Genomic DNA, 144,179 nt, shown 5'->3' with positions numbered 1-144,179 from the left:
ATGCGTTCACTTGTAATGTCTTGCAAACATCTTAGTTAATCTCACTGTAATTGTGTCATATACTTCATTGCCTGTCCTGAGCATATGCAGTGTTACATACAAGTGTTGAAGATTTAACTGCTTCAACCTTGACGCAAATGCCAGCTTACATTAAACCTTAGTGTACTGACCCAACTGTGTCTGTCACTGATGATTTGTCAGAATAAGTATGACATCAGCAATAAACAATAAAGAAGCTTTGACAATATATTAGGTACAATGTTAATACATTTGTACTATATTTTAAGATTTACATCCATATTAATTCTTTGTAATACACAGTATATGAACCTCCCACATACATCATTACCTCTGTAAGCTCTTTTTCATAAATAAGTTAAACAATGATTATTTATTACTTTAGTACTGCTATTAATAGTGTTTCAAAGACAAATGGCTAAACTTTCAAAACACCAGCTGATAAATGTCTCATATTTATCATAATTGAACAATGTTTTGCCATTCATAGCACTGGGAATGGGTTAGCGAAAGGAAGAAATAACTTATACAAATTATTTATGGCCTTTGATGGATTATTACAATGTATCATTATTAGGAAGTTTAAATACTTGGGGCATTACTCCTTATGAGTTATTATTATTAAGACGTATCATTAGCAGCAGGAATATCTTAGCACTAAAATAAACATTTCTGATCACAATAAAATAAAAATACCCCACAATATTCCATGAGCATAGAATCAACAGTATGTTTTCCTCTAAAATAAATTGTAATATAGATTACATAGGCCTAATGGTTCTTAACTACCATGAAATTCAATGTTACTTGTCATGAGACTTTATTATATAGTGCTCTATAAGGCTTCAATCTGATTCACAAATTCACACTCTAAACATGCAGATTTATTCAGAATGCCATATTTCAACCTTTTTTGCTAAATAAAGAAACCCCTCTGCAGAGACATCTTTAAGGTGGCTGAAGCCTTAAGTGTTTCAGTTTTGTAGCCGTAAAAAGGAAACTATGGGACTGAACTATGCTCCAGGTATGACCAGTGTCATGCTGCAAATTATATGCAGAAATTGCTACAAACTATCAGTGTTCAATCAAATTCACTTTTACACATTCCTGTAGCTAACAGTAACCAATAGACTTGTGCATTCGGTTTTGTACTTTAATTTAACCAAATTTTGCCCAATTTGTGATTTTGTATGAATCTCTAAAAATGAGGAGGAACCCCAATCAAAACTAAAGAAAATGAATGGAAAAGCAGTTAATTAACAATTATTACATTTCAAAGGTAACAGCATATAATATGCTATTTGGCAAAGTTCCCAGAAAATCTGGGCTAGGTTTCAAGTGGTTCTACCTGATAAGCTTATATGACTAAAAACGAACAGCTGTGTTGGCAGCCCTCCCAGAAAATAATCAAAGCCAGGTGTCCAGATGTGCCACACAGGGCACAAAAACAGCTGTAGTTAACAACTGCAATACCATATTGCAATACAAAAGTAAAAAAACTAAAATAAAACTAAGAATGTCTGTGGATGTCTAGCTACCAGTTTGAAAATGTAGTCTGTGTTAGTGGTGTGAGGGCTGCACAAATAACAAAAATAACAAACAATGGCTTGAATAGAAAACAAATGTTTCCACACTCAGCTGCTCTAAAATAAAATATAATCCTCTCTTGTCCGCAAATGTAACTATTTCTGTGTCTGTAAGGAAAACTGTGCATCATTTAACTATATAGACAAGCAAGGATCATATAATTGAGGACAGCTTCTGTTTGAGGAACTGTGTACACTACATTTAACTCCCCTCTCTCCTGTCACTATGTTCTCTATAGATTCATACTTTCACACATTGACTCCCTAACCCTCCCCTCTCTTATCATACCCCTCTTCCCTCTTATGAGTGTGTTCTGTGCAGCTTCACAGAGAGATCAGAGGAGACCAGACATTTGCTGGAGAAGATGGAGCAGGGGCAGTTACAAGGCAAGGGGAGAGGGCAAGGTGCACAAAGAGAGAAAGACTTGTTTCTGATCAACAAATTCTATTTCTGAATTAAAAAAAAGTCCTCCGAACTTTGTCTGAACTGAAAAGGTAGGAAAAAAAATAATTGCCAGAAAACAAACGGGCTAAAAACTAAATGGAAAAATGTGTCTGAAATAATTTCGAGCCTCATATACAAGTATAGAAACCAATCAGGTATTTAAGAAAGGTAAACATGATTTTGACAAGATTACTAAAACTTTTTTCCATTATCAGTTCCTTCCATTCACGCTTACTAAATGTCTTTCAAATCTCACTTAAACCAGCTATTTAAACTCATATAAAAAAGTGGTAAAATATTATCATAAAGCTTATTTTAATCATTAACCATGGATGTACTGTATAGTACAGTATAGGTGGCAATGATCTACAAAAAATATTGATTTAATATTACAAGTATATGTTCCATGTTCATATTAATTCCATACAGTAGCTCTTAAGATGTGAAGTAGTATGTGTAGTTGTCATCCTCCATCTATGCGGCTTTTGGCTCCCTTATTGCATGTTTAACTCTCTTTTTAATGTTATTGAAAAATTGGAGTCTTGAAGAACTTACCACAGTTCCTTTATGGATTTAGACAGCCTCAGTTGCCTCTCTCTCCATGTAATCCCAGACAGACTCAATGATGTTGTGATCACGGCTCTGTGGGGCTATTCCATTACTTCCAGAAGTCCTTGTTCTTCGTTACACTGAAGATAGTTCTTAGTGAATTTGGCTTTATGTTTGGGGTCATTGTAATGCTGCGGAATACATTTGAGACCAATCAGATGCCTCTCTGATGATATTGCCTTGGTTCAGAAAGGGATAAGACACCTAGATTGTAAGTTCCTACGGGAACAGGGGCCTCTATACCTCTTGCTTCTGTATGTCAATTCCTGTATTGTACTCGTCGTTATCTGTAAAGATTTCATCTTGTACAGCGCTGCGGAATCTGTCGGCGCTTTATAAATAATAATAATAAGCCCAGAAACGATAGACAGGTGGCGGTCAAAAGGTTTACTGACTTTATTGGTGACTGTGAACTACTTACCAGGATGACTGGTCTTTCTTAATTGTTAGGTATCCTCTGCTGCTTACCCTGAAATTGTGGCTTATATTATTGTTAGTGAATCTGAACTGCATGCTCCAATCTTTGTTCTGTCTTATTCTCCTCTTGTTTGGCTGATATTCCCATGTTTGATAGGTGAGGCAAACCCTTGGGGGACTCACATCCTTGGTAGTATTGTCAGGGCTAATTGTATGGTATCCTTGCATCCTGCACAGACGGTTCATCCTTAAAATGAATCACTACAATAAAGTATTTTGAAATAGTTCTACTCTTTTAGTCGAGTTGAAGAGATGTTAACAAGTTAGATTTGTAAATAAAATAATAAAAAATAAATCTACCATTCATTTACAATAAATAAACTTAAATTAAACGTAAGTTAAATGGGAGACACTAAAAATTTAGAAAACTTGTGTGCTTACTACTGAGTATCTTTTCAGATTATAAATGAAGCTTTAAAAACAGATTGCATTTAATAATGTAGAAAAAAAGAAATTTGACATCCTTTTACTGGAGAAAAATGAGTCAATTGTTCTTGGTTGTGACTCACAAAATTGATGTCATTTACATATATATTTGGAATGGAATAATTGAAGACAAAGTATTTGTCTTTTGGCAAATGCTTATATTAGTGTGAATCATCTACAAACTGGCAATTACTTTTAGAAATGTTATTTATATTTTAGAATCACTAGAGGTACTGCATGGAAGAAGACATGTCTTGTTTACAAAAACAGAGCAAGTGAATTGTAAACAACGTGCATGCTGTGGATATTAATTTGTGATTGCAAAGTAAATGAATCCAAGTCAATGTCTCTGGTTTTCACACTCCAGATGTCTATATAACAAATGAAATGTGTATTTGTATTGCAAACACAAAGCTACCCTGATTTACAAATTTTCCTTTGAGTATAAAAAATGCTCGTAAAGAATTTTTCTGTTAAATTTCTCTTTGTATAATGTAATGTAGAAAAATAGATCAACACTGTCTGATCTTAAGCAAATATACACAATTTACTCTTGTGAATTGTATGTAAAATAATTTGGTAAGATAAATATGTTATTATGAGTATACTTTGATATACGTTGGCATTGTTTAGTATTGATAAGTACTGCACAAAGGTATAATTAATACTTGGTTAATAAATTGATTAATTTGTATACTCACCCTCATTATTCTCTTGTCCTCAATTTCCCTACATGTTTTCCTCCATTGTCTATTTCCTATTGCCCTGTCCCAATGATAGTTTTCCTCTTGCCCTCATTTTAATTCTTTCTTCATTTACTCCTTCTCTCCTGCCTCAACACCATATTTCTGCTATGATAAAGAGTCCTATCACACAGTTCCTTCTCCAGTACCTGGACAGCTGGCTAAATGTATCAATAGCCTATAATCATTTACCAATTGCATCTACCAACCCTAGTTATTATTATCCATCTTTGACCATAAACCATTCACACAATTCCCCTTTAAACCGCTGATTTTAAATTGCTTGACCCTTTGGTTGTATTTGAATTTAATACTGTACTGCTTGCCCTGTATCAAGGGGTATCTAACTGATTTTGCCACTTGGTAGCTTTTGTTGAATAAACTCTCTTGTGTGGATACTTCCTGAGTGACCTATACTTACCATAAAAGTGAGGACTAAAAGACCATGGTTACTTAGGACTGAGCTTACAAATTCATCTCAGTGTTACACAGGGCCCAAGGTCAAGCCAGAAAGACGCACTGCGTCTAATGGTTAGAAAGCAAACTAAAATCAGTGTCACAATTGAGCTGCATTCTTGGTCTTTTTATTGGACTGTATTTTTGCTTCTTTTTTGTTTTTCCAATCCTGTGGATTTTCTTTTTACTTTCGTTATGGGGGCTGATTCCTACAATTTTTAATTTAACCCCTTAACGTTCATTGACCAGTCAGGCACGTCACGAAAATGGTCACTTAACGACCTATGACGTGTCTGGCACGTCATTTCATTAAACAATCACTTTCTTCACTTAAACGGTGTTGCTGTAATGCCTCGATGTCGAGGCATTCAGCGACACCGAGATCGGCATCAGGGACCATGTCTGGCTTCTCCCCGTGGGCATCAACATCCGCCATCCGCTGTATGGCGGCAGGATGCCTGTTTTCAAAGTTTAGGAGGCGATCAACGATCTGACAGTGACAGATTGCTGAAACTGAGTGCAAAATGCTGCCAGCCAATCTGCAACAGTGTTTTGCTTTGAGCCAATTGGCATCCTGTACCTTGAGCCAATCAGCATCCAGTCTCTGAAACTCTCATTACAATGAAAGCATGACAATGTAATGTGCATTGTTTGTATTTGTGAGTTGCATGAGAGTCAATGAAGAAAGAAAAAAAAAAGTCCCTCTTTCACATTTTGAAATGTTGGGAGGTATGGTATATGCATATGATGACCATTTAAATTACAGTATTGGCTCGGATATAGGCCGCCCCCGTATATAGGCCGCACCCTAAAAGTTTGGTGCCTTTTTAAAGAAAAAGTTTTTTTTCTTTAAAAAAGCACCAAAAAAATGCTGCCACTCTGTCCCCCCCCGAGATATGCTGCCACTGTCCTCCCCCCCGAGATATGCTACCACTGTCCTCCCTCCCCGAGATATGCTACCACTGCCCCCCCCCCCGAGATATGCTGCCATCTACGCAATAAAACTTGTAAAGTTGTATACGCGTATTGCGTAGATGTCCCCCGCCGGCCCCGCAAGACACCCGGGAGTCTGCTCCGGTAAGTCGGGGGGGGGGGCCGAGGAGGACAGTGGCAGCATATCTCGGGGGGGGGACAGTGGTAGCATATCTCGGGGAGGGTCTGCTCCGGTAAGTCCGGGGGGGGGCCAGAGGTAAAACGCATCGTGCAGACGGTCCGCACGATGCGCTTAGACAACCTCCCGTGCCGGCACCCCCCCCCGTGGGAAGTGCTGGCAGGGGAGGCTGTATGAGCGTATCGGGGAGTAGGATGCAGGGGAATCTGTATCCTAACCCCGCTGCCTGCCCGGCGCCTGGGACTGCATGTCCCGGGCGTCGGGCGCTAGACCCCGAATATAGGCCGCACCCCCACTTTAAAGACTTAAAGTGGAGGAAAAAAGTGCGGCCTATATTCGAGCCAATACGGTATATAACGACATCTTGAAAAAATTTGCAACAGAGCAAGTCCCAAGGACTGGCTTTGAAAACCAATGCATTATGTACAACTGCACAATGTTAGCATCAGATATATTGCACGTGACCCCCTTTCCTTATAACTATTATGCATTTTGAGAGCAATTTAATGCTTCATCAGGTTATAATTAATTATTTTGGTTTCAAGAATACATAGATGAATACAAGGTACTTGTACTTCTAACATTTACTTTTTGTTAGATCTAGACTAAATGTGAAAACTTTGTAATCAAAAGACGTTATATCACTCCCCCAGAGATATAGGTTTGGTGGCATATCATTCCTATTCAAAAACATTTTTAATAATGAAAAAAGATGAAACATGCTTTTCAAGAGTAGATAAAAGTATTGAGCCATACTTCAAAAGAAATACATTTTGTTAGCAAACTATTGTTTATTTCTTTGGTTCTAAGATTATGTATAAAAATAAATCCCACAGGTATGATATAGATTATTAGCAGGGAAGTTTTGCTTCTAGAGAATAGATATTTATGAGGTTACACTAATTGTATCACATATGCTGATATTTTATGCATGAGCAAAGGAATGAATTTCATGAAAAATTCAAAAAGATAATGTCAAACAAAGACTAATGCCGGCATGTGTGCACAGTGCTGCGTGAAAGCTCATGCAGATTAAGATATGGAAATCAAATATAGGTTTTAGAGAACACATTGTATCCCTCTAGGATATATCATCTACGCTCCATGCTGAAAAATAGTTTCTTGGAATATATTTTAAAAAGACATGTTTTATTATTTGCAACATGAAACAAAAGGCCGGATACATCGTTTTCAGCAATATCACATAATTATCTACTTCTTTTCACAGACCTTTTTAATGACAGTTTAATAAAACAGTTCCTTGGATACCACAGCACAGATGGAACCATAGAAATGCCCAATGACTTGGTCTAAAACGTGATTTAGGTGGTCAATCACTTTGCATTTGTAATGCAAATTAATATGTATGTGATAAAATTAAAACAAAATAACCAATTAAAATATCCGACTCATTTAATTAGTAAAGAATGTAATAAGTAAAATACTTTATAGATAATATAAATTAAAAAAATATCCATTAATATGATTTTTAGCGAAGTGTTTCATTTAACAATATATACATTGTATAACAACAATAAAGCATTTTTTTTTATACCTTTTGATGAATTGCCCACTTGACATAAAATATTCTCAAAACGTATGAAAGATTCAGCAGGGTATTCACAGATAAGAGAGCAAGGAGAAAGAAAGTAGCATAGCGTGGCCCCAGAGGTGGGAAACTTTAAATTAGACACAAGTTATCTATGTGGAGGAATAAGAATAAGTGGGGACGTTAACAAAACTTCCTGACACATTTTACATACTGTCTTCGTAATGCTGCTCCAGAACAAGTGTGTTCTTTTATAGTGTACTTATTACATTACAATGATGTATTATGGTCTTCTGCTTGTTTGCACGACTGGCTAAATACTTTCTGAAGTCTAATGACAAGAGACACATTATGAGGGTACTTTTATGCCAAGGGAACACTAATACACAAATAAGGATAAATACCTTAACAGTTGTAACGTACCTGGCTGCCGGTTCCTCCGGGTCCGCGGATCTTCAGCCGCCGCGGAGAAGAGGGAGACCGCCGTCTTCATCGCAGCGGCATCAGCCGCCACGGAAGAGGGGGAGACCCCCCACCTTGCCGCAGCAGCCTCTACCGCCGCGGAGGAGAGTAAGACCTCCCTCTTCCGCAAGACAGTTTCTGCCGGCGCGAGGACGGGGAAAACCCCGCAACTCCACACGGCAGCCGCCGCCTACTGGAGCCTGGTCCGGACCTGCCGCGTGTACACGCTCTTCTGCACGCCACCTAGTGGCCCCAGCCGGTACTACCGGTCCTTTTAGAAATTTGAGATCTCGCCAACCCCAAGATGGCCGCGGACCGGAAGTGACGTAACGGCATTTTGAATTTGTGGCGGGAAAATGCTAATTGAAGTCTGCACTTCCTCTTCCTATTTAAGAGCCTCAGAAACCTTCCAGCCTTGCCTTCTGATGGTTGTACCTATCTTGTATAGTGTCTGCTCACTACGCGTTCCTGTTGATTTCCCGTTACCGACCCGGCTTGTTCCTGTTACCGATTCCTGGCGTTTGACTCTGGCTACCCTCACGACTACTCTGACTTCTGGCTTCCTGACCTCGGCTTACCCTGCAACGATCCTGACTTCTGGCTTCCTGACCTCGGCTTGCTCATTGGCTATTCTGTGCTGGACTTTTGTGATCTGTCTATTGGACTTGCACACGCTGTTCTACCTGATTACTGGTCCTATTATACGCTGTGCGTGACAACAGCTTGATATTGTTTACTATGAGTTTTATTTGGTGAACTGCTTACTTTTTTTTGTATTTAACAGGTGGATATAAAGAGTACGTTTGCTGCCTGATCCTTGATCAATAGGTAAAGAGTTATTCAAAACCTATATTACCCATGTAAAAAAGTAATTCCACTTCCCTAAACATAATAACTTATTGTGCCTCCATTGGCTACAACAAATTTAGTCAAATGTATTTGATAAAAAGAAATGGGTCTTTTACTTGTTTTACTTTGGAGCATTTTAAGGTCATGCCACAGCATCACAATCACATTCAAGTCTTTAACTAGGCCACTCCAAAACCTTTGTTTTGTTTGTTTTGAGCCATTCAGAGTTGGACTTGCTTGTGTGCTTCTGATCATTCCCCTGCTGCAGTACCTAATTGGGCTTGAGCTTTAGGTCACAAAATGATGGCCGGACATTCCCATTTCTGATCGAGAGCAGAATTCATGATTCCATCAATTATGGCAAGTTCTGAAGGTCCTGAAATAGCAAAGCAACCACAAGATTCAACAGGGCTTACAGTAATCACACCTGGATGTGTCTAGTGAAATTGGACCCAATTTTTAAATTCGATTTGGTTAATTGATTGATTTAGTAACTAATGGGGCATTATTTTTTCACATGGGGAGGGTAGGTTTGGATAGCCTTTTCCTTCTATAGAAGAAAGAATTTTAAAAACTGCCTTTTGTATTTACTCAGGTAACCTTTGTCTAATATTTAAATTAGTTTGATGACACTACAACAGAAAAACTAAAAACATAACTATATACAGAAACCACTTATCTTGAGAACTCCAAATGAAAAAGATAAACACAATTTTCTTATATATATATAGTGTAGTATGTTAAAACATAAAAATGTAAAAATCCTCTGAGCTTCTGTAAAATTTAAACTCACTCTTTTTAAGAGCAGTATACTGCTCTTTTTGGTTATCTTACCAATTTCAAGCAATCTGTATTTGATGTATTTGCTAGTATTTGATGTATTTGCTAGTTGGAGACGCTAGAGGATTGTTGCAGCTTTTTTATTCATTTACCTGGCGCAGTGTACATCCCTTTTCAAGTATTATTAAGTGCTTACTGGAATATACAATATAATGTAAGGAAATATATTTTTATTAGAAATAAACCCAAATTAAGTCAATCATTTATTTCCCATCCTGACATTCTCCTCGGATAAAATTATACTAAATGTTTTATTGTTTTAAATGATGAATAACATTATTAAAATTGCTATACAGTAAGCAACATCTCTGATAAATTATATTTCTATTATAAATCTTTAATTTGTAATAACTAAAACGTATTTGTAATCCCCCTAGTGGTCTTCCCATACAGCAATTACTGTTACATGAAGATTTGATTCAAGGGGGAAGAAAATGATTTTGTTTTGCATTACAAAGAAAGCTGCTCGTCTAACAAATAATCAAGAGTTTCTTTAGTTAATATATGTGTTATATGATTTTGAAGATATGAAAACAGTTTGGTGTTATATGCACATTTGTAATAATTCAAATATGTGATTTTAAACATGATAAAACATTTACAAAGTTCAGGAATAGGTCTGTTTTGGCAAATACTGCAAATATGGTGTTTACAAAAACTAGCATTTCACTACTATAGTTAATGGAAGCTGTAGTTCAATAACAAGCAGTCAGTTCTATGTTATACAGACTAGTCTTTGTGTTCTTCTTTGTGTTCATTTTGGGCTCAGAGAACAGCTCTGAGTAACTTGGCCTGAGAGGAATGGGGGTTTGAGTCCACCTGGCAAATGGCATGGCAAGGTATACCTCTGAGCAACTTGGCCTGAGGAGTGCCAGCATTGAAATTCCCGTTAACCTCTGATATGCTACGAAGACTTAGGCTAGAGGCAGTACCTTGTACGGGGGGAAGAGACGAGGGGGATTAGCTAGGAGATATTTACGAAGACGAACACGAAGAAACAAAGATTCTTCATCTTGTGCTTCTTCTTTTGCACATTACAAATCAACATGAGGGTTGTCCCTCTATTAGCAGGCCAGAATGCCAGAATGAGAGAGTCAAATCTTAAGATTCTCTTCACTAAGAAAAGGCCAACTAAGTCTTCTTAGCTGGAGGCTAAGGTATGTGCTCCAAAAAACATAAAGTTAAGCTAGAGTGCACAGCCAGGTCCCTTTTTTTCTGTTTGGCCTAGCCAGAGACATGCAAATAAGCACACAACATATGTTTATTTTGATTCACTGTTTCATGGACTCCTTTTTGCATGTACTTATTACTTGATACATAGCTTAGAAATATAGATTAAACTCAGGACGTCATTGCATCTAACCTGTACCACTCAGTGTCTGGATCAGTTTATAACAATAGAAGTCATGTCTCTCTCTGGCTCACTGTATAATGATGAGAGTTGTGCTCTACCAGGGGATCGCAACCAGGGCACCTCTTCTGCGGCTAAGCCAATAGCACTGACTGGGGAGATCAAAAGATCTCCCCTCACTAGCCCTCCCTCTGTGGGAGCAAGCAGGCAGCCACTCACCCTCCCCACACATACGCAGAAGTCAAAGTGTTGGGAGTGAAATTACCTGCTAAAACTAAGGCTAGGACTTCAAAGAGCACAGAGAGCGTGGCTTTGCAAGAGCCAGACTGAGAAGAGCCCTGACTGAGAGGAGACCTAAGACTCTGAGAAGAGACCACCGTGGGTGTAATCAGGGTGCTAGGTTAATCCCATGGATGCAATCTGGGCAAATGCTGCATCTGTGTGCAATCTGGGGGCTTGGGTAAATCCTGTGAGACAATCTGGATGCTGAGGTGTTGTGGTTTTGGACAAATTATAACTTATTTGTGTAAGAATTTGCACAAAAGGTTTCACAATAACTGCTGCATTTTAAGGGCACATGTTTACAGCTAAACCAATTTATATATATAAAAAGTGTTACTTAAATCCTAAATATGTGAGTGCAAAAAGAGAGTAAGAGAACTGTAAACCTATCAAACTGTGCTCACTGATCATTCAAGACAGCTGCTGAGTGTGACCTGACAAATGTATTACTGAATGAATGGGCAAAAATTCCCAAAGAAACACTCCACAATCTTGTGGAAAGCCTTTTGTCCACATAGTGTATGTTAATAAAGTGAAGGCATTTAAGCAAGCATGGGATAGGCATGAGGCTAAGCTACATATAAGATAAGGCCAGGGACTAAGGAAAGTATTCAGAAGTTGGGCAGACTGGATGGTCTGAATGGTTCTTATCTGCCATCACTTTCTATATAATCTATGTATAATTTTTCATTTTAAAATGACAATGCCTGGTTTTATAAAGTGTCACACATTTGATGTAATTGTCATTCTTCAAATGACAAAGACTTGTCAGAAGAGCTGTAATGAAGAATAAGGAAGGCAGATAACACATTACATATCAAAGACCTGCAAGGATCAATATACAATCTCAGTAATAAAGTGTAAGGTAACAAAAGCTAGCTCTGGTGTGCAAGGTAATCTGGGATGATTTTTTTTGTGGGTTTAATGTACATGATCACAATAGATACAGTCATTTAAGGTAATTATATGCATTAATTTACTCCACCATTAATCCAATGTAAAATATGATAATATTTGAATTCTTTATAGATGCACAAAAAATTCAAATAGTGTTTATTTCATTAAACCACACACACATATATATATGAATATATATATCCAACCTTGGTTGTTTTATCTCTTTTTAAGAGAGTTTTTTTATCTGACTGTCATTAATAAACAAGGGCAAGGAAAGATGAAAAATGGATTTCTAGAACAATCAACAATATGTCCATACTTGGCGTGTAGAAATGTCTGTGGTATGTTACCAGAAACCTATAACCCTTTATAGAGATTCTAAGAAATAGTTCTAAAAGTGTATCATGTTAATAGCATGCAATGTTATTTGTCAAGAGTTTGAAGAAACACTGAATTAACAATTAGGGCATTAATGACTGACATATCTTTATGTCCTTCAACCTCCATTAAATGTCCTACATCAGCTTCGGGTTTATTCTTGTTACATGCTGATAATGGTTAGATAATTATCCATTATTCATAATTTTTCAAATTTTGTACGTTGCAGCACTTTGACAATCAATTATTGGAGCATTGAAAAGTGTTCTTTTCCAACTGACAAGCCAAATAGAATGGAATACATGACAAGTTACAATGCCTTTTTTGTGTGTGGATTCCTACAACATATTAACAAAACAACCATGCATCACAGGTATGTAAATTCCAAATATATAACTGAGTAGACACCTCAGCCTAAAATTATAAGTCTAGAACCTTTAGTCACTTTTTCTTAAAACAAGACAAGTATTCTATTATTAGAAAAGACAATATGACTAGAGAATGCCACACCAGCCCAAACTTTTACAGTAACTAGAATAGTGCAAATGGACCAAAAATGTTTTGGACACATAGTTTTTGGTCCATTCCTTTTCAGGTAACAAATTTTGTTTCCTGTCCTCACTCTGGCGGAGCTTCCCATGACGTCCTCTACCCTTGATTGGAGGATCAGGGGAGAGGACATCAACAGAAGCTCCAATATTTTGAGATAACCTTGTGTGAACTTGAAAATGGTGATGTCCTCATCTCATTGGAGTATCAGAGGTGATGTCACCACCAGAAGTTTCACCAGTAATCATGTCTTCTCGTTTAAAAATAATATTTTCACTTATTGAAGAAAAAACAGTCGTCAATTTGTAGTATTTAAAAAAGTTAATTTGAATGATTAATTCATATTAAGAATCACTAATGATCAGAGTAATGAATTAATTCTTGTCTCTTAGACTGCTACTAGTGGCCAACCCAGTGTCTCATAACTGCGATGGACTTAGTAGTTAAAACTATGTGATGAATGGTGCCAAGTCCAAACGTTTCTAGGTTTGGTTAGTTACTTTTGAGCACTGATGTACTATTGCTGTATGTTATTTCATTTGTTCCTTTTTACTTTATCGCTGTGCTCATCCTTGTGTTTCTTCTTTGTGCCTTCATATACATACGTATTTCCATCCTAGTTCCTGTAGTCCTGTGCCCCTGTTCATATGTACCTTCCTATATGTGTCTTGGTGCCGAGATGCTTTTTTATTATATATATTTTTTTATATGTATTTAAAACATATTGTTTAATAAAGATTTACTTTGTACATACCTTTTTTCCTTACGTGCTCTCCTTGCATTAGGTTTTGGCAGGGCCGGCCGAAGACTTAACGCCGCCCCCCCGCCGACGCCGGGGGCGGCGGCATTTTAAACTTCGCCGCCGCCATAATCTACGAACCCCCCCCGGTACTTACCTTTAAACAGTCCTGCGGCGAGTCTCCCTGCTCTGCCACGGTGCCGGCTTGTAATGCTGAGCGCCGGAAATTGACGTCACTTCCGGCGCTCTGCATTACAAGCCGGCACCGGGACCGAACAGGGAGACTCGCCGCAGAGGAGAGAGAGATAGAGGGGCGCCGAGCGGGTAAGCGAAAACCACTCGGTGCCCCTCTCTCTCCTCCGCTTCAAAAAAACAAAACAAAAAAAAAGCGCTTGGGGCGGCAAAGTGCCGCCTGGGGCAATTGCCCCAGTCTGCCCCATTATAGGACCGGCCCTGGGTTTTGGTGTTTATATATGTACAGTGCACGTATTTCTACCATTTTTGAAGTTTGTTCGTTTTTGGTGATTATTATTCCTTCTGTATTAGTATTTTTAACTATCACCCTCTACACAAAGGATTCATGTTATCTTTGATCTGAAATTATAAATGATTCACATTGTGTCCAATCTCCTTGATGTGTTTAGCTGCTGGGAACTTACTAAGATTACACCCTAGGAGCGCAGTTCTGATTGATGTGTTATGTTCAGATCTGCATATTTTTTTTACTGGTCTGGTAGACTCCCCTATGTATATTAAACCACATGGCCATTTGAGAAAATATATCACAAAAGAAGATGTGCAGGTATAGTAGCCTCTGATTTTAAATTTGGTCCTAAATGACGAAGGCACAAAGTGCCACCTTTAATGATTATAATTCAAACAGGGGAATGTGCCATATGCTGATTGAGATAGAAATATAGATGCAGGTTTGTTACTGCCTACATCAGCTTTCGCTATATTATCTCTCAAATTATAAGTAAGTGTTTAGGAAAACAAGGATAACCCTGAAAAGTTGGAAATACATTTTTAGCTGTTTGTAACATATGTCAATGTTTCAATATCATTCTTTCTATTTTTGAACTAAAAGGAGTATATGGAGAGATAAAATGTATACAAGCAGTTTTTGCATCACTAAATCAAACATTTAGATGTGATCATCATATCCCAACTGTCTAAATTCATGAGTCTTCTCACCCAATCTTAGATCTAGTTTGGTAGGAGAACTCACTATGCATTTTTGGATGCATTTTTGGATGCATTATGCATGTTCTGGATGAAAACTACTATATGGTAAAAGATTGTTTCTGACAGTGGGTTTTATGTAAATGTCTGTTTCTAGTCCATCCAATTGAACTATAACCATCGTGTCTAGGAACAAAATGTGGTGTTGGTCCAACTGGCTGATGAATTGAATATTTGTATTTGGTGTCACGGGGACCAGCCAACAAACAAAAACATCATGGCTATACTTCTTCCAAATAATAATAATCAATAATTCCAAATAAACAATAATCAAATAATTTTGTAGTATATACATGCCACTTGTTTAAAAACTGTATATAAATTGGCATTAGTAGGGTCCACATTGGACTCCATTGCGGTGCATATGCACTGCAAATATAGTTGACTTTCAAACAAAAAATAATAATTTTCAGTTATTACGAAATAAAGTAGTTTTAAGATATACCTGTATTCTTTTTGGGCTATCCCATTGGCGAGTTGTCTGTGTCAAGATACAGCCTATTGTCAGGAACCACTTTTTTGCTGCCTGAACCATGGCTTTTTCATACCTGTGCCATTCTCATTTGCCGACCACTAGTGGCCGCCCTTGCATTTCAGAACCACTCAAACCAATTATCAGGTCCAGCTGCAGTTGCTTACCTGATTATCACAGCCTTTATAAGCCTGCCCAGCCCTGCAGTCCGGGCCTTGACATTGAAGTCAAAGGACTACCTGTTTGATTCCTGCCTTGCTCCAGAACCTGCCTTGCTCCAGAACCTGCCTTGCTCCAGAACCTGCCTTGCTCCAGAACCTGCCTTGCTCCAGAACCTGCCTTGCTCCAAAACCTGCCTTGCTCCAGAACCTGCCTTGCTCCAGAACCTGCCTTGCTCCAGAACCTGCCTTGCTCCAGAACCTGCCTTGCTCCAGTACCTGCCTTGCTCCAGTAACCTGCCGTGTTCCTGAGTTGCGGCCAGCGCCCCACTAAGTGGACTCCAAAGCTGAGTACCCTGCAAGAGGGCTTATCTGCCGTGTGCCCCGCAAGGGAACTTATCTGCCGTGTGCCCCGCAAGGGAGCTTATCTGCCGTGTGCCCCGCAAGAGGGCTTATCTGCCGTGTGCCCCGCAAGAGGGCTTATCTGCCGTGTGCCCCGCAAGGGAGCTTATCTGCCGTGTGCCCCGCAAGGGAGCTTATCTGCCGTGTGCCCCGCAAGGGAGCTTATCTGCCGTGTGCCCCGCAAGGGAGCTTATCTGCCGTGTGCCCCGCAAGGGAGCTTATCTGCCGTGTGCCCCGCAAGGGAGCTTATCTGCCGTGTGCCCCGCAAGGGAGCTTATCTGCCGTGTGCCCCGCAAGGGAGCTTATCTGCCGTGTGCCCCGCAAGAGGGCTTATCTGCCGTGTGCCCCGCAAGGGAGCTTATCTGCCGTGTGCCCCGCAAGGGAGCTTATCTGCCGTGTGCCCCGCAAGAGGGCTTATCTGCCGTGTGCCCCGCAAGTGGGCTTCCTGCCAAGTGACATTCCTTGTTCAATTATTGTTGTACCATTACATGCAATACAGCTCTTAAACCTGATCTTCTGTCTGTGGTTCATTCCTGTGCCTGTCTGTAACAACCCCAGGCCGTCATGCATCGTGGGGTACAGACAGAGCCCCTCGTATCCCCTGCACCTGGGCTCCTACTAGACCTGCTTCCCCGGTTCATGACAGAATGTCAAGGCCAATACAAGGAGTCCGCAGGGATACCTGCAGTACTGGAATTGTTGGCAGAATGTGTACTCCACTTATGCAAGTCAGTAAGGACTGTGGTAGAAGCTGAGTGTGTGGACACAAAAACCAAGACCCAGACACCAAGAAAGAAGGCTGCTAAGAGCTTTAAGCGAGAGCCGCTCACCAAAAAAGAAATACAAAGGAGACAAGAGGACGACTTATGCTTTTATTGCGGAGGGACTGGCCACAGGATTACATATTGTCCGCACAGACCAGTCAAGCCATCCGCAACCCACAGCGAGAAACCCCATGCCCAGGAACCTGCATATGACGCCAGCAACGTCACAAAGCAGGAGCATTCCCTGTTGCGACCACAGACGGGTAATGCAGGGGTTAACCAGTCCTCGGCACCTGTGACTCCTACACCCTCCATCACAATGTCAGAAGACCTCCAGACCTTGTCTAACACCCCCGAGTGGTCCTACATGGACAGTGTGTCATCTGATGCAGAGGTCATGGACACATCCATGGAGTATATACCAACCCCTGTGATTCCTATTGATTTCTGTTCAGCCGTGATTGCGACTCCTATCACTGCTACCTCAGCAAAGTGTGATACACCAGAGACTATCATAGCCCCTAATATCTCCTCTGGACTGGTAACAAAGATGCATGACCCTATTCCATCTCTGGGTAAGAAGGGGCCTTCCATCAATGCTTCCCATACTGAACGGCCCTCAGTGGTGCCCTGGGTACAGGGCAGCTACGTGACCCCTGGTACATGGGCAGAGAAAGCACTGAATCATACCTTCTCCTCAACTTCTTCAGCATCCAGTCCTACTTTGACCTACAATTGCACCACAGATAACCTCTGCTTTGATTGTGTTATTACCCCTAATGGCAATATAATCAGAAAGGAAGACCTGGAGATCTGTGAACAAGCTTTACCGAAGAAGAAGAAGAAATCACATTAAGTACACCCTTCTGCTCAGTTTATTAAAGTTGTACAGATTTTGTTCAGACTGTTCGCGTTCAGTGACCGCTCCTTGGGGAGGGGGTACTGTCAGGAACCACTTTTTTGCTGCCTGAACCATGGCTTTTTCATACCTGTGCCATTCTCATTTGCCGACCACTAGTGGCCGCCCTTGCATTTCAGAACCACTCAAACCAATTATCAGGTCCAGCTGCAGTTGCTTACCTGATTATCACAGCCTTTATAAGCCTGCCCAGCCCTGCAGTCCGGGCCTTGACATTGAAGTCAAAGGACTACCTGTTTGATTCCTGCCTTGCTCCAGTACCTGCCTTGCTCCAGTACCTGCCTTGCTCCAGTACCTGCCTTGCTCCAGTACCTGCCTTGCTCCAGTACCTGCCTTGCTCCAGAAACCTGCCGTGTTCCTGAGTTGCGGCCAGCGCCCCACTAAGTGGACTCCAAAGCTGAGTACCCTGCAAGAGGGCTTATCTGCCGTGTGCCCCGCAAGGGAGCTTATCTGCCGTGTGCCCCGCAAGAGGGCTTATCTGCCGTGTGCCCCGCAAGAGGGCTTATCTGCCGTGTGCCCCGCAAGAGGGCTTATCTGCCGTGTGCCCCGCAAGAGGGCTTATCTGCCGTGTGCCCCGCAAGAGGGCTTATCTGCCGTGTGCCCCGCAAGGGAGCTTATCTGCCGTGTGCCCCGCAAGGGAGCTTATCTGCCGTGTGCCCCGCAAGGGAGCTTATCTGCCGTGTGCCCCGCAAGGGGGCTTATCTGCCGTGTGCCCCGCAAGGGGGCTTATCTGCCGTGTGCCCCGCAAGAGGGCTTATCTGCCGTGTGCCCCGCAAGAGGGCTTATCTGCCGTGTGCCCCGCAAGAGGGCTTATCTGCCGTGTGCCCCGCAAGAGGGCTTATCTGCCGTGTGCCCCGCAAGAGGGCTTATCTGCCGTGTGCCCCGCAAGGGAGCTTATCTGCCGTGTGCCCCGCAAGGGAGCTTATCTGCCGTGTGCCCCGCAAGGGAGCTTATCTGCCGTGTGCCCCGCAAGGGAGCTTATCTGCCGTGTGCCCCGCAAGAGGGCTTATCTGCCGTGTGCCCCGCAAGAGGGCTTATCTGCCGTGTGCCCCGCAAGTGGGCTTCCTGCCAAGTGACATTCCTTGTTCAATTATTGTTGTACCATTACATGCAATACAGCTCTTAAACCTGATCTTCTGTCTGTGGTTCATTCCTGTGCCTGTCTGTAACAACCCCAGGCCGTCATGCATCGTGGGGTACAGACAGAGCCCCTCGTATCCCCTGCACCTGGGCTCCTACTAGACCTGCTTCCCCGGTTCATGACACCTATATAACACTATTGTGTGGAATGGAAGTACAAAGGTTTTGAACATCTAACATAGCAGGAAATGTTATTTATCAAGTAAAAAAAAAATTTGTGTCTTGCTGTGAAGCTTGCTGTGAGACATAGGACACCAGGACCTTGTCTAAAAATATTGCTATAGGCTGAAATAGGGAATTGGTGCCTGCTACTATAGGTCTCCTTGGTGGTTTCAAAGGATTCTTATGAAACCTAGAGAGCCAGGGCGGGCCCTACCATGGAGCAGAGTGGGGCAATTGCTCCAGACGGCACTTTTGAAGGGGCCGCCCCAAGCCCTTTTTTTTTTTTTTTTTAAAGTGGAAGGGAGAGAGGGCCCGGTCGGCACCCCTCTCTCTCCTCTGCGAGCCCTCTAGCTCAGTCTCGGTGCCTACTGGTAATGCTGAGCGCCAGAAGATGACGTCATTTCCGGAGTTGGACAGGGCCTGGTACAGGGCGACAGCACTCTCCCGGTGGCCATCTAGGGTTGTGCAGCAACATCCCAGAGCCCTGACATAGCAGCGGATGATGACAGAACAGAGCAGAAGGGGATAATAGAAAAGAAGAGAGATGGAAGGAAAGTAATGAGAAGGAGGAGAGATAGAGACAAAGGGGAAAAGAGAAAGCAGAGAGATAGAGATGAAGGAGAGATAGAGAAAGAATATAAAGAGAAAAGGGAGAGATGATATGATGAGAGATTATGATAAGGGGGAGAGTTAATGGGAAAAGGGAGAGAAATCATGAGAGAGAGAAAATGAGAAGGGGTATCAAAGAGAGAGGTTGAAATAAAGAGGAAGAGATGAGAGGGAGAAATGGGAGAGATAAAGATGATGATCCAAGAGAACGGGATAGGTTAAGGGAGAGTGGAGGGATAAAGGGGGTAACGAGATAGGGAAAAGATTATGAGGGGAGAGAGTGTGTGTTTATATTTTGAAAATGTTAGGACAAGTATGGTTAAGGGCAAGCAAGTGTGTGTGGATGCAAGGGCAAGTAAATGTCCAAGTATATGTGTGTGTATGGGCAGACGTGTGTATGGGCAGGTTTTGGGCCTACAAGGTATATAATAAACAAAGGGTACACCTGAGCAAGATTTAAATGAGTCCTGACAGAGAGGAGCATTAATTGAGAGGAGGCCACAGCGAGTGCAATCTGGTTGATCTGTGGATGCAATCTTAGCAAGTACTGTGTCTGTGTGGACAATCTGACTGGTGCCTTATGTCTGCAATCTGGGTTTTGGGGCAAGTCCTGTGGATGCAATCTGTGTGCTGGGCAAGTCATGTGGATGCAATCTGGATTCTGGGGTCAGTCCTATGTGTGCCATCAGGGTGCTGGGCAAGTCCTATGTATGTAATATGGGTGTTAAGAAAGTCTTATGTGTGCAATCTAGGTGCAGGGCAAGTCCTATGAGTGCAATATGGGTGTCAGGCCTAGTCTTTAAGGTGTGAGAACTGTGATCTATGCCTGCAATGTAGGTGCTGTTAATGCAGGGGTGCAAGTCATATGATGACCTCACATGACCTCACCGCAAACAGCAGTAAACAAGGGGATTAGTTAGATTTTGCCTAAAGGTGTCAAAATTCGTTGCACCAGCCCTGAATGATATTTTAAAAGTGTATAAAGACCCATGATTAGGGGACATGGATACCTCTACTCTCCACCCCTACCTACACGTTGATCCTCTGCTCTCCCTTCCATTGCTTCAAAAAGAAGAGCCTACAGCACTCAAGTTCCAATCATCCTATTACTATCTTCTGTCATTGATGGGAGCTGTATGTCTGTATGCTTTGTATAATAAATTAACCTATTTAAAAAGACATAGAAACTGTGGTTACAACTGATCTTTGTTTACGAAAACGTTAAGATATTTAATAAAAACAAATATCTAACAACCTGTTTGACTACAGGTAATCACGTTACTTTTGCCTGCCTTGACATATTGCTAATGACTCCACACAAATTCGATTTTCAGTTATTTATTTATAGTGCAAAATTGAATTTCAGTGTTTAAGTTGCAAACTGTTCATATGCATTTGTGTTAAGTTTGCTTGATTGTCCTCAGGCATTATCAAGTTATAAATTAGCCCCTTAAATTTACATTTGTGCCTGGTGTGCAGATAATACATTAGATGAAACATTAATACTTGGTTCAATGGGTTGTCAGAATATGCAAAGTATGCTATTCTTTTATATGCCACTGACAATGTACAGATTCACTGTGTGTACAGGAAAATTAAAATTGCTTTTTCAAAAAGTATGACACCTAAAGCCATTCCTAAGTGAGCAGTGTTTAACGTGCATTCATATTGTCGAGCAATTATTATTATGAAAATATTATTAGCTTGTCTATTATCTTCTTTTTGTGAAGATACATTTTTAATGTCACCAAATTTATAAGCAAAATATCAAACATAACCGCAAAATAAAAAATGTATATCAATGTTTTTATATTGAACCCTATGTGCACACAAAGGGGTTTGCAAGCCATGCCATAGCACTACGCTTACATGCAATAGGTCAATATACTGTAATAATCTACATAGGTTTGATTGACACCATTGTGATTTACAATAAAAAAATAGCTTTTTTTTATATTACTATCAAAATCACTATATATGTACACATCACATTATGCTTAGACAAAACCATAAAGCAGGAAAACAAAGTTTAAATATTTTATTTTAAAAAAAACATGTTTTGCAACACTAAGTAGAACAGGAATGAAAGATAATGCAGTTGTGATGACTATATTTCATATTGCATGGAGTGAGATGGAAAATACATAAAAAGAAAAGCATTTCCTCGAGGGACTGTAATATGACATAAAAGGAGCAGAAAATATATACATGCATAAAAACAAACCATATCCATAAACATGTCAAACCTTAATTAGCGAAGGCAGAAAGACTTACAGTGGTTATGCTTTTAATCCCGACCTGTACCCTTATATAAAATATCTATGGTATAATTATCTAAATACATTCATAGAGTACTGGGGAGGTTAGGTCAATTTACATTCTTCAGCATAACCATTTACTTGGCATTCATGAAAGGAACTTGTGTGCAGAGTGACAACCTATTATTGAAGATACTTGGCAGATACACCATTGTCAAGGTTTTAGGATTTCAGAAACAGAATATATGTCTCTACTGTTTTGAGGACTGGAATCCAACAGCAGGAATAGAAACAAGGCAGAATGATGGCTTGCAATACAAGATATATATATTTTCCAAGTTCATCTATACATCTCCATTCAGTCTTTTAGGGTGGCTATACAAACCAAACCAGGACACAGGTACAAGACAAACAAATATACAGTAGACTTGTGCAAATGGACAAAAAATTACCTGGTCCTGGTCCATTTGTTTTCAGACAACAAATGTTTTTTTCTGCCCTTTCGGTTCTATTCATGCTCTTTCACATACTCTCATGTTCTATAACACTCTTTCATGCTTTTCATACTTTCATTCACTCTCTCTCACGTTCTTTCTTAAGTGCTCCCTACCTTCTCCTGCTGACCACTTCCTTATCCCTGTCTCATTTTTTACATCTCCACTTCTTTTTTTGCTTCTTCTTCTTCTTGTTCTTGTTCTTCTGTCTTCTTTAGAAGCTGTCCCTGTGGTGCACACCGTGGCTCCACCCTTTTGTTAAAGTAGTCCAAGAAGCAAGAATATTGAAGATGGATTCGAGGAGAAAGAGATACCTTTTTGAACCTCTCTTTCAGCACCTCCACACTATGTCTGTATTGCTCCCCCATTATGTCCCTCTCCCCCTTCTCTCATTCTTTTTTTTGTGTAAAGTATTTTTTATTTGCATTTAAACATGAATAAAAAAAAAAAAGCAATAGATGTCAAGACCAAAGTGTTAACAGTAGTACTGAGCAGGAATCAGAGACGCATAAACACTGCACCATTACCATGTTACCATGTTACAAAACCGCAGGCAAATGCAGATTAAAGCCACATAAATGCATCAATGGATACAGATACCGACTCCCAGACCCCCGGTACGGGTGTAAGCAGTGAGCCAACACATGGTAAGGCAAGGCGAGCATCCTACTGTCAAACACTTCTCATGATAGGGGGAAGGGAAAAGGGGCGGGAAGGATGAAGAGAAAAAGAAGAAAGAGACAAAAGAGACAGAACAGAGAGAGAGGAGAGAGGCAGAACCGACTAGGCCGGATTACCACCGAAGTATTGCATGAACCGGGCGAGAGCCCGGAAACGTAGAGAGCCAAGGCTGCCAAATAGACTCGAACTTGGTAATATTATCATAGAGCTTGGCGGTGATCTTCTCCATACAGATAAGATGCCAAATATTAGCCTGGATTTCGCCGAAGGTCGGAGGGACTCCCTTCCACCTCCTAGCAATAGCTTGTTTGATCACAGCGCAGATCCTATGAATAAGTTGCTGGTTTGGAGCGGACAAGACGCCCCCCGGAACATCCATCAAGAGAAGCGCCACCTCAGGGGTTAAGCGGACATCGGTGGCTAACACTCTCGACAACTGGAGTGAAAAGGAAGACCATATAGGTTGGACTACTCCACACGCCCACCACGCATGAAAATAGGTGCCTCGTTCGCCGCAGCCTCTGAAGCAGCAATCACTGGAACCTCTAACCATACGGGACAGTTGCACGGGAGAAGTGTACCACCTCGCAACGACTTTATAAGCCCTTTCCTTAACCAGCGTGTTGACCGTGAGTTTGTGCAAAGTCGTCGCCGCCGAGTCCCAGACGTCGTCAGGGTAAGTAGAGAGTAGGTCAGCATGCCACTGGGAACGATATAAAGGAGGAGAGGCGGAGGTAACAGAGATCAAGCTGGAGTAGAGCGCTGAAATCGATCCTTTAAGTCGTTTCCGAGCCATAAAGCGCCGTTCAAACACTGTGGGAGCTGACATCCTGCCCTTAGCCAGCAGGGAACGAATAAAATGACGAATTTGTAGATAGCGAAACGTTTCCGCAATAGGGATATGCTTGGATTCCCGGAGCGTGGCAAAAGAAAGCATCCGACCGCCTCGCACAAGGTCTCCAAGAGTAGATAAGCCCGCTTCCGACCACCAGTGGAACGACAACCGGTGCATTCCCTCCGGGAAGAGGGGGTTGGACAACAGCGGCGTGAGTGGGGACAGAGGCCCCGCTAGGCGAAGACGGAATCTCCAGGTCCGCCAGAGACGAAGCGCTGTCGACACAACTGCAGGTGTGGGAGAGCCGAGTGCCAGCGGGTTATCCTGCCACAATACCCGATCGAGGGGCTGATGTGGTAAGTACGACCGTTCTATATCTACCCACGGGAGGGTGCTTGCAGGTAATGACCAAGCCTCCAATTGCGATACTCGAGACGCTACATAGTAGAGGAAGAAGTCCGGAACAGCTAGACCTCCAAGGTGTTTAGGTTTGAACATAGTAGACCTGTTGACACGTGCCCTCCTATTGGCCCAAACAAATTGGAAAACAGCAGATTGAAAGGCCCCAATCTCATCCTTCAGAACTGGAATGGGAAGCGCCCGAAAAAGATATAAAAGCCGGGGTAATAAGTTCATCTTGATGGCGTAGATACGCCCTAGCCACGATATGTTGTACCGGGACCACACACGTAACTCCGATCGCAGCGTTCTCAAGAGAGGCGGGTAGTTGGCATGATACAACGTGTCAAAATCCTTGGTCAAACGTATGCCCAGGTACGTGATGGAGGACGGCTGCCAGGCAAATTTAAGATTAGCAGCAATGAGCTGTTGAACAGAAGGCTCTAAATTGACATCCAGCGCCTCACATTTAGCGTCATTTATCTTGTACCCGGAGATGCGGGAAAAGTCCGTCAGGACTGCCGCGAGAGGTTCCAGGCACAGGGCAAACAGGAGCGGAGACAAGGGGCAACCCTGACGCGTGCCATTTTTGATATTCAGCACTGAAGACTCACAACCCATCAGGGCCACCGTCGCCATAGGAGAACTGTAGAGTGCCCGGACTCCAGCCAGAAAGCTGCCTTGAAAGCCAAATCGATGCATCACCTCCCACATATATGTCCAGTCAATTCTGTCGAAGGCTTTCTCGGCGTCCAACGCCAACAGCATAGATCTTTGAGTGGAGGCCTTGGCAGCCCCAAGAAAATCAATTGTGCGCCGAATGTTGTCAGGGGCCTCTCTGCCTGGAATGAAACCGACTTGGTCTGGGTGGATTAGGGAGGAGATAACCGAGCTTAGACGGGACGAAAGTAATTTAGCATAGAGTTTGATGTCCGAATTAATGAGGGAGATGGGGCGATAACTCCCACATGCAGAGGGGTCTTTACCGTCCTTATGTATAACCACAATTTTAGCTCGCAACATTTCAGTTGATGGGGGTTCACCTCTGAGGAAACGCTGAAAGAGAGCCAGCAGACGAGGAGTAAGCAGGGACCGGAACTTTTTATAGTATGAACCTGGGAGCCCATCGGGGCCAGGAGCCTTGGAGGACTTGAGAGTGGCGATCAGTGCTTGGACTTCCCTCTCCGAGATAGGAGCGTTAAGTGCCTCAAGTTGAGCAGGCGAGAGACGTGGTAGCGCCACCGAGTCCAAAAAGCAGCGCAGAGGACAGTGATCCCGGAGATTTTGAGGAGCCTTATTGCCATCATATAAGTCCTGATAATAGGTGGCAAATTGGTCAGCGATGTCTTTCGGGTGCACCCAACATTTCTTATGGGAATCAATAATCCTGGAAATGTTCTGAAGTTTCCGCTGAGCTCTCAGGCGTCTAGCCAACATGGCGTCAGGTTTGTTCGCTTTGTCGAAAAATTTTTGTTTGGTAAGGTTCAGGGAAAATAGAACATCTTGGCTCAACAAAAGGTTCAGCTCCCCCCTCGTCCGTACTATATCATGCAGTATCGAGTTATCAAGCAGCTGTTTGTGACGGGATTCCAGGGCTTCCAGCTGAGACGTGAGGGACTCAATCTCAGCTTGTCGCAGTTTCCGGCGCCGTGCTTTAAGTTTGAGGAAGGAGCCTCTGATGTAAGCTTTATGTGTCTGCCAGACTAGAAGAGGATCAACACCCGGGGTCTCATTAAAATCGAAAAACTCCGACAAGTCCTTCGTAATCTCAGAGACTAACGACGGATCCGTCAGCAAAAACTCGTCAAGCCGCCACTGCCTTGCGCCTCCGTGACAATCCGTGAGCTGCAGCACACACTCAACCGCACCATGGTCAGACCAGATGATAGGATGGATCCGCGCCTCATGAAGGGAACGAGCCATGTGTTGACCAACAAAAAAGTAATCTATCCTCGAATATGTCCGATGGGGGTGGGAAAAAAAGAATAATCAAGGGCTTTAGGATGGAGCAGTCGCCAAACGTCAACCAGCGCCACCGTCTTGGCAAAGTCCTTAAGGCGACCAGAGTTTGGCAGAGCATGGGAGAGAGGAGAGTCGCTCTTCCTGTCCAGATAGCCATCCCAGAGCGTGTTAAAGTCCCCACCAACGATGAGATTGTGTTTGCGGTATGGCAATAGGAGATCCGTGATGTGCAAATAGAAGTCAGCAGCCGCCGTAGAAGGAGCATAGACATTCAGAATTGCTGTAGGATTATTTTGAAGGAGCCCCAGGATCAGGATGTATCTGCCCCACTTGTCTCTGTGTATAGACTGCAGTTGAAATCCCAGAGAAGAGCGAAAAAACACACTGACTCCATTCTTCTTTTGACTTGGATGCACGACCCATAGGACCTGTCCCAGTAGGCAGGTAAGTGAGTACTACGCAGGTGAGTTTCCTGAAGGAGCAAGATGTCCCCGTGAAGTTTACGGTAGTAACGCATCGCAGCTCTACGCTTCTGGGGCGAGTTCAGACCGTTGACGTTGTGAGATATAACCTTAAGAGTACTAGCCATGACAGCTGACATCGTGGCACCGCATGATGAGGCTGCAGAGGAGTGGAGAGATCACAGCCAGTCGCGTCCTAGAAGAAAAGAAGAAAAGAGAAAGAGAGAGAAAGCAGAGCGAAGAGAGGGTAGGAGGGGGAAGGGAAAAACAAGACAGAAATACATATACAGTGCACAACCAACATAACAATAGAACACAGAGACACTGGTCTCCTGAAAAGGTACCATATGAAGCACATATAACCAGTGGAGCGCTGCTCTGACTAAGCATATGGTGTAGTGTGGAAAACATAGGTGTATGTCAGGCAGAGCGTGGACCAACTCAGGTCAAGGGGGGTGTAAGGAAAGGAACCTCAAAATGGTACCTCCAGCCCGTCGGGGAGTAGAATCACCTGACATGAGTAAATAGCCAGGGCCCAAATCTATATGGCCTGCAGCCAGAGCGCAACAGGGGAAATAAGCCAGACGCTCCATAACTGTTGCCCAGTTTAATAGCCAACCAGGCGGTATCATGTGTAAAAACGAAATCATAAATCAAAATAACAGAACGTGTGTGATGGTGTACCGATAGAGCGAAAACACAAGATAAACGACGCAGAAAAGAAAAATACGCGATACGGAGCGAACGAAGAGCCGAACGAATCTATGTCGAGACCCACTGAACCCCTGCGGTGGGATCAGCATGGCATACAGGCAAAGCCGGGACCGACGACCCGTCCATCCGGATGCATCGATGCTTTGAAACCCCAACATGGTGGTGCCGCCGCCGTGAAGAGGTAAGCTCCTTGCTTCCCAGGTCGCCGACAGTCGCGGGGCACCGCAGAAACAGATGGAGTCCCGGCAAACGAGTCCCAAGCATCAAAGCAAAATGTCCGAAACGCAAAAAATTAGAAAAGTAATAAAAAGAAAACCATATCTAGTCGTCTGGTGACCTGTCCATGGGAACGGTGACTTGTTCGCGCCTCCTCGGTGTCGATGGAACCTCGAACCATTCCCCTGCTGGAAGGGATCCCGGGTCCTGGCGGCTTCTCTTCCGGCTCACAGGTAAGGGCTGCAGATCCAGATAATGCAGGAGCTCAGCAGCCTCCGACATTTCTTTAATAGTGTAGCTTTTGTCACCTGCGGCCACTTGAAGGGCGAAGGGGAACCGCCAACGGTAAGTGACACTCTGGGCCCGCAGGTGATCCGTGTGGGGTTTGAGGGCCTTACGCCGCATCAATGTCCGCGGAGACAGATCCGCAAAGATTTGAATCTCCAGGTTGTCAAGCGATAGCTTGGTGCCTCTGGCCGCTCTCATGGCCTCTTCCTTGACCGCCTAATCCCGGAGCTTCACGATGATGTCACGAGGCTTGTCGGAGGGCCTAGGCCTAGGCCTCAAAGCTCGATGGGCCCGATCCACGATTACCTCATCGGTAGACTTATTCGGCAGGAGTTGCTGAAGAATAATGCCCAACACCACCTCGGCATCTTGATAGGCTTCAGGAACGCCACGAATCCTGAAGTTTGCTCTGCGCGACCTATTCTCCAAGTCCTCATGAGCCTCCTGCAGGTCTTGGACCTCATGGCGCAGCGCGGCTATGTCGGCCTCCATTGCCCTCTCATCACGTTGCATGGCAGACTGGGCCCTCTCCAGGTGGTCCGTACACGTGCTGATATCAGTGATGTCCTTCTTCAGGTCTCGGATCTCGTCCCTGATGTGAGCCATCAGATCCCGCTTAACGGACAGGACCAGGTCTTTAAGCTCATCTATGTCACGCTTCGAGCAGGCCACAGCATCGCCATCCATATCTTGACTGTGGGACGCCATTGGAGAAAGAGCGGGGGCTTCAAGGTAAGTCGCCTTTTTCTGGAAAATGTCCAGAATATGGTACTGTTAAGTTGATGAAGACAAATATGTCAGAGACAAGCTGTTTTGGCACACAGATGGCACTGGTTAAGCTGGTTGGGCAGAAAGATGGTACTGTTAAGCTGTTTGGGGACAAGGTTCGCACTGTTAAGCTGTTAGGAAACTAGAGTTTCTGTTTGATTACAACTATGAAAGGGATGCTCCTCAGAGATAGGATAGACCCATAATACAGCATTAGCAATATTAAGTTTAGAATGGGGGGTGATATTAGAATGGTAATGCGGTAATTTCTCTAATCTGAGATTGTTTTCACCCTAAGGCTCAGATATTCTCCCATCATTGGTTATGTTTTAACATAACTATTAAATAATTGATTTTAGAGTTTTTTCTTTAGGTTTGCTACTGTTAGATATTTAGTTTCTATTTACAATACCCTGTCACCAATTTCCTGATGAATAGGTTTGGGGCAGCTGTGCTTTCATTTACCTCTATAGACAAGCAAGGAATATATAATAATTTAGAGCATCTTCTAATGAAGGTACTGGGTGTGTGTACTACATGCCCCTCCCCTTCGCTTGTGGTTTTTTCTATGCAGCAGGACACTGTCTCATATACTGACTCAACCCCTTCCACCCCATTCCCATCAGCATGGTCTCTGGATCTGCCAAGAAAATGGCTAAAGAAAATAAGTGAGCAGGTGGGGGAAGATACAAGGCAGCAGAAGAGTTCAGGGGCACAGACAAGACTGAGTACAGAGAGAGAAGTGTTTTTGGCCCCCGAATTTTGTCTGAAACAAAATGGTAGTAATATAAACTTGTTGCTCGAAAATGAATTAGTAACAAATTAAGCAAAAAAAATTGTCCAAAATGATTTTCGACCTTGTGCACAAGTATAGTATTTATATCTGATTAGAATTCTCTATTTATGTCTAACATCTATTTATTTATTACTGGATATAGTCAATTACTATCATGGATTTATTCACAGGAAAGAACAAATAGGGCAAAGATTATAATTAACAGAATAAAAACAAGAGACATTAAATGAAGACAATATCATCCGAGAACTTTTCATTCTTAGAACTCCTTTGAACTATATAAAAAGGTTATGAGATAATAAAAAGTTTACAATCCGAATTACATATTTAAAAAAATTCAAAATGAGGACTTAAAAACAAATCTGCTCAAACTTGAAAAAAAGCTAACAGAATTTTAAGATCATTCCAGAAGGAAAAATCTTATTACAGGTTTCAAGAAATATCTTAAAGATTTTATGTTAATTTATCTGGATGAAAATCAACTTGGCTTACATCCATTTGAAAGAGTCCAAAGTTTATTCGAATCAAATAATCCTAAATATGTGGATGCTCCACGAGATTGTAATAATTTAACAATGAATATGTCAGGACCGGGGTCCGTTACCTACCTCGCGGCGGGAGCGCGGTACGCGGGGCAGGCCGTATCCCCGGCCTCGATTCAGCCGCGTACCGCGCTTAGCAAAAGCGCGCGCTTTCCTCGTAGCGGTGGGGCGTGGTTACACCCCGGAGGCAAGAGATGGACAGAGGGAAGATGCTAATCAGGAAGGGAGGGGGAGGAGCTTGCCTCCCGCTCCCATACCAATTACCATGCCCATGAGAGATGACCAGGTGTGCTCAGAAGGGGATCAGGTGTGCAGGGGAGGAGACCAGGTATACTCTGAAGGGGATCAGGTGTGCAGGGGAGGAGACCAGGTATACTCTGAAGGGGATCAGGTGTGCAGGGGAGGAGACCAGGTATGCTCTGAAGGGGATCAGGTGTGCAGGGGAGGAGACCAGGTCTACTCTGAAGGGGATCAGGTGTGCAGGGGAGGAGACCAGGTTTGCTCTGAAGGGGATCAGGTGCGCAGGGGAGGGATCTCCAATCAGAAACACTATAAAGGCCCTGCAAATCCTACACTAGTTGCTTGCTAGTTGAGCCGTGTTCCTTGTGGATACCCTACGACCTTCTGCTTGAAGATTTTGATGTTCCCTGCTTGACTTTCTGGTGATTGAACTTTGGCTACCCTTTCTTGGATTCCTCTACCTGCCTTTGCCCCTTTAATTGGAACTGTGCCTTCGTTTTTGAGAACTGTGCGGCCTGCCTGTTGAACCTGGAATTGTTTGCTAGACTACGGTACTGTGCTTTATGTCTGTTGAACTGTGTGTTTGAAACTACCTTATTCATTAAAGCCTTTTGGTTACCTGATCCTGCGCTACGCTCCGTCTCTGGTTCTGACAAAACTAGCAAGCCATATGGAGCCTGCAGGAATGATGGACGCTATCCAAGCTCTGACCCAGCAAATAGCTGTTATTGCCCAAACCTTGCAAGGGGTACAAGACCATCAATTGAACTTACAAAACCAAGTACAAGCCTTACAGGGGGGGCCGCTTCCTATTCCAGCGGGTCCACCCCCTGTTCCACCCATGGAGCAACCAGGAGGAGGTGCTGCAGCAGCCCCTGAACCGCAGGTACTGTTACCCGAATGATTCAATGGAGACCGCAGCAAATACCGAGCCTTCATTACATCATGTGAAATGTTGTTTGTACTCAAATCCCGAACCTATGCTACAGACTTTGTTAGAGTGAGAACCGCTATTTCCCGGAGGCCCCCTAACCTGGGCCCAACATCTCCTACAGACTCAACACCCTGCGCTGGACACTTGGGTCCAATTCCGCCAAGCCATGGACATTTTATACGAGGACCCCCATACCAGAGCTACCGCCGAGGCGGCGATCCACAACCTACGTCAAGGTCGCCGACCCGTTGAGGATTATATCACCGAATTTCGCCGCTTATCCGTCGAAATAAATTGGAATGAACCTGCCCTACTTTATCAGTTTCGACTAGGCCTAGCCGAGGCCCTCAAAGATGAACTAGCCCGAGTAGAGGCCCCTGATACCTTGGAAGCCATGATACATACAGTAACACAAATGGACAGGAGACTCCATGAAAAGAGAATGGAACGTACACCTGTACAAGGATGGACTACTCGTACTCCCACTCGTCCCCAGACAACCCCAGCGGGGTACCCTTCACCAACCGCCTCTGGGGACGAACCCATGCAGATCGGGCTGACGAGAGGACCCTTATCTGAGTCCGAAAAGGCTCAAAGAAGGAGAAACAATCTCTGCATGTACTGTGGAGAACCAGGACACATCGTTCGTGACTGTACCAAGTTGGCCGCCCGAGGTAAGATTACTCCCCTGATTACTCCTGTCTTACTGAGTGGTACCTCCCGGCATTTATCCATTTCGGTCTCGTTACAGTGGGAAAATAAAGAAACCTCAACCACCGCCATCATTGACTCAGGAGCCAGCGAGAGCTTTATGGATATCACGCTGGCCCAGACCTTCAAGATCCCTACCCGTCCAAGATCCAGTCAACTAACCGTCCAGCTGGTAGATGGAAGAGCCATTACATCAGGTCCTGTTACCCTAGAGACTGTTCCTATCAAATTATACAGTGGTCCCGGACATATCGAAGTAATCAGCTTTAACCTCGTCCAGTCTCCTCTGTTTCCCCTGATCTTGGGTCTCCCGTGGCTTCGGCAACATGACCCCATCATTCGTTGGTCATCTGGAGAAGTCACCTTTTCGTCAAGGTTTTGTCAACAACATTGTCTCTCGTCTTCCCTTATTGCAACAGTTCAAGGAGAAGAAGGGATAGAAGCACCTAGGATACCCAGTTCATACAAGAGTTCAGTCAAGTGTTTGATCCCAAAGAGGCAGAACGACTTCCACCCCACAGACCTTATGACTGCCCAATCGACCTTCTTCCAGGAGCAGCCATACCGTTTGGAAAGATATTCCCACTCTCAGAACCTGAACTAAAGACTCTCAAAGAATACATAGACAAAAACCTGAAGAAGGGCTTCATTTGACCTTCCACCTCCCCAGCAGGTGCGGGGATATTTTTTATTGAAAAGAAGGATGGAGGCTTACGTCCCTGTGTGGATTATCGAGAACTCAACCACATAACTATTAAAAACAAATACCCACTGCCCTTAATCCTGGAGATGATGGATCGGCTCAGAGACGCTAAGATTTACACCAAGATCGACCTTCTAGGTGCATACAATTTGGTCCGTATCCGCAAGGGGGACGAGTGGAAGACGGCGTTCCGCACCCGATATGGCCATTATGAGTATCGAGTCATGCCATTCGGCTTATGCAATTCTCCTGCCACCTTTCAGCATTTTTTGAACGATGTTTTCCGGGACATGTTGGATACCTTCGTCATAGTATATTTAGACGACATTTTGATTTATTCTCCTACTCTCACAGAGCACAGAGAACACGTCCGGGCGGTGTTACAACGTCTCCAGCAACACCACCTATATGCTAAACTGTCTAAGTGCATTTTTGAGGCTGATAGATTGGAATTCTTGGGGTATGTACTCACTCCCGGAAAGATCGAGATGGATCCTAAGAAGATCACTACCATCCTTCAATGGCCAGTACCTACCTCCGTGAAAGCAGTACAAAGGTTCATAGGCTTTGCTAACTTCTACCGCAGATTCATCAACAGTTTCTCCCGTATAGTTCAACCCATCACCACTTTAACCAAGAAAAAGACTTCGTTTTCATGGAACCCCCAAGCCCAAAAAGCCTTTGAAATCTTAAAACAACGCTTTACAACGGCTCTCATCCTGATGATCCCTGACCCTCAGAAAGCTTACTACTTGGAAGTAGATGCGTCAGAGGGTGCGGTGAGTGCCATCCTGTCACAGCGTGATGGGGAGAAAGACTCTTTACATCCTATCTCATTTTTCTCTAAACGACTGACCCCTGCAGAGACCAATTATAGTGTTGGGGACCGAGAACTCCTAGCTATTAAGATGGCTCTGGAAGAGTGGCGACATCTCCTAGAAGGGGCCATCCATCCAATCACGCTGTTCACGGATCATCGCAACCTCGAATACCTCAGGAAAGCCAAGAGACTATGCCCTCGACAGGCCCGATGGGCCCTTTTCTTCACGAGATTTCAATTGCATATCACTTATCGTCCAGGTACGAAGAACACTAAAGCTGATGCCCGATCCCGGTTGTACGAATCAGACGCCAAACTCCCCACCACGGACACCATACTACCCCCATCTCACTTTCTGGTGCTTCACTCTTCGATGGTAGAAGAACTTAGGGAACACAGTCGAGTTCTAGGCGACACCTCGGAAACTTCCTCCTTACAAGCCGAAAATGGACTGTTTTACCGAGGGCGTCAAATCTACGTTCCCCCTTTAACACGTAACACCGTTCTTCAGTACATCCATGATCATCCCTTAGCCGGACATGGAGGCCAAAGACAAACTTTAGAACTAGCTACCCGATCCTTTTGGTGGCCTACCATGAGAAGAGACATACAACAATACGTCCGCTCCTGTTAAACCTGTGCCTGTTCCAAGGGAAGTAACTCTCCACCCGCCGGTCTCTTACAGCCTCTCCACGTTCCAGAGCGACCCTGGCAGGACATAACCGTAGATTTTATAGTGGACTTACCTCCATCCCAAAGACACAACACCATCATGGTCGTGGTGGATAGATTGACCAAGATGGCCCACTTCGTACCCACCATCAAATTACCTACCTCAGCGGAAACGGCCGATCTGTTTATTAACTTCATTTTTCGCCTGCATGGTATCCCTCATTCGATCTTATCTGATAGAGGGGTCCAATTTACCTCCAAATGCTGGTCCGCCTTCTGTAAAGGATTACAAATCAAGAGACGCCTGTCCTCTGCTTACCATCCCAACACCAATGGCCAAACAGAAAGAATCAACCAGATACTGGAACAATATCTTCGATGTTATGTGACACATCAGCAAGATGACTGGTTACAGCTGTTGCCCATGGCGGAGTTCGTTTATAACAACCACACTCAGAAATCTATCGGCATGTCTCCTTTTTGGGCCAATTATGGGTACCATCCGTCTTTTCTCATCGACTTACCCCCAGCCCGTAATACCCCACCAGTGGGTGACCGTCTTCAGTTGTTGCAACAGATCCTTCCCATATTAAAGACTTCGCTTCGCAAAGCACAACAGGACCATAAGAAGTTTTACGACAAACACAGGAGTAAACCCCCTTCAGATCAAGTGGGAGATAAGGTGTGGCTCTCCTCAGCACACATGAAGACTACAGGTCCTTCAAAGAAATTGAGTCCACGGTTTCATGGACCCTTTCCCATCACGGCCCTGGTGGGTCCTGCTGCAGTTCGTCTACAACTTCCGCCATCATGGCGCATCCATCCCACTTTTCACGTTTCATTGATTAAACCCTGGGTCCCGGAATCCACTCCAAGAAAAGGCCAACCACCCCCTAAGGTTAGTGTGGAGGGATCTGAGGAGTTCGAGGTTGAAAGGATTCTGGATTCCCGCATTTGTAGGGGGCGTTTGGAATACCTTGTCTTTTGGAAAGGTTATGGCTGAGATGAATGTACTTGGGAACCTCACTGCAACATTCACGCCCCTGCGAAACTCAAGAAATTCCACCAATCACATCCAGGACGTCCTGGTCCTAGAGACGCCCGGAGGTCGTCTGTAAGGAGGGGGGTGTGTCAGGACCGGGGTCCGTTACTTACCTTGCGGCGGGAGTCGTCGTCACGGGGAGCGGATCCCGGGCGTCAGATGCCTCGCGGCGCGATCGCCCGTCCGCGGGGCAGGCCGTATCCCCGGCCTCGATTCAGCCGCGTACCGCGCTTAGCAAAAGCACGCGCTTTCCTCGTGGCGGGGGGGCGTGGTTACACCCCGGAGGCAAGAGATGGACAGAGGGAAGATGCTAATCAGGAAGGGAGGGGGAGGAGCTTGCCTCCCGCTCCCATACCAATTACCATGCCCATGAGAGATGACCAGGTGTGCTCAGAAGGGGATCAGGTGTGCAGGGGAGGAGACCAGGTATACTCTGAAGGGGATCAGGTGTGCAGGGGAGGAGACCAGGTATACTCTGAAGGGGATCAGGTGTGCAGGAGAGGAGACCAGGTATGCTCTGAAGGGGATCAGGTGTGCAGGGGAGGAGACCAGGTCTACTCTGAAGGGGATCAGGTGTGCAGGGGAGGAGACCAGGTTTGCTCTGAAGGGGATCAGGTGCGCAAGGGAGGGATCTCCAATCAGAAACACTATAAAGACCCTGCAAATCCTACACTAGTTGCTTGCTAGTTGAGCCGTGTTCCTTGTGGATACCCTACGACCTTCTGCTTGAAGATTTTGATGTTCCCTGCTTGACTTTCTGGTGATTGAACTTTGGCTACCCTTTCTTGGATTCCTCTACCTGCCTTTGCCCCTTTAATTGGAACTGTGCCTTCGTTTTTGAGAACTGTGCGGCCTGCCTGTTGAACCTGGAATTGTTTGCTAGACTACGGTACTGTGCTTTATGTCTGTTGAACTGTGTGTTTGAAACTACCTTATTCATTAAAGCCTTTTGGTTACCTTATCCTGCGCTACGCTCCGTCTCTGGTTCTGACAGAATATTTTAAAGAGTTATTCCTAACTCAAGTTAGAAAAAAATCCAATAAAGGATGAGAAATATAAGAACTTGAAAATTATATATAAGTGGGGCTAAGTTGATGCTTTCATTACAGCAATCTGTATTGCTTTAACACTTACTTGCACTCCTCTTCGAAAAAAAAGAAGATAGCATTAGACACAGTGTTGTGAACATTTAAAATTATATAATAGTATTCTAGAGAAATAAGCGCATATTTATTTGACAAGAAGTTGTAGAAGATCCTAATTACATGATCAAGGTACTAGATACATTTGCGGGTCATGTTAAGAATGTAAGATTATAAAATAACGAGAGACACCAATTGGATTTTGAAAGGCCACAGTTTTATTCATGGTAAGTACTGTGTCACACGTAAAACTTTATTCAAACTTTAAAACATACATTTCTTGAAACTTGTGTAACCTCCAATCTTAATGTATAAACCGCCAGATTTAACCCTTTTAAAACCAAGGAGGTTACAACCACCCACCGTGCGACAACTATATGACATAACATCAATACCTCATCACCGGGAACTCACACGTTGTTGCCGCGTACACCAACCACGAGCCTTAAAACTGCACTAGCCCGTGGTATAATCACGAAGGCCCCCCTTTTCCCATGGGACCCTGCCCGTGGAAAAAAGGCCCATCAGAACTCCCAATAACCATGGATTCCATACCTCGGTTGAAAACCGCGACAATATTACCACGTACCATGAATAAACCAACCATAAACAACCTGACGGGAACCTAGTTCCCCGCCACACCAAATACCAGCAGAAAAAAAGTTTCTTTCTGCTTCTCCTTCCTGCTTTTATAAAAAAGTTAGAGGACCAGAAAAACGCCCCTATTTAAGGACCTCTTAACCCCACGGCCACCATAACCCTAACCTATAGAAAACTAGCCATAAGGTGATCATGCCCCCTAGCATGATCCAGGCCTGATCATGCGGCCCCTTCTTTTATTGCTGTGTATCCGGGGCCCACTATATCCAGATGCAGGGATATGTTTGTTTTTTTCATGTACCTAACTTTGCAAAGAAGAAGATATACTATTATAAATATTTAAATTTATGGGAAGCCAATTATTGTATCCAGAGACAGAGCTATGTTTGTTTTATACATAATGGCACAACTAATATATGTATATTTTTCTGATTGGACCAAATCAACGTTATCAAGTGTCACATATGGATTGTGTGCGAGTGCTGAATGATTGCAAAACAAAACAATATAACTTTGATCAAGTTATACATTATTAGTTAATATTTATGTTTCAGGAGGAGATATAAATTCCATTTTAGATCCTTGTAAAGACAAACGTCTGATGAGGGGCACCAAACAATACTGAGTTAAAATCTCTTTTCCACACTCTATCAAATTATATTTATAAAAATAATTTATTTGATGTACAGAGAATTCAAAACCATGGAGTTAAATATTTTACATTCTATTCAAGTGTTTACCATCCATACTCTATAATTGATGTTGTTTGTAGCCCTTAAAGCTTTACATTTATGCAAATCATCATCCACGGGGAATATATCTAATCATGCAACATTTATTGATTTAGAAAATAATAGGGATTATAGAAATAGAACTAACTGAAGACTTGATTCTATTTTACACTCAGATTATTATTTTGATCTATTCAAAAAGGTTCTATTAAAGCTAGCTCATTATTTTATTTATCTGATAATGATGACAATGAGGTTTTGCATTCAAGCTCTTTTAAGTGCACCGGGCAAGGTCATCTAATAAAAATGGGCTATATATACTGATATATACAGTATCTCACAAAATAGATACTGTGAAACATGTTGAACTTCCAGTGACCAGTATGAGAGAGTGTAAGAGCAATAACACCAAATTTAACACAACTGCTCCCCATTCACACCTGAGACCTTGTAACACTAATGAGTCACATGACACCGGGGAGGGGAAATGGCTAAATGGGCCCAATTTGTACATTTCCACTTAGGGGTGTATTCTCTTTTGCTGCCAAGGTTTAGACATTAATGGCTGTGTGTTGAGTTATTTTGAGGGGACAGCACATTTACACTGTTATACAGGCTGTACACTCACTACTTTACATTGTAGCAGAGTATCATTTCTTCAGTGTTGTCACATGAAAAGATATAATAAAATATTTACAAAAATGTAGTGTACTCACTTTGGTGAGATACTGTATATATCAGAAAGATCAGACAATGGTGACTCTTTTAAAACAGAACTGTTGCTACAGTAATAATAGAGTCGCTTGTCAATTAACTAGCGAATGAAAACATAAGAAGAGTATTCATAGAATGAAAAAATTGGTCATGAACAGTAAATTATACCTTTCACCAACTGATATCAGAGAAGCCTTAAGAGCCTATTATAATTCTTCATATAATCTATCAGAAATAAAGAAGAGTAATATTCAAACAAGAACGTTTTTGCATAAGATTAATTTACCTAAACTCTCAGGTAACAAGTTAAAATGCTTGAACAAACCTATAAAAGTAAAAGAAATAAAAGATGTAATATACGATCTTAAAAAAGCCAAAGCTTGTGGTCCCGATGGATTCTCCTCTATTTTTTTTTTACCAAATCTTGGAATTGATTATCTCTCCTTCGTTATTAAGAATTTATAGAGAGGCTGAAGAAAAGAAAATGTTTTCATCTGAAATGTTACAAACAACTATTTCACCAATTCTTTAATCCGAGAAAGATCCAAGATGAGTAACTAACTACAGACCTATTTCCCTAATTAAATTTGATATAAAAATATTTTCTAAAAACTTAGCCAACAGATTATTAGAAGTTATGGCAGAACTCCTCTAGGAAGATACTAAAACCTATTTATGAGATCCAACAAAATAATCATCCTACAATACTTAATGCCTTAGATGCAGAGAAGACCTTTGGCAGGGTCAATTGGACTTATGTTTTCAGAACTATGGACAGTTATGGGATTAAAGGTAATGTCAAATACAACACAATGGCCTTATATAAATTTCATCAAGCTAAAATATCAGGTTCCAAACTAAATTCAACCTTATTGATATTAAAGATGGGACTAGACAGGGTGGGCCGTTGGCTCCTTTACTCTATGTGTTATCTGTTGAACCACTAGCTCCTTTAATACATCAATCTGCCACTATAACAGGACTTACTATAGTACTTCAGGAATACAAAATCAGTCTATATGCCAACAACATATTATTAACATTAACCTCACCAAAGCAATTAATTCCAGCAGTTTGGGAAAAATAGAGGAATATAGTCAATATTCAAATTACAAAATTAATTTGAACTCAATTACTCACTTTTGTATTTAATGTGTCTCAGTTAGAAGATCTGCAACACTATGGAAAAGTTATGATATTTCTTGGTTTGGTCACATAAACATTGTTAAAGCTTACATCTTATCTAAAATTACATATTTATTTAGGATAATTCCCCTTCATGTTCCCATTTCACACTTATGTGAAAGTTTCCGCTGGGTTATGTCTGCGGAGATGCCAACAAAAATAGAAGATTTAAAATAGTAGATTGAAGATGGAAGAGATAAGAGAAGATAGAAGCTAGACGAAGAAGAAGATGCAGAAGTAGTCGACAGAAGCGGACGTGGTCAGCAGAGAAGGTAGGTAAGTATTTAAAGAGAGAGCGAACTAGAGTGAATAAGAGTGGTTGAAATGTTGTATTTATTTCTTATTCATTGGTCATGTGATTATGCCCACAGTAATAATTTCATTCTAAGCATCATTATTTCCTTGAATCATTACAATTCATTTTAAGTAAATTTAACATGCATTCCTGCATTACTGTTATATTAATGTTATTTATAATACAAACATCAGCTTCTACCATTCCCATGGGTATCATAGGTTTAGCATGAAATTCCCTTAGCATATGGATATATTTGTCATGCCAGCTAGTAATATTATACTGTTTACACTTTGATACATCTGTTGAATGCTCAGTGATCATAATTAATTGGTCATTTGTTCTTCTGGCTGCATATAAATGTAGCAGGTTCTTCCTTGTTGATTATCACATCATTTAGTCAATAAAAATGTCTTTTTTTAATCTTACCACCATTTTATAACACACTAGCTATTTGTAATTCCATATATTATTACATTAACGATAACTTATGACATAGAATTATTTGAACATATATACGTATCCATTCATGCATGCAATTACTCTAGGATGATTTTCTTGATTTTTATATTAAAACATTGCTCATTGCCATTGACGTAGGTTTATTAAACAATAAATACAATTTCAAAATTGTTCAAATTATGGATATGAAATAATAGAAAATGAATGCTTGTTTAATCACATGTGGATTCTCAGTGGTCTTAGTTTGCCTTAATGATATACAGTAGGTGGACAATATTACAAAAATGCATAGAATTGATTACACAGTTGAGTTTTTGGTATAAGACTGATGTATCTTTTATGCCTTTTATACACTTGACTAATTTGAAACTAATAGATGTGATGACACTGCTCGGCAGTCTAAAGACTCAATAGGTTATTATTGGTTATTTCATATATCAAGGAGCTTATAACTCCAACCAAGATGATCATGTTATGTTGAATAGTGGTTTGTCATATTTAATCTTTATATGAAAAGCCATTTTAGTGTATGTCCAATCTGGGTGGCATGAAGCCCATTTATAGAAGGTAGTTTTATAGCCATCTGTGAATTAAATAATTAGGTTTAATGGCTACTTGCATTGCATTTCATTGCATCAATATCTGGAAATAACTGGAAATTATAAACATTGCTTCTTAGTGAGCTACTACCAATTCTGAAACACAGAACAATTTAAGAAAAAACATATTATAGTTCAAAATAATTCAAATCGAGGAATATATATTGTGGAATATATGTGGAATGAACTATTATTACATGATATTACTCCATGTGGCTTAAGACAGCACACGCATTTGTAGATTATAAATGTCATCTTTTGAACTCAACTAAAATTTACATGGAAACATTAGCCATATTTCACATTAGTCCAATGTGACATTGTTTATATTATAGTTATTTCAGGAACATAAAAATATATCAAATATATTAACCAATTTTATTTGTTTGTATTGAAATCAATCTATATTACATTAGATACTAGCAGAAGGCATTGAAATAATGTCTGTAGACTATTGGTGCACAAGAAATACAATTTCAGTTGTGAATGGCCCCTGAGATCATGTTTTGTTAAAGATATTATCCAATAAACACCTATATTGTTTTGAAGAGTACCTGAGATTGGTGAATGATTTTCACAAGTAACTATATACTATACAAAAATATATTCTTCAATATTTAAAAAATAGCATTTAATATAGTTTCTATTCATTGTTTCTTTCGCATTGCATTAACTTAGTCAAACTAAAGTGGCTACCCTTTAAGATTATGAATTTTATCAAATCCAAGACATTAAATCAAACTATACTTGACCTCCTGAGTAATGGTGCCATCACTTCTCAACAGATGGTAATTGATGAAGGATATCATCAAGAGTATCCTCTTCTATTTAATGAGTGGAAAAGACGTACTATTCAAGAAACAAAGTAGCTTTTCATGAAGAGACTATGTCCCTTAAGAACTTTAGTACAATGTTTTGTTTTGTGATGAATATAAAAAAAAATCCTGCCTCAAGCAAATTTTTTTCCCTTCAAATCTGTCATTTCTCAGACGGCTGCTTATCTAGCAAATTGAACGAAAAGCTACATTCATATGGCAGTTTTACTGCACAGAGGAAGCTTAGGTGCTTCCTGTGTGTAGTGAGAGACTCATTAACTGCTAAATGGCCATAACCAACACTTTGCAGTTACATTTCTGTAAGACTGCACAGTTTGAAACTCCAAACACAATACCAGATGAAGGATTTCCACTTTTGTTTCCCAGTAGGACTGTCAAGCTTCAGGCAAGGGGAAAAAGGACCTTTCTTTTGTTTATGAAGTGAATAACTAATCAGTACCTTGTCAAATACACCAGTTATAATAACATTAATGACGGTCTCTCTGCTGTGGCTGACTACTGAATGTGCGATATGTGACAGCATAATGAAAAGTGATTTGAATTGCTTGCAAATAAACGAGTGATGGCAGCTTATGACACTTTTTTAGATTAAGGAAGATCACACCTTGTCTACTATTCAGTTTCAAGAAAGCATTTTCTATTAACTTAGTCAACTTAGGCTTTCATTTATCAAAACGTGTAACCTGTTTTTGCAAATCTGCTGTGCAACAGGCAAAGGCCGACATACAGTACATTTGCCTAGAGAAATGATTAAATACATTTCATAGTCTTTCAAGTTAACTTGATTTTTTCATTTTTAGTTGCATCATTACTCAAATTTTATCTGCATAGTAAATTAAAACTATTTCTACAGGCAAACATCTAGGCTATAGCATTATCAAGAAATAACCTATCTGAAATCGAGAAATAACAAATAAATTAGGAACTTGTAATAAATGCAAATTTGCATTTTACAAGAACAACCAATTTAATTAAATTGTTAGCCTCTGAATGGTCTAGGATATGCAAACACAATAGATAACAAGAGGCTGCATTTATGATTAGGGGAAGTGTGGTCCCTTCTTAAACATATAAGTATACCATTAAGTAAGAGCTTTAAAATCTCTGGAGTGGTAACAGTAGATATTGTGGAGCCTTTAAACTGGATTGCTGTTTCTGGCAGTAAATGGTATTCATGGGTGGACATCTTAGTTCAAAAGTTTATTTTAATTGGCCAAGGAGTAATATAATTTCCCTCCTTTGGAGCAAAATTGTATTTTATGTAAGTTTTTATGACTTCATTGGATCTATATATAGTAATTATGGATAACTTGGATGATTGGAATTGTATGAGTTAATTATTAATAACTTACTATCACACAAGTAGGTTGAAATTATTTAAGAATAAGTACATACATGTGTAATATTTCTTATATCTTAAATGTCTGTGTCTATATATTAATTCTGCTGAGTATGATGGTAAGATTTACATTAGGCTTGAGAATTCATTTTTGTACTAATCCGTTTTTGTGCCGAATGCTGCCATTCCATCTATTCATTCGTATAAGGAATGAACAAATGCAGCACTGGATGTAAAATAAACGATGTTCATTGCCATGGCTGCCATTTTAACTACACTAAGAGGAGGAGAATCTCACCATTTTAATTAAACTTCTTCTACATGTTTATTTCTTGTTTCCATGGCAACCTGGACAGACAATGGGAATTTCAAAAACAAAAATGTTGGCTGAATTTCATCGAATGAGAATATAGTGAGGGACGTAGTCCGACAAAGACACCAACCCCCCCCCCCCAAAACGAAGACAAAATGTTGGCCAAGTCTATTTTACATACATGGTATAATTGACAGTGCATACATTAATCATTACAATTTTTGTTTCTAGAAAATGTGTTGTTCAAAATCTCATCAAGCAAACAGGGCCAGAATGGTGATTTATTCCACCCTAAGTGTAAATTTGTCTCTTACAAAAGTCTCTTGAAAGAACGTCCGTTCAGCATACATCTGATCCACTGAGGTCCTGGTGCCTTGTATGTCTTGGATGATTTTTCATTCTCTGTTAGAATTTGAATGCTTGTTTCAGAACAATAAACTGAAACATTACAATTCCAAAACAAAAATAACAATAACCTTATCAACAAAGAGTTTCTCCAAAATGTATGTCTCCTGTATATCTGTTCTGTGAGATATGGTGTGGTTGTTTGTGGGTTAACATTGCGGGCCTCATTGTTAGATTGGTTGCTACCAATAGAGTCGCTCGTACAGACAATCCTGGTTGCGGAAACTCGGCCTGGAAAGACCACTGGTCTCCCTGTTCCAGGAGTTAAAGGTCCGTATGAGCGACCAATAGAGTCGCTTGTACCGCCCTTTAACTCCTGAAACTCCGCCTGGGGAGACCATTGGTCTCCCTGCTCCAAGAGTTAAAGATGTGTACGAGTTACTCTATTGATCGGCAAGTTCCACCGTCAGGAATTAAAGGTCAGTGCGAGCGACTCTATTGGTCGTTGCTGCAATGCTTTGTAGATAATGGGTGCGGAAATCCGTAGGTAAGCCGTCAGGAGTTAAAGGTCCATAACAGCGACTCTATTGGTCGCCGGCAGGGGCCTCCTCTAGCATTAACCAATTGGTTGATGCCAGAGGAGGCCTCTGCTGGCGACCAATAGAGTTGCTCGCAGGGACCTTTAACTCCTCGCACGAACCTACGGATTTCCACTCCTGTTAACCCCTGGGATGCTGCGTAGATAAGGTAGGCAGAGGATGCAAAGATATTTTTGAAGGTGTTTTTACATTTTAAAGTGTGAGGGGTGCCAGGTTTGTGCTAGGCCTCTTAGTTTCAGTAAATGGTAGTGTTAATGTTAAAGCATACAAGTATACTTTAGTCAGTTGTATGCTTCCAAATTTGTGGCACCAGTTTGGGAAAAGTCCTTCCCTGTTCCCTCGGTCCCAGTGCATAAAACATGGTTTGAAGTGTTTTGTGTGGAGGATCTTAAGTGGCCTGCACAGAACCCTGACTTTAACCTCATTGATTACTCTGGGATGGATTGGGTCACCGATTGTGAGCCAGGCCTTCTTGTCCAACATCAGTACCTGACATCACAAATGCTTTTTTTTGACTGATAGGGCACAAATTCCCCTTAGACAACCCAACATTAATGCCCACAGTTTTGAAATGGGATATTCAACATCCTTTTTACACTACTCCAAGGTGTCATTCATATCAATTCGTTTATCTTCAGTATTCTCCCTCCCTTCTCACCTTCCTCATTTTAAGCCTTACATAACATGTTTTTTTATCTCAAACATCTTAGGACAGCACTTATGATTCATTTACTGGCTTTCCAAAGATTGCATTGACTGTCTACTGTAACATATTTCTTGCTGTAATTAATTTTTGGCTCATACATTTATACATTGAAATCCAAAATAAAGCATGTCTAAATGTTACACAATTTATTTTACAATACAAAGGTAACAAAATAGTGTTCCCTCTATATTTTCTTTTTATTAGGTATATTTAATTTTATATATATTAGTTTATTTATTTTCAGTTGCAAAGACTTAATAATACAGTTTACTTTTAGACAATTCCATCATTTTACAATAAAAGATTCAACACTTACCTAACCGTTAGATAAAATGCACACTGACCGTTTAAAACACAGGTGCTGGTTAATAATGTATCTGAATAAAAGTCAATTGACTTGAAAGTATACCATGAAAAGAAATAAATACACAGAAACAAAGCTTAGCATTTAAAACGTCTCAAAACATGCACAAAAAATGCAAAAAAAAAGCAGGCAAGGTTGTTAATTAAATACACTGCATTACAAGCTCTGACAAATGTTATAATTACAAATGGGTAGAGTCCAGGTGCAGAGAAGGTTAACACAACCAGACCTGTTGTAGCTGCATACGCATAAAGATTTATACTCCCTTTTCGCTCTCATTTTCTTGTCTGTATGTGATAGGGAGGCTAAAATGCCTATTTTTAAGTTACCAAAGCAGTGCAGTACATCTAAATTTATAGTCATAGTCGAGCTCCAAATGTCTCCATGGTGACTAATGCACAGCTGTGCCTGGCACACATATACGCCTGCTCAGGCCGAGAGAAATGAAAAACTATCTTTTCCGATATTAACCAACAAACCAGCAGGCTTCGGTTATTTATGTAATATAAACCACTCAGATATTTTTGTAAGAACCTACATTACTAAGGGAACATGTATCTGCAATTTGACCATAAGCAAAGAAACTGGACAGTCTGCTGGCCCTCATCCTTTTACCATATGCAAGCTGAAGCTTGATGAAGCTTGAAGTGTCCAAGTATGCTTTATATATTGTGGTTATCCAGAAATGACATCATGGTTAAATGCATGTTAAACTAAAGTGGCTTAGCAGTAGTTATTTCTCAGGACTTAAGCGTAGGTAAGCAGTATAACAACGAGGTAGGGAATGCAAGCAGGGTGCTTAAAGGGACCCACCAGGCATCATATGCACTGTACAAAACAGCCCCAGAGGGAAAACATCGGATGCAGGGGCAACATGACTGAGGTGACATCAGGCAGAACCCCCCCATATCTGGGTAGATTACATGAAAAGGGCATTAAGGGGTGTGTTGGTTGGTGGGTGCCCCTTGTAGGGGACAGGACACTGTTGGTCAGAAGGGTATATTAGGGTCTCTTTCATGGAGGGCCCCCCTGTTATTGTTTGCTGTATAGGACAACATCCCACCCTCCCCATTATTTAATGCTGTTCATGTTGGTGCAGTTAGTTGCTAGCATGGTGCAAGGGTTAGGTGCTCAAGCCTCCAGGTTAAGTTCAGGACACTCCTGGGGATGGTGCCCATGTGATTTTGTTAGTGAATATGGACTGACATGCATCCCGCTAGTAGCACAACAGGGATATAATTGGAAAGCTTATACCAGCCTGTGGTGTTGTTACAGTTAAATGAGTTATCAATAGCATGGTTGGTATATACATGGGTTGGCTCGATTCCAGCTCATGCAATGGTTGGTTATATGTTAATATGTTTATGTAAAATCAAATACATTGGCACAGTAAAATTAACTGTTAACAACATTGTTTAAGGATTTCTGCGGACAAGCCGAAGATCACCGAAAGTCTGATGGACAAATCTGGGTTTGGCAGATGCCAAGAGAATGCTACCTACTAGCATGCCTAGTGTGTACTGCAAAGTTTTGTGGAAAAGGGATAATGATCTAGAATGTTTTTTCAGGGTTTGAGATAGGCTATTTAGTTCCAGTTACAGATAACTTGCTTGGGTTCAGATGGTGGTTTGCAAAGAGCTTGGGATGTTCCAGGAAAGCTACAAGAAAAGAAAGAGAGAGATTGATAACATATATTTTTAGATTTGAGAAAGGGATCAAAACAAAGGAATGTATTTCCCAAGGTAAACAACATTGTAATAATGTGTAACACTACAAAATATGAATAGTAAACTTGCTTGCAGGTCGGACAAAGTCCAAATGAGGTTGAATAAATGTTTGATTTTTGCAAGGACCTCTCTTCAGATGGTGGTTTGCAAAGGGCTTGGGATGTTTCAGAAACACTTTTTAATCCTTGCAAGGGCCTCTCTTTAGATGGTTTCAGATGGTGTTTTGCAGAGGGTTGGGGTTCTTAGGAAAGCTTTTTGATTCTTGAAAGGGCCTCTCTTTAGATGGTGGTTTGCAGAGGGCTTTTGATTTTTAGGAAAGCTTCTTGATTCTTGCAAGGGCCTCTCTTCAGAAGGATTGAGATGGTGGCGTGCCAAGGGTTTGGGATTTTTCAGAAAAGTTCCAAAAGATCAATAAACTGCGCTTTGCTACGCTGAGCTATATTTTTGTCCCTTTAGGTGGCATAATTCATATAATTTCATATTCCTGATAATTCCTCCAATAGAATGTTGTGTGCAGTTGTGAAGAGCACATCTCCAGAGGGGACTCATAGCATGGTGTATGGTGATAGGTGGATGAGCTTTCCTATTGAAGTGGTAGAGGTTAATATAATGAGGGAATTTAAATGTGGATAGCATAAACATAAATCCTAAACATATGAAATATTGAAATATAAAAACAACAATAAAATAATAATATGTGTCTGTGTGCATTTTTCCTAGGTCTAGGCACAGTGTTCAAAAATATTATCACTGTGTCATTATTTTATGACTGTTGTTGTTATGCAATGTATTGTAAATCCATGGGTGGTGATAACGACATTGCAGAAATTCTAACAGAATATTATAAAACTCAGTCTCTTTTCTTTGTTTGTGTGAATATTACAAAGACTGACTGTATTCATCTACATTAATAAAAATGATTCTACATCTATTGTGTATATAAGAATATGTCTCAAGAGTGCTATCTACAGTGTTATAAAGTAGTTTGCAACAATCAATTTAGTGGGTAATCAGCATTAAATATGAAAGAGTTCACAATAAAGGGATGCTGGAAATGTTTCGCAGCAACTTCTTTGGAAGAGTTCCCAGATTATCACCATGGTAACTACACCCAAAATCTGAGTAAATATCTTTATACTGTATCAGGGGTTGGATATATAACGTAAATATCTATGTACATCTTATACTATTGGCAAAATAATTAAGCACAGTAAAGACCTTTATAAATAACCCCATAGATAAAGTTAAGGGCAGATTTCCTAAACATTGATAAGTACTTGTTTACTTGCGTAATGTGTTCATGATATTTACTAATTGCATTCTTACAATAGTTCTGAATTGGGGATCTTTGCTGCTGGTTGATAACAACAATTTATAATATTGTGGAATCATAATAAATGAAATCTTTTAAAGTTCTGGAATAAAAAAAAACCCATAAAGGCCTGTCAAGCAGTCTAACTTGCCATCAACCTAAAATGGATAGAGCTAGTCAATTCTGCAGACGGTTTCATGATTAAAAACTCTGCAGACAACAGGAAGGTTACATTTATAGTAATGGCACAGCTATGTTAAAAATTCCATGAATGAAGTAGCTTCCAGATTCTGCCCCCCCTGCTAAATAACATGAGACACTTCTTTATTTAAAACTTTTATTAAACGTCAGCTATGGATTTTATTTGTCCGCGGTGTAGACCACATATTACTACAGCACCGCGCCGCTCAACCTTTATTAACGTTTTAACATCATTTATAAGCGTAATCATTTATTAGCCAAACACATTTTGACACAGTATATAAACAGTTTAACGTCAAAACGAAAAAAAACCAATAACAATTATAACCAATTATAACCAATTAAGTTACTGGCTGGTATGAGCGTATCCACTTGTATCCCTGCTGGAACTGCCGGCGTCCCCTAGCGCGTCAGCCAAATGACCTTACAATTCGCAGGGGGAAATGCCCCGGGAGTGTCCTGCACTTACACCTCTGTGCACCACAAGTAACCATACCTATAGAAGGTTAACTCCTGCAATGAACCAGCCTCAAACCTGAGCACCCGGCTGATGCCGAAACATAGGGGAGGGATGGGCGGGAAAATATTATTTTAAAATGAATTGCCCCTATACCGTCTGCCCCCTTTATATATATTCCTCAGTGAGGCAAAATTACCCCCTCCCATCCGGCCTTGCACGTGCCGCAAATATATTAACCCTTTACCTGCCAAAATTTTGCCTAGTCATCCCTTTAACCCTTTAACCTGGCAATCAAGGGGGTACCTTGTCCTTCATGGGGCCCCTCTGTCCCATTCTTTCCCTCCGGGCTGTTCTAGACAGTTCCTTTAAAATATACTTATTTTTTCAAACATGCACCTAAATAGGTGATTGGTTGCTGTTAGCTACAGGAATGTGAAAAGTGAATGGTGATAGTTTTTCCTTAACAGAAGAAACATATGTCATTCAAGGTTTTGGGACTCCTCAAAATAGCCATCTCCTTTATTATTATACAGATTTAAGTATGGTAATGAAGAACTAAGATTGCTTCAAGAATTATTATTATTAGACATGTATAAATGGCCCAAAAACCTACTGATTTCTCTGTTTGTTTTCGCCCCATTCAGTTTGGATGAAAATCGGAGGGGCATTTTTAATTCAGGAACTATATTTGTTACCTGGTGCCCAAATTCACTCTCATTCTCGTTCACTCTCTGCCACGATCTCTAAAGGTTTCCTAGCTTCTCTGCTGTCCACTTCTGCATCTTCTTGTTCTTTATCGTTTGTCTTCTAACTCATCTCTTTCATCTCTCTTCTCTCTTTTATCTTAGGCCGCATCTCCATGGACATAAATTGATGCAAGCGTCTGCCTAAATGATGGCACTTCTGGTGACGTCCTCTCACCTATCCGTTAATCCGATGGGACATCATCTGCCGTATTGCTCTATGGTGAACTTCTGCTAAAATTGCGGCACGTGCTTCGTTTACATGTGGGGCCTGGCCTTGTTTTTGTGGCTTTGAACAAATCTCAGAATTTGCCAAAATTCTATAAATTAGCAATTTGTACTAATCTGAATGCACAAGTCTAATTATTATTATCTTTTATTTATTAAGCGCCAACAAGTTATGCAGCACTGTGTAATTTAAATGGGGCAGTTAACACATACACAACAAACATACATTAATACATACAAATACAAACAAAGGAGTTGAGAACCCTACCTGTAACCTTGCCATCTACCCTTATGGTACTTTTACACAAAGTTCCTGGCAGGAATGGTGGGCTTTTGAATGCCTCACTCGTGAGCTTACAATCTAAGGTAGGAGTATTGGTAAGTGAAACAAAAGGAGGGGTGAAAAGAGGGAGTATGAGGTCCCTGGTAGCAGTAATTAGGGCTAAGTGGTTTCTGGATGCAGAAGAGTATGCATAAATAAAATGAACAGGGAGGTGGATGGTTGTGGGGGGTATGTACAGGGTTGTTTTAGTGCGTGGTTTCAGAAAGTGGCTAGCGGCTTTTGATCTTACAGAATGGCCACAAAAGTGAAGAGAGAGATGAAATAAGAGAATATTTAGGAAAAAAAGGGACACACTCTCTCCCCAGTCTTCCAATCGGTGAAGAGGGTGTGCTTGGAAGCTCTGCCATTTTGTAGAGGGGGGTAGTAAAGCGGAAAATGGCATGTGCCAAGTGGGAAGAGGTATACAGAGGTAACATTTAGCATTACCACTAACCTTTGCAATGCCTATACGTATGGGCTTCCACAGGCGAGTGCTAGTGTGCATGCTGGTATGGCCCTGGGTATCAGAGATGGGAATAGTGACATAAATGAGGAAAACAAATATTTTAGCTGACAAAACCAGACAAAACCTAAATAAGAACATTACCTGAACAAGATTTCTAGCATTAGAAAGCAATCACACACATTTTGTCTGTCGCATGCATGTTGTTTCTTTTTCTTACTCTGATGTAAGAATCTCATAAATAATCTGCTCCTCTCTCACCTGCATTCATCAACATGACCCTGCTTGTACTTATAACGTTACTCTCAGATTAAATTATTATTATTACTGTTTATTTATAAAGAATCTGAATCTGTTTAAAGGAAACCGTCACATGGTGAGCATTATAATCAAGTAAAAAAGATGCAGATTAACCTAATTTGATTTAGGTACCAATAATTAATAAATAAAATGTATCACCCTTGACAAAAAACAGCAATCAGGGAGAGTTGATTGCTATTTTTACAAGAGGAGCTCATTTTCTATAGGTCTTGCTGAAACTTTTAAAGAAGATTCAGTTGATGCATTTGAAAACCTGTACAACTCCAGTCCTCTAGGGCAACAAACACTCCAGGAATTATGTGTACCCTTGCCTTTAAAATGTACCCTTGCTTGCCTTACTATTCATTAAGGTGCATTAAGGTATACACATTAATGAGATTATAGCATACCAGAGATGATTCAATATTGATTCAGTATTGTAGAGATGAAAACTGGAGGTCAGTTAACCAATTCAGCCAGTCAAGGAACATATCAGTGCACATTACTTTGAGATCAGTGGTAACCAAAGTGGACCCAAATATAGCCAACTTTGGACCAGTGAACAAAAATGCTAATATGATAGTGATACAATTCTACTAGGGATATAAAAGAAACTTTAATGTAAATTGTAATAAACCAATAGGAATGGAATACAGCTATAGGGACAGATAAAACATGTTGCTAAAATATTCCTGGACCTAGCTCCTCATTTTTGTCTTGCTAGCTGGCTTGTTCTATAAATCAATATTGTCCATTAAAATAAACACAAATAAATGAAATACATGTCATTAAAATGTTCAAATGCACAAGGTACAACTCTTTTTTCAAGCCATTTGTTAATTGCCAGACACATCATTCATAGAGTGGCGTGAATTTTTGGTACCATGTGCAGCAAATGTCCACCACTTAAAAAGCAAATACTCACCACTTACAAAGCCCGTGGTCCATCTGTTGTTTGTATATCATTATGCAAAGTTAGACAATAACATCTGCTTCTCATATAAATATAAACCTGTCAGCGACGACAAGAGAAAGATAGCATACCAAATAAATTCATTTTCTGTGAAGTACCAATGGTGGACCTTTTCACAGTGATATTTAGATATAATCACATTCTTACTAGATAATTGGATAATTCAATAAGAGGTCAAGGGACAACTGTATTCATCCAAAAGTTGTACATTATGCTCATAGAACAATCCCTGGTTTTAAAATCGTGATCCTGGAAATAATAATAACCAATAAGTGTATTAAAGTAGGAATCACAATCTTTTAAGAGATCTCCCAGGTTCTACAATGAGGTAAGGAGTGATGATCCTACCACCGAGCTACATTCTAGCTTTGAATGCAAGACCAGATAGTTTTATTAAGCTTCTACACATAGCATTAGCTAGATCGCATTTGGGCTATACAGTTAAAGTTTCTATCTATAAAAGATATAATTGAATTGCAAAGGGTACAAAGAGCTACCCCTTACGAAAAAATTACTGCAGTTTTTCTGAAGTAATACTGCAGTTTTTTGGACATGAAAAAACTGCAATACTGCACATTTACTGCAGTTTTACTGCATTTGTACTTCACTGTACTGCAGTTGTACTGCAGTTATTTTTGTACGGAAGTACAAATGCAATAAAGCTGCAGTACTTTGAAGTACAACTGTAGGTTTGCAATATAAAAAAAGTGCGGTAAATGTGCAGTAAAACTGCAGTACAGTGAAGTACAAATGCAGTAAAACTGCAGCAAATGTGCAGTAATACTGCAGTAAAAGTGCAGTATTGCAGTTTTTTCATGTCCAAAAAACTGCAGTATTACTTCAGAAAAACTGCAGTAATTTTTTGTAAGGGACCAAATGGGGAAATGGGGCAGGATCAGCATTGAAGGGTAAATTAAGCATTTACTCTTGAAAAATGAAACCTTAAAGGGATGATCACAGTGTATTAGTACATTCCAGGAACATGAGGTCAATGCAGTAGAAATTTTCACCCACAGAGCACATAACAAGAAGTCATTAATTATTATTAGAGGATTAGAGGTAAATCTCAGAAAAGTACTGACCACAGGTACTTTGAAGTCATTTTATAACTAATAATGCAACATAGTGTTTTGCATTCTTGTTAAAACTGTGTGCTTTTTCACTATACAACTCACAAATTTAATGATATGCAACACAGGTTCACATCACTTTCAACCGAAAGGCCTACTTAATCAACTCTTGCAGACAGGAGAAAAAATTTAGTACATACGTAACAGTTATTTTATTCAAGAACTAATTAAAACGCTATTGCAGACCTGGTCAGACAATACTACATTTCCACATATTTTAACACTATTTAATCTGGAGAATGCTGATGAACCAACTGAGTGTGACCAGAAGCTTCCATTATAAGAAAAAAACCATGGCAAAAGGCAAAAATCTCCTTTAAAAATTAAAATGTAGTCTGAATTTCCCAATTCAGTAGATCCCAACAATGCTACTTTTATAGCAACTTTAAGATTCAGTATGGAGTTAAATTACTGTATTAAAATAATTTGATAATAACAAACTATATGCACAATATGAGATATGGAATCCATATACGGAACCTATTATATATAAAATAATTGTGATACTTTGGAAGCCCCCCCCAAAAAAAAATCTCTCCAGTCAGTTCTTATGTCTCTTTAAATTCAAATCCTTCCTTGGAACCCAAGTATTTACTTGCAATAGCTGGTTAAATGCACTAGTCAAACCATTGCATTGTTAAGTCACTTATCAACTTTGTCACTGGTAATAAATCAGCACCACAGAATGAATGTGCAGTACAAGGTAGAGAACAGATAAAGTAAGACGTTGTTATCCCAAATTATGTGATTAGAAAGGTCACACTGCTCAATATGTGCTTTCTATATTTGTTGAATATTAAAATAATATCCCCTGATCCAGTATCATGGTACGTGTCAAGTGTTTTTTCTTTAAGTCTGCTAAACAGAATTCCACTTCCAATGGATTCAATGCTGCTTTTATAAATATTCGAGGGGAGTGCACAAAAGAGGGGCACAAGGCCATTCCTTCCTGAGTTTTGGACTTTGATCCATTACCCAAGCCTTTTACCATCATTTACTTAAATTTCCTCAAATAATAATGGTGCATACAGTATAGAAGGCTTTAGGCGGCATTTATTTGATCCTTTCTATGCTTCTTTTATGTCTTTTCTCTGCATTTCCATTTTGTAAATGTGGTTTGGTCAGGGGCAGTTCACATTGAGCATATAGGCTGTCAAATATATCTTTTACATGACAACATGATCAGAATTTCCCCCTGAAGAAATTTTGGCTGCTCTCCCCATATTTCCTTTGTATTTCCCCTCCCCCATTCTCCTTTTGATATGATGGGAAAGATAATAAAATCACTCTGTATTAGCTTTTCACCACCTCGTTTGCTATAAAGTATGACGTTCTCTCTCAAACTCTAGATATACTGTAGACTCTCCCGTTGCATGTAACAAGTAAAACCTAAACTAAATATCTATAGAAGATCTGAGCTGTTGCAATGCTTTTAGATGCATTTATAGGATGAGCAGTAGAAGGAACAGGTAAAGGTGTGTTAACCTTTTTTGGCAGTGTAGATACAATATACTTTCTGAGCACAATCTTCTGATACTCAGTCTCAGTAGGCATGTGAATTGTTATAATTTCATCCATATCCAATGGTTAACCAGAGTTGTTACCCTTGTATTTCAGTATAGCAACTACAGCAGCACAGAATCAGAGCAGCTCCAGTCTGAGAACACAGAAACAAAAAAAACTATTCCGCTTCACACTACATTGTTGCAGATTTTGGTTCTTGTGTATGTGTTGCAGTCTGCAGCTTTGTACCCAAGTCCTGGTGTGTAAAGCAGACTGTGCAGGGGGCAGGTTTCCTGATGTGGAAGTGGGCCCTTGTCTATAATCTATTGTCTGTAATATTGTATTGCCAACTACAACTGACTCTGATTTGAACAAAATCAGGTTTATGTACTGCACAGTACAGTGCACATAAGAGCACTAACCACACATTCAGTAACAATGTACAAGCAGAGTGTATAACTTGAAGGGGAACCAGGATTTTTTGCAAGGCCATACCACATTAATGGCTTGTACACGATGTTACTCCAGATTAGGTCTTGATCAGTCAAGATAGAACTCTCAGTTTCTTACTTGCTATATATAGAACGATAAATATGAAACTATTTGTAAGCATTTATTTCATTTGTGAAGCATTGTATATTATTTTTTTTACAGGTAAGCATTTCCTCTATTTTCTTTTTGCATATATGGTGTTAGATCATGTTATGTTTTTAAATTATTTAGGATCTGTTCATGAAGATTTACAAAGCTATGGCTAGGCGTATCTTTCTCTAGATTCCAGAAAATGCTCTAACGAAAACAATACTACAAGTGTTATTTAAGGTAGCCACCAAAAGATGGCACTGTGCCTTCATTTGCAGTACTTAACAGCCACTACAACAAAAATAACCTAGGTTTTCAGAATAAACAATAAAAATGCCAGAAGGTGGCATGTTTTATCCATTTATAAAAAATACATAAATATATTTTTATATGTATTTTTAATAGCGATCTTTGCTATGCCTGGGAGTATTCTAAACCTAAGACACAGAATGAATGAAGAATGCATCCACTTTTTTTATTCCAAATGATTAAAACGGAATATATGTTTGTAATAAAGCTCAGAAAGCAGCACAAATGTAATCAATGACATGAAGCTAAAAGGAAAATAGCCAATAAATCCAACTTCATGAAGAGAGAATGCAGTTTCATGTCTCTTAATGCCTTGTTCATCACTCAAGAAATATCAAACAAGCTTATTGTTAAATATTTTAATTTTCTTACACCGTTAGCTATGAATTCAGACCCTTAAGGTGTAATATAATCTGTATGAAAGAGAAAACTTAATTCATTGTAAATACAATAGCTATATCTGGTAAACTTATAAAAAATACAATGGAAATTCTGTATATAAGAAAATTAAGAAGAAAACAAAAACCTGTCATATAATACATAATATATTATGATATATCATTTTTGTAAATAATGTGTTATTTGTAGCCTCTAGTTGTCATGTCAACGTATCATTAAAATATTAAGATACATTTTTTTTGTATCCAGTGGTTACTTAATTGTAGTATAATGGAACTCTATATTGTATGAACCCTTTTTTTTTTAATAAGGAATGTATTTCTTTTGCAGTCCATTGTAAAGTGCCTTAAACATATCATTTACCCGATCAGTTGTATGGGTGCTTACACTTGGGATATACAATGGTTTATCCTTCCAGACATCTCCAGGCATAGTACAAGAGATCAACAAGCCGTAGGACAAACTAGACACAAATAACCCAAATAATTCTGAAAGATTTATATGGTTTCTCAAAAAGACTTGCAGAGTAAAAGATTACTGTTTTTAAAATGATATTGAATTATACCTCTTGTTTCTGTAAATCACCTTGTTATAGTATGCACTACTTGTTATGTCCTCTTTACCCATTGTAGAGCGTTGCGGAATATGTTAGTGCTATATAAAACACAAAGTAATAATAATGATAATAATAATAATAATGATAATCAAAGCTAGGTTTTTCTTTTTTCCTCATCAATGCAAGTTCTTGTAATATGTAAACTGAAATGCCTGAATTGAAACCATGTTGCACTGTGTTCTCCAGTGTAGCAGTTTTGGTCAGATTTTAAATCATATCCCAGAGATTTGCCTCTCAAGGAGTCACAGACCCATGCACAGCATGACATAAGATGACATCTACTGGAACACAATATCTGATAAGTAGATGAGGTGGAGTATTATACATTAGACATGAGCATTCAGATTAGTACAGTTGAGGGATTGGGAAGAGTACATGAGGGCAAAATAATGGCGCTTACAGTGACTTCCTATCCTCCAATTGGAGGATCAGGTACAGCATGTCACTGAGAACCACCATATTGTCCCCAGTGTGAGAGAGTGAGTAAGACTGACTGAGAGTGTAAGAGAGTGTGTGAGAGTGAATGTGGGCACCAGGCAACAAATTTTGTTTTCAAAATAAAAATACCCCAAATTTACAGTGGAACCGAATGGGCAGGGAACAAAATTTGATGCCCGAAAATGAATAGGCCAAAAACAAACCAAAACATTTCTCCAAAATGTTTTTGGCACATTTGCACATGTCTATTATATACATTGAGGAACAATTTTATTGTAAAGCCAAATGATTTTCTCAAGGCTTAAATGCAATTATTATTTTGACTGAATCTTTTAGAACCATCTGATCTTATGAAACTTTTAGTCATAATATAGAAACATCCATAATATTCCAAATATTTGTAAATCCAACCAAAAGAATGTCAGAGGGACAGTTAACCAGAGAGAAGGCTGCACTTTCTGTTTTACACTGTTCTGGTTTATACTATCCCTAGGGATAGGGATAACAGGTCAATCTATCCTTCCTTCTAAAAAAAATCAAGTATTGATAAAATATTGACAAAATAGGCACTAAATGCAAATATAGTATACTTCCGTGTGATAGCTCCAATCTAGAGCTCTGTCCTGATAACATATCTTGCCACCCCCTTTTCTCTTGGCTAATATTCTTAAGAGCCAAATTCAGAGGGTGAGAAATCTACGTACAGACCCCTTTATTAAAGAAACAGAAACTCAATCCCTACTATCTAGATTTAAAAGTAGATGTTATCCTGAAGATATTCTTAATAAAGCTTTATTGCAGATCCAGTCCAGAGACACTTAGTGTAGCAAAACTTCTAAGAAGGTACCTAAACATCCTATTTGCAGATATACCACAGCCTTTTCACCCTTATCAGGCCAACTTCGGAATATTCTTTTTCGCCATTGGCATATTCTCAAACAAGAGTCCAAATGCCTATAAAAGACAGCGCAAACTTAGAAACCTTTCAGTTCACAGTGATTGAAAACCCATTAACCAAAAGGGTATGTGGCTAAATCAGCCTATTAAAGGTAATTACAAATGTGGCAGTTTTGCCCAGTGTAACAACTCAAATAATACCAAATGGTTTAATCACAGGTCAAAAGGTTTATATTAACTCCTCCATTAACTGTGCCACTGCTTTTGCGGTATATGTTCTTTTTGTCCATGTTCTAAATTGTATGTAAGATCTACTCAAAGACCTTTAAAGGAACGTATATCTGAGCATAAATCTGCCATTCGCAATGCCATTAAAATGATTGGGACTGACAGAGAGAAACATAATACCATGGCTGTCCACTACCATCTGGCAGGCCATGGATCTCCGGCATCCTTGAGACCTTATGGTTTAGAGATGGTTCCTCTCCAACCTAGAGGCAGGGATAGGATGAGGGCTTTATTAGCGCGTGAATCCTTTTGGATTTCGGAATTAAGAGTTTTGCAAAATGAAAATAATCAGGCAGGGAGAAAAATTGGTCTCTGTTTTTATAAATAGCAGTTCTTTAAGTATTAACCCTTTCTTTATATATTTTTCACTTCATTTTTTTTCAGTAAGACATCTTTACTATTCTATGGTGTATAAATAATGGGAATGGAAGTGATATATATATATTTGTGTATTTTTTGTATTGTATTATACATTGTTCAGGTTGTTGGTAACCAATTAAGTGATTGTTTGCTACTACTGTCCCATTTGGGTCACATGACCTTATAGGGAGGGTACTTAAGGTTATCTGTGAATACTATTTGTATGTTTCACCTTGATAAGGGCGTTTGTTCATGCCAAAACCGGTCGGTGTTTCCAGAAATAAAGAGGAAAACTCTTTTTGATCCTGGCTGAGTATCCTGTCTCTCTCATTGAGAGCTTTTTGAATATTTATTGTTGCTACCTACAGAGTGGAGTTCACGTTTATAAGCAGCTCCGGTGATCCTTTGCTATACTGATAACATGTCAAGACTTTAAAACGACCGTACTAATTTCAAAATAATCTGGGAAGTTTTATTTAGAATATATTACTTAATTCTTGAAGGTTGCGAGACACTAAGGTGGATTTGAATTAAATATATATTGGTTGAATTTGAGTTACATACCTGGGAACGCTTCAGTTTTGACCCAAAGTATCCTTTGCTTCACCTGCTCTCTGGCTCAATCTCCCAGTTCATGCACCCTTCCTGCCCAATTCACCTCCCACTCCTCACCCATTCAATGCTATCTGGGAGTTAGCTCTTGTCTGTGGGTTGCTCCACACCTTCGCAGACAACCATGCCCCTCACATGTGGCTGGCAAGCCTTGTCCCTCACAAATCCATGCCCTATAAGAAGCACTCCAGGAAGCCTCCCATGGGAAGTTCCTTTGTATAGTAAATAAGAATGACTAAATGTTCCACATCTCGCCTAATTGTTCCACACTTTAGAATATTTGAACTTGCTCAATCATTCCAATACCATACATCTACTTTTTGGACTTTTGGGAAGAAAATAAATGTGATACTATATTTAAAAGGCCATCAATCTCTGTTGTTTATCAGGAAATGATCACAAAGTCCACAACAACATGGATATTTGACGATAGGATGATCTGTAATTATAAAATTATAAAATGAAATGTAATATTGTTTTGCTTTATTAATAATGAATAATTACTTACAATGATGTTCTCTACTTTCCAGACCTGTTTTTTGCACATTTTAACAACAAAAAACAGTAGTAGGAACTAGATTAAAACAAAAAAAAATAACAAAAGCCTGCTGCATATTTAAACAAACTATTTATTTAGAATGGTATCAGGTATCAAATCATGGATGAGAATATTTATGAATAAAATTGGTATACACTTGGTTCCCTTTAAAAAAAAAAAAAAAAAAAAAAAAGAACTGAAGCTTATTAAAATCCTGAAAGCATCTCATCCCAGTTAAATAATAAATCAATAATGTACTTGAAATTCAATGTATCAACAGTCACACGGGTTTACAAATCTTGGGCTTTGCCTTATGCACTTTTAATCCTGTGTGTTTCATAAAAATAGAAGAATGTATTTATAAATGGTCCCACGATTAATAAATATTGCAAGTTAGCCAAAAGGTAGATCCTGGCACAAATGTTACTTTATATGACTTTGGAAAATTCAAAATCCAGTGCCTCAAAACAAAGAGGAAAAGAAATGGATTCTGTGCTCTGCAATGCTAAACCAATTACAGGAACAACATTGGAAAGAGCAGAATTGGTTTGTGTGTCTTTCTCTTTGTGAAAGTAAGTTTGAAATTGCTTTGCCCACTGTAAACACAACAGGCTAAAGTACATATATGGCTATTTTTCCACCCTTTTTTTACTGAAATAAATGCATAAAACCATCAAAGTAAAACACAGAATGGACATATTCCTTTACAGTGTTCAAAGGCACAGGGGGAGTTCTTACTCAATACATTTACATTGATAAAGCCAATCTGTGATTCATCACATAAAATATTATTACTGTGAATTTCCACCAAATGTAATAGCGTAATAACATATATTTTACACTATTTCTGCTTATGTTCCCAAAGCTTTCAAATTCAAAACAAGGTCTTTGAAGTATATTGTGTTAGTATGGTTACATAAGAAAACTAAGGTGAGGTTTGGAATGGCCTATTTACAGCATATCAACCTAATTCAGAAAGTCACTATTCCCTGGAGCTGCTATTAAACAAGAAAAAAGCTACAGAAGGGTACAGCTGTACTGACTATATAATTCCTACCAGAAAAAAATACATTCTTGACTATTCTTATACACTTGACAACGTAAGAACAAGCTTTGTAGTGCAGTATATCATGCAACAGTAGGCAAATGACAAACATTACAATTGTGAAACACATATAGTTTAAAGTTAAAATGTTATAATATTGTATCTGCTGAAGTTGCCAGGGTCTATAACCAAAGCTTATCAGCATCATAATCAGGTTCCTGTTATGCTGGCAAGGGTTCCTGCAGTGTCTTTTTCTGTAACCCTGTTGGAAAGTGTATGTCTGTAACTCAGTATGACATCGGACATCAGAGTGTTCTACACGAGCACAAGTATGATAAGCCTAAGCAAGGCTCAACAATGTCCCATAATGAGGCAGCCTAATGTAATTTGTTACTCAATTGTAATCCATAAGAACCAAGTTATGGAATTTAACAATAAGGGACAAAGAAATATAAAAATAGTACCATCACACCTACTGGCTTACCATAAATGAATAATCCTTTAAAAAATCTTATAAAACTATTTTCATTGAATAATAATAATTGGAAAACATTTTCCATTTTTTCCCTTTTTTCATATCAGTATTCCCTCTGCCAAGTTGTTTTAATTTTCCTTGTTGTCTGGCTTCCTCGTTTTACCATGATATGAATGTATTGCTGTAGCAAAGACGATCAAACTGACTCACTCACAAAGAGTAATGTTGAAAAGATAAAATATATATTTTTTTAAATGGTAGGTTATTCACTAAACCCAGAGTCTACTGTGATTTTGCACTCTTCATGACTTCATGATGCATTATGGAGGGATAGTTCAATCAACAGGGAGATTTAAACTGTTTTAACTATTTGTTATACAGAGGCTAAAAGCTGTTGGTTATTCTTAAAAATATGGGTGAACCGAAACCACAACATGCCTGCAAAGTTAAAGCTTTAGTGAAAGCAAAGTGCTTGTTGTGGTTATTTTTACAAGATTTAGGGGTTGCACACATGACTGTAAAGGCAAAGTCTCTTACTATAGGTATTATAGGTATTATAAAAGAACCATTGCATTTATATTTTTAAGTCTATTTTGTAGTTCACTAACATCTTTAAGAATTAACAAAATATAACTATTACTACTACTAATAATAATTTACTATGTTGGACAAGTTGAGTCTTTAATCAAGCCACGAGACTTGACAGCAACATTTTAGTAGTAGGGCCACCTTAGTAATTATGATTTTATGTTAGAGATAGATAAAAAAAAATGAATTCAAGATGGGAAAGTACAACATTAAACACCATAAAGTACAGTAAAATGTGCATTTTTAATGCCTCTACAATATCTGGAATAATTTACACAAACATTTTACATATTAGTACATATTATATCCGAAAATATATTATCACTAGATCTTATTAATATATGGATATTGTGAACCAATAATGCTTTTTGTGTAAGAACTACAATCCCCAGATTGCTGTAAACACTAAAACCAAACAATATGTTCTAGGGATTTACAATACTAATTGGTGCACTGAAATGAATGTGGTCACAGAAAGCAGTGAAGGCAGGCTTTGATATTTATCGACACCGTGATCTTTCTAATCAACTACTGTACCTTATGTTTGTTCTTTACTTTTAAAATAAATGTACTAATCGGAATATTCAATTGTGATTTCATCTTTATGGCCTTAGTGAGATTATTTAACTATTCCTTATGATTTTAGTTTATGCTACTTCATGTCCAATATTATGAGATTGTGTAAGAGCTACTGGAAAAATTGTATATTTATTTCTGTTTTTGAAATAATTTTAATGTTTCCATGACTATATGATCATAGTAATGCCGATGAAAGCTGACGGAGGCTTAGTACAGGATACAGTATAGCTATTAGCTCACTCATACACAAAAATAGCTTAAGGGTCTTTCAAGAAGTGCAGTGACCTTTTGCCTGATAAAGAGGAAAAATATAAGTGTAACAATCTAGAATGACTGTGTCACACTCTAAAGAACTTATTAAGCTGTGAACCTGAAAAGTCAACTGTATATTAAATAGAACTGCTTATTCTTACCTTACCAATAAAAAATACCTTAAATACAATTAATTTGTATGACATAATTAAATACTTTCATATACTGATCACAGTAATGACTACAGTTGGCATCTAATAGCACTTAAAGATATCCCAAGCTAAAAAAACTAAATGTAAGAAATAAACATATAAATATTTTTGAGAAATAGAAAGTACATTAAGACATGTGAACGGCCTCATAGCTAAAAGTGTGTTTACAAAACAAAAAAAGGGGACATTCCACCATTTAATATCTGTAGGCCCAGTTGTAATAGTAATGCTGGCACTTGTATTCTTGTTACTCTCCAGGAAGATAAAAACAAAGCCAAACCCCATAAATGTAAAACTTGCTCTTTTCATGATTAATGAAGCATTCCTTTACAGTCAATAAGAAATCCTCTCAATCACAGCCTTGTGATAATGTTGCTGATTTAGTAGCCTACATGAAGGATTAGTGCTGCAGGTGCAATCATTATAAATTAACATAGCAATTTGTCTGCTGACAGCGTGGAAAGATTGACATTTTTTATAACAAATCCGGATTGGTTTACAGTAAAATTTGTATAACACTCACCACCGCGCCATTTATATTTTCATTTCTCAATGTAGATTCTATTAAACCTAATTTACACCATCCTTCAACTTCATCCAACCCTTGCCCTTGCACTGCGACTGGAAAATAATATATCACAATATTGTCTTTATAGTCTTTGTGAAGTTTTACAATTTTTCATGTACTGAAATGAAGGTAGGTAAAAAAAACCATAAAAAAACAAACTATGTGCTAATTATATCTTCCTGTTTTTAATATATCTTGAGTGATTTTAATTTGTATTAATAGAAAAAGAGGAACTTTTCCCATGAGTTTTAATATCATCAAACTGAAAAGTTAACATTGTCTATAGTGATCTTTAACTGATGTAAAGTAGACCACTTGTTAATCATCAATGTTGTCCTCCGGCATTCACCAGGCGACGTATGTGTGGGGTCATAAATTTGTAATAAGTTTGTTGTAAAATTTAATAAAAATATTTTTTCTTAAAAAAAAAAAATGACTATAATGTTTGCTTTCCGTTTCTTTGGTGTAACTATTTAGCAGATACCTGGTTTAAATGTATGGGAAACTATGATCTTTAGCAAAATGGCCTAAACATTTTTTATTTTCCGTCCTGAATTAACATCTAGTTATATCAGCTTCTGCTTTTACCAAAGGGGAACTGCAATTTACAGTGTACTTCAAAAATCTTATTTACAATAATTACATGTTTTCCTCAGGTTTTGAGACTTGACAGTGATAATGATATACATTTGTACAAATGAAGTTTTAAAGTTCGTAGTAATTTAAGTAATTTATACATTACAGCACCATATAAATAAATAAGAAATTTTGAAGACAGAAAGTTAAGGGAAACCATCGCCTGTACCTTGTGTTTGTTAATCAGTGTGATTGCTTTGAAGATATTTGGCTTGAAAGTATAGGACCAATCAACAACTATCAGCAACATAACAAAGAGGGAGTAATAAGTTAATGGGGAAGAATATAAAAGTTGTGAGTAGATGTTGGTACACGTTATGGTAGCTGCTCCCACTTTATGTGTATAACGCTAGGGAGTGCCATCATAACTTCTTCTTCACAGGGTTTGTATGAGTAATTGTCACAAAAAAAAGTAAATTCCCATTTGTTGTTATTGATCCAATTTGGTGACAATTCATTTGTTAAGTCAGCTATTGTAAGTGTGGGGGTGAGGAGAATGCAGATAACATCAAGAAAGGAATGAATTATCAATCTGAAAATAATTAAGAAACAAACACAGTGCTAAAGATTCTGCTTATATGTGATCAGAATCCCTTGACACTTTACAAATGACAATAATATATAAATGTATTATAAATCTTTGATAAAGCTCACAGTAAATAAAATACAATAAAGAAAACATGTATTCTGACTTAGAAATGGATTATGTGGGTGAAACACGAACTGACTTCACAAGCTGTTGAAATATATTATTGCAAAGCAGCATTGTATAAGCAGTTTGAAATTTCTCCTCCACTTCTCTGTCAAGTATGGAGAGCATACATGAAAAGATATGCATCAGTTATACAAAAGAAACGAGGAAAATACAGATGCTGAGTACCTGGTACTAACTGTTTTGATACTCTCTGTTACAATATTACTTTACGGGTGAGCAAAGACAAAGGGACAGGGTGCTTTTTCTAGTGGTCCTAACTAGAATGCCATGCGTTTATACAGAGCCATCCTAATTAAATAGTGTAGTAAGCTCACATAGGGAGACACCTCCAGAACAGAATAGATGGCCATGAGTGGACGTCCTGTATGGAATTACATCAGTCAGTTTACATTTTTGAGCCAAATATGAATTTGGCCCCTTTTTCTCATTTTTAGTCCTATATGATTCATATAGGGCCAAAAAATTGAGGACCGCCGTTAAAGGTGCCGTAAGGGGATCAAGGTGTTGAGCCAGACACCAGCGACTCCAGGAGCCCCAAGCCTGGAGATAAGACTTTCTGGTGCCAGGAGCCCAGGATCCCCAGAGCAAGTCTCGAGCCGATTCCGATAATCCAGGCACATGCCAGGATCCCCGGAAACCGACCAAGCCACCAGAATCAAACGACCCTGGAGGATAAGAGGGTGAGGATTCCCCTCCGGATCTAGAAGTAGGTCCCACGAAGAGGGAAGGATCATGGGATCCGCGAACGACAACTCCAGAAGCAGTGGGAACCACGGCTGAGTACTCCACAGAGGGGCTATCAGGATGATCGACACACCCTGCCGGCAAATGGAGTGGAGAGTCTGGAGGATCATGTTGAAGGGGGGAAACGCGTAAGCTCCCTGAAGTGGCCACGGTTGCAGGAAGGCGTCCACCGCCATAGAGAGAGGGTCCGGCAGCCAACTGAAGAACGCGTCGGTCTGGCGATTCGCCCTGGACGCGAACAGATCCAGATGGAGTGGACCTCGACAAAGGTGGAGGGAGTGAAACACGCCCGGGAGGAGACGCCAATCGCTCACGTCCCTCCAATGCCGGGAAAACCAGTCTGCCACTAGATTTTCCTTCCCGGGCAGGTACTCCGCCCGGATAGACAAATGGTTGTCCAGGCAAAACTGATAAAGCTCCTTGGTGAGCTCTGTCAGAAGCCTGGATCTGGAGACCCCAACCTGTTGATGTAGCGCACGGCGGAGACATTGTCCATGCGCAAAATGAGGGAACAATGAGTTACCCCTTTCAAGAAACTGCGAATCGCGAAGGAGCCAGCAATGAGCTCCAGGCAGTTGATATGGAGATCGCGTTCCGTCGAGGTCCATAGACCCCCAGTAGCTGCGTCCCCGCAAACTGCTCCCCAACCAGAAAGACTGGCGTCAGACTCTAGGACAAAATCCGGGCTGGACCCGAAAATGGCACGGCCGTTCCACGCGTCCATGTGAACTAACCACCAGTAGAGTTCTAACCGAGCCTCGTCCGTCAAAGGAACCATGGAGTCATAGGAGGCCGACTCTCGAAGGAGCTTGTGGATCTCTTTCTTGATAACCAAGACCTTGTCGCGGGGCAACCGGAGGACCGAAGCCACCGAGTCCACCGAGAACCCGAGGAACTGAATGGTTTGAGTCGGGACCAAGACCGACTTGGCCTCGTTGACCACGAAGCCCAAATCCTGAAGGAGATTGACCGCGAGGTAAGTGTCGCGTCGAAGCGACTCGACATCCTGGGCCATGAGGAGGATGTCGTCCAGGTAAATGATAGATCGGATGCCTCGCGCCCGGAGGAACTCCATAACTGGCTTTAGGAGCTTGGTGAAGCACCATGGAGCCGAGCTGAGGCCAAACGGAAGGCAAGTGAACTGCCAGAGATGGCCCCGCCAGCGGAACTGCAAGAACCTCCGATCGTCGCGATGGACCTGGACAGTGAGGTACGCGTCTTTGAGGTCGAGGCGAGAGAACCAATCGTTCTCTCTGAGGAGGTCGCGAAGGAGATGTATCCCCTCCATTTTGAAATGCCGGTACACCACAAACCGATTGAGGGCCCGGAGGTTGATGACCGGGCGAAACTCCCCGGACTTTTTGCGAACCAAAAAGATGTTGCTGAGAAAGCAAGGAGGGGAGAACGCCCGCTCTATGGCACCTTTCTCGAGAAGGGAAGAGAGCTCGGAGTGGACGAGAGACGCTGTGTCGTGGGAAAGTCGGGGAAGAGGAGGGGGAAAACACTGAGGAGGAGGGGAAGTAAACTCTAGCCGGAAACCCTCCACGGTCTGAAGGACCCACGGATCCGACGAGAGGCACAACCACACATGGGAAAAATGGGCGAGACGACCCGCAACAGGAATATGGGGAGGAACCGAAAACAGTCTTACCTGAGGCCGATCTTCCGCGAGCTGAGGAGTATCCTCTGCCTCTGGTGCCACCTCTGGGGAACGGGAGCCAGAACTGGGACCGATACGAGGTGGAGGTGTCTGAAAATCGGGGTCTAGCGGCAAACGAAGTCGATCTGCTGGCGGCACGACCCCGCTGCCGGCCAGCCCGGGAAGAAAAACGACTTCCAGTCCTGAAGATGCGTCTCATGTTCATCTGGGCCTTGGTGAGAGAGGTGAAGAGGTTCACATGTTGACTAAGGTCCTTAATGAATTTTTCACCGAAGAGCAGACCCTTGGCGTCGGCACCCAGCTCCTTAGGGGCCAGTTCTGCCAGCTTGGCATCAAGTTTAAACAAAGCCGCCTTACGGCGCTTCGATGAGATGGCGCAATTGGCATTGCCGAGAAGACACAGTGCTCTCTGGGTCCAATCACGGACCAGCTGGGGATCCAAAGGCGAGCCGTCTGTAATTGCCTCGTCTACCATCTGAAACACTTGAGTCAGGGGCCCGGCGACATCCAAGAGTTTATCTTGCGCCGAGCGCAAACCCAGTTCAATGCCCTTACCAGGGTCCTTACCATTTTTGGTGAGGAAAGTAACAAAAGTCTGGTCAAACTCCGGGGTATGGAGGACCTTATCCCTGACGGTGGGCCGAGGGCACTCGGATCGCAGTCGTTGACGGACCTCCTTGTCCAGGGGCCGACGGATCCAAAACCTCAGAAATTCTGCTATATGGGCCGAAGGTGTCCACTCGGAGGAGCGAGGGTGACGTAGGGTTCTGGGGTCAAACAATGGAGCTCCCAGATTGTCGGTCACTTCAAAGGGTTGGTCCGGAGCGTTAGACGGATAGGATGGTAACTTGGGGGGTTCAGAGGCGAATTCTTAAGCGGGGCTTTGCCCTTTCCCGAAGTAGAGGGTGCCTCGTCACAGGTGCGCTTATGCAAGGCTGAGGTGCCCGCAGAAGCCGCACCGCCAGCGTCAGAGTCCTCAACTCTAGTAGGGGAGACGAGAGGCTGAGCCGTACGAGAAGATTGAAGCTCCTCTAGAGCGGCGGGCAGCGACGCAGCTAGGGTGGAGCGGAGCCATGCCTGGACGGCCGCAGGAAGCAAATTCAGAGATTCGTCTGCCATTTCACTCCCAATGTGTCTATAAAAGAACACAGAATAATCGTTGAGTAACAGACCAAAGCCCAATATTGGGCGAAAAACGGGGAGCACCCGTATAAGCGTAAGCAAGGGAGGAGGGGGTCACCCCTATGACACGGGTCGTGTACCCGGTAGCGTGTCTCCAGGCAGGAAAATACGTGTATGGCGGCAGCAGGGGGTTCACCCCAAATGGCACGCGGTAGGGGGTTTACCCACAGGAGTAAGTGGCAGGGGTTCAGCCTGGTCAGAGGGGTCACCCACAACTCAATCCAGTAATGGAGATATCCAAATATGAATGTGTCAATGCAGGCAGTGTAACACATAGACAACTGCAATAGGAACACCTAGGGAAAAAACCTAAAGCGATAACCAGTCTGCAGGAGCAAAAGGAAAAACAAAAATAACCTAAGGGAAATAAAGGGGGTAAGGCCGCAGAGCAGACCAGGCCCCAAATGGCGTAGAAGGGAACGCACGACGCGGTGAGGGCCAAAGGCCCGCCACCCGGGCCTAAAACGGCCCGGGGAAGCCTACCCGAGCGCACACCGCGCCGCGAGATAAAACAAAACACGAATCCGCCGCGCGGTCTAGAAAGACCACCGCAGAAACGAAACGGCACTCGCGCGGTAACGAACCCACCGCGCAGGAAGAAAACAGGACACCAGACACGCGCGGGAGGGGAGAAAAAAACCCCAACCCGCGGGAAGAGAAAACAGCCACGCGGGAACAAAGCCAAGCCGTGCGGCGGAAAGATTACCTCACCGCTGCGCGGGAAGAAAAACCGCCGCTAGGGCGGACCAATCCGCCGTGCGGCAGAATAATCCGCCACACGGGGAAAGAAAAAGACCGCACCGGAGCCCAGCCGAAAGGTAAGGACGGATAGCAGGAATAGAGACCCCAAAGGGGCCGAAAAAAGGAAAAAAACTCACAAGGAGGACCGCGTGGACAGAGGCAACAGGCGAGAAAAAACTGTGAACGGAACAAGTAATAATGGGACAAGTAGAATGTCAATAAAATAGAAATAAAAACAATAGGAATATTTATATATATACATATATATATAACGATATTACTGATAAAAATGTGGTAGAAAGAAATATATAATGGAATGTTCTCACCTGGAGGTTAAGCAGCAAAGAAAGAGGAGGAGTTTCAGGATGTCAAGGCTTTTATAGACTGTTCCTATGTTCTGATTGGTTGTTTTCTTGTTTTTTCTGTTAACTGTTTTGCTGCTGGAGGTTAACAGTAAAGAAGGTTTATGCAAAATACGAAGCCTCCTGTCATAAAATTCCTGTAATCTTTCCACAACTGAATATCAACATAGATTTGTTTGATTGCTTTCTTTATTTAAATATTATAAAGTATATTATAAGAACCTTTTAAAAGAATTGTTTGCTTAAATCACCAACAAAAGAATGGTAACTGTAAAGATTTTTATTTTTTTTTTTAGAAATAAGCACATTCAAATCTAAATAAACAAATGGTCTTTAACTAAATAAATCATAACATGATTATGTGGAAATACACAATAAAGAGCTAGCCCCAGAGAATATTACATGCGTTGGGAGTATGAGTGTGTAGCAGGAATAAGATGGGCAGTGGGGGTGGCAAAACACCACTCATCTGCCCCGGAGGATGAGAAGAGTGACCTGGAGACCAGGGAAGCATCACTTCACCTAGAGACTATGGGTCAAACAAAAAATGTATCTTCTAACATTTTGTCATGTTTGTTATTTGTCTAATGTGGTTGTAATTATGAACTTATCTATGATTGTTATTACATTTATGCTATCATTATTGGAACTGTATCTATAACAGTATTTTAAAAACTCACATTAGTGAACATAGAGGTGGATTTTCATATCAGGTACCAAGGTACATCAAAAGGCATCAAAAGGCTTAATGCCCCCACAAGATTATAAAGTAATAATAATAATAATAATAAACTTGTGAAGCTAGTAGTGTCAGAATGGTTGGTAACTGATAGGAAAAGAAACTTTTAATATCCATCCTATTCCCTTTAATAGTTAACCTAAAAATTGTCTAGGCAAGTGAATAAACTTTTATGGTATGCAGACTAGAACAAAGATTTTGCATAGAAGTACTGTTTTTATGGGTGGGAAGCAGAGATGCAAAAGTAACAGAACACAGGCAATGATTATGAAGTAATATACAAATCTTATACACTTCTCTTCTTATAAGGTTTAACAGTATCCAAGATATTTTAAAGATTTGTACTGACATTGCCTGCAAAGGATTGTCGACAAATTATTAAAAATGAACATTTTAGTTATGATTGTGTTGATCTGTCCAATTACATTTGAGCCCCTGAAAATTGGGGACTGTGTCTGAAAACAGCTGCAATTGAATTAAAGTCTATACTTCAATTGCATCTCAGTTGTTTCATTTCAAATCAATTGCCGTGGTGTACAGAACCAAAATTATGAAAATCGTTTTGGTATTTTTGGACCTAACTGTAAAACAAATATATATGTAAAATATTTGTAGCCCTGCTTTAAAGAAGTTTTATTAATCAAGTTCAAAAACTCAAACATATTGAAGCATGTTGTATATTACTATTTTATTGTATAATTCAACAGGTATTTTTTTAACCTGTCATGCATTCATTTTAACAAACATGATTGAGCAGCTTGACCTTTTGGTAATAAGATTTTTATTTGTTCCCTACTTTAGAGTTATCAGACACTGCTTTGATTAAGAACATTGTATGCAATGATGTGTGATTCTTGATTGTCAGCATTTCCCGTGGATATTATTTTATTGCCATCTTTGAGGATTCAACTTTTATGAGCACATTTGGCTTGTAGAACTTGTCTGCTGGGTACCCCCGCTGACTTCATGACATCCGTTATTCACCTTGCCTTAACTCACTCATGTACAAAGAAGATGAAGGAGCTGATTTAAATATCAAAAGCCAAACTGCTTTCAAGAGCAGTGTTAACTGTAGTCTTCAGAGAATAATCAAATATTTTCAGATTTTTTTTATAGCAATGACCAAACATTAGATGTCTACTGATTTGTGCTACTGCAGAGCTAATTTGGCAAATATGTTTTTTATTATCTTGAATGAAATATTAACAATTAATTTACAAAGACTATTTTATAAATAAAAAAGTTAAATCTGGTCAAATCACAAAGTATCCTCACTGAGCAAATGCATTTTTTAAAGAAATTAATACTGAGGTTTTTGGAAGACCAAACTAAATTATGTATAGTCTACTCTACATTCTCAGACATGCTCCCAGTAATCTCCTTTACCTTGATACCAAAAAACGTGTATCAATATTGTTATTTAATCAAGTTGGTCTAAAAGAATAAGCAGGGCAATTCTCATAATACATCATAAAATCACTGTATTATGGCTTTATAAAGGGCTAGTCTTTAGAAAAAAAATTATATAATCTTTATATATTTGTTGCCAACTTTATTAGGGTGAGAAGGTCAGACAGGTTTTGTTTTTTTTGTATACATGGTACAGCCAACACACTGTATTTACAGCATGCTCACATCTGTTTGGTAGGCCTCATATTACACATTTGTATTATTTGAGCCTGAGACTAGCTTAGCGCACCTACATTTTTTCCTTTCCCCGATTAATATACTACTTGTGTGTGAGAGTGTGTGAGAATGAAAAGAAAAAAAAAAAAAAAAAAGCAAATGAAAATTCAGATCTCTCTGTTTCTTTAGCACCCCCTACCAAACACACACTCACTCTAAAGCTATAGCTATAGTTATAAATACACGCTATTTCCCTCTCTCTTTATTAATGCAGCTCAAATACGGTAGTCCTCCCACCACCTCCCCCTTACTTCACAAAGTGCTCAGTTACGGGCACCCTCTGTGCTGTGCACCTGTGCCATCTGCCTTAGAGTGCCTCTGCCAAGAAAAATATAGCTCTATGTTTTGAAATTTATCTGTCTAACATCTCATCTGTTTTTTTGTAGCCTGCACACATATATTATATTGTATTAAACCATTGATATATATTGGTGTTGACACTCACATTCAGTGTTTGTGGGTGGTATGTGTCCCTTGCAGTTGGGCAACGCTGCTGTAAACTAGACTTGTGCATTCGTACACAACGCGATGAATCTTCATGTTCGTCTTCGTTTACTAATCTCCCTGGTCCTTCCCCATCTAGATTACCTTATCTATGCAGCATCGCAGGGGTTAACGGGAGCAGAAATCCATAGGTTCTTTGTGCGAGCGACTCTGTTGGTTGCCTGCAGGGGCCTCCTCTGGCATCCGTGAATTGGTTGATGCTAGAGGAGGCTCCTGACGGCGACCATTAAAGTAATTTTTATGGAAACGTAACTCTTGGAGTGGGGAGACCAGTGGTCTCCCCTGGCCAAGCTGCGACACCAGGATTTTAAAAGTCTGTATGGTTGCCAGCAGGGGGGCTCGTCTGCCATCAACCAATGAAGCACAGGTGCACTTTATTGATTGATGGCAGAGGAGGCCCCTGCTGGTGGCCAAAAGAGTTGCTCGTACGGACCTTTAAAATCCTGGCGCCAAAGCTGCTGCGTAGTGCGTACCACGTTAACCCCGCATTAACCTCTTCTACAAAAACAGCAAAAAATGAAGAATAAAAAATGAACACGAAGAATGTACACAAATATTCCCCCGAACTGAACACTGGAGCAGGCAAATATTCATGGAATATGAAGATTTTTTTCCCCACGAAGACGAACACGAATCTACTGTAAACCATGCACAGAGCATCATAGGTGCTATATTCAATATATATGATGTTATTTCTCAAATGTTTGTGTCTGAAACACATTATTGCTAACATGTAATGTAGAATAAATATGTCAGGACCAGTTTGAGTAATAATATAACAGTTTGTCTGTTGACTGCGCTAACTTCTGCAGATTCTAATTCCACTCTTACAGTATCAATCTCTTGTGCTTAGAACTAAAAAGCATAGTGGGTTGTCATCATTAATATGCATGGATAAAAATGAAAAAACTAAATGTTTTTCTAACAAATTTAATTACACTATAGCGGCTAAACTACACAACAAAATGTGACAAGTACAATAAATGAGCAAGTGCAAATCCAAAATGTTCTAAATGGAAATTATTAGCAGTTAAGCTTACCAGGGCTATATTTTCACACATTTGAACAATTAAAGAAGTATCCTGCATCTGCAAATTGATGAAAATACAAGGTCCTACTGTTCACTAAGAACGTGGTGAAAAGTTATGCTCTAAAGTCAGGACGGACTAGGTAAAATGCAAGAGTAAAATGCCTCATTGTAGGTTGCTGTTTTCTACCAGTGTTTACTTTGTCCTCCTTATTCATATCAACAGATGGACATACCCAGCAAACATTTTAGGTATCCAAACTAAGACACCTTTGTCTTGTGTTGGGCAGTGTGACCCAAGATGGGTTGGATCATAGGCAAGTAATTAGGCAGGAGAGCAGGGGCAGTTCTGCCTGTCTACCTTACTTGAAGAGATACCGCACAGCACTCAGCTTCTGAATGTACGAAGGCTGAAAGGTCTGAATTGATGCATTGGAAAGTAAGTACACACATAATTAAAAAATGTCCACACAAGTATCCTAAATGGTCAATCTAGTCCCCCAAATTGTTTGTTTTTATTAGTTAACACATTTTAAAAATCATTGAGCATGAACACTAATTCATTTTACCATTTGAAAATCAAGTACATGCATTCTTTATTTATTGGAGTTTTAAAATAGTTAGGTACACATTCTGCACACATCCTATGAAACTCAGTCCTATGAAAGTCAAAGAGAGCTGAGCACTTGTAAAAATCTGTGGAATAGAAGCAGACAAAATATCAGTGTTCACATAACATGTAATTGCTTCTACTGCCATTTATTTCAACTGCAGTGCTACTGCATATTTACAGTAAGTATCAGTGCATTACAGCCACGATTGATGGGGTCACAACTGGGACCAGGCATGCAACACTAGCGGGCCCGGGTGACACTCTCTCTGTTGCTTTAACCCCTTCACGACATGCCTTTACTTGTACAGGCTCACAATGCAATGTACTGACTGCTACGTGTAAAGACTGCTCTTAAATGCCTGCAGTCGCTGCAATTGACAGTGGATATTGGGAGGAAAGCCCTCCCCTTCAAAAAAAACGGAGGTGTATATATATATATATATATATATATATATATATATATATATACACACACATAAAGTTTTTTATAAGCAAGTCCTAAAATTAGTGCTATATCTTCACAAAAATTCTCCCATGGAAAGAGTTAAAATATAGTGTCTAGTTTAAAAAAAAATATGTTCTTATATGCTTCGCGGGTGATTTGGCCCCATTTTTGAACATTTAAAACTTAGCTTTTAGATTGACAGCATCAATGAGTCATGTCACTAGTATCCTTTAAACAGTGGAAAGAGAAAACATGTTTCAATGTTAGATTCTAATTATGTGTGATTTACTGAATCTTTTCTTCTTGTAATTAATTTCATGCTGTGTTTTATCTTATTGTATCTTGTATGCCTAATTCTAGTTTAACATGGAGAAAACAAGATTAGATATCTTTCAGAGTCTAATATATATATACTCTATAATAAGCCACTGGACTCACCTCAATTTGGTCCAAAGTGACACTTCAGCTTTACCCAGATCCCATGTGATTTGCTTTATGCTAAAACATTTCTCATGAGGCAAATACTTCCCGATTATCTCTTTCATTGTTATCAAATTATCTTTGTAAAAATCTATAAAGTATGTTTTATTCTTGTCTCATCCTTTTTGCAGTCACCCATCGCTTAGATTATTTCACTCCTCTACTGGTAGGTAAATGCATATATTTTAATGACATTTTAATTTACAAATTATGCTATCAGCTATTGGAAGATGACTAGAGAGTCTTAGTCAGATATTTTGAAACCCAAAAGTATATAAGTATGTGTTGTAGACTGACATACTACATATTGATGTCATTTTCCATAAATAACTAAATGTGACTCAGTTCACCTTTACCTACCTCTGTCATTTAGTGAGCATGTCAGACTGAATGTAAATGACTAATTTTCTAAGAGTAATCTTAATGATATTCTTATACTACATAATGCATTAAATAGAACAAATGACAGATGGTAAGATAAAAGCACCTATATGTGTAATAGAAGTGATGAACAAAAAGAGAGTAATGAAGAAAGCAATTCTCAGACATTACAATGAATAATGATTACCTCATTAAGAAAATGTGATAAATTGATGTTGGCAATACAGACAGAGAAGCACACTTCTGATCATTTTACAATCAGTAAATTGTCACTTTTAAAGTTGCTAACAAGCTCATGTGTGTATTCATGAATAGTTTATGATCATTTATCATGTGTGGCAAAGGCAAGAGGTTGAGGTTTTACAATATTTGCTTCTATTAATTTTGTTCTCTTCCAAGTCCTTGAAATACTTTTGTTGTTTAAAGAAGTTTAAATATGCAGTATGATCCATGCTTGAACTCAATAATTCCTACATGCTGCATAGAATGACAAGCAGCCTTCACATCTGTGTCATGGGATGTGCAAGGTTGGGAAGCGTAGGAGTTGGCATCATGAGGAAACCAAAAATCTGGTGAGAAATGTCCAAGGTTCATGGTCTAGTGTGGCATCCAGTAGGTTTAAATCAAGATGGATGAAGATCCATTATTAGGGATAATTATATATATGTAACTAATAATAAGCTTTACAAAACATTTAATTGTAATAATTATATGAAGCCTGTAATACCCTGCAATTAGGATACAGAGCTTTTGAAAATGATTTCACATAACACATTATAATAAACACATATTTACTGAAGCGTTACTAATGTATTCTCCCTTTACAGCAATCTATCACTGCTATAGTCGAACATCTTTCTGAACCAAACTAACCACTGCATTATTTAGAGTTATACATAGGTAACAAATTGGGGACTAAGCAGATGGGCAATACAACACATCCTGAGGCCTAAAAGTTTTATTCCCTACCGCCAAAAATAGAGCTTACTTATCTTTCTTGAAAAGATGAGTAGAGATTTCAGATGTTTTTTGTTTTTTTTTTGCCTTTGTTTTGTTGTAGTCATAATGTGTATTTTTAGGAACACTGTATATCATATGTACCATAAGTCTCAGTTTTCATGGGACAATCCCGAAAACCTGTTTGTTGAGCTGCTAATTTTAAATGTTTTTACTGATTTTTTTAAATTTCCATTAGGAGATTCACTGACCAAAATGTTAATGTCATGTTTATTTCTTTTTTGGTGAGAGAGGGCTCACCTTGTCACTGCATATGATTATGTGTATATCACTGTGACACTAGTTGTAAATCATACACCATGTACAAGCGATTGTGTATGATATTTACATACATATATTCTATATATACTACACTCACATGCCACAATAATTGAACCATAAAACTAGAAATATTGGCATAAAAAATAATCTGCCTAAAATTATTGTGGTTTCCCATTTCTCTTGTTATTATAAAGATACAGCAGTGTATTAGTATCTGGTGCATGTCAAAAGATGAAGCCGAGTTTTCATTACATAGAATGTTTTAAGAAGTCGGTTGGTATTGTAGTGCCATAAACTGTTTGAATTTGGTATTCCTAAGACATTAAATGGATGTATATATGTCAGTTTGATGAATGAAATCCACACCTTTTTAATATGTTGAGTTTATGATTTCCTTATTGTTACTCTTAATCATTATTACCTTGTATATTGCTGATCAGAGGTAATATTTTATCGTTTTCACACTTTATGCTACTTTCCTGTGCTCCGCTGCTTCTAGCACTATTTATCATGCAATTCATTTATGCTTGTGTATGTTAATGCCCACAAGGTTTTTTTTTCCATGAATCTTCTGATTCACGTGAAAACTGACTCACAAAACATAAGTGTCTTATGTGACATAACTGGAAGCTTTTCTTTTCTTTATAAAACAAACATCAATGTATAAATGCCTACTATGAAGGACATTGTTCTTATGCATTTTTATATCTTATTCCCTTTCTGTATTCTATTTTTATTTTTTTTAATATTACAATGCTCTTTAAACATAATGAGATTCACAAGAAAGAAAAAAAAATAGTCTGAAATTCAAATCTTGTCATGGTCATGTTAAAGAACAATTATTCTCTTTTATTAGGCAATGTACTACAAATGAAAGTGGAGGAAGTAGTATTCAACTTTTTAATTATATCCGCATGTTGCCTAATGTTCTTGAACAGGCAACAGGCAGCATGAATCCAAGTAACATAGGACTGGTAACAGCCCAAAACATCCTTAGCAAACAGCATACTCAATAGTGCCCAGTCCAGCACAATCCAGTCCAGCACAAAACACATTTACCAAACATCCAAGAGGTATAGACAGCTCATAATTGGAATGCATAAATGATCAAGTAATTGTGTAAATGCTCTTTAAAGTTGTTAGTCTAGACACAGTGCTAACTATAGGTGCTATAGCAAATAAAATAGACAATGGCCCAAAATGAGAGTAGCACTGAAGACAACTCACCGGTGCTCCACTACATCGAAGCTTATATGGGTTCACAGTACTAAAACTGAGCACAACAAAGAAGTTGTGCAATTTACCTGTAATGTCACCATGGGTATGCAACAGAGTAAAGTATTACAGCATCTAAAAATACAATTAATTAGCTTGTTCAATTCTAAATGTGACCTCATAGAAAGCAATGTTTTTTAAGGCCTAGCAGTACTGATCAGTGAAGAAGCTTTGCACAGTAGGCAGGCCCTGGAAATCATTTTTCCATGGCCCCATACCGTGTACAACTTCATCACTGCACAATGTTCTATTCCCTCCACACCACCTTCCTGGCTCATACCATATGCTAACACACATCCTATGCTAACACGCATTCTAACACCATACACTCAAACACTGTACATTAACACTGGAAAACCCCACCTCTGTGAGAAATTCAGATGGTTAAAGGGATTGTCTTGGTACCGGACAGAATCCTGTCTCAAAAGGATGTGGCACCCACTGACACAGATGTCCCAGGAGGCCCTGATTACCAATATTTGCGGGAAAGCCCTGCTACAAATATATACAACAATCTTGTCTAAGCAGGCCCATTTATTTTTATAATAATAGTTTATTTATTTATACATTCTTCTATGTTTGGATTAGAGGATTGGGGACAGGACGTCACTGAAAGGGCTGCCATGTTGCTCTTAGACACTGATTTGGATGACGTCCTCTACCCAGATGAGAGGATCGGGAAGCAGCGTCACTGGAAGAGCCACCATTTTGGCAGAAGTTCCTGCTGGACTATGTACATGGAGATGTGGCCCAATATAGAAGATTAAAGTTAGCAGATTGAAGATAGAAGAGAAGGTAGAGTATAAAAGAAGATGGAGAAGCTGAGGTAGTTAGCAGAAGCGGAAGTGGTCAGCAGAGAAGTTAGGGAAACATTTAAAGAGCTTGAGAGATAGAATGAGAATGAAAGTGAGTGTGTGAGAGACTGGGCAATGAATTTCATTTCTGAATTAAAAATGCTCCCAAATTTTCGGGAAAGCAAATGGGCAGGAAAAGTAATTTGTTGCCCTAAAATGAACCGAAAAAATTCATTTGAATCCTTTTTTGCCCATAAGCAATAGGATTTGACACCCATAATCCAAAAGTTATGCATTGCCCGTTTCTGCATACTATGGAGGCAGCAACAGAAACCGATTAAAGAGTAGTAACACTTTATTATTATTTATTGTTTTATATAGCGTCATCATATTCCATAGCACTGAACAATAGGTAGACAGGACATAACAAGTAGTATATAACATACCAATTTGACTTACAGAAACAACCGGTGAGGAGGGCCCTGCTCAAACGAGCTTACAATCTAGAGGGAGTTAGAGTGTATTACACAATAGGTAAAAGTGCTGTTGTTAGGGATGAACCAACCACACTAGTATAAGTATTGCAAACTAGAAAAGGTGAGTTAAAGGAATACGAGAGGGCGTTAATGTGTAATGTCGTAAGCGTCCTTAAACAAGTGGGTCTTGAGGGATTTTTTTTAAGGTAGGGGGAAAGATGAATAGGCCGGGAAGGGCATTCCAGAGGATCGGAGCAGCCTACCCTCACTTATAAGGTCTTCCTTTTTCTTACATACAGGACTTGGAAAGATCATTTTTTTATAATTATTATATGTTTTCACTGATTCAAGTATTGTTTCATGTTGCTTTTATAACATTTTAATGTCAGGAAAAGTGATGTGAGCAAAGCTAGCTAGGCCCTTTTTTATTATGTCATGATTGAATAGTCATGTCATATGCCTGTCACTATTTTGTATGCATTGTTTTTGAGAACGTGTGCAGATACTGTTCTAATATATATTTTTCTAATCCTGTATTTTCTTTTTGCAGTTTTACAAAAAAACAAAACCCCCAGATATTAAAGATATTCAGTATGAGGCTGAACAGTACTGCTTCCTCTTGGGTTTTTATTGAGAAGTTGTTAGCTGTCTGCCAAATCTTGTACTATAAACACATTGTTAGGGCAGAACAGTGTGAATAACTTTCAAAAGCATTGTCAATAATTTGGTTGCTGCATGTGGCTTGTGTTCTTGTTAAAGAATACTAAAATATAATACCAAATCTTTACATTCACAGTATCACAAACCATCATAAATTCTACTGGCAACACATCTGGGGTACTCACTGTTTCAAAGCTATCTGTGCTTTTTTTTGAGGATTAATCCATACTTCAAACACAAATTGTTGGCACATTTTGTTTCTTAATCCAGTAAATATAGTACACTTTTGTTCAAGATTACCATTTGTTAAAATACAAAAGCAGGAAGGTTAATACTGCATAAAGAATTGGATCATCTGTTTATCAAATGTCTAATTAACGCAAAAGTGGGACTTTACTGGCACAAAGATGTATAGTATATGTATTACAAATAAAATTAATTGCTTTCAATGGGAGTCCTTCCTAAAGATACCCAAGGAAGAGATATGAGCATCATATAAAGCTCAAAGACTTTGTTAAACATCTCATTTAGTCAAATATTCATAGTAGTTACAAGCCAGAAGTTGTGTGAAAGGTATCAAATTAATGTGTTATGATTTCTTTTTACAGGGCACAAGAGGTATGAACTGCAAGCAGATGACATTTTAGTGATGTAAAAAAAGCATTTTCATTCTCTGCGAACTGCTTTAACATCGCAAAGAAGTATGCATTGCTAATGCAAATGGATATGTTAACATAACATTAACAATGTAACAATTATTTGAGAAGCTTGGAAAACATGTATTTGTAGGTTAAAATCGTGTGTATTATAAACAAAATCTCAAACAAAGGCTCATAATGGACTAGTTGTTACTGAATTTAAAACTGTCATGGGGAAGATATAATACATCAATAAAAGAGCAAAGCATCTTCCAGACAATACTAGGTAGTAAAGGAGTTTAAAAAAAAAAAAACACTGTTAAACAAAATAATAAAACTGAGGGTTTATGATGAACAAGAATATGTGGATTCCTTGGTGATTATCATTGAGTTGTTTTATCGGATTTTTTACATTTAAGGGTATGGTGCTTTAGAAATATCATCTGCAACCTGCTTGAAACATAATATCAAGCTTGTGATTAATGCTAAATTAAGACTTCTGGGCCCCTTGGCATGCATGCACTTGTAGCCATGCACACACATACATAAATACACACACTAACAAATGCACACACAAATGCATAAAGACTACTGTTCAAAGGTTTGGTCTCACTTCTAACTAAGTTAACATAGTTGCTAAAGGGTTTTCTAATGATCAATTAGCCTTTTAAATTTAAACTTGGATTAGCCAACACAATGTGTCATTGGAATACAGGTGTAATGGTTTCTGAGAAAGGGTCTGTAAACCTATGATGATATTCCATTAAAAAGCAGATGTTTCTAGCTACAATAATCATTTACAAGATTAACAATGTTTACAATGCATTTCTGATCCATTTGATGTTATTTTAATGGACAGCATTTGATTGTCTTTCAAAAACAAGGAAATATCTAAGTGTTTGACCGATAGTGTTCATGCATGCAAACACACATACACAAAACAAATGTTCTTATCCCTCAGTCATGTGGCTCTTTCCACCTTGTGGGACCTGAGGCCTTAGAACTGTAGGGTCATATGATGTCACACATCATGGTTAACCTTGTAACCATGTAGCCTTTACAGTGCAGAAACTGCTATGAGGCTGATGGCAGTGCAGTCGGATTATCCATTCCTAGTGTTTACTGGATAATCTGGTAATGCTTGTGATACATTTCCACCTCCACATAGAATGGTAACGCTTTTGTAGCATTTAACTATTTAGACATACTACAGTAAAATCATATTAAATCTTGCAACACTGCACATCTTCTGTATACTACAATTTATACTGTTAATGGAATATTGTCTCAGCCTGAAAAGAGTTAGTAATTAACAGATAATATTGCAGTATTAGCTCATTTGTTTCATGTAAAAAAAGATTTGACTTGGAAGATGCACCATGATATAATTGTCCTCAGTTTAAGACAAAATGTGGTCTTTGTATAAAGTGAACTTTAAAGTGAAATGGATACTATGCCACCCATGGTTTCACTGACCCTATATAATGCATATAATTTATATATAAATATATAGCATATAATTAATCCCAGAATGTCAATCTTTAGATTAACCCCATCTCATTAAGTTATTATTAACCTACATAAGGTGAACTTTGACAACTCTTGTTTTAGAGTTGTCGCACTGGGATTTTAAAACAGCTAAGAATTCTATATGCCACAGGCAACAGGGAATTTACCCCAAAATGTAAGGTGACTTGTGAGTCTACCACCTTCCCTGCACAAATATAACACATAATAAAATAAAAAATAACAAAAACAAAAGGACAGAGGTTGTGTTTCACCGCAACAAAACGAACATCAGTGGAGTCAACTTTGGCAGTGGTCACGGCACACACTGCACACATACACACACACATATGTATATACTGTGTATATTACATAATGACTTGCCCCAGCACCCACAGGACTTGCTTAAAATGCATCCCCAGGGTTTACGCCATACCCAGATTATGCCCACAGTGGTCTCCTCTCAGAGTCTCAGTTCTCCTCTCAGTCAGGGCTTATCTCAGTCTTGCTCCGGTGCACCCTTTATTTATTCTATACCATTTAGGCACAAGGCAGTAACAGTAATGGATAGACTGTCATAATACACACATATACACTACCCTTACAACTACCTGTCCATAAACACATACATACACACGCACATTAACACTTGCATTTACACATAAATATCCTGGCCTGTACTTGCCCTTGCATTCCCACACTTGCTTGCTCTAACATACAAACTCTTTCAAAACACAAAATAAACACTTTCCCTTTATCACTCTTCTTTCTCTCTCCCTTTTCTCCCAAGCTTTTCCTATTCACTTGTATCCATCTTCCTTTTTTATTTGTCCTCTTTTTATTCATCTAATTTCTTCCATTTCTCTTTATCCCTCCTTCTATTTCAGTTTATCTCACCCTTTTCTCACTATCTCTACCCTTCTGGTTATGCCTTCTCCTCATTAGCTCTCCCCTTTCTCACATATCTCTCTTTTCTCCTCCTCTTTATCTCAATCTCTCTTCTTTCTCTGGATCTACCCTCTTTGTCCCAATCTCCACTTCATTTAATAATCTCTCTCCTATAATAATCTCTATGCATTTACATAGACACATCCATGCACATACACCCTTACACATTCATGCTTATAGCCCCAATAGGGACACAGCTGCTCTGTAGTACTCAATGTACTCAACATTTTTATGTATTTACTATTCAACTCTAGATAAAACATATTGTTTTAGAATATAATATTTTAAAGGGCATGTCCCACAAATAAATTATTTTTAAGAGATTCACCCCTGTGGAAAATCCCTTGATTAACATGTGCTGTGTGCAAAGCAGTGGACAGATGCTTTGCACATAGCACCTGCACTTTATAAGAAGCACTTGGACTTTTGAATAATAACACCTTGTCACACAACTAGGACTGCACCAATAACCTTGGGAGCAGCAAGGAATGAGTTCAAATCATCTTCTGGGCAATCATCCCCTTCGGAAGAACACCACCAGTATTCAACTTCAGCTGTGGATCTTCCAGGAGCAGATGATAGCCAGCTTGCCAGCTTGGTGTAAGTGCAATCATTTCTTATGAATTTACACATGTAGAAGTTACCACAACATTTTTGTTTTTTTTGTCTCTTTTTATTACTTTTTTCCCTCTTGTGTTTTATCTTCAGGAACGCCCCTAGGTGGATATAATTGAAGGAGGATGGGACAGATCCAGTAGTGAGGGAAAGGATGAAGATGTGAGCTAGAGTAGGGACAAGAGTAGATGAAAGAGACTGGTTGAAATGGGAAGAGATCAGGTCAAGGGGGCATGTGGTTGGACAAGAGGAAAGAAGAAGAGAACGTACCTCCTCTTCATTGGCAGCAGAGAATTGAAGTAATGTAGTTAAGGGAGTAGAGGTCAGTGGGTAGAAGGGCGCGTAGACAGAGGGAGGGTGAGGGCAGGGCGGTGACTGTACAGATATGTCATATCTGATAGTATCAATTTTAGTATTGAAGTATGTGGCAAAGTCAGAGGGATTAAGATTAGTGGAAGGGGTAGTAGGGATAGGTCAAAGAATGGAATTGAAAGTGCTGAAAAGTTGTTTAGGGCTATGAGATAGGGAGGCGATGAGGGAGGTGAAGTAGGTTCCTTTAGCAAGGTTGAGAGTGGAGTAGTAGGAACGTAGCATAAAGTTGTAGTGCAGAAAGTCAGCCATGGAATGAGACTTTTGCCAGTTATGCTCAGCAGTGTGGGAACAACGTCATAGGTGTCGGGTTGGAAATGTGAGCGTCATGAAGAGTGAGTAGTAACTGGGGCTACATCCTTAAGAGCAGATGTGAGATTGGAGTTATAGAGAGAAATAGTGTTGAGAGGTAGGGCATGACATGTTAGAGATAGGAGAGAGGAGAGGGAGTAAATTGGTTGCAAACTTCTGAAGGTAAATAGAGCTGAGGTCTTTGGTTAGGCAAGGATGGGGTGCAGGGGAGTGAGTAGGAGGCAAGGTCAGAGAGCAGGAAAGTAAGTGGTGGACAGAGAGGGGGAAAGTAGAATTAGAGAAGTTATTGAGAGAGCACATGCTAGAAAATATAAGGTCCAAGGTATGACCATCATCATGAGTAGAGGAGTTAAGATGTTGTGTGAGATCAAAAGAGGAGGTGATAGAAAGAAATGTTGAAGCCATGGGACTTAATGGGGTGTCATCTGGGTTGTTGAAGTCCCCAAGGATAACAGAGGAAATATCAGAAGAGAGAAAGAGGGACAGCCATGAGGAGAAGTGGTCAAGAAAGATGTTAGCCGGATCAGGGGGGCGGTTTATAACAGCTATGCATAAGAGTATGGGGTTAAATAGTCGGATAGCATGGACTTCAAAAGAGGAGAAAGAGAGTGATGGAGCAGGGAGAATAGGTTGAAAAGTACAAGTTGGGGAGAGTAGGTAGCGTACCCCACCACCCTTCCTGTCATCAGATCGAGGAAAGAGCAGCAGGAGAAGTGGTGTTACAAGAGGTTAGCCAGGTTTCAGTTAGAGCAAGAAAGTGCAGGGAACTAGAGACAAAGTGGTCGTGTAAGACTGTGAGTTTGTTACAGACAGAACATGCATTCCAGAGTGCAAAGAAAAATGTGGGGTAGGAGGTGTGGCAGGGTATGTGGACATATATTATATACCGTATTGGCCCGAATATAGGCCACCCCCCCACACACTTTAGGTCTTCAAAGTGGGGGTGCGGCCTATATTCAGGGTTTAGCACAGAGATTGTTTTCTCTTTTTAATTTATCCCTGCTGCGAGTAAGCAGCAGGATTAGGATCCAGATCCCCCGCAGTGCTGCAGGGGACCTAGATCCTCCTCCGTGAACGTCTGCACGATGTGCGTAGACAACCTCCACTGCCAGCACTTCCAACGGGGCTTCTATGGTGGAGCACCGGCATGAATTAATATTCAGATTTGGGTCGTCTTATAATCATTTTATAATCGAGCAAATACGGTATATAGCAATTCAAGGGGTTAAATGAGCTCAGCCGGTGTTGCTGTAATGCCTCAGGAGCGGTCACATTTACCATATATTTAATATGGCAGTGCCCATGTCTTGCCAAAAAACTTGACATAGAAATAGTTAAAATACCAGCATTTTAAATACCCTGAGATGTCCAGTTTTCAAAAATATATGGTTTGATAAGGTATATTGAATTGGCCAGCTTCAAAGATGTCACATATAGGACATGAGGTAGAATGACCAGATGTGGCTTTTTAGCCCCCAAACAACCCAACAAACCTATGCATGAGTGGTATCACTGTACTCAGAAGATGTTGCTAAACACATATGATATTTGGCAGTGACATATAACTGGAGCTATAAATCCATACCTGAAGTACAATGTATGTAAAAAAAATTATTACTACAAACTTTGACAAAGATTGGTGGTAGAATGAGTGCATGGAAGGGGTACACTACTAGCACTTTAAATAACCTGGGTTGTCTTTTTTTTCAAAAATATATGATTTGATGGTGTATATCGAATTGGACAGCTTCAAAGCTGTCCTAAATAGGAAATGGACGCAGAATGACCAGATGTCAAGATTTCAAGTTGAAAAAACTGTATTACACATGTCCCTAAAGTGGCCTTTTAGCCCGTTAACAACCTATCAAACTTATGTATGGGAGGTATCACTGTATTCAGGAAATGTTGCTGAACACATATTGAGGTGTTTGGCAATTACATATATTAGGAGCTGTAAATTCATACCTAAAGTACAATGTATGTGGAACAAAAAAAAACACAAAACTATTTATTACTATTAATTTTGACAAAAGCTGTTGGTAGAATTAGTGTATGGAAAGAGTTAAAATACCACTATTTCAAATACCCTGGGGTGTCTCACTTTCAAAAATATATAGTTTGATGAGGTAAATAGAATTGACCCACTTTAAAGGTATGGCAAATAGGAAACGAGCACAGTATGACCAGACCTACTTTTTAAAATGATAATAGTCTACTTGTACTTATTGCCCTATAACTGTAAGTATTTCTAAGGTTTCATTAACATCTCTACATCGCTACTCTCTTATCCAAATACACCCCTAACCGCCATCTTCGTTCCTCTCATGCAACTGCATCTTACTTCTTTCAAATGTGCTGTACCTCTCCTCTGGAGTTCCCTTCCCGGTTCTGGCGGACTTTCTCCCTCGTACACAAATTCAAAAACTCAACTTTTTCGAGAAGCATACAACTTTTCATTCTAACACTCATTTCTTCTAATCAAGCCATCTGAACGATCAACAACCTGTACAGATCATCCTGACACAACAAACTCATCCCCATCCAAGCAGCCCTCTCCTGCTGTTTCGCTTCCCACTCAACCATCGACTAGATTGTAAGCTTGCAAAAGCTGGTTCCTATTCTCCTTTTGTACCAGTTTGTTATTGTGTGTAATTTTAAATAATTTTACTGACTCTGTTGTAACAACACTACTGAATCTGCTGGCACTATATAAACGTAATGCAATTAATATGATGGGTGAAAGTGTCCTTTTAATCTGTGACCGAGTAAGTGGATAGAAAGTATTAAAAAACTAAAACCACACTTTTCCTGGTTTAGGATAAAGCCAAACAGGACATACACAAGTTCAGTCAATGACAGTCTATGATATGACTTATTAAACAATGTTGAAAAAATCTAATGGTGTGTTTGGTGTTTCTAATGTAACTGTTACTTTGCAGAAATGAGTGTCAGGGGTATTGGAATCTCTAAGACAGCTAAGCACTGAGGTTAATGTGAAGATACACAAACGTTGAAGAGGTTCACATGCTGAGCATTTTTTTTGTACAAAGCTATTTTTTTCTTATGATAGATTAAAGATCAAGATGGAAGAGCGGAAAGCAGATGAGACTAGGTGAATATTTAAACAGATAATGTGACAGCCCAATCTTACATTTATATGATGTAGTTTTAAAGATAAAAACCGGTATCTTATGTGCATGAAGAGTAGCTACTCTTTGTGTAGCAAAGAATTGATGAATGATTTACAAAGTGCTGCTTTATAATTCAAAGGGCAATTTACCTTTTTTTTTTACTGATTCTTGGTACAGTATCATTAACTCATTAATTAAAAACAACAACAAATCTGTCTTTGCAAATTCAGTATTCATGATTCCTGACAACAAGGCTATTTTTTTAATTTTAGAAAAGCTTGATAAAATAATAAGACCATATGATTCTTTACTCCTCTTTTATGTAGAAGCCAACAATTTTAACATGTCTCTTCTACAGCCACACATAGGATAATTAATCTTTTCACTCTAGCTGGTGACTGTCAGCTTAATAAATAATCCTTTGTTGATTCCTTCTTTGCTAGTTACAATAGTAATCTCTCACAGCTTCCTTGCTCATATGCCAAAACTCTAATTAAACTTTCCACCGCCACTAGTAGCATAATTGACCATTTCACTCTGAGTGGCAGCATGCAACTAATTAAGAGATCTAGTACAAAGAAAACCATTCAAAAACCTTATACATTCAGTCGATTTGTTTTTGAACAGTAACCTTGTCTTAACGTTCTATAAATACTAATTTAAAAAATATTTGTATAATTATTTAGGCAGTTCCATATATCTGTATGGACAAAATAAGTGTCTAAGCAAAAGTGCGCCATGAGAGACACAGGTAAAACTGCGGATGCACCAACGTTCTATGTCACCTCCTACCTACTGCTGTTCTACAACTACATTTTATACCTTTATGTAAAAAATAATTTAATTTATACATTGATTTTTTTCTGGGAACACTTAACTTTTAAGTGACGCAAAATAAAGCATCATTGATAGTTTAGCTTAGGGTGCATAAACCCAGCTAGTACCAGATCATATCCTAATGCTTCTCTTTTTTATGTTGTATATTGCCAGATTCATAGTGATCAGGAAGCTATGCCTGCTAGGGGCCATAAGCAGCCAGTTGGAATGATCAGAGATCTTCCTTTAAACCAACCCATTGAAGAGATATTGAATTCCCCTGAGGTTAGCCCTGCCCCTATGAGTGTCTAGTCCTGTCATGATGCTGACAACATTCTACGAAGGTTGGGAGCTCCATTGACCCAACCCTTAAAAGTTCCTAGATATGGTTACTCCTCCTGTGTGAATGGAAGTCATTTTGATTTTTTTACTTACTCATTTATACTACAGAGGTTGCGCTTCTGTAGTGGCTGTTACCCATGTCAACTGTGTCCTCGAGCAATATGATGTCATATCCTGGTGCACAGTACAGAAGATACGTGGTACAGAGGCGTAAAGAAGGTAAATCATGGGGCACTCTCCTGTGTCAAGCCTAAGGCAGAGCCCCATATCAATACAAGGCTACCAATGAGCACATATCATAGGTTGTTTTCATACAGACAATGTCAGAATATGGGCTGTGAAGCCATGAGGCAGAGGGGGGCTCTTGCAAGACCCATCTGACTGGGGTCCTGACAGTCTCACAGTCCTATTGATCAAGACAGGCAGCAAAAGTTCAAGAGTCAGTATCCAAAGCAGTAGTAGGGACAAGAGACAAGCGGGTAATCCATTAAACAAGCCAGGGGTGGTAGCCAGAAGACAAGCAGAGTAATCTGTTGGTCAACTGGGGGGTCAATAATCTGGACTGATACAGTGCTGCAGGTTGACACTTCTCCCCCTCATACCTGTGAAGCCTTTTCTGGGTGATGTTGCTTTAAGGGAGATACTATGCTTCCTTCCCCTTCTTCTCTTTTTTATGCTTCTCAAGCGGTGCCACCCCAGGATGTTATGTTGGACAGACAATTAATGACACCTAATTTTTTAATACACTTTTATTGCTTATTCTGTAAATATAAAATATTTCACGTTTTTAACCTCAAAAGCTAGCACTCTAATCAGAATATTCTTTCTTTATGTATATGCATGGGTGCTGCATGCTTCCATTTTTAGGCATTGAGCTCCAGAAATGTAATAATTTCCTTCCAAGGCAATCTCGAGAAATTTGAGCCCTATTATCGCAACTGTTGCTTTTCCATCTGTCAACTATTGATGCAACTCCTTGAAGAGAAAATACAGTTCTAAGGCAATTTCGTCAATTGTTGTGGAACACACAGACGATAAGTCTTTCAGTTGCAAATGTAAAGCTGAAGGCCTCATCTTTTTTTCTTCTTAGATGCTACAAAATCTACTTATCCATGCATTTTAGTCTTCGAGTGCTGTAATAAATCAGTGTGCATGAACACCAAAGCTTACAGGTTCTGCAGTCAGTTCTTATCCCAATTATTTTTTCAAATCTTCAACATGTTGAGTTACGAGAGTCAGAACATGAACTAGTCACTATCATCCAGGCAAAAATATTTATAATAAGGTAAGGATCACTTTTTAAATCTCGAAATGAGAAAAAAAGGTTCAATGGGGAGAATGTTTTGCTGCGGTATAATTTAAAAGCACTGCACAGCATTTGCAATAGGGAATAAACACCACTCTTCTCTTCTGTGTATTTGAAAACTCCTGTTCAAACAACATATTGGCACTGTATGCTTTCATTTTCAAACAGGGAAGCTTAATCAATCATTGAACTGTAACATGTCAGCTGCAAACTATTGAGAGATGCTTGATGTTACGGATACCGAGAGTAAATAAATAACTAAAATAAGCATGATACACAACAGGCTCTTACAAAAATAAGAAATAAAAATACATTGTGGTATTGGAAATATAAAAGAAAACAATTTAGTTTTCAATGATACACTTTTAAACAGTTATTTTTAACGGAAAAAAATGAAAGAAAAAAAATTAAAGGCAAGGATATGAATCCCTGTGTATGATTCCACATAAAAGAAAACAACAATGTCTTGAAATACAAATTCAGGTGTGAAATATTAGAATGAACTCCTAACATCTCGTATTGTTCAAGCATATTCAAGGACCTTATATGTGTTGACCTCCTTTAAAGCAAAGAGCCAAATGGTGTCAGGATGAGTTTTTGAATCTTTATATTTTATTTATAGGCATTCTATTACAACCAGTTTTATGCTGATGGAGTAATGTCAAATGAAAGTCAGGACAGAGCAGTTGATTATAATGCAGTAAACGCTGGAGAGCAAAGAAATGAAACATAATGTTTCATATATTTATTTCCTAGGAAGATGGCCATTTGGGAAATCATAAGGCATTGCAATCATAAATATAACTTGAATGAGTTTCAATGTAGCTTAATCAAAAAAAATTAAAATGTATTTTTTTCATAATGTAGCATGAATCGGGTTCCATTACTTTTACACATGCAGTGTTCAGCTCTACACCATTTACTAGGTGAGGTGGATATATCATTCCTAAAAGCGGAGGTGTTTATTATTCTGGACTTGGACAGTTATAGGACCTTAGGACTAAGCCACTACACACAATAGTAACTGCATCGCAAATATGAATGGCAGGGCAGGGATAATGGAATATGGAAGGCAACTAAGCTGTTTGCATTGAATTTATGTATTGATATTCAGACAGCATCATTATCTGAACTTCTACCCTGGAGCTGGAAATCTGGGGAAACATGGGATATAGATCAATGTTAGAAATACTTAACCTAAGAAACAATTTTCATTGATGTAAGCTCCCAGAAACATTAATTAACAATTGACTAGTAATAAACCAGATTCAACAAGTGTCTTCTGCTATTCTGGGAACACAAAAAGAACACAAAAAGTTAAGCACTGATTGGGATGATGGGGGTTCCCCTCCTTATGAATTTACTAAATTGGCAAATTTTGTTAAAATGTAAATTTGTAACAATCTGAACAATTCTTATGTACAAGTCTAATATAAGTCCTCTAGGGCAATATGGCTCAGGAACACCAACTTGCAGCAAACTGAGTGATTTATTTTCTGGTGCACAAACACAAAAAGAAACCCTAGCTCCCATTGGAGCCCTTTCTGGCTATACTGTGTTGGCCCAGACTGATCAGCCTAAACACCCACTATCTAGACTTCCCTGCCAGATCCAACTAAGCTAGACTCTGGAATACCTCCCCCAGACAACAAAAACACACAAAGGTACAGGAAGGTATTGCCTCACTTGGCTCAAGCATAGTCTTCTTCAGGGCCTCTCAAGGGAATGAGAGACACAAGGGAATGTCCTTCCCCCCCCCCAACAGTCTCTCTGATCATAAGGGTCCAGTGAGGTTTTAATGCCCAGCACCTGTACCTGATGCAGGACCCAAAGGAATCTCAGACTGGATCCTGCAGATGTAGTCTATTTAAAGCTAGCATGAATGATCCATTGAAGGGAGAAATGGAGCATTGGCCTTACCTGCTCTAGAATTTCTCAACCTCACATGACTTGTATAGTACCTGAGCTCAAATGCCGCACAAATCGTCTGGGGCTTACAGTGTCACAAGATATACAGTATACTTGTGCATTCATTTTTGTACAAAGTTCATTTTAAATGAAAATAGCCTTTTTCTGGTGTTCATACAAATCAACCAAAATGGGCGCGATCTCCGATGAAACTGCCGCTATGTGTAGCTGCCATTACAAGCCGTTTTTGCGCCATGACTGGCCATTGGAGGTTGTTTATGAGGTAAGCTGTTTTCTTCCGCGGATGTCCTTTTTGTATTGCAGAACTCACCAATGTTTTTTTTTTTTTCTCAGAATGTTCCAAACCGTTGATTCGGCCTCTCCTAATGTTCCTGCTATCTCTCTGATGGATCTTTTTCATTTTTTGCAACCTTTGACCTGTTTCACTTGCATTGAGAGATCCTTTGCGTATTGTGGGTTCACAGCAACAGCTTCCAAATGTGAATGACACACCTCAAATCAACTACAGACCTTTTACTCACGTAACTGATGAAGAAATAACAAAGGCCCACAACTGTCCATGAAACAGCTTTTGAGTCAATTGTCCAATTAGTTTTGAAACATAGGGGACTACATATTAAAGAGCTATAATTCCTAAACCTTTCCTTGGATGTGAATACCATCAAATTAAATCTGACAGACTGCACTTTAAGCCCATATTCATTATTTAACTGTAACTTATTTTGGTAAACATCTGAAATAACAAAATTGGTGTTTGTTTCCAAACTTAACTGGATGTATATATATATATATGTATATATATATATGTATATATATATATATAAACCAGGTACCATCGAATATGCTCTGACCCCAACGACCGCACCCTGCATCTAAACAACCTCTCCAAATCTATGAAACAGAAAGGCTACCAATCAAAAACTATCAACAAACAAATCCACTCTGCTCTCAAAGTTCCACGCACACACCTGCTACAATATAGAGAAAAAAGAATCTCTACACGTGTACCACTTGTAGTCACCTATAACCCAGCGCTTGAAGAAATCCGGAAAGTCATCAAAGACCTACAGCCAATGCTAGCAGAAGATGAGACACTAAAAAACATCTTCCCTGAAACCCCCATTTTGGCCTTCAGACAACCCCCAAACCTGCAACAAAAATTAATTAACCGGAAACTACCCATCGACAGAATTAATAAAGAAAAAGGGACCACACCGTGCAAAAGGCCCCGCTGCAAACTGTGCCAACACATATGCACAGACAACATAGCCACCCACAACAGCAAGACCTACAGTATTAAAGGATCATATACTTGCACATCTAGCAATGTAGTGTATATGATACAATGCACTAAATGTGACCTAGGATGCTACATTGGAGAAACCAGCCAGCAATTAAATGGAAGAATGAACATGCACAGACATTCCATTAAACACCACAAGGAAAATTCCTACTGCACCCCTGTGGGACACCATCTCACGCAAAATGACCATTCTGTCAAGGACCTAAAAAGGGGACTTCAGTAATACCAAAGAAAGACAAACATTTGAAGTCAGAATGATTCAACTATTCAACAGCAAGAATAGAGGACTCAATGTCGATTTGGGTTTCCTGTCCCACTACACAGGTTTTACATAAACCCCCCCCCACCCAGGGCCGGCCGAAGACTTAACGCTGCCTGGGGCGAAGTTTAAAACGCCGCCCCCCCGACGCCGGGGGGGGCATTTTAAACTTCGCCGACGCCATAATCTACGATCCCCCCCCCCGGTACTTACCTTTAAACAGTCCTGCGGCGAGTCTTCCTGCTCTGCCACGGTGCCGACTTGTAATGCTGAGCGCCGGAAATTGACGTCACTTCCGGCGCTCTGCATTACAAGCCGGTACCGGGACCGAACAGGGAGACTCGCCGCAGAGGAGAGAGAGAGAGGGGCGCCGAGCGGGTAAGCGAAAACTACTCGGTGCCCCTCTCTCTCTCTCTCCTCCGCTTCAAAAAAAAAAAAAAAAGCGCCGCCTGGGGCAATTGCCCCAGTCTGCCCCATTATAGGGCCGGCCCTGCCCCCACCTGCTATATGTACTGTATTTTTAGTGCACCATGTTCATCTATATGTACCTGTATATATGACAACATGTGTACACATATACATTCCCATCCCATTCTTATATTCATCACTGCATTCCTATTCCCTGTATGTGAGCACTACCATCTTATGTTTTTTTTTTTTTTTTTTTTGTTCATTTATCTTCAGCAGTGCTTAAACCCCCCCCTCCAAATTCCCTACTCAGAACATTTATGACCCTCTGGAGGGACACATACTTTTACAACATCTCACCCTCCCTAATCAGATCTGGGTAGTAAGCACCCCCCCTCTCCTGCCACACTACATTGAATTCTATGTGTCGTTTTGCTCAGATATGCTTTAGACTTGAGAAAGGGAGAAGAGCTCCCGAAAGCTTGTCATTCCTAAATTCTGTTAGTCCAATAAAAAAGGTATTATCACAAGATACTTATTCCATCTGTTATTTGATATATATATATATATATATATATATATATATACAACAAAGGAAATAAACTGTTGCATGCCCATGGTAAGGAACTCCAATTTCAGCAACCCTTGTTTGATCCAAACATGGCTGAAGTTCTATGCTTCATACACTTATCAAAACACTCTGACTAAATTAGAAAATGTGAAATATATGTTTATATCACTTTTTTTCTGGATTAGTTGATTTAGAAAATATACAACCCCTTCTATCACTGTGTGTATGTCTGTCTGGCTATTGTGGTGGAAATTATATAAAAAATTGGAAACTCTTACCCTAAACTGTCATAAAGGCCATATCAATGTTGCTTCTCCTGCTTTAAGACTTTTTATAGACACTATCAATGATGAATACAAAGTCAATTTTATAAAAATACCAGTGCAAGTTACCTTTTTTCTATTTGGCAGTTTTGATGTTTTATGGCTTTTGTATGGTTATCATTCAGCAACTGCCACTCATAGCTGTCTTTGTGAGCAAATATGTACATAGCTCACAAACACACAGCGCGTATAGTTTAGAAAGACTCATAGGATGGGTAAAGTTAATATTCTGATAAATGTTTTCTTATCGGTGTGCAATGCTCCAGTGATTCTCCAGGCTAATCAAGTTTCTTTCTTTCTAAGAACTTCAGACAATATGTATTTTATGCTTCATGACCTAATTTTTTCACTTTATATTATAAAACTCTAGAAACATGTGATCTTAATGGAATCTAAACAATTTCCCGTTTCATTGTCTCATTATAAATACCTTGTAATTCCTATCAGGCAGCCACAAAATATATCATATATTTAACAATATCTCACAAATAAGGCTTCAGAGAAGGAAGTTTACATCAAACTTTCTGGGAACTGGCATGAATTAAAAGACAATAATTATAGTTACAATGATGTTTTAAAATGTTGGGAAATAATGAAAGTGTGGTATTATAAATTAAATATATACATACTTTATGATATAAAAAACAAAATTAGTGAATTCCTTTTTTCAACAGCTGTTTTTGGTTAATTGTTGAATTATTGGCACATTATGGATAACATAATTTGTGAAATAGGATCTTTCAAACAGTCATGTAGCAAATGTTTAACTACTTTACAGTGCCGTTAATTAAATCTCTTAGCAAAGAAAAAAAAAGAATAGAGCGAGCACTGATCTAATTAAAGGTTTGCATTATGTTTGCACTAGAAACACGTTGCTAAGCAAGTAGCAGGGCCTCTTTATAGATCATACATATTCTGTACAACAATAAAGACAAAAATACCATAACCCAACTACTCCAATCAATTGCTACTGGGAAACATTGTTAGACTTATTTAATCATTCATTAATTTTGTTAACTGTTTCAAACGGCTTTATAACAAGAAACTGATGTAGTGTCATCCCTGAAAATGCTACATAAGTACAATTCTCTTAGGGGATTATGGGTTAGAAGAGTACGCAAGAGCACGGTGAGCCAACAGAAAATTATTTTGCCTAAATTATTTAGAAACTATAAAGATCTTTATAGATCTTTCTTTACATCCACTGAAATGGTTCATTGTCATTTGCATATTAATTATGTTATGTCATAAAATTACCTAAAACTCATTAGTTGGTAACAATTGTTCCCCAGCTCATAAAGTGTATGTTTAAAACCAATATCCAGTATAGTGAAAAGTTGTGCCCACCTGAAATTTTCCTTTTTTTGTAGATAGATTTAAAAAAAAATTCACAACAGATAAGACCCATTTGGCCCATCTAGTCTTTTTTATCTGCTGTAAAGGCTCAAACATGAATACGCCCTTGATCTTAGATTCAGGAGCCATATGCCTATCCTATTAATGTTTTACCTTTTATGCTGGGAGGCTGTTCCATTTATACTTCTTCAAATCTCTCTCCCTCTCTCTACGATTGTCTAACAAACTATCTTGCATTGTATCTACCTGGATGTCTGCACATTTCCTAAAACTCAGTGCAAAACCAAACTCCTCATATCCCATCCCTCCAATGCTAGCATTTCCTCATCAATGTCCCTTGATGTTAATAGTGGAATCATCTCTCCGCCCCCTCATGCTCGCTGCCTTGGTGTCACCCTTGACACTGACCTCTCGTTTACACCCACATTCAGTCTGTCTCAAAAAACTGCGGTCTCCACCTTAAAAATATTGCCCGCATTTGTAAACCTGTCTTAGCTGGTCTCCCTCTTACCCGTCTCGCCCCTATACAATCCACCATGAATGCTGCTACAAGCCTTTGTTTTACCTTAGGAATGTTTTTTCTTTTTGATGGTTCCAGGCTTCAACTTTTTTAAATATGCATTAAACTGCTAAAAAAAATTTTTAAGAAGGCTTAACTGTTCTTGTTATATATATAAAAAAATTATCACAAGACCCTGAAGCTGTATTGTCAAGGTGATTTGGTAGTCCTGCTGTTCACAGTTAAATATGCAATACTCCCAATAACTCACCAGTCAATAAAACCCATTCTTTATTTATTGGTTCCCAACTAGTAGTAGATCATTATTAAAACCTTGACACAGATAGGACAATAAATTCCAATTTCTATAACAAATATGTCTTGTCTTAAAGAGAACTAATAGGTCAGTGGGATCTCTCCTGAGCATAACATTCAACTATAAAGATTTGTCTATTTCAGACTCAGAATTAGAGTGCCAGATTTTTGGGAAGTCATTAACCATCATGGATGATTGATAGTGATTCACAGAGAGCAGGATACTGAATGTGAATGGCTTTAAATGATAATGGTTCTTTGAGGTCAAGGGATGATAATTTGTTTGTGACTGCTTATAGTTGTCACTTGTCAGCAGACAACAGGAAACTGAACAGAACTTTTTTGATAGCAGACAAGTTCTAGAACTGACACTCTCTTAACAGACATTACATGTAAATAATACACTGTGTGTTTTTCAGTTTAATAATGAATTATTTCCAATCTAGTTATTTCTGACCAAGGGTCCAGGGTATGACCAAGTCTATCTAACAGTAACTCTATAGTTTTAGTTTAACACTGTAAGTTTATGAAACAAAACCATTATCAATGGTAATATTTTTCACAAAATGTGTCTTTTCTGCCTGAATATACAGTAACTGGAATTATGATTGTTATTGCAATTTTTTAATATATTTTCCTTGACTACCAAAGATTATACAATTAAGTGCAATAAAATTGGAATACTATCCACATATTCTGCTTCTCCATTTTGGCCTTTTTTTTTTAAATAAATCGTGACACGTGTAATATGTGATGTTTTGTTATTCATCTGATGATGTCCTGAAATGTAAAACCATAGAATTCACACTGTGCTTTCTTTTTCACACAACTGTATGTATGTATGTTTATATCTGAGTATGTATGTGTCAGTGTATGAGCATGTACGTGTAAGTGTTTGTAAGCATGGATTTGTAAAGGAAATGTGGCGTTTTACCTCCCAAACAACCCGACAAACCCATGCATGAATATGACTGTATTCGAGAAATGTTGTTGAACATATATTGAGGTGTTGTTTGACAGTGACATATATCAGGAGCTATAAATTCATACCTGAAGTACTAATTGTGTGAATAAAATACAAAAATAAATTACTACTGCAAACTTTGGCAAAGGCTGGTAGTAGAATCTTGTGCATGAAAATGGTTAAAATTAGACTTGGGTGCCGGCCAAATCTTTGTGTTCAGCTTCATGTTTGTCTTCATGTTCGTCTTCATGGGGAAAAAAATCTTCGTATTCCACGAATATTCGCCCATTCTTGTGTTTTGTTCGGGCGACTATTATTCGTGTTCGTTTTTTTTTTTTTTAACATAAATGCAATTTAAATGCATTGGAGTCAATACAAAAATGAAAATATGATGTGAGGAGTCCTTTAAAATGTCTTAATGAAAAGTCTTGCCTGCTGCTTTACTAATTTGTATGGAAAAAATAAATACTGATCCTGTATCTAAATTACCTTTTTCTTCTTGAAATGAAGTGAGATAGAACAGATATTTTGTTGTCATTCATTATTATTATTTTTCATTAACTAGGGAAAGTGTACAAATACACATTTTTCCTAAATTACACATATATATGTATTTTGCCAAGAATCTAAAAAATACCAGCCAGAAAACATCATATGAGCATCTGGGATCAATAATTTGGCCTCATTTTGAGATGAAACAACATAATTAATCATCAAGTAAGTAATGTAACTCCTCATGGGCTTTCTATAGATTGATCTTGCCAGGCAAACCAGACTATAATTTTAAAGATTCATAGAATGAGTTGGAATTTGGATCAGTTCTGTGCAACAGGTGTTATATATTGGCAGTTTGTCTTGGGTAGAAAAGAGAATAATCAAAAGCAATATCAGTATTTACATGCCCACTTTATATTCATGAATACAATTCATTATAACACTAGATAAGACAGCAGAGATTAATACCACTCAAGTTTAGATATACAGAATGTGATGGATAAAAGTAGAATGTTCTTGTAGCTGGATGGCTTCAGAAATTGTGACCAAATATTAAATGTATTACTGCTGGGTAACGTTTTTTAATAAGATATTGTTTATATATTCTTGAGATTGAAAATACATCTGTAATAAAAATGGCATTATATTCATAATGCTCCAATATTGTATTAGCAAATACTCTTAAAGGAATCTTACCTAGGTCAGATTCTTAACTTTCTTAATGTGTGTGATTAAGCTCAATGTTTTTGTTACAGAGCTGGATTTATTTTCCAGGCATCCTTGGCCAAACTTTGTAGGAGGCACTATTGCTTATACTTGGGGTTAGATTGCAAGATTTCAAGACTTATCTTCCATGCACGTCCCTCTTCTTCAGCTTCCCAACTCTGTGAAATCCTCCACTGGCTCTCTTTAGAATTAAATTTAAAATCCTTTTACAAAAATGTAAGGCCCTCCATGACACTGCTCTTCCATACATTTCTGCCCTGATTTCATAAAAAAAAAAAATTGCCAACACTCTTTTTTTTGTTAGAACTATTTCATTGTATTCATTTTTAAACAGTTGCACTAATTTCTCCCTCTGGTAAGTATTAATAAAAAAAAACAAGAAAACTTTTTAAAACAGTGATGGGAACAAATGTATTAAAGGGTCACCATAATTACATCAGACTATACTAGCAATTCAGTCTCGCTCTTTACTTTCACATATGTGAATTAATGTACCGATGTTCTGCTTATGATATGGTTGTGAAGCATGGTGTTTACAGTTGTGTTTCCAGCATTATTCTGCAAAAAAATATGTACTTGCTTCTTCTGCATGTTTGGTATGATTGCTTCAACAATAAAGCTCCTGTTTTTATTGTATGTCATCTACTTGCCATCTGCTTAAAGAGTGTGGATCTTACCTTTTTTCATATAGTTTAGTCCTCTGACGAAGTAGAAACTTAACCATACAGATACATTTTGCAATATTTTCTTTCTTCTCTATTGAATGTGTCAAAGCTATTATACAGATAATTGGGGTAGCACAGTTTAGTGTTACATTGGCAGTGGTTAGCTTGAGATAGCCCTTCCCAACTGTGTTCTTATTCAGTCCTACCTATTCATTTGAAAATTAGTGATATCACATCCATAAATGTAGATGTCCCAGTAGACTGCATTTACAATCTGCACCAGTGGCAATACAGCATGCAATATTTTATCAAATGTGATAATTAATGTAAGAACTGATAAACGTTCTGCACAAAAATTATCTCAAGAGCTTTACACACAGAAGATATAGTACATTTTTTAAAATGTAAGTTGACATCTCTCATTAGGTTTAAGCCGCATTAAGGATAACGTAATCAAAAGCAATGGATACAAATACGATTTATGTGTGTTCCTTAATGATTTATGAAAGCATTAAATATTTCAGTTTTTTTTAAGTAAATGTTCCCTAGGGATTGTCATGCAATGGCCTTGCCGAATTTGTGAATTAGGATGTGATTACTGTTCGGGGCTAACTCTATAAAAAGCAATTCCATTGGTGTGACTTCTTAAATGCAACACCTCTAAAGGTTTAGACAGTGATATATCATGACTCCTATCACTTTATACTGAACCAGACATTGACTATGGTACGGCATAACTCCCATCTTCATCATTTTCATTTACTTTTTTACTCACTCATACTGACACTTTCTTGCTCTCCCGCAATCTCTCACTCGTATGCACAATGTCTCACACTATTACTCATGTCCTCTCATACTCTCACTCACGTTTACTCATACTTTCTTGCACTCTTGCACGCTCCCTTACTCTTACCCACGCTATCACTCTCTCTTTCAATTCAACCTTATACGCCAACCAATTGTGGATCCTTGTCTCCATTCTCAAAGCTCTGCTTCTTCTCTCTGCCTCTTCTTCTGTCTTCTTTCTACTGTCTTCTTTCTCCATCTGCTTCTCCCCAGTATCAGCTCCATTATCTAGTTACTTCTACAAAAGGCCGAAACCTCTACACATAACCTTTTCCCTGATTGGGGGAACATGGAAAGCCTGTCTACTTGGTTTATGTGGTGTTCTGTTTGCTTATTTGTTTTGACTAACTCTAACTTTCTATCAAGGTTCATCTTATTTTATCTTCCTCTTTTTCTCACTGCTCTTCTTTTCCTTGACAACGTCCCCACTGAAAATAGAAACCATCTGTTTCTTCCACCTTCAAGTTCCCCAGACCACCAATATCTGCATGTGACTCTTGTTAAGTTTTCTTTTGAGGGAACTAGGGAATTGTGTTATTAAAATATCAATCAGATGGATTAATGCTTTATCTACAGCATACCATCTAAAATACTTATGAATGTGTTATGTGCTTAAGATTACAACTGATCCAACAACAGATACATCCAAACACATATCAATGAAATCACAATATGTATTCGGATATATCTCCTGAAGGCTAATGTGTTTTCTAGATACAATAACTACACTTATCCAGGTGAATGGGTATATGGATACACTTATGAAATATGCACCGATAAACCCACCCACTGGCTTATTAAGTTAAACAATCCCTGTTCTATCTCTTCTAACTTTTAAGGTTTGAACTGAAAACTTTCGCTTCTTCCAGAATGCAACAGAATATTTTGGAAACAACAACAGGATATCCAAGAATCCACAATGCGGCTATGATACAACAATACAAACTTTTACTAGAACGTTCCAAATATAAAACAATACAAATAACAGTACAATAACAATAATCCCCACATTAATTGACAGACTTACAACAAATACATATATATAAGTTCCTATTTACAATATTCAAACATGCATGTTCATAGTTACCTTCCCTGAGAGCTCCAGGTTCGTGATGTTCCTTTGCCTCTTTACTTTCTCTCCTCCTCCTCTCCTTTCTACTTTCACTACCTGTCCCTTGATATACTAGAGGGTCCCAATTGAGTCTACTGGGAGATCCCTGATTGGACCCTGTGGTTGCCGTAGTTACCCTTTGAAGTTATTCCCTTTGGCCAACACCACACCCTGGGGTCTTTAAAATCATGGGGCAGTAAAACCCAAAGATCTTCTGACCTGATTATTGACATGACAATCTATTTCATGCAAAAACCTGTCTTTCTTCCACACACCCTTCATCACGCATATCAGTGTTATATAAACTAGGACAAAAGGTTTCCCAAATATTTATCATTCCCGGCCACCTCCCATGCATCTTGATTTAACTAGTATTAACAGAAACCATGATATATATATATATTGTAGCAGGATGGCCCGATCAAAACAAGAAACTCCGAACACCAGCAGAATAAAAGCAAGATGTGGTTTATTACAGATTTGTACAGTCCACAGCGATGCACTTCATAGTGTGAATAAACCAAAACAAAAACAATCCTTTTGATACAGTCTGAGGGCCTCTGGCTTGCCTGCCTCTCACCCTATTCCCAGACAACTAATGCCTCTAACGGCCGCCCCTTTAAGCACCTGAGTTCAGGTTAATTGGCTCCACCTTGCTGACCTCCAGCAATTAACCCTCCCCATGCTGGGAATAATGAGCGTTCCAATCTGCCACTTATGTAGACAGAGTCCATTACTTTGCCACATACCCTCCCCCTCAGCTTAACACAGGTGTGTGAAGCGGCCTTCGACAAGAAACTGTGCACCCTAGACAATGCATCTGCATTGGCATGCAATAGCCCAGCCCTATGCTTCACAACAAATTTAAACTGTTGCAAAGAGAGGAACCAACGTGTGACTTTAGTATTCTTGTCTTTGTTGTTCTGCATCCATTGTAGTGGAGCATGGTCAGTGATGAGGGTAAAAGATCTGCCCAACAAATAATATTTTAATGTTTCAGTTGCCCACTTAATGGCCAAACATTCCTTCTCTACAGTAGCATACTTCTGCTCCCTTGGCAGCAACTTACGACTTAAAAACAACACAGGATGTTCTTCCTCTCCTATCATCTGAGATAATACCGCCCCCAGGCCCACATCAGAAGCATCAGTTTGCAAAAAGAAATGTTCCTTAAAATCCGGGGCTACTAAAACAGGGTGCCTGCATAAAGCTGTACGCAAGTCTGCAAAAGCTTTTTCTGCATCATCATTCCATCTCACTGTATCTGGTGCCTTTGCTTTAATCAAATCAGTGAGAGGTGCAGCTCGAGTGGCAAAGTGGGGTATGAAGCGTCTATAATAGCCAACTATTCCTAGGAAAGCTTTGACCTGTTTCTTTCTTAGAGGGCGTGGCCAATGTTCAATAGCCTCAGCCTTAGTGAGTTGAGGTTTTACCAGTCCTCTCCCTACAGTATAACCAAGATATTTGGCTTCCATACATCCAATAGAACATTTGGCAGGATTAGCAGTAAGACCAGCTTTCCGAATACTATTTAAAACCGCTTCTACCTTTCCCAAATGGGAGTCCCAGTCTCGGCTATAGACGACTACATCATCTAAGTATGCAGAAGCATAATTGGAGTGAGGTCTTAGAAGTTTATTCATTAACCTCTGAAAGGTTGCTGGGGCTCCATGAAGCCCAAATGGCAAAACTTTATATTGGTACAGGCCTTCAGGGGTCACAAATGCAGTTTTTTCTTTAGCGGTTTCTGTCAATGGGATCTGCCAATAACCCTTTGTAAGGTCTAATACACTTAGGAATCTGGCCTGTGCCAGTTTTTCAATGAGTTCATCAACCCGAGGCATAGGATATGCATCAAATTTAGAGCATTCATTAAGTTTTCTAAAATCATTGCAAAAACGAACTGACCCATCTGGCTTAGGTACTAGAACTATGGGGCTAGACCATTGGCTATGTGATTCCTGTTGCACTGTAGTAGCATGCAGGAGGGCCTTTAAAACATCCTCCATGTTGATACAGGTTTCAAACAGCAATATCCCACTTCTGACACCACTTGTAGCAGGATGGCCCGATCAAAACAAGAAACTCCGAACACCAGCAGAATAAAAGCAAGATGTGGTTTATTACAGATTTGTACAGTCCACAGCGATGCACTTCATAGTGTGAATAAACCAAAACAAAAACAAATCCTTTTGATACAGTCTGAGGGCCTCTGGCTTGCCTGCCTCTCACCCTATTCCCAGACAACTAATGCCTCTAACGGCCGCCCCTTTAAGCACCTGAGTTCAGGTTAATTGGCTCCACCTTGCTGACCTCCAGCAATTAACCCTCCCCATGCTGGGAATAATGAGCGTTCCAATCTGCCACTTATGTAGACAGAGTCCATTACTTTGCCACAATATATATATACACATACATACCTACATATGCATATCTACACACATGTACATCCATACAACCGCATACACGTGTCCATATACATATTTATTCACACAACTGTTTATAGTGTAACACTCGCTACAATCAAAACCATCTTTGCCAAAGAAATCCCTTACCGTCTGTCTCTACCCCCCTCAACCTCATAAAAGACTGTAAGCTCTCAACAGCAGTGTTCCCTTCCCTTTTAATAACAGTATGCTTTATGTATGTTTGTGGGTTCCTTTTAATGTTTTTATACTTACATATAAACGTACATATAAACTTATATACGCCCTTCATTTTAAGGGCACCACAGAGCCAGATATTAAACATTATGTCATAATACTTAGCACAACAAAATGGCAATTGCTTTTACACATTGCAGCAAAAGTAACAAAACATTATTTCCTCGTTCTCATGAATATTAGTAAACATTTTTTAAACACAATTGTGCCTTTACGTACACTTGAAGTCTGTATTTCTGATAATCTAGTTTGCTTAAGTTGCTAGTGTAGCCAGATAGAAAAATGGTTCAGATTCTTACATGTCATGGGCTTTTTGTAGAAATGATGACAACCATTTGAAGGACAATATGAAGTAAGTGGAACTAAACTCTAAAGTGTGTTGTGATCCAGGAGGTGCAATATAAGATCCAAGGGAATGTTTTCTTAATGTATTAAAGCAAGTTTATCAAGACCGACTATAGCAGTTGTATAAAGAATATACTGGGCTCCTCACACCATAATAAATACATTTAACTACCAAAACTCAATTTTAAGAAATTATTCTTGTTTTAAATACTTTTCAGTTCCTTTTTATGGAATGCTTAAAAAAACTGTACATCTGAACCGGCTTCTGTGATTATCTTCATGTAAAGACCTCTAGGGATGTTTATTCATATGTTAGTAACCAGGATGTGATAATGAATGTTAAAACAAACAAAAGAAATTACTAGTGTGGAACAAAAATCTGTGGTAATTAACATTCCAGATTTATCTCTTGTTGAACCTCATAACAAATTAAAGAAATATAAAAAATGTTATAACATAAAATGTAAGTAATGCTAGCTCATTTTATAACTCATATTTCTTAGTTTAGTAAGTTGACCATGAAATCTGAAATATTTTAAAGTTAATTATGTGATAGAAACAGAAGTGAAAATGCAGCTGGGAAACTCCAGAAGTCTGTATAAATCATATAAAAATGTTTATTTTGTGTCCTTTATATATTTTTTGTATTCCAACAAGAATTGGAAGATTTAGATTGTGTTAATTGAAGTATTTTGATATGTCAAATGGATTTTATACAAACATAACACCTCATGTCACACAGACTACAGCAGAAAAACCATCCCAGTGGTCATTTTACCATGGTAACCATCAGTGTCAATGACAAAGGTACCTATGAATAACATATAGTTAATGTAAAACTGATAATAACATAACAAAATTAACATAAACATACGGATAGTGGCACAGAAGTTGAATTGTGCCCTCATTATGCAGGTTTACAATGTGTTAGAAGGTTGAAGGAGAAAAAGACTTATTCCATTCCATTAAAAGTATTTATGTAGCACTAGCAGATTCTCTAGCATTGTTAAAATCAGTGGAATAATTTAAAATCACACAATAACAAACTGGTACAAAGGAGAAAATAGTTCTTCTCTTGCCAGTTTACAATCTGGTTGATGGTTTATAGGAAAGTAAAAAAATAGAAGATGACTGCTTGGATGCGGATGTGTTGATAGGGTTTGGATGTTCTGCAGAAGTTGTTACTGGTTCATATGGATTGAATCAGATAATGGCTGAGAGTGTTTGGTGGAAAAGTTTTATGCTTCTGGAAAAAGGTGGGTTTTCAGAGAGTCGCATACAAGGGAGAAAATAGAAGATTGGAGGGGTTACCTGTTCATTGTACAGGGAGATGGTGTTGCAGTTCCCTCCAGTGTAAGTCTTATCTGACCACTTAAGAAGAGTCCACTTTGGATCAGGCGACTGCAGCTACATTACCAAGCAAACTTTTTTCAAGTAGGAATTTATAGGGGTACATCACAAGTGGTCAGGTGAGGTGATTGCATATAGGATGCAAATGTTTCATATCTTGTTTTAACAATGGCAATTAAGCTAGATGAAAGGGGACCAAAGTTAAACCTTTGAAGTCAACAGGCTAAATAAAAATCGAAGGGAAACATATCTGGTGAAAGATAAGAGGTTACAGCAGGAGATGAGGGAATCAGGGGTGGATCCGATGCAATGAGATACCATACTAGGTGAAAGACAATTAGTTACACCAGTAGTTGAAGCGATCAGGGGTGGATCAAATGCAGTGAGATAACCATTACGCATGTGCAAATGGGACAAAAATGATTTGGACAATTTTTTTGGTCCATTTTTGGCCCATAGTCACTCTCAATCACTCTCCCACACTGTCACCCATTCTCTAACACTCTCATTCACTCTATACATGGTTCATGGTTCACATGGTTCACACTATACATGGTTCAGTATAAGTGTTTTCCTACCTTCTCTGTGGACCACTTTCGCTTCTTCCGACCACTTCTGCTTCCAGATCGTCTTCATCTTCTCGCTTCTCTATTCTATCTTTAATCCTTAATCTTAATTCGGCTGCATCCCCGAAGACGTAATTGAACGTGCCAACTGAGGGCTATTTGAAAGCTTTGTTCTGTGTGTTAGTGATTAGTTGTAATTTTCTTTTTTTCTAATTTAGTGTACCCACAGCAATTACATATTGTTTTTTTTAGAACAAGGACTTCTTTAGATACCATTATTTTGGTCATATCATCTAATTTACTACATGAATAAATAAATAAATAAATAAATATGGTGAAAAATTGAAAAAAGACAACACTTTTTCTGACTTTTATCTGAAAAAGCTAATGAAATCTAACTAATGAAAAACCCTGCTAACTAGATTTTAATATTTGTCCTGTATTTAGAAATATCCAATATTTGTATGTTTTTATAGTTATAGGGCAATATGTACAAGTAGTGTATTGCAATTTCAAAACCAAATCTATTCATCATGTGCCCATGTTCTATTTGGGACATCTTTCAAGCAGTTTAATTCAATGTACCCTCATCAAACCATAATATCAAACTATATTTTTGAAAACTAAACACCCTAGGGTATTTCAGATGCTGGTATTTTTATACTTTCCATACACTAATTTTGCAACCAGCCTTTGAGAAAAAAAACACAAAAAATGATTACCACAAACTTTGACAAAGGCTTGTGGTGGAATTAATGCATAAGTGTTAAAATAACAGCAGTCATTGTTTGTCAGTAATATATACCAGAAGCTGTAATTTTATACATGAAGTACAATGTATGTGGGAAAGAAAACACAAAAAAATTACTGGTAGCATTTGTGCATGGAAAGTATTAAAATACCAGCATTTGGAAAAGTAGTATTTCAAATGGTGGTATTTTAACACTTGAAAACAAAAATCAGAGCAGAAAGTAACAGAGCTAATATTATTTTTAATAATAACAACAACAACAACAACAAAAATAATAAAAAACAATGTCCCAAATAGGCATATAGGTGTATCATCTGTTACAAATGAAATCAGATGATACACCTATGATACCTTCTATCTCACTATCTCTCTACCATCCTCCTTTACCTTCTCTCTCTCCCTCCTTGCCTGTTTCCCTCCCTCCTCCATCCTCTATGTGTGCAGGAAAGGATATCCAAAAATATTACAGGACAAAGACTGCAGATAAATTGTATTAGGACAAAATGAGATAAAGCCAGAGTTTTATCAGTGCTAACCTATATTACTGTGTACAGCATTGCATTTTATGCTCAAGAAGAAAAAATATATATAGTTCCATGGAGTTTTACACTTCAAGCAACCATTGAGATGAAGTTAACCATTTAAACCTAGTTTCTCAACATACATTTTTTTAAACAATTTAAATTGCAAATTAGAGAGTGTTTACGATATATATTTTTTTCTAGTAATACAATTAACCAAAATATTGCAATGAATTTAGAGACTGAAACTATGGATCTAAGAACCAGTGTTCTTTACCACCAATTATGGTAGTATTTTATGGAACATGTAATTTTCTTACAAAGAGCACCAGTTTCTAGCATGGTGATCTTGATAGCTTGAGGAAATACTTGAAGAAGGCAATACATTTGATGATCAGACATACATTATCTTGGTTAGTAAGCTGGAAAGAAGAAAACGTGTGAGTTAAGCATGGCAAACCTTTGTTAAATAACAAATGGGATGCATTAATTCCATCTCTCTCTTTCTCTCTTCCCAGGTATGCCTATTGTCAACTATGGCTGCTAATAGACCTGTGTAAATCAGGAGACTTGTTTCTTATTTGCTCTTTAGTGATTCTACATGTGTGCCTTCTCTACTTTTTACCACTAGTCATTTCTTCCGGATTTCTATGTTTGACCCAGTTCCATTCCTGATTATGCTGCTCTCTGTTATAATAAAACACGTCCATTCAGACTACACTGGTCTGTTATACTGACCCAGCTTGTGGTTCAGAGCACGCTACTCTATGGTTTCCTGATGCAGCTTTGCTTCTGAACAAATTACAGTATGAAGCCACAATCTCTATTTGGAAACAAAACATTTTCTCAACTTGAAACATACATACTTTACTACAGTTTTGGTATTAAAATTAGATTATCTACTACTTCTGATAAAATGTTTGTTATGAGAGGTATGATATAATCTGTCAAGAGCTCTAGACATGACACACTCAAAAATCTGAATGGCTGGGCTAGTGGTATTGGGGGGACAACATTTAGATATGACACCTTTTTTGATTTTCAGTTGGGGTTGATCATTAGTGTTGGCAAAAAAAAATGTCAAACTTAATAATCTACAAAATATAAACAATTACATTTTCATAGGGAATAGCCACTAGCACAAAAGACAAACCCTTCTGTAATACTTTAAACTCCAAAGTCCTTTGAGACAAATTAACAATGATAGAGTCTAATATTGGGGGTACCTCTAATTGCATCCCTGCATCCTCCGTGAGTTCAGTTGACAGTAATCCTGGCATGGGGGGTGGGTTTGGCTGCGTGTCATTGGTCTGAGGGGAGGATTTTCTCGACCCTCTCGAGCGTAGTCCTCTCCTTAGTCTGTAGTTAAATGTTTGTGAAAATGGGGAGCTCTGAAAAATGTAGAACCTGCACCTTGTATATATTGATCCTGGTCTTCTGATGATGAAGAAGAATAATCAGTGGAGCCCTGGGAGAATCTGGGTGTAGAAAAACTCCAATTATACACCATCTTGTTTTTGTAGTCACGTTGAACCCGAGTGAGTTTATCACTTCTGGTTTTGTGTTCAATTTTCAATTTGTCCAACTGGGCTGAATATTTGTCTTTTAAAGATATAGCTCCATCAGCTTGGATTCTGCTTGTGTTAGGTCACTCTGTATGTGGGTTGGTTTACTAAGAGTGTGCTCGATGATGAGAAGCATCAAATCCATGCTACACTAGTTCAGTATGGATTCCCACTTAAAAACAAATGTAGCATCTTCCATGCCTGCTGAAGGCCAGAGGGCTCTTGGAATAAGCAAATTCTTCTCCATTTGTTAATAGCACTATGGGTGTCCAAATTGACAGACACTTCAGCATCTCCCAAGGTCAGCCTCCTGCTGGGTCTAGGAATGGCACGCTGCCATGTGTAAACGGTACAAATGGTGAAATCAATCCTGAGTTGCCGCAATCAGGAAATAACCCACCTATTATTTTAGTTAACCAGTCAAAGAAATAAATTACATTTGTTTGACAAGATCTCCCAGCAGTACACACCAACCTATTTGCATCCAGATATTTAACAATCTTTACCTGTAGCATAGTTTCCATTAATTTCCCAACTATTGATGTAAGACTTACAGGTCTGTAATTGGTCAAGTTTTTCCGCTATCTTTTTGGGAAGTTGTACCACAATTGCCAACTTCCAATCCTCTTGAACAGCTCCTGTCAATAGTGACTGGTTAAATAAGTCTGCCAATGTGCACCTTTAATTAAAATATGTTATTTTGAATGATGTAAATTTTCACTTATACTTTCTTCTAGACATGAGCATGAGTGGCCCAGAAACGATTTGGACACATTTTTCAGTTTGTTTTGTCCTTTTCATTTCCGGGGCAATTCCATTTTTTTAACAATTCATTTGAGCAAAAACCTGGGGAAATTTGTAATTTGATGGCCACATTTGCTCTCACTCACTCTCTCACACTATAACTTACTCTCTCACACTCTTATTCACTCTCTCTTACGCTCTGCCTCCCAACCTTTTCTGCTTAACACTCTCACATCTGTGTCTCGAAGATCTGCTTCTTTTTTTACCATCCTCTTCATCTGCCTAAAATTTGGCTTTTTTTATTACATACAAAACAGGAAAGAAGAAAACAAAGAGTTATAAGTTTATTTCTCTTTAATGACTTGACAATTCATCTCCCGCTGAGCCCAGGAAAGTAATACTGAAATTCAACTTATGATTATTAAATCAGGTGTGAATGTTACATTAAACGTTTAATGGATAAGCAGCTATTAGAACTTATTCTTTGGTAAATTAATATGATAATCTCCTTCCATTCAGTATATTTGCATTGTAATCCATAAGAATGAAAATCTCCTTCTATTCACAAAAATTGCATTGTAGCACACACACGTGAGCTAGGTTCAATGACAAATCTATCACAAGTAATTCAATTACAATAAAAAAAAAACAAAAGGAAACAAAGGGATATTGGCCTAGATTCAATTAAAATATAGGGTATAACTGGCAGTCAATGGAGAGATTGCCATTCATTACATGTTACGTGTAACATTTCATATAGAACATGGAATTCAATTGTATTTTATTTTAAATATTTTTTCTTTAATTTAGTATTGTATTTTCGTTGTGAAGTTAAATGTTTCCCAGCCAATCTTGTGGGATTAATAGGTTAACTTGGAATTTCCTTCTAGTTTTTAAATTTCTCTTGTTAATTTATGCTGTATCTTTAACCACTTTCCTTCTCAATTTTCACATAAAGATTAAATCTGGTGTGAACAAGATCACACATTGTTCTAAAAAGGTTTCAAACTATGCAGCTTTTAAAATAGTGTTTTCCTGTTATAATATGCGATAAAGTTTATTTTAATCAACCCTTAAATAAAGTTTCATTTCCAAGGAAGATGGCCGCTTAACCTTTTTGCTCCGCTACCGCTCGCCTTTATTTTAGCAATTCCCCACAGCTAACAATAATGGGACGCAGCAAAAAAATGCCCTCGGAGAACTCCACTACGAGTGGTCACTCCCGCGTGGCATCCGTATCGATACGTCCCGGTCCCGTCGCCGGCAAGCGTGTATCCACTGGCGGACGACAGGTACTCAAAACTCTCGCTCGAGTCTCCACCACCAGCGGTCAGATGTCCTGCTGCCGGCTAGGGACGGGTCTGGGGATCCCACTACGGGTAGACAAAGGGCTACCCGTCAGCACATGGATCCCCAGATGAGGATACTTACCCGTTCTCGGTTGCTAGAAGCTCCAGCTGCTAGAGAGCGGGGGCACGGCTATACCATGACTTTGACGGACAGCTGGAGGTGCGGCCATGATGTAGGAGGCGTGGTCCAAAAAATCCGGAAATGCTTCTCTCTGGCACCATCTTGTGGTCCATTACTGTGTATTGTTGCCTGTACTGCTGATCTCTGATGTTTTGACCCTTGGCTTGGTTGATGACTCTCTCTGCTTAGCGAATCTGCACCTTTGCCTGGATTTCTTATATACCAGTCCTGCTTGTCCGACTACCCGCTTAGTGTTTTGACTCCCTGTGTGTATCCTGTCTGAAGCTGATCCTTACCTTGTTGCTTGACTCAGTACCCATATTGCCTGCCTGCAATAGGCCTACTTGCTGTTGGGAACATCTAAGTCCTGAATTATCATTACTAAGGGCCTGTTACATTGCCGGCGCTTCCGAGGCTTCCACGAGCAGGGGAGCCGAGATGCAGCCCGCGCATGCAGCCCCCTGCTCGTTCCGTTCGCGGGAGACGCAGTGAGGTCCATCCTGCCTTTAAACGCATGCCCCTGCGAGGATCGAGAGATCTAGACGGGACGCGCGCCTCAACATCATGCGCGAAGGGCTTTCTCATGAATATTCATGCCGCGTCTTAAAGGGACATTTATCTTTCTTCCTCCTCCCCCTAATTGGGTGGGAAGGAGGATCTAGGAGCATCAAGCCTCACCTCACCCTTTCGTTCATGCTATGCTATGGGTTTGGCACTCGTTGCTTTGGGGCACGACTTTGTCTACTGTACCATCTCCGCTCACCCCGGTGAGGGATAATCCTGATTTCCCCAGGCTTTGGCAATGATCTCTTCCCTGCTGTTACATCGGAGGGAGGTCCGGGGGATCCACTCGTTCCTGACGGCTGATGGCCTTCAGCCACTAGAGAGTTTAGTGGCAGAAGGATGGCCCACATTCCTTGACAGGTTTAGGTATGCTCAGCTGACCGATTTTTTCCGATCATTGATGCGGCGACATCATATCCTAAGAGACCTCACTACTTTTGAGGCTCTCTGTGCTCTTCTGACCCACTGCATTTCCCTACTGTATGGACTGTTGTTGTCCATCTTGAACCCAATTCCCCCAGTTTTATGAGTTGCTACAGGTCGCCCTCACAGAGGAGCAGTGAGGGAAGGTATGCGTTCTGATCCACAATGTTCTATAAGCAATAGGGATCAAGAAATGGCATATAAGTTGTTAGCTCTCTGGTATCGGCCCCCAACTGTGGTGGCGCTCTACAACCCTGCAGTGGTGGGCACATGCTGGAGATGTGGAGCCTCACCTGGTTCCTTGCTCCATTTATGGTGGCACTGCCCTCGAATTATCCCTTATTGGAGGGCCATACATACGCACATTCTAGACTTTACTGACAAGCCAATTCCCTTCACATACTTTATAATGCATTCAGTATTCTTAAGCTATAGTATTGCAATTGCTAATCATGATTACGTTGAGGCATGGGATAAGGTCTGTGTCTGCCTTAGTATATGTAGATTGCCCACACAGCTGATGTAAGAGAGAGTACACATTTTTTATATAACTTTGATTTACATATGCTTAAACCCCCTCCTTCTTTTTATTATCTCTATTTATATAATTGCATTTTTTAAGAAACTCATAGAGTACACTTTGTTTTCGAAAAGTTTACAAGAAGTACTGAAAACAAATCTACGGATCATATTTTGAAAGTCATTAATCTTATCCTAAACTTCTGACCTGATGATAATAGCATTTTTGGATATTTACTGTCCATTTATATATTTGACCAGTTACAAAAATGTAACAAAAGAAAACAAAAAATGATCACTATCAAAAATGCGAGTTGATTAAAACGTATCTTTTTTTTTTAATAACAAAACCTTTTCATTTTTGACAACTGCAGTTTATCATGTAATGCATATATGAGAATGAATCTGTCACTCGTGTAATTTCTACATAAGAATGATGAGACTATCAATGTTTCTGGCTATAAAAAATATACTTCTTTATAAATCATTGAGTTAATAAAAAAATTGTATTATTATTATTAATAATAATAATATTTATATATGTATGTATAATGTGGCAAAACATAAAGCTAAACTAAAATAGGCACATAATACATGTTACTTATTAATTAATTATTTATATGTTTTGTCTGGTATGTTACACCACTTAAATATTCAATAACCAGGCGAGATGCGTATATAATATATTTTATTTTATACTTAACAAGAAAGGGCAATGGTTCCTTTATAGGGAACATAATAAGCATACTATGCTGGTGACATACTGTGATGTGCGTAGTTTCCCAAATTCTGTATCCTGGATTCTGTATTCAGCTATCAGGTCCAGCAGTGTAAAGCCCTAAAGAGGAAGATCCAAGGGACATCAGTCCTTCTGCTCCAAAACTGGGGAGAGATTCCTTTTTGCCCTTTTTGAGTAATCACAAGAAGTATACTTTGTCTATCATATCTATAGGTCGGGAAACTCTTACATTAGTGGGATAAGCACAGAGTCATTTTTCTGGTCTCTCTAATATAGGGCTTGATTCAATTAATGCTTTTAAAAGGAGCACATGAACTAGATAGCGTAATCGGCCGGCGCTTTATAAATAAATGTAATGTAAATGTAAATGTAGATAAGTAATTAAAATGAGCTCATTATATGGTACTTCCACATTCAGTTTGTGTGTGTATTCTCTGGGTTCTGTATCTGAATAAATTACTTTAAAAGTTGATAATAGTATTAAATTACAATAAAGCTTTTTAAAAAATAAGTCTACTGTTTTATACGGAAAATTTAAAAATTCCTGAAGAAACTTTACTTTCAGCATTCAATTTAAAACCTGTCTAAAGGATCTATGATGGTTTAGTTGGATGTGTAATGTTTTTGACAACCATACTCTAAAATGGACCTTATTAGTAAAACATAAATTATAACCAGACATCTCGCATCAGCAGCTCTCTGTGAAGTTAATCATAAGCACAGAGATGTGTGCACTTCTGACTCTTGTAATGGATCTGTAGACTTCAGGACAGTTTATTGTCAAGAAACATATCAATTTTGATAGGAAATTAATACAAATAGAGAGTTCTTATACCTGACACATAATTAATAATATTAACACCAGTGATATTTTTTTAATTGTTCTGAACATGTAATAAAATGCATTGAATTTCACAGCATCTAATAACAACATTACAAACTTGTAATCAATAGTATGCCTTATAGCACATTACATTTATTTATAAAGCGCCGGCAGATTCCACAGCACTGTTACAATCAGTAGAACAATTTCACATACAAAAACACGTACAATAACAAACTGGTACAAAAGGAGAAGGGGGCCCTGCTCTTGCAAGCTTACAATCTAGTATGTGGTTGAGGGGGAAGTGAGACAATAGGAGAGGACTGCTCGGATGGAGATGTGTTGATCTGGTTCCGATGATGTGTTGTAGCCACTTTCTGCAGTGGTACCTGGTATGTCATTTTTCTCCAGTGTAACTCCAGTGTAACTCCATTTGTAACATCCAGTGTAACATTTCCAAGCAAGCTTGTTTCCAAGTGAGGCCTAGGAATTTATAGAGCAGCCTCACAAGCGGTTAGATAGGGTGATTGTATACAGGAGGCAGATGTTTCACAGCTTGGCTAACAAATGCAATTAAGCTAGACTAGAGGGCACCAAATTTAACCCTTTGATAGCAGCAGGGTATGAAGACAGGCAGGATACAGACAAATCAGGTGGAAAACAGGGGTAACCGCAGGACATGAGGGGTTCAAATGAAATATGGGATATTCATACCAAGTGGAAAACAGGGGTAACAGCAGAAGATGAGGGGTTCAAATGAAATATGAGATATTCATACCAGGTGGAAAACAGGGATAACAGCAGGAGATGAGGGGTTCAAATGAAATATGGGATATTCATACCAGGTGGAAAACAGGGGTAACAGCAGGCGATGAGGGGACTAATCTTATTGATGCCTTACCATCAAGACCTTCTGCAATATCACTAATAAAAATATTAAAGAATAGAATAGATGTCAGTACAGATCCCTGAGGTATCAAGACCTTGCCCTGAATATATTTTAATGACTACAACCCTCTGTTGTCTGTCACTCATCCACTGCCTAATCCATTTAACAATATTGGCATCTAAACTCTGAGGTTTCAGTTCATTGATAAGTCTTCTATGTGGGACAGTGTCAAAAGCCTTACTGAAATCCAGATGCACAATGTCTACCGCACCACCTTGATGAATTATTTTACTCACTTAAACAAAAACATCAATAAGATTAGTCTGGTATTATCTTCCCGAATTTAACCCATGCTGTTTTTGATCTGGAAACCCATTTGATTTAGATGTTCAACAATCCTATCCTTTGACACAGGTTCCCTACTGCCTTTCTTGCAAATGGGCACAACATTTGCTAATTTCCCCATCAACTATTTCCCCATAAAACAATCCTTGTTTTACCTTCATTTTTCTCATTTATGTATCTTAAACATGTTTATGAAAATCATGAAGAGAAGTGGTCAAGAAAGATAGTAGCAGGACCAGGGAGACTGTGCACAACAGCAATGCAAAGAGACAGGATTGAATATTGTAGGATGGTACCTGCCAGGACACTTCTAGGGCTGCAGGGGAGGTAGGAGATCAGAGTCTCTGTAGGTTTTCAGGCTTTTATTGAAACAATATAAAAGAAACTAACAAAAACCTGCTGCTATTAAGGAGGCTTACTAGACAGCAGTTTAACCTGACTAACCAACGACTGGCTAACTAAGCTGGTTCCTAATACAAAAAACAGCACAGATTTAACAGTTTTCTAACAAAAAAGCTGTCTCTCTTACCAGCAACCCATGTACACCTCATGTTCCTTCCAAATTTTACAAAGTAAGTTTGCTCGGTGAGAGAGAGACTGTTTTCCTCCAATCTGCATTTAGCTCTCATCGATGACAACCATGGGCACCTATATTTATTGTACCAGCAGTTAGTTACAGGGCAAAACTGTCCATTCCTATAACCTGCTTATATAAAAGCCATGTTTCACCCTGTCACAATATCTGTATGGCATTAACCTCAAAGGAGGAAAAGTGACATCATGTTCAGGTTCCATATATATTGTTGAGGACTTTTTTCCTAGATGAACAATTTGTATAAAAATATTCCCTCAGCCCTCAATACTGGCATTTAAACAATCACCAAACCTGAGGTGCACCAAACAGGAGCCTTTTGTACCAAAACAGGAGCATACACAGAATGGCACTGTACGATGCAAAAAATCCTGCTGCAAACTTTGTCAACATATATGTGACAGTAACACAGCCAGTCACAACAACAAAACATACATCATCAAGGATTCATACTCATTGGCAAATGTGGTATACATCATACAATGTTCAGGGAAACGGGGCTTAATCTGCACCTCAGAATTAACCTACACAGAAGCTCTATCAAAAACCACAAGGAAGACACATATTGCACCCCGGTAAGAATAATCACTCCATCCAAAACCTGAAAATTAAAGTACTCAAGGGAATTTTAAAGGCTCTCAGGAAAGGAAAGCATTTGAGATGAAAATGATAACATATTTCAACACCATAAAATATGGTCTTAATGTGGATTCTGGTTTCCTGACACAATACCAGAACTTCATATGAAAATTCAACTTAATGTCCAATGTGTGTCTAATTGTTGTTATTGTCTCTGATGTGTTAATGTGTTTATTGGTTCCCCTAGGTTTATTTGTTCTTTCCTTTGGTTATCTCTCTCTCTTTCTGCATTTTTCACCCCCAGGCCAATTATTTATGACACCCCAGTCATCCTCCCCTTCCCTAATACCATCACTTGTTTTAATATAACCTCTGTCATGTTGATCAGTATTGCTTGAGACCTGATGAAGAGAGGATAACTCTCGAAAGCTTGTCTTTTAAATATTACGTTAGTCCCATAAAAAAATGTATCATCACCACATACTCTGCAATACTCTGTTTTTCTGACGTTGTATATATATATATATATATATATATATATATATATATATATATATATATATATATATACACACACACACACGCTTAGGCTATCAGATGCTAAATAGTTTTTGTCTGCAGTCACAGACTGTAGGTTCGAATAGCAGAATCTGTTTGGCATCTGTCAAAGAGGTCCTGCTGTCACTATTCATTTTAAGTTATGTATTGCACTTGAAAAAATAAATTGAAGCAACTCTATAGCAATCGTTTTTCTCAATTTGAATTTGAGAAGGAAAGACCAGAATGCAAATATTCTCTTTAGCCTTATCATACAGGGGTTTATTGTTTGTCAGCTGCTATGATTCTATAACATCTAAGGAACACTTCAGATATCATATACTGCATTGTCTATTTGCCTAATGCACAGGGGGATTCTGCAGAATGTCACCCAAATGTATTTGTCCCTTTCCCCATCCAAGCTAAATGCTGTGCAGGAGATGTGTTTGGCCAAACTGTCAGATATTTTAGGCTGAAAAACAAGTATCTTATATTCAGTATTTTTGATGCACACAAAATTGAGTCAGAGCCATTTTGTTCTCTATGATCATATAAATGATTTTTTTCCTTTCCTTGTTCTCTCTATATTGAGAACAAAGAAACGCTTATGACTATAGCTGTCTTAGCAAGTATTTCCTAATCAGTGTATATTCTATGGGAAAATACTTATCTCTAGGAATGTAAAATGGAATGGGGGATACATGGTGAACCATTGAAACTAATTTCCTTCTGAGGAGGTAACTTCTAGAGATATGCGTGATCAAGGACAAACTCTAGATGTAGATGTAATATATTAAAGTTATTTCTTAGACTGAAGGGTCTCTTAGAGGAAAATGATGGAAATACAATGGTGCAAATATGTTACTAAGTCCTAATTATAATTATAATAATTATAAATCCACAATTATGATTGGAGGATTTTAATCATTAGGTGGAGAATATGGTAGTAAACCCTGTCTTTAAAAGTTAATGTTTTAGACAAAGGAGGGATCGGACAGACAATTGGAATTTGGAATATCACAAGATCTTGACACCATATTTTACTCTCCTAATTACTTGGCGTATCTAACATATATCCAACTTTAAGAAAGTTAAAATAATTGTACTCGCAAAAAATCACCCCAAACTCTCATACATGTAACTGCAGGAGAATTATGTTGAGTTAAAAACAAGTATCTCATGCATTCATTAACCTGCAATTTGCTTGTGAATACCAAATGCAATTTGGAAGTTAATTCTTGCTCACATATTTTACCTAGGGAGTAAGAAGATAACTTTAGAGTCCCCTACATTTTTCATTAAAAAAACAGAAGTCCCCAGGACACCCTATTGATCCAGAGAAGGGGCAATAGGTATCCACTCTTCCATCACCCTATGTGCATTGCCAGATGTTGCCATATGTTCCGTTTCACGATGCGGTAAAATTTATAAAACAATGCTATTTGGAATAACTAAATATATAAGAAAAAACACGTAAATGGTTATTTAAATAAATGTAATGATGCAGAAAGTTTTGTACATGACAGTCTTACTCACCTTGTACAAGTTGCTATTCAATTCCCTACTAGACTTGTGCATTCGGATTTGTACAAACTTGTTTTGTGCATTCGTACAAATCTTCGAAAATGAGGACAATCCCGACTAAACTAATAAAAACTAATTGCAAAACTGCTGAAATGTCTGAATTTGTTTGTGTGCTATAAATGATTTCTCTCTCTCTGACACATTTTCTGGGACAGTTGCCATTAATTAGAAAATGCTATTTTTTGGCAGAATTCCAAGAAAATGTGGTTCAAAGTGGGTACATGTGTTAAGCATTCAGACCTCAATCAATGTAACAGGGTGCAAAAGATTCTCAGATCACTCTAAAATAAAATTTTAATAATATGTTTAAAAACCTCAACCAAAACACTAACATATTTTAGAGAGGTGAAAAGATGAGGAAAAGAAAAATAAAGATCTCAGGGGTCCTATGAACCTCAGGGTTCTTCTGCTGGGAGGCTCTTCTACCACCCGCTCATTAAATTAAGTCTTCCTTACAATAATTAAAACTTTATTACATTATAGAAAATGTGTTTTTTGTTTTATGCAGCAGGACACTGTCTCCCATACTGACTCCCCCCACTCCTCCCCGCTCCCTGTCGGCGTGGTCTCTGCATCTGCAAATAAATCAGTGAAGGTAAGAAAACGGAAATGAGCAGAAAGAGAGGGCAGCTACAAGCATGGGAAGGGTGCAAGGGCACAGACAGGACTAAGGGAGAGAGACATCTTTTTGGCCCCAAATTTCTTTCAGAACTAAAAATAAACCTGAATGTTGTCAAAACAAAAGGGCTGAAAACAAAATTTGTGTACATAAATCAAACATGATTAAACACTGTTAATTTGTGGGCCCGGGATTAGTGAACTCACCACCCTACCATAATAAACACAAGGACAACAGGCTTGTGGGTAAAATAGTTGCTACTGTTTAATATGTATGGGTAAACAGATAAACAAATTATTTACAAGAATGAAGTAATTGTCGACACAACAACACAAATTTTTACAACCACAAATTTATGCTAGGGCAACACCCCTCCCTATACCTATTTCAACCCAAACTCAACCAAAAGCATAACCACCCCATAGAAGTAAATGGCCAGCTAAGTGAAACTTAAAAACAGCAATTCAACCCCTGACCTTACTCTTACCAGCCCTGTCACTATGAGAATGATGGGAAGGACTAAACTATGAAAAAATGGCAGGGTGGGTGTTAAGATTATATATATATATATATATATATATATATATATATATATATATAGTGTATAATTATGTGGCCACCCAGAACCAACTGGCCAATGACCCCTTGACACATCATCCTAAGCCCTGCTCCTCGTCAGGGTCCTTTCCGGTACTCGATTGAGTACCTGAAAAATACAGACAATCCAATCATAAAATAATGCACGGAATTTGTAGGAATTGGGAATTTAATATAGACTTAACTTATTCTTTATTTTTTAATCAATAGGTTTTAGCCAGGAAAGCAGTTGCTTCTGCAGCGTCTGAAGCATGATCTACAAAAAAATAAATAATGGATTGGTTACAATGTAAAATGTTACTGAGAGTAAATACCTAATGGTCTTCAATAGGATATATATATATATATATATATATATATATATACATACATACATAATGTGCATTGTTCTGCACCACTATTGTTCATTTTATTGATTTACTGCGTCTGCTCTTGTAAGCATAACTACTTTACATTTGTCGATATTGAAGAGCCGGATTGGGTTGTTTTAAGGGAGACTGCCCTGAGTATTTGGTTTGTAGCTTTTTGCTCTACAGCACTTTATTTTCAGCTTTATCTTTTTGGTCTTAATATACTTACACTACCCCACTCCACTACTTTTCTGGAAAACACAAAACAATACATTATTAATATTGGCGACAAATTAGGCAATGTGCAATGTGTACAGTAGAGATGTAAGGTGGTGCAGAGTTGTTGAGGGCTCTATAGGTCAGGGTCAGAAGTTTAAATTTTTATACTGGAGGGTATGGGGAGCCAATGAAGTGATTGGCATAGTGGGGCAGTGGATTAGGAACGGCGGCAGAGGAAAATTAATCTGGTTGCATTATTGAGGATGGATTGAAGCGGTGAAAGGTGGGAGAGGGGGATACCGGTTAGTAGGGAGTTGCAATAATCCAGGCGGGATATCACAAGGGAGTGGATTAGTAACTTTGTGGTTTCTTGTGTGAGGAAAGGGCGGATTTGGGAGATGTTTCTCAGGTGGAGGCGGCAGGATTTGGTGAGGGACTGGATGTAAGGGATGAAGGAGAGAGAGCAGAGTCAAGGGTGACACCAAGGCAGCGAACCTGGTCTGTCAGTTGGATAGTGGAGTTGTCCACGGTAATAGAGATGTCAGGAAAAGTGGACAGAGCAGATGGCAGGATTACCATGAGTTTGGTTTTAGAGATCTTGAGCTTTAGGTAACAGGACGCCATCCATGATGCAATTCCTGATAGACAGTCAATGAGGCGAGTTAGAAGAGAGGGGGAAAGGTCAGGAGCAGAAATATTGATTAGGGTATATTATTATATATCATAACATCTCTCGGTATTTGTCTTTACATAATTTAACTGAATTCTTGTCTAAATTGTGTATTAAATATTAGTATAATATAAGTATATAGTGGTGGTAGTAATGCTGTATCACCGTCAATGTCTGCCTCAGTATATAATGCTAGACTGAGTGGTCACTTTGGACCTGTTTGTTTGTTTTTTGGGGAGAGGGGTTATTAAAGAAAGCAGCATTATATGTTCAGTAAATATTATTTTTTTTTTATATATATATATATTTTATATTTTTTATTACTTGCTCATAATAACATTTTGTTTTAAAACATTTTATATATTTTATTATTTTTGGACTTTTTTTTACATTTAGCTGGAACTGGATGGTTTCCTTGATGGTGATGCCACTGCATACTTATTTTAAAATGTTATATATTTTTTTAGCTATTTCTTTTCTATTTTTTAAAAAAATCTTATTTAACTATTTTTCTAATCACATTGTGATTAGAAAGCTGTGCTCCATTGACTTGCATGGTTAAATGCAGTACCTGTATTCAATCTGGAAGGGGAGCCAGAGTTCTCAAGTGGGTCGGGAAAGATTTATTTTTTTAAAGGACGCCGCCATCTTGTGAGTGGCAAAATCTCTCCCAGGGGAACTTGTGACCGCTCTCTGGAGCTGTCACAGTGGGTCCTCGTGTGGGTGTTCCGTGTCACTGAATGCTTCTTTATCAAGGCATTTAAGTGACACCATTGAAGCTTAGGAGGCGATAGTTGATTTCTTGGCTTAGGAGGTGATCGCTGATTAAAAGGTACATGTCTGGTGCTTAGACAAAGCGGAGAGTGAAACGCATAGTGAGTGCTGACAACATTAGAAGGAGGAATTGTAAAGTGTATCTAAGAGCCGATACAGCGTTTTTTTGTGGTGGTACTGCTGCTACGAATCATACACTCTGGACTCTGAACACACAGAAAATAATTTTGTTCTTTTAAAAAAGTAACTATTATTTGACCCTCATTCTCTGCCTAGTTTTTCTATTATTACTACGGAAGTTTTCATATGAAGACAATACAAGCGCCCGTTTGCTAGTGGGAGACGTGATTATATATGGAGATGTCAACCACACATATTACACTATTTATTTATTTTTTGTCTCCTTTTATTATGAGCCTGCAGGATACCTTTTGTGTATTCTCTCTCTAGATGGGAATTTATATGTCATTTTCCAATTGAGCTATTGGCTCACATATATTTTCTTTCTTTCTTTCTTTCTTTCTTTCTTTTCTTTCTTTCTTTCTTTCTTTCTGTCTTTCTTTCTTTCTTTCTTTCTTTTTGTGTTTATTTGTGTATTTAGTTGTGTTTTTTGCAGCACAACTTCACTATAAGGTGTTGGTTTATATTAGTTATAACATATTGCGCTTCACTTATTATGTTTTTGTGTATTTATTATTTACTTGCATAATGTAGGGGTAATACACAAAATTCTACTTATTAGATTTAGAGGTTATCCATCAAAAGTGACATATGAGATCAACTCCATTGAATTGTTCTTGTTTTGATATAATCCAAGATGACTCAGGGCTGAGTGAGGGTCACAACATCCCTGAGGAGTATCTGTCACTAATGTTTTCTTTTAAGTCTTCTTTTGGAATGTCAAAGTTGATATTACTGTTAACAGTTTAGAAAATTCATTTTAAATTGTTTCTTTAAGCACAGCTGTTAAACAAACTCAAATAAAAACTGAATATTTGACAGGTTCTTCTTTTTGTCTGTTCTGCTTTTGATAATAAAGGAATAATTTATAATGACAGCCTAGCATTATCATCAATGCTGGCAAATTGTATCAATTGTCATTTCTCAATAAATCAAGTTTCATAAAAAAATGCATCCAAGATATCCATTCCTGGATGCCTGCCTTACAGGTACATGTGTTTTGCAAAACATAACTCTCGCTTGCAAATGCTTAAGTTTGCTGTACTCACCATTCCTTCATCACCTAAAGGTAGAAGGTAAAATATATAACAAACCATTTAGTATAAGTTGGTTATAACACAGAGAGGTATATGAGAATAAGCAGGTGCACTTACAAAAATATTTAATTCAGAATGCTCATCAATGATAAAACATTCAATTCAACAATTCTAGAAGTTAAAACCAATGTCACTGTATCCTCATTCATAGATTTAAAAAAATGAATTTGCACTTACAAGAAGTGAAGACACAGTGTATATACATGTGTACAAACACTGTATATTCATACAAAGCTTAGTAAGAGCCCAGATACCTCATGAGGATATACAATTCAATATTTTACTTGCCCCCAAAAATTCAAGTCTTAAAAGCACAGAGTCTTTCTTTATAAAGATGATGCTGGTCTCCACATCTCAGCATCCTTAAGTGCTTGCGTCACCACCATTTCATAGAGAAATGCTAAGAAAAAGTAAAAAAAAAAAAAAAAAAAAAAGGTTGCCATTTTTTAAATATATTTTATTCCTAATAAATACTTTATGAATAAATATGTTTCACACAAACGTGTTACTGATTAAATCTACGGCCAATACTCTTGTGTTTGGTGTTTTGATTATTGTTATTATTATTGATTATTGTGTGAGTTTTTCCTGGGGTAGTGGATTGGGGGTACATCAGTCAAGGAGTCAGTGGTGCCCTGAATGCTTTGTCTTTCTAGCAACTTAAGAATTTATAAATCTGCGAGTGGGAAGGTACATTATGATTATTATTATTATTTATTATTTATTGTTTTATATAGTGTTATCAAATTCCATAGTGCTGTACAATGGGTAGACGGGACATAACCAGTTGACTTACAGAGACAACAGGTGAGAAGGGCCCTGCTCAGACGAGCTTACAATCTAGAGGATACATCATGCAGGTATACGATCACATCCTCTTTTCTCTTTTTTATTCTAAACGATACTCATTCTGCTTTCTCTTATGCATCCGTTTCTTTGTGTGGCACCAGTCTGGTCAATAAAATACAAGAAGATAAAAAATTGGAGGAGGCCATTGGTCCAGTGGCTTTGCTTTAATGCAAATTACATGTTATATAAACAAATATTTGGTCTACTCATGTAAACCGCTTCTCTGGTTCAGGCCAAATGAAGGCATGAAAACTAACAGGCATTGCCTTGCACCTATCTGCTTAGAAAGTGTTAAAATCGCAACCTTAGTATGATAAAGCAGAATGTGGATTGTGTGAAAGGTTGTTTCTGGAAATGCAATAAGTACAGCTAGACAATTAGAGGAGGATTGCTTGTTCATGAGGATATTCTCTAGACTTCTCATATTTGCCCTGCATCAGGGGTACATCAAGTAAAAATAATGAAATAAAAATGTAGGGCAAATCAAGGATAAATTTGCTAAGCAATACAGATAACTTTGGAAATTGAACTGTCTCTATGCAAATCAACTACAAAAGGTACCTTTTGCTTTCAATTGCAGTTTATTCAGCATTAATCTTAAGTAATGAAGAATGTGATTCTAATGATTTTACATAATCATAGAACAATAAAGTGTGATACCACCTTCAACTAAACCCTCTCTTATGTTTAGTGGTGCATTAAAAGCACATATGGGCTTCCATAATCATAATCAACCACTTATGTTTTAATCGTAAGAACCCATGAATGTGTGATGGCATTTGTGAACATTAGCAAATTACCAGAGGTGTTGTGCCTCTTGGCAATATAGAATGCATAACATTAACTGAAAGTATACATTGTGTTTGCCAAAAATATCAATCCAGCTCATATTACTGTTAATCACACAGTTGTTAATGTTAGCAAGAATTCCTAAAGCCAACCAATCAGATCATGTGCTATGATGTTATTCAAGGGACTATTAATACATTTACACTTTCCCATCTGCATTGATTTCTGTGTAGTAATTGAGCTTACATAACATTTATCTATGTATAGTTTCCTTTCCTGTTGATTTTCATCTTGCTAAAAGGTAAAATAGAATTGGTTTGAATTAAAGTAGGGCAATTGATGCCGAGTGCCGAGATATGACATCATACCCCCCGTGTTCTGCATCAATAGCTGGCGCATAGTGATTAGGGAGCACTAAAGCAGCGATATGAAATGACAGAGCTCGTGCTCCCACAACAGGATGCAAGATGAAAGATGATGAAAGATAACTGAAGATGATGAAGGCAAGAGATGGGGGTGTAAAGGGTGTATGTGTATATATTTGTGTGTTTAGAAGCTGTATGTGTATATGTGTCAGGGTCCGGCAACCCGACGCAGCAACTTACCTGGGTGCCCGCTACCCGGGGGCACCGGGTCCAACATGACATTATCTGCCTCCTCCACTGTCCTTCCGGCTTCTGCTAGGTTGCAACTGAATTGTTCACCAGACACTGTTCGCGGGAACACAATTTAGTGACAAGTTTAAAACCGAGCACTGAGCTTTGTTCAGTGCTCAGTTATTGTGCTTCCCTGCTACATCCTGAGTGCGTGTTTGATTTATCCATGTACCTACCTGGCTTCCCTCTGACTTCGCTCCTGCCTGACCCTTATCTGCTAAACGGTGCATGGTTTTTGTGTACCTACCTGGCTTCCCTCTGACTTCGCTACTGCCTGACCCTTTTGTACCTCGCTGTCTGCTCGTGTACCGTACCTCGGCTTGTGTCCTGACTCTGCGTGGGCCTTATCCACTAAGTGCCTCTTCCTGCATACTGAGCTCAGTTACCCTCATTATCATCCTGCCGGATTGTTCCTGACAATATGTGTGTTTATGGACAGGTGTGCTTAAGGGCAGTGTATATGTATGTGTGTGTGTATGGACAGGTGTGCGTAAGGGCAGTGTATCTATATATGTGTGAGTATGGACAAGTGTGCATAAGGGCAGTGTAGATATTTGTGTGTTTGTGTGTATATATGTGTGTGTATGGACAGGCTTGTGTAAGGGCAGTGTGTGTGTATACAGTAAAGGAAAAAATTTGAGTAAAATGCAAATCAATTTATAACTTATTTGCAGTGCGTTATTCTGGATTTTTTGTTGTTATTCTGTCTCTCAGTGTTCAAATAAACCTACCATTAAAATTTTAGACCGATCATGTCTTTGTCGTACAAAATCAGCAAGGGATCAAAAATGTTTTTCCTTCACTGTATGTGTGTGTATGGACAGGTCTGCGTAAGGGCAGTGTATGTGTATATGAGTGTGTGTATGGACAGGTGTGTGTGTGTAAAGGCAGTGTGTGGGGGCAGGTCTGTGTAAGGCCAGTGTATGTGTCTATATGTGTGTAATGGCAGTATATGTGTGTGCTTATGGGCAGGTGTTTGTAAAAGGCAGTGTATGTGTACATGTGTGTGTATAAAGGGATCATGTATGTGCAGTGGTGTGTTAGGGCAGTGTATGTGTGTTTATAGCCAGGTATGTGAAAAGGCAGCAGGTATGGGCAGTTGTGTATAAAGGCAGAATGTATGGGCAGTCGTGTGTAAAGGCAGTGTATGTGTATATGTGTGTTTATGGGCATGTGTGTGTTAACACAGTGTCAATAAAATAACCTCTGTAAAAAAATAGCTGAGGGGGCACAATATTCCATTCCTGCCTTGGGGACAAAAGGAGCCAGCTACGGCTCTGCTCACAACAACCAAGCATCGCAAGAGCCTCCTGCTCTGTCTCTGCACTTATTTGTAAACTATAAAGAAAACATTTCAAGGAAGAGAGGAAAACTTGCCTTTTAAGTATTAAGTAAATCCAATAAAAAAGGTATACTGCAATACTCTGGCATTTTGTCATCTTATTTATATATACATTTTTCAGTGGCATTTAGTGGTGGAACTTATTAGCCCCCCCCCCTGTTTTGACTGTTGGATCTTATGTGCTCCCTATATAGTGTTGCTAAAATGATCAGTATTATATTTTATGTATTTCTATGATTTAAAAAAGAAGGCTCCTCTTTTCCTGAACAAATTGTTGTATAATTTGTTCAGGTTCATCAAAAATGGAAAGAGAGAATCACGGTTTAACAAACATATGGTAAAATGACAAAAAAATCTGGTTCTTAAATATTTACGGTATATATTTATTAGACTTGGGCACCAGGGGGCTCTTCGTGTTCGTCTTCGTGCTCGTCTTCGGGGAAAAAAAAATCTTCGTATTCCGCGAATATTCGCCCGTTCCTGTCTTCTCTTCGGGCGAATATTCGCGGACATTCTTCGTGCTCGTTTAATCTTCGTTTTCTTCCTGGTTGCCTAGCAGGGGTTAATACGGGGTTAATAACACATCACAGCAGCAGCAGCTGCCGTGAAGGTACGTGTGTGCAGCTCTATTGGTCGTTTCGGCAGGGGGCTGGTCTGGCATCAACGAGTGAATTGCAGAACTGCAGAATGCACTTCATTCGTTGATGGCAGGCGAGCCCCCTGCCGAAACGACCAATAGAGTTGCACACACATACCGAGGTGTACTGTCCATAGATGTTTAATAAAAGAATAGGGAATATTTTACATTTTTAAATTGATTTTGGACCACTTTACATGCCTAACATTTGCTACCTATTTACAATGGCATACTTTGCAACAACCCAACTTACTTATTGGACAGGACTGGAAAATAGCAGGACTGTCCACCAAAATCTTGGGTGTGTTGGCAGGTATGCTGATGGAAAAATGTTGGACAAGAACTAAAAAATAGCTTAGGGTTAATGTACGGTTATGTTTAAGATTAGTAGCAGTGCACTGGTTTGGTTAAAGATGGATTATGTCTAAATAATAATAATTTAATTTTAATGTTTTTTTTTAAAAAAAAATAGGGGTTTATTTAAATGTATTTTAAAGTTAGATTTATTATTTAGTACTTGATTATATTTATTAAATGTTTATAGTAGCGTTACCTACCGAGCTATACCTACCTATGTGTATTTGCATTTTGCATACCTAGTTTAGCTAAATTAGATGGGACAGGACTGGAAAAAAGCAGGACTGTCCCTGAAAAAGTTGGGTCTGTTGGCAGGTATGTGGATGGAAAAATGTTATAGGGTGAAGTGTGAGTTATAGTGTTAATGTAATGCTATTAGTGAGTGAAGGCCAGGGCAAATAACAAGGAAAAGGTCCTTGTGTTTTGTGCATTGTAAGTGTGTGTGTATGTGTGTTATGTGTGATGTCACTGTGTGTTATATGTGTTATATGTGTTATTGTGTGTGTTATGTTTGGTTGGTTGTGTATCAGAAGGAAAATAATGAAATGGAAAAGGAAATGGGAAAGGCAAATGAGTGGGCAATTGGCGACCCGCTCACCTGTTTCACCCCAGGGCAAAGCACCCAAACACTGTCAGTCTTAGACGTTTGGCAGCAGACTTCCAGAGCTCAGACACAAGGCCCTAGCGTAAGCTGGCCACTCCGGCGGAGGTAGCAGGCGTTGCCACACCGCAAACAGAGGCAGCCAGGGGGGAGAAACTGCCCTTACCATTAGGGACATTTTGGGCATGACTCTAGCCAGGAAGCGAACTGGCAGAGAAGAGATGCTGGCACCACCACCAGCAGCAGCATTGAAAAATGGGAAAGGCGAATGAGTGGGCAATTGGCGACCCACTCACCTGTTTCACCCCAGGGCAAAGCACCCAAACACTGTCAGTCTTAGACGTTTGGCAGCAGACTTCCAGAGCTCAGACACAAGGCCCTAGCGTAAGCTGGCCACTCCGGCGGAGGTAGCAGGCGTTGCCACACCGCAAACAGAGGCAGCCAGGGGGGAGAAACTGCCCTTACCATTAGGGACATTTTGGGCATGACTCTAGCCAGGAAGCGAACTGGCAGAGAAGAGATGCTGGCACCACCACCAGCAGCAGCATTGAAAACTGAAAAGGCGAATGAGTGGGCAATTGGCGACCCACTCACCTGTTTCACCCCAGGGCAAAGCACCCAAACACTGTCAGTCTTAAACGTTTGGCAGCAGACTTCCAGAGCTCAGACACAAGGCCCTAGCGTAAGCTGGCCACTCCGGCGGAGGTAGCAGGCGTTGCCACACCGCAGACAGAGGCAGCCAGGGGGGAGAAACTGCCCTTACCATTAGGGACATTTGATTCATGACACTAGCCAGGAAGCGAACTGGCATCGAAGAGACACTGGCACCACCACCAGCAGCAGCAGCAGCAGCAGAATTGGGAAAGGCGAATGAGTGGGCAATTGGCGACCCACTCACCTGTTTCACCCCAGGGCAAAGCACCCAAACACTGTCAGTCTTAAACGTTTGGCAGCAGACTTCCAGAGCTCAGACACAAGGCCCTAGCGTAAGCTGGCCACTCCGGCGGAGGTAGCAGGCGTTGCCACACCGCAGACAGAGGCAGCCAGGGGGGAGAAACTGCCCTTACCATTAGGGACATTTGATTCATGACACTAGCCAGGAAGCGAACTGGCAGAGAAGAGACACTGGCACCACCACCAGCAGCAGCAGCAGAATTGGGAAAGGCGAATGAGTGGGCAATTGGCGACCCACTCACCTGTTTCACCCCAGGGCAAAGCACCCAAACACTGTCAGTCTTAGACGTTTGGCAGCAGACTTCCAGAGCTCAGACACAAGGCCCTAGCGTAAGCTGGCCACTCCGGCGGAGGTAGCAGGCGTTGCCACACCGCAGACAGAGGCAGCCAGGGGGGAGAAACTGCCCTTACAATTAGGGACATTTTGGGCATGACTCTAGCCAGGAAGCGAACTGGCAGAGAAGAGATGCTGGCACCACCACCACCACCACCACCACCAGCAGCATTGAAAAATTGGAAAGGCGAATGAGTGGGCAATTGGCGACCCACTCACCTGTTTCACCCCAGGGCAAAGCACCCAAACACTGTCAGTCTTAGACGTTTGGCAGCAGACTTCCAGAGCTCAGACACTAGGCCCTAGCGTAAGCTGGCCACTCCGGCGGAGGTAGCAGGCGTTGCCACACCGCAGACAGAGGCAGCCAGGGGGGAGAAACTGCCCTTACCATTAGGGACATTTGATTCATGACACTAGCCAGGAAGCGAACTGGCATCGAAGAGACACTGGCACCACCACCAGCAGCAGCAGCAGCAGCAGAATTGGGAAAGGCGAATGAGTGGGCAATTGGCGACCCACTCACCTGTTTCACCCCAGGGCAAAGCACCCAAACACTGTCAGTCTTAGACGTTTGGCAGCAGACTTCCAGAGCTCAGACACTAGGCCCTAGCGTAAGCTGGCCACTCCGGCGGAGGTAGCAGGCGTTGCCACACCGCAGACAGAGGCAGCCAGGGGGGAGAAACTGCCCTTACCATTAGGGACATTTGATTCATGACACTAGCCAGGAAGCGAACTGGCATCGAAGAGACACTGGCACCACCAGCAGCAGCAGCAGAATTGGGAAAGGCGAATGAGTGGGCAATTGGCGACCCACTCACCTGTTTCACCCCAGGGCAAAGCACCCAAACACTGTCAGTCTTAGACGTTTGGCAGCAGACTTCCAGAGCTCAGACACTAGGCCCTAGCGTAAGCTGGCCACTCCGGCGGAGGTAGCAGGCGTTGCCACACCGCAGACAGAGGCAGCCAGGGGGGAGAAACTGCCCTTACCATTAGGGACATTTGATTCATGACACTAGCCAGGAAGCGAACTGGCATCGAAGAGACACTGGCACCACCAGCAGCAGCAGCAGCAGCAGAATTGGGAAAGGCGAATGAGTGGGCAATTGGCGACCCACTCACCTGTTTCACCCCAGGGCAAAGCACCCAAACACTGTCAGTCTTAGACGTTTGGCAGCAGACTTCCAGAGCTCAGACACTAGGCCCTAGCGTAAGCTGGCCACTCCGGCGGAGGTAGCAGGCGTTGCCACACCGCAGACAGACGCAGCCAGAGGGGAGAAACTGCCCTTACCACTAGGGACATTTTGGGCATGACTCTAGCCAGGAAGCGAACTGGCAGAGAAGAGATGCTGGCACCACCACCAGCAGCAGCATTGAAAAGGCGAATGAGTGGGCAATTGGCGACCCACTCACCTGTTTCACCCCAGGGCAAAGCATCCAAACACTGTCAGTCCTTGGCGTTTGGGAGCGGACTTCCAGAGCTCAGACACAAGGCCCTAGCGTAAGCTGGCCACTCCGGCGGAGGTAGCAGGCGTTGCCACACCGCAAACAGAGGCAGCCAGGGGGGAGAAACTGCCCTTACCATAAGGGACAATTAAGGCATGACACTAGCCAGGAAGCGAACTGGCAGAGAAGAGATGCTGGCACCACCAGCAGCAGCAGCAGCAGCAGCAGCAGCAGCATTGGAAAAGGCAAATGAGTGGGCAATTGACAACCCGCTCACCTGTTTCACCCCAGGGCAAAGCATCCAAAGACTGTCAGTCCTTGGCGTTTGGGAGCGGACTTCCAGAGCTCAGACACAAGGCCCTAGCGTAAGCTGGCTACATTGGCGGAGGTAGCAGGCGTTGCCACACCGCAGCAAGTGCAACCAGGGGGGAGAAACTGCCCTTACCATAAGGGACATTTGAGGCATGACACTAGCCAGGAAGCGAACTGGCAGAGAAGAGACACTGGCACCACCACCAGCAGCAGCATTGGAAAAGGCGAATGAGTGGGCAATTGACGACCCGCTCACCTGTTTCACCCCAGGGCAAAGCATCCAAACACCGTCAGTCCTTGGCGTTTGGGAGCGGACTTCCAGAGCTCAGACACAAGGCCCTAGCGTAAGCTGGCCACTCCGGCGGAGGTAGCAGGCGTTGTCACACCGCAAACAGAGGCAGCCAGGGGGGAGAAACTGCCCTTACCATAAGGGACAATTAAGGCATGACACTAGCCAGGAAGCGAACTGGCAGAGAAGAGATGCTGGCACCACCAGCAGCAGCAGCAGCAGCAGCAGCAGCAGCATTGGAAAAGGCAAATGAGTGGGCAATTGACAACCCGCTCACCTGTTTCACCCCAGGGCAAAGCATCCAAAGACTGTCAGTCCTTGGCGTTTGGGAGCGGACTTCCAGAGCTCAGACACAAGGCCCTAGCGTAAGCTGGCTACATTGGCGGAGGTAGCAGGCGTTGCCACACCGCAGCAAGTGCAACCAGGGGGGAGAAACTGCCCTTACCATAAGGGACATTTGAGGCATGACACTAGCCAGGAAGCGAACTGGCAGAGAAGAGACACTGGCACCACCACCAGCAGCAGCATTGGAAAAGGCGAATGAGTGGGCAATTGACGACCCGCTCACCTGTTTCACCCCAGGGCAAAGCATCCAAACACTGTCAGTCCTTGGCGTTTGGGAGCGGACTTCCAGAACTCAGACACAAGGCCCTAGCGTAAGCTGGCTACATTGGCGGAGGTAGCAGGCGTTGCCACACCGCAGCAAGTGCAACCAGGGGGGAGAAACTGCCCTTACCATAAGGGACATTTGAGGCATGACACTAGCCAGGAAGCGAACTGGCATCGAAGAGACACTGGCACCACCACCAGCAGCAGCAGCAGCAGCAGAATTGGAAAAGGCGAATGAGTGGGCAATTGACGACCCGCTCACCTGTTTCACCCCAGGGCAAAGCATCCAAAGACTGTCAGTCCTTGGCGTTTGGGAGCGGACTTCCAGAACTCAGACACAAGGCCCTAGCGTAAGCTGGCTACACCGGCGGAGGTAGCAGGCGTTGCCACACCGCAGCAAGTGCAACCAGGGGGGAGAAACTACCCTCACCATCAGGGACATTCGAGGCATGACACTAGCCAGGAAGCGAACTGGCATTGAAGAGAGACACTGGCACCACCACCAGCAGCAGCAGAATTGGGAAAGGCGAATGAGTGGGCAATTGACGACCCGCTCACCTGTTTCACCCCAGGGCAAAGCATCCAAACACTGTCAGTCCTTGGCGTTTGGGAGCGGACTTCCAGAGCTCAGACACAAGGCCCTAGCGTAAGCTGGCTACATTGGCGGAGGTAGCAGGCGTTGCCACACCGCAGCAAGTGCAACCAGGGGGGAGAAACTACCCTCACCATCAGGGACATTCGAGGCATGACACTAGCCAGGAAGCGAACTGGCATTGAAGAGAGACACTGGCACCACCACCAGCAGCAGCAGAATTGGGAAAGGCGAATGAGTGGGCAATTGACGACCCGCTCACCTGTTTCACCCCAGGGCAAAGCATCCAAACACTGTCAGTCCTTGGCGTTTGGGAGCGGACTTCCAGAGCTCAGACACAAGGCCCTAGCGTAAGCTGGCTACATTGGCGGAGGTAGCAGGCGTTGCCACACCGCAGCAAGTGCAACCAGGGGGGAGAAACTACCCTCACCATCAGGGACATTCGAGGCATGACACTAGCCAGGAAGCGAACTGGCATTGAAGAGAGACACTGGCACCACCACCAGCAGCAGCAGAATTGGGAAAGGCGAATGAGTGGGCAATTGACGACCCGCTCACCTGTTTCACCCCAGGGCAAAGCATCCAAACACTGTCAGTCCTTGGCGTTTGGGAGCGGACTTCCAGAGCTCAGACACAAGGCCCTAGCGTAAGCTGGCTACATTGGCGGAGGTAGCAGGCGTTGCCACACCGCAGCAAGTGCAACCAGGGGGGAGAAACTACCCTCACCATCAGGGACATTCGAGGCATGACACTAGCCAGGAAGCGAACTGGCATTGAAGAGAGACACTGGCACCACCACCAGCAGCAGCAGAATTGGGAAAGGCGAATGAGTGGGCAATTGACGACCCGCTCACCTGTTTCACCCCAGGGCAAAGCATCCAAGCACTGTCAGTCCTTGGCGTTTGGGAGCAGACCTACAGAACTCAGACACAAGGCCCTAGCATAAGCTAGCTACACCGGCGGAGGTAGCAGGCGTTGCCACACCGCAGCAAGTGCAACCAGGGGGGAGAAACTACCCTTTCCATTAGGGACATCTGAGGCATGATTTCAGCCAGGAAGCGAACTGGCAAAAGATACTGGCACCACCACCAGCAGCAGCGTTGGAAACGGAAAAAGGTGAATGAGTGGGCAATTGACGACCCACTCACCTGTTTCACCCCAGGGCAAAGCATCCAAAGACTGTCAGTCCTAGGCGTTTGGGAGCGGACTTACAGAGCTCAGACACTAGGCCCTAGCGTAAATTGGCTACACCAGCGGAGGTAGCAGGCATTGCCACACCGCAGCAAGTGCAACCAGGGGGAGAAACTACCTTAAACATTAGAGAGAAAAAATTTAACTTTCCAAGCTAAGAGCTGGGTAACCCAATTTGGGCAGATTGAATTTAAGAAAGGCAATCTGCTCCATGAGATGAGGTGCCATGCGTGAGCGCTGTGGACTCAGTATGTTTCCAGTCATAGAAAACACGCGCTCACTTTGAACAGTGGTTGGCGGACATGATAGAAGCTGCTGCGCAACCCATGAGAGTGCAGGCCACACACTCTTCTTTTCATCCCAGTAGCTAAGAGGATCAACATTAGGAGCAGAAGGAACTTCACAGAGGTAAAGTTTGACCATTTCAGCAGCACTACTCTCCTTTCTGCTGCTAGCTCTGTCAGATGGTCCAACTATACTGCCAAGTGCCTCTTCCCAAAACGCAGCTGCTCCACTCAGCTGTGTTGTGCTGCTTGTGGCACTGCTGCTGATGCTGCTGCTAGGGGTAGCAGACCACATCATCTCTTCCTCCTCCTGCACCTCACCCTCCTCGGACAGCATTCCCATTTTACGCTGCCAGTCACGCACCTTGTTGACCAATTGCTCCCGGTAGCTACTGAGAACATTGAATTTCAAAGCTAGCTTTCCCTTAATTCTTGGATCACAAAGGCACGCTAGCATCATTTCGGGACTCTCTTCCATTCGCTTGCGAAGGTGTACTTTTAGCAGATCCTTCAGCTTCCTGACTATGGCTGCTACGTCAGGATGTAGAGTGCCACCTTGAACAGCCTCACGGTTTCCAAGGAACACATCCATCTTGCTGCCTAGATGGGAGAACACTGGGATTACCTGGGCCAGACTGGCAGTGTTTGAGCTTAAATTTTCTGTGGCATCCCTGAATGGTTTAAGGACTGCCACTAGCTGGGCGATCACTGTCCAATCCTCCCTATTCAATGGAGAGGTAATCCCTATATTGTGCTCTGAGGCAAGATTATGGATTGCCCTCTGCTGCTCCAAAATCCTCTCTAGCATGTCTAACGTGGAGTTCCACCGTGTACTGACATCCTGACGTAGGCAGTGTACGGGAAGACCTGACCTCTCTTGCTCTTCCCTCAAAAGTTGGCTAGCCTTAACACTATGGTGAAAGTGCCCAGCGATCTTTCTGCAGCGGGACAGAACTACTGCTGCCACATTAGTTCCTTCTGACATTGCTGCCTTCACTACAAGATGGATGATGTGGGCTGCACAGCGCACACCAACAATATGACCATCTCGCAGCGCTTTCACCATATTGGCACCTCCGTCAGTTACCACAAAACCAACTTCAACATTGGTGCCCGCCTCTGCTCCCACCCAAAGGCTAAACATTTTCCTAATCGCATGCAGAATATTTTGGGAAGTGTGCTTTTCATCCATCACTTCTGCATGGAGAAGGAATGATCGGTAGCCTGCTGCAGCAACTTCCTTAGACACACCGGGCTGCCACCAGTGTGCTGTCAAAGAAAGAAAGGCATGCTGGGCGCTAGGTGCACTCCACAAATCTGTAGTGAAATGAACACACTGACCAGCAGCCTTGGAAAGCTCCTCTTTCACTGCTGCAACACAGGACCGATACAGCGAGGGGACAATGTTCCTGCTGAAAGTGGAACGTGACGGAACTGTGTATTGTGGAGCCACAGCCGCCATCAATTGTTTGAAAGGCTCCCCTTCAATCATGGAGAAGGATGCCCCTCCAACAGCAATGAACTGACCAATAAGTCGCGTTACTTTATTGGCCTGCTGTTTGGGCATCGTTCTCTTGGAGTGGAATGCCCCAAATTCTTCCAGGGTGGGCTGGGCATGCAGTGCTCCAACCTGCCTTGGTCTCTGGCTGCCAGCACTAGTTGCTGCTGCTGCTGCTGCTGCTGCTATTGGCTCAGAAGAAGAAGCTGTTGGGGTTTTTCCACGGCCACCAGCTATGCTGCCTGCACTAAGTTTTACCTCTGCATCTTTCCCCAATAGCACAGCGTTGTGTTGAGTGCTGAGGTGATGCTTCATGCTAGCACTGGTAAAATGGCCAGACACTTTCCCTCTGCTTATTAGCTTCCCACAATGTTTGCACTTTCCATAGCGCCCTTCTTCAACATTTTCAAAGTGCTCCCAAATTGGGGCGCGCATAGCCTTGGAGTGTGCCTTGGGTGCTGCTCTTACTGCTCGGGGTGGATGAACAGAGGCAGAACTAGTGGTGGTGGGACTGGTGGTAACAGTACTGGCCATAGTGGGACTGCTAATTGCTTTAGATTTGCTAGGTTTTGCTGCTGCTGCTGGTGGTGGTGATGGTGATGATCGTAGCGGAGAAGGTGGAGGCTCAGGGGAAAATTGTGCACTAGTCATTTGGACACTGCTCCCTGAGGAATCTGATTCCTGACCACTCATCTCCTCTACTTCCTCTGGCTCATAGTCTAGCTCTTCATTAGCCAGATCGAATGGAATTCCTGCTAGGCTGGAGCTAAGACTGATATCGTCGTGAGACTCGTGACTAGTAGTAGTGCGAGCAGGAAGAATAGACTCTGCACTTGGCCTCTCAGTCTCAGGCTCCTCTGCTACCTCGCTAGGTGGAGTTCCACTATGTGTAGCCCTCTCTCTAACTGTCTTTACAAAAATTTTGTAAGGACTTGGTGGCTTGCTAGAGGTACTAGGAGGACATGGCGTGGCGGTACCAGTGGGAACAGTAGGCGCAGCACTAGTGGTGGTAGAGGCGGTAGAGGTGGGGGTGGTGGTGGTGGTTTTCCCTACAAAGGAATGAGATCGCTTTGGTTTGGGACCCCTCTGAGTCTTGCTGCTAATTTGGCTCTGCTTGGTACCTTGCATGCTGCTGGTGGATGGGGAAGATGCTGCTTGGGGCAAAAGGCACTTCTTTTTAGTCACTGGGCTGGTACTACTTGTGCTACCCTTTAACTTTGAACGTGCTTCTGGTGCTTTAGGCTTTCCGTAAAAAACCATAGAGCTTGTGGGCCTAGCCGCACTACTACTGCCTGCTTTTGGTGCCTTTCCTTTACTTGATGATCCTTCAAGCAATGCTTCCCCAAATGATAAGCGAGAGCTTGGCCTACTTGGCCGACTAGACTGACGCAAAGGCTGCATCTTAGAACTGGTGGTGGTGCTGGTGGTGGTGCTGGTGGTGGTGGTGGTGGTGGTAGATGGAGCTTGTCCCTCCTTAGTCCCAAAAGGAGGATCCATTTCAAATTTTGTGTTGTGTGTGTAGTGTAGTGTAGTGTAGTGTAGTGTAGTGTTTAAAAAACTATAAAAAAAAAATAAAAAAATAAAAATAAAAAAAAGGAAAAACGAATTAAAGACAAAAAAATTAGAGGAAGTTCTCTTCAGTGCTACTGCTTAAAAAGTAAAACTATGCACTACTGCACTGTGCTGTGTGCAATCTGCCAAAATCCTAAAGTTATTTAAATTATTAACTCAAGATTAACTATTTAATAACTAGCAGTATTTTATTTTTAATTTGAATTTACACGGGCCTAAGAGCTTAGCCTACTACTATGCTAGCCTAAAGCTATATTTCCTTACTATAAGTCTACCTCTAGGCAGACGCTCTCAAACCCACTAAGCTAAAGTGAGGTTAAATCAGATTCAGTATATGATTTATTAATTAATATTAAGTTATATAATATTAATAGATTAGAACTAATTTACTTATATATTATGTATTATAGATAGAAGAATATAGATTATGAATTAGAATTTAGAATTAGAATTACTTATATTATAGATTATGAATTAGAATATTATTATTTATAATATATTATAGATTAAGATTAAAGAAGATTAGAATTATTTTAGTACTACAGCTAGTAGCTTGAAGCTTTGCTTAGTACAGCTCGTCACAGTCAATTTTTCTTGAAAAGAATTAGAAATAAAATAAAATGTCACAGCAAAACAGTTATCTTCACTGCTTGCTGCACTCACTAGCCCAACAAGTTCACTTCACTGATGGACTGAGGTGAGCAAAACACTAAGGGTACTTTTAATAAAATTGAAATAAAATGTAAAATAAATGAGAAAATCTTTGCAAAACAGTTAACGTCACTGCTTGCTGATCAAAAAAAAACACAGCACTTATGCGGCTGCACTCACTAGCCCAACAAGTTCACTTCACTGATGGACTGAGGTGAGCAAAACAAATGAAATAAAATGAAAGATTAATTAAGAAAAATTGACTTGGTCTCTTACTGTTGCTAAAACAAAGCACAAACTATAGAGCTGCAGCACCAGTACTAATAAGATTAGCTGAACTATACGCTAGTAGTAATTAATTAATATTATTACTTTTATTTATAGCTAATTTAATTAACTATTAAGATAAGAAAGAATTAGAGAATTATTGATATTACTGATTTTAGATTAGACACTAGTAGATGTTCTGAATGTCTACAGTACACTCTACACTAGTATACTATTACTAACTATAACTGACAAATATATATATTTTATAATGAATTCAATTATTAATTATATTAATTAATATTACTGATTTTAAATTAGACACTAGTAGATGAATGTCTACAGTACACTCTACACTAGTATACTATAGTATATATATATATATGACTGACAAATATATATATATATATAATATTATAATGAACTATTAAATTATAGATTCTATTAAATTGTAATTTATAAATTCTATTTAATTTATTTAAGCAGGACAGGCAATAGGCACTAGTGCCAGCCCAGGGCAAGGGCACCCCAGTGCCACTGAGGCACTGGGTGCACTGTCAACTCAACAGCACTTACACTAAAGTTGATGACAAATTAATTTTAAAAAAATTAAATTAATCAAATTATTATTATTAAATATATTAATTAAGTAGCACTGAAGTGAGGATGAAGTACACAGTGAGAAATGGCAGGCTAAGGCTTACCAGTCTCACACAGAACAGAACAATCTCTCTCTGTAACGCTCGGATGCAGCACAGCAGTGTTGCCAAAGCAGTCACAGCGAAAAATGAATGGATCTCTCAGGCAAGCTCTGGTCTTATAAAGGCGCCTTCAGAATTCAAAAAACAGCAGCACAGGCATTGGACGAGACCCTTAGCGTTACGTCACAAGAGTGAGCTGATTGGACAGACGAGGATCAGCTCACTCCTGTTTGAAATTTTGGCGGTTGCGCGGCAAAAACGAAGACGATCACGAAGAATCTTCGATTCTTCGTGATTGTGAGTCTTCGTCTTCGCCTACGGTTTGCCGGCACTGTATTCTGTTCTACGTTCCTTCGGAACGAACAAAAAAAACGGCCTCTTCGTGCTCGTTTTCATGTTCGCCCGAAGACGAATGCACAAGTCTAATATTTATTCTAAAAGAAGTTAGTGTTTTCAAACTCTTGCTGAGATAAGCCCCTGATCTATCTTTCGTGAATTGTCACAAAAAAGTCACAAACATGTTTTTTCTTTTTTAGAGTTGGCATTCTATCACCGTAATCCCAGTGCATCTTAACTTTTTTTTACAGCTTTACTCCTCTTCCATAATGCTGATTTTTAAAATTATATAATTTTATCATTTTGTGATTTTAAATTGCTACAAATACAATTAGACTTATATTATAATCTATTTTCAATTTACTGAATGGATGTATCCAATTATCTATAATAATTTAACAACCAAAAATTACTTTTTACCTTTATAAAATATAAATCACACACACAGGGAAATTATAAAGTGGTTTATGCTACATGATAAAAGAGTGCCATTAAGGTAACCAAATGTATGAGACTGGGCATATTACTGATAATGTTTCCAGAGTTGCTGCACGCTACTAGGTATAAAATAACCTTAGTAATAACATATGTTATTTATTATGCGTTATATATTATATTAATATTCTGAAAGAAAACTAGGCAAATGTTTATGTTTTGTTTTTTAATATCAAATGCAAAACAATTCAAACACAATTCTTATCGTAACCCCATGAGTATATATTGAGACTACCACTACACAACATGATAATGTATTAGAAAGAGACACCAATGCTGAGAAATGGGCAAACAAAACACTACACAAACAATATGTTGGGTCATCTTTATGTTCACTTTTCAACACTTTTAATGGTGTCATACTTGCCGTGCAAAATGTTATCTTTCGGCTGCTAAACCTAAAAATGCATTGTTTGCACATAAAGTATGTCTCTGCAATTTGTACTTCACATCACCAGATGTCACTTTATGCTTAGCAGCTTTCTAGTGCCTGTACCAACATTTCTGTTGGCTTTAGATGCCTCCTTCTCAATATAGACTTTGAACAAGGAAGCATCTTCATGGATTGCCCCCTCATATATCAAAAAAGTGCTGCCCCTTTTCTGCTGGTTGTTTTATTTTAAGATATTGCTAATTATAACAGATTAACAGAAAAAATAACTTGTATTTCAACCTTGTCATTGTATTGACTAATTGACATGTGTGTGCTATTTGATGTGATAATTAATGTGCCTAATTATTTTCAGTTCATGATTGTCAAAAAGATGGATTTTTAGCATTTATCATTGTGTCCTTCAAATGTCAGTAGATATAAGACTAGGGGCTAAAAGACAAAGTAGATAGACGAACGGAAAGACAGATCTTGGCTAACTAGACACGCTATGTATTTTGGAATAGAAATGCAAAGTGTAAGATCTTTGGACAATTGTCTGTAGAAAATTGTTGGATAGCACAAACACAGCTAAACTGTCAGTTTATAACTAGTTAAGCAGTATAAGCTAATGTTGGCAAGGGATCCATACTCTATTATAAATAAAACATTTTAATGACAAAGTGTGTCTTTATGAAACTGATCTTATTTTTTTGTTCACCGCTATAACAGAGGAAGAGCTTTTCAATATTTCACACGGTATAATAAGCTGTCATAATTATTAGATCTTTCTCCCATACCATTCTATTTCATAGAAGTATGTATTATATTTAGATATCATACTCAATGTAGAAACATAGAATATATGTTTCTATGGTAGTGCATTAGAACCATGTCCATCTACTGCATTCTACTCTTTTTCCTGTAAAATGTAAAGGCTGAAATCTTAATCTTTTTTTGTCATATTACATTTAGGATAACTAATATAAATATATAATCCAGGCATGAAAATACCTTTACCTGATGTGCAAAAAAAACTTGTATTAAGAATTAAATGAAAAATTAAAGATATATAATGCCAGATGATCACTGTGACGGGAAAACACACAGCCTTATATACAAATTCTGTCAGATAAGGAGAAAATCCTATGATCACAAAAAATACCCTTCCCCGGGACAGTCTGCAAACAAACCAGGCAGAGGCTACAAGGGGGACTCCCTCTCCCAAACACCTCTCGTCTTAACCCCACCACATGTTGTATATTTGTGCAAAATACCGGTCTGGTGGGGCCAGGGGCATCCAAGATATTTAGGGTTAAAAAGTAAAGTGGCTAAGACCCGGTCAGGTACAGGGCAAGAGAAATAAAGAGTCAATAGGTATGGGGACACAATGGTGTGATTATACTTCTGGGCACAGCCAAAACACAACTAAAGAAGGGGTTAAAAGTCCTTTTTCCGTGACAATCACACCTGGGTACTCTCCGGGTGTGGTCCTGAGTGACACGGCTGATACGGCATCTGGACTATAACCTTGCAAAATACGGTCAGAGAGGAAATATTTGAGCCAAGAAAGAGCTGTATCACGGATGCCATGAGCATGGAGGCATTGTAGAAGAAGGGAGTGGTCAACTATGTCAAAGACCCCGGAGAGGTCCAAGAGAATAAGTAGTAGGAAGTCGAAAACTTATAAAAAGTATAACCACACTGCCGCTATTCACTATCCCAAATTCCAAATTCTAAGAAAATTGCAAAACAAAAAAGCAACAACTCCTTTTTTTAAAAAAAAAGTTTTTACATACTAGCACTCACAATAAATTTTTGCATGTTTCTATGGTTTCAAATAAATAAGAAATAATAAGGATGTGTAAGTTGAGTGGGTATGTTAAACACAGAAAAGGGGAATCTTACTGAAAGCCACATATGATAAAATGGCAAAATAGCTCTGTAACTTAAGTTACCAAAAACCCCTGGAAGTGAAGCAGTTGAAAAAATATTCTTGCACCTCAGAACATATTGGTTTCTGAGTGAATTCTTGAGATAGAATAAAATTGCTAATTCTCCAGGGTCCAGCCCCTTTGTGAGAGTATTGCTCTGAGAGTTGAAGAATAGCCATGGCATGGTCTGATCATGAGATGACTCATATGCAGCAATTCTCCACTGCATATGTCACATGATCAAACGTGGAATATTTGTGATGAATTTGGGAGAAAAAGGTATAGCCTCTTGTTGTTGTGTGACGGGTTTGAAGCATTTGTTGAAAATACTTGCTCTGTGTTTGGAGGAGTGTTTTATGTTTCCCTGATGCTTTGTTGGCACTATCTAGGGTCGACAATAATAATAAAGTCACTACATATAACTGTTGCACCTTGGAAATGCTTTTCTAATCTGTTAAAGGTAGACCTGATAAATTGGGTAGAATTAGCACTGGGTACATAGATATTCAGTATAGTATATAAGGATGGCAAGCACAGTTAGGAGAAAATGTCGGTTTGGATCACATTTTACACAATGTATGTTAATCTTTAATGAAATGTGTAGCAAGAGGTAGACACCTGCTTTTTTGTTGGTGCTGTAGCATGAAGGGTGGTAATGAAATGTCTTAAATATAAGTTTGGGGTTTTGGTAGTTGCAAAATGAGTCTTCTGTATGCATAATATATTAGCTTTAGATCGATTTGCCTTTTCCAGGAGTAGTGATTTTTTTGTGGAGTTTATTAAGAGCTTTTACATTCAACGATAAGAGCCTTAGACTCATGAGTGTGAAGTGAAATGTTTGCTAATATTATTTAAGCTTGTATGAGTAACTTGGGTGTGAGGGGTATCTGGAATACCATTGGAGTACATTCTTAAAATATATTCTATGTGTTTATGTATACCTCATATGTCTGCTAAAGAGATGCTAAACCATCGGCAAGGAAAGGGGAAAGTAGGGAGGAGGTTCAATAGAGAAAAGTAAGGAGAGATTTAAACCTGAATTGTTAACAGAGTAGAAAGATAAAATCAACCCACAGAGTACAAATACAAAACATATCCATAAGTACATCTGGATGAGCAAATATATCTATAAGGGCACAAGTCTCATATCCAAATGAGATAAGGGTGGTAAATTAAGATGAGAACACTCTGCCAGCCCCGCGTGAATTGTGGGATATTATGAAAATTTGCACAAACCATTGAATTTAGGGCTATAAAGTGCTTTCATTATAGCACAGGTAGGTTTTTATTTGAATTATGCAGCACACAAGGCTGATCATTCGTTGCCAAAAATCTCTGGGTCTACCACGGGCTTACTTTCCATTTTGAC

Source organism: Spea bombifrons, chromosome 2 (genome assembly GCF_027358695.1).
Source record: "Spea bombifrons isolate aSpeBom1 chromosome 2, aSpeBom1.2.pri, whole genome shotgun sequence".
Classification (NCBI taxonomy): Eukaryota; Metazoa; Chordata; class Amphibia; order Anura; family Pelobatidae; genus Spea; species Spea bombifrons.
Note: the sequence above shows the minus strand (reverse complement) of the source record.